Source organism: Bos mutus, chromosome 6 (genome assembly GCF_027580195.1).
Source record: "Bos mutus isolate GX-2022 chromosome 6, NWIPB_WYAK_1.1, whole genome shotgun sequence".
Classification (NCBI taxonomy): Eukaryota; Metazoa; Chordata; class Mammalia; order Artiodactyla; family Bovidae; genus Bos; species Bos mutus.
In genome coordinates this window covers 58,049,736-58,150,858 of record NC_091622.1, presented here as the reverse complement: position 1 = coordinate 58,150,858, position 101,123 = coordinate 58,049,736, and the positions used below count along the sequence as shown (strand labels likewise).

The following is a 101,123-nucleotide window of genomic DNA, read 5'->3' as shown; positions in this document are numbered from 1 at the left end:
ATACTTTGGCCACCTCATGCGAAGAGTTGACTCATTGCAAAAGACCCTGATGCTGGGAGGGATTGAGTGCAGGAGGAGAAGGGGACAACAGAGGATGAGATGGATGGATGGCATCACCGACTCTATGGACATGAGTTTGGGTGAACTCCAGGAGTTGGTGATGGACAGGGAGGCCTGGCGTGCTGCAATTCATGGGGTTCCAAAGAGTCGGACACGACTGAGCGACTGAACTGAACTGAACTGATTCTGAGTTCTTAACTGAGACCCCTGTAGTAAAAGGCAGATTGACAAGAGAAAAACAATCAGAAATTTACTAACATGTAATCTCATGTATCGGAGAAGGCAATGGCACCCGACTCCAGTACTCTTGCCTGGAAAATCCCATGGACAGAGGAGCCTGGTAGGTTGCAGTCCATGGGGTTGCTAAGAGTCGGACAGGACTGAGAGACTTCACTTTCACTTTTCATTTTCATGCATTGGAGAAGGAAATGGCAACCCACTCCAGTGTTCTTGCCTGGAGAATCCCAGGGAGGGGGAGCCTGGTGGGCTGCCATCTATGGGGTCGCACAGAGTTGGACATTACTGAAGCAACTTAGCAGCAGCAGCAATCTCATGTATACAAGGGTGATACCCAGGGAAAAATGAGTAACTCAAAGAGGTAGCTTAGAATTCGGACTTAAATCCTGAATTCTAAATAGGGAAGGGGGCAGGAGATGTCAGCCTCTTAAGTTCAGTTCAGTTCAGTTGCTCAGTCGTGTCTGACTCTTCAAGACCCCATGAATCGTAGCACGCCAGGCCTCCCTGTCCATCACCAACTCCCGGAGTTCACTCAGACTCATGTCCATCGAGTCAGTGATGCCATCCAGCCATCTCATCCTCTGTTGTCCCCTTCTCCTCCTGTCCCCAATCCCTCCCAGCATCAGAGTCTTCTCCAATGAGTCAACTCTTTGCATGAGGTGGCCAAAATACTTAGGGTAGAGCAAATGATTTTTTGGAAAGATGAGTGGACCCTTAGAAGAATAGATGGGAAATATGATGGTTTGTGATAAAAGTCTGTCTGGAAGTGGTGTTGACTGCTAGTCTCCTCTTCTGTATTGAGGCAATTTTCCCTGGTTGTTGAAACTCCCAGTTTAGGAATCTATGACAACTGAGTCCCTTATGGAGTATCTGTCTTCAGGTAGGTAAGGGAAGTTCAAAGCCTCTCCCTGTATTTGCTGTTTTTCAAGAGCCTACAGCTCAACAGTAATCAACATACCAAAGCAGCATATTTGGGGATGGCATGTCCTGAACCCCTACAGTCATATATTGGAGTGGCATATGCTGCCGTCCTTCACTATCTATTATGCCATTCACAGGAATGATGAGAAGAAAGGGAAACAAGACAGAGGCAATGGGATCCAGGAAGATATACAAAGAAATAACCGATAGCTGATTGGGCACTGAGGGCGAGGAAAAAGTAGGAGCCGAGGGTGACAACTAGGCTTCTGGCAGAAGTAACACTATGCATCCAATAGGAGGAGGGGGGAAAGGTGATGAATTCAATTCAGACATGTTCAGATTAAGTTTAGTGGAACACCCAAACACTGATATACAGATGTCTGATAGGAAGCTGACTCTATGGTTGGAATCCAGGAGTGATGTTAGGGCTCCAGGTAGAAATTTGCGTGTTATCAACATATAGGTGGATGCTTCCCTGGTGGCTCAGAAGTAAAGAATCCACTTTCCAATGCAGGAGATGTGTGTGGGATCCCGGGGTCGGGAAGATCCCCTGGAAAAGGGAGTGGCAACCTACTCCAGTATTTTTGCCTGCGAAATCCTATGGACAGAGGAGTCTGGCAGGCCACAGTTCATGGGGTCACAATGAGTCAGACATAATTTAGTGACTAAACAATAACAACAACAAGCAGAAACTATGGATATACCTAGTGGATTAGTATATTTGTCTTTCAAACTGATTTATATGGTTTTGGGTAAGAGACCTGCAAAGTGAATTTCAAGTAGAACCCTATTCGGTAGAATGCACAACAGTTGCCATAATGTTGTGAACTAGTTGGATGAATATATGGATGAATGGATGATTGAATGAATAAAGGGTAGAGGTTCATTAAAATCAGTAGATGTTTTCCTCTTTTACTTTATTTCATGATTTGTTTTAGTTTTAGCTCCGGAAACAAGAAAAAAATATGACTATCTCAAAGAGACAAAAGGCAACAGCGGGTGGATGGTTTGGATGCAACACATGGAGGACTTTATTCTTGCACTTAAAAATCAATGAGCCTTTTGCTTTTAAGCCAAGTGATTTCAGATCATTGATGTATATTATTCCCATTAGGTATCGATGCCCTAGCAGTGACTGACCAACTGCTGCCTTCGCAGCAATCCAGATGGAGATGACCAGTCAAGTGACAGACTTGTTACTTTCAGCAAGCAAGCCTGTTATTTCACATATGACTTCCTTTGAGTAAATGTGAGTTTTCACTCTACATACCTGGCCAGAAATCAAGTGGTTTTGCAAGAGAGATGTGGGATATCAGGCATTGGATTGTGACACCCATATGTTATATAAATGGCCATACTATGGTCCTTGGGGGCTGCAGAATAGTCCAAGACTCCTTAATAATCAATCACACCACCATCAAGGCAATAGACAGGGCAGGTTGGAAGCAAGTTTTCCATTACCACTGATGGATGACTTTCACCTTTTTGTGGAAGAGTAGTTTTGACTCTTCATGAATCATAGAGGACATACTTAAAATGCCCAGCTGTGGCCCTAAACAGTCAAAAATATTTTCATACTTCTCTACAGGCATCAAATAGTTTGGGCAATGCCAAGTAAGTTACAATCCATTTCTGTAGTTTGGGAAGGTCGTTAGGACTCAGATTCATTATCTGCTGAGACTTTTCTTTGTTTTCTATTTATTACTCTCCTTTGAGTGAAATAGAGCTGCAGGAGTGGAACAGAGACCTCAGTTCATTCATCCCTGACACATTATTCGTGTCTACCATTTCTCCATAAATTTGGAGAGGAAGAGATAGAAATTGCAAATGCAGGGATTTAAATCCCCTTGGGCTACATTTGTCAAGATGAGCAGATTGTAAACTGCCTCTTGCAAATATGATAAGCATTTGGGCATCAAGCTAATAACCGGGAACCACAGACTCATTCATTTGTGTGGTGTTTCCCTCCAGAAGTTTCTGAAATTGCTTCTGTAGTCATTACATAGACCTAGAATTGTTCAGGTTTAGCAGGAAGATTAGACACAATACACTATCTGGCTAAGGAAGTTGGCTTTTTCCAGTGAGATTGAAATGACAATTTTTTTCTGTTTATATCATCACAATCTTTACAAACTATGCACTTGGAATACTTGATTTGGGCTTTTCTGAGAAAACAAGGAGAGATCTGTATAATCCTTTAAATTGTCTTAGAGCTTTATAGGCACATTGATGACAAAGAAATCCAAATCATTAAGATGCTCTCACTCACAGTTATGGCCCTTCTGTTGAAAAATAACCTTTGTATTTTACACTTTAAGTCCCTGGCAGGACCCTATCCTCTTATCTTCTTCAACAGAAGCTATTTTCTTTTGCTTCTTGTTTTGACCTTTAAAAATTTTACTACATAAGTCATCCATTAGTACATTTTCATTATAAAAATATTACAAATAACACTGGAGTTCCCTTTGATTATTATGTCAAATTCTGAAGTTCTCCCAATCCTACTACAACCCTATCCATCTTTGGTCACAAGCATCATTAATAGTTTTGTGTGTATCTCTCCAGACTTTCTTCCAGGAATGTGTGTGTGTGTGTGTAGTATATTTTTGTGTATGCACATGTTATTTGAGATAAATATACTATAAGTACCATGCCACAGGTTTCTTTTTTCATGCAGTGATTCTGGAGCTCTGTTAGTACAGACAGCTGTTCCATCTTGCTATGGATTGAATGTTTATATCCTCCCAAAATTATATGTTGAAGCCAATGTGGTTATATTTGGAGGATGGCTTTGGGGAAGTAATTAGGTTACAAGTAAGGGTGGAGACCTCATGAATGAGATTAGTGCCCTTATAGGAAGAGACATAAGAGAGCTTGCTTCCTCTGTCTCTTCATTCTCTGCCATGTAAAGATGCAATGAGAAGACAGCCATTTGCAAAGCCAGAAGTGGGCTCTCACCAGGCACCAGATCTGCCAGTACCTTGATCTTTTCCAGAGAAATAAATGTTTATTTTTTGAGCCATCTAGTCTATGGTATATTTATAACAGCAGCCCAAACAGACTAAGACACATTCTTTCTAGTCTTTTTTAACCATTGCATAATATCTCATAGTATTGGTAGACCATAGTTAACAAATAAGGGTGGTTACTAAATAGGTGGTTCTAATTTCTCACTATAGGCTACCCCTGCCTGATGAAGAGTCTTGAAAAATCCATTATAGAGTGAATTCTTCTTAGTATAAAAGTGTAAAGTCCATTTACTTTAATGAAAAAAAAATGTTTATGTACTTCTAAGCGCCTAAATCATGCTCATTTATGCTCCAACACCATATAACATTAACATGGACACAAGGATTTCTATAGTTAATATTAACTTGGCCAGATATTCTCCATCATTAATTACCCTATCATACACCTGTTTCCATTCTTTCAGTGTTTACAGATTGAACACTTAAGACTTTGATGTATTTGTTCATTGAACAAATCACTACTGAGCCCCTTTTATGAGTCAAACACTGCTTTGCATTAACAGACAAAAAATTCCTGTCTCATGGAAATTAAATCCTAACACAACAGACAAGTAACAGTTAAGTAATGAAATAGAGCAAGACCTTATGGTCCTTCCCCCCCAGCCATGTTCTCAGCCTGCCTTTTGTCTGTGGAAAAACTTTAGCCAAAGAATAAGTTTAACCAGAGAAGTGAGAAAATGCAGAAACGAAGGAAAGCAGTCAGAGGAGACCAAATAATAATAATGATGTCACTAAGCATAATCAAAGACCTTTCGTTCCTCCTCAAGGGCTGCAGATAATATCCTGAGCTATATCCTGTCAGCTGTGCTATAGATGCTGACACCCCCACCAAGTGGAGAAGTTAACCACGTGATGCCCAGACTATAGCCATGACATAGCAGCCACAGTTCTGAGAACTGGCCTCAAGGAAATGGGAACACACTGACCCCAGAACTGAAGATTAGCTGTACTTAAAACAATCACGATGACACTGGTCAAACCACAGATGACCAATCTCAAGATGACTGTCAGAGCTGACTGTGCCCTTTCCGCATGTAGCCCTCTCTCTGTGTCTATGAAAGCTCTTATTCCCTGACTGTTGGGGAGAAGTTGGCGTCCATCCTCCCCCTCCCCATTACTAGCATCCAAAATCAAGCTTTCCTTTCCACCAATCCAGCTTCTTTAATAGGTTTTGAGTGGTGAGTAGTTGGACCTTGGTTCAGTAGCAGTAAGATATAAATGATGGTAGACAGTGATATATCCTAAGGAGAAAAAAACAAAGCAGGGAAAGGGAATATTGGGAGGATTGAAATTTGACCTGGAGATACCTCACCAAGAAGGAGGCTTTTGATTAAAAAGCCCAAAGAAGTGAAGGAGGGATGTGTGAAGCTGTCTAGAAGAAAATTATCCTCTATATATAAGATGCCCTATATCCTCTGACTAAGATGCCCTCTAGGACCAAATAATTCTTTCTGACAGAAATGGCCAGTCTTTTTGTCCTGCAGTTCATCATTGGTTTCTCGTCCTTCATCACATTTCTTAGCAGCAGATTTTTTTTCCCCAAGGATAGCAGACTAAAGTTTTCTTGCAGAAGTGTTAAGAGGCGATCACAGTTTTCAGTGATAAATGGATCGCTCAGCATGAGATTTATAACATGAGGGAGAATGGGACACATAGGCTACCCACTTTCTCTTGGGAGGCATCGGGAGGAAAAATGTGGTTAGGCTTTTGACAGGGAGATTTGTGGCGCAATCTGTCTCTGCCTGAGGCCACTGGCTAGAGAAAGAGCCCAGGTATTAGCTGGAAGAGAAGAACTCAACCCAAGTGAAAATGAGCAACTTTTTTTATGACCAGGTATCTGCTTGTCTGGGGGCTCTGGCTAGCATTTTATATACTCCCTCGATATAAATCCTATCTCTTCTGATTATCATTTGGATTATCTAAGGCAGATTATTTAATCTCTCTGAGGTTTGCTTTTCATCTGGAAAATAAGTATGATACTAGTTGCTATCTCATAAGGATGATATTGGGAATTAAATTGAGACCATGGAGGTAAAGTGTCTGTAACACAGTTAAGTAGTTAGTGAATAAAGACATTGTCACCACCAGCATCATTATCATCACCATAACTACTACCATCATCTTTATCACCACCACCAAAATCATCAGCATCATTACACCCACCATCACCACCACCACCACCATCATCATCTCTATCACCACCACCACCACCACCACCACTTCTTGGGCTTAACAGGGAACAGCACCAAGTTCAAGGACAAGCAGGCATTACCGAGTGCATCTTTAAAATACTTATCAGTATCTCGCAGCCCATGGTACTAAAGATTCAACAGAGAGGCTGCCTAAAATTGGTAATCTTCAAGGCAAGGGAAGCATAAAACCACGCAAGCTCCAAGTAGGTAGTAGAGGGTTAAGGATTTCCAGGAAGGGTGGCGATTTACAAATGGGATTCCTTGGCACCAGTGACAGGGGAGGAGGAGGAAATGGAGCCATTTTAGGACAATCAAAGGCACCTGTGAAACAGGCTGCAGTGCTGATGCTGACCAGGGAGCTGCTTGATGTAAATATCTGTGAAGAGGTGCAGAGGCCTGCTGTGAGAAGCACCCAGGGGCCCAATAACCTTGCACGGCTTCATTCTGTGTCTCTTTGGCCCTGGTGTGTTCTCAGTTGCATGGAAACAACCACAGCAGAAGACCAAATCTTTCAGCTACTAATCTACCTCACAGTATAAAGACAGCTAAACACATAAGTATTCAGCTATAACTAAAAAGAACATGTTAGTTTTCTCTTTTGCTGAGAGGCTCTACAGAAGAGTTTACAATACTAACTGGTTAGGCCAAAATGACATGGGTTTGAATCCTGGCTCTGTTTTACCACTTGTGTAAGGTTAGATGAGTTCTAAAATTCCTTGCATCTAAATGTTCTCATTTGGGCAGCAGAAATTGTAGTATCTACTCATTAGGGTACTTACAGAGAGTAAATGGGACGATATATACAAAACAATCAGCACGGTGCCCAGCACACAGTAAATACACATTAATGATTATTATTGAAGATTTTTGGCTGGATTGTTTTCTGGTGAGGTAAATGGGGAAGGAGAATATAAATGTAGAGAAGGAGAAAGGGAAGAAGAGGAGAGGATGTGAAAAGCTTATCTTAGAAGAGAGGCACTTAATGACTGTCAAGAAAGTCCTGAGAGAGAAAAAGGATAAAGATGGCAGGGACTCAAAGGCAGAGAATTAGTTTTGCTTTTTTGCCAAGGTTTCATCCATCTGCTCTTGGCTTCTATGCTGACTTTTCCCGCCAAATGGCAGCTCTAGAAACCTAGTGGTAAAACCCAGGGCAGGGAGACAGACCATGTGGGAATCACCCTAAACTTTTGTTCTCAGGGGAGTCATATACGAAATGTACATACTATTCTTTTGCAGTATGGAATTTCTTTGAGACTAATAGAAGAGACAGGCCTTCAAGTGAGTCAGCAGTGACCACAGGCAGACATAATCCTATTGCTTTTTGGCTGACAGCTCATGCAGAGAAAAAACACTCTCTGATCCAGACAAAGGTAACAGCTTTAATTCCAACACAAAATTCTTATCCTACAAAATCAGGTTCTATTCCCAGTCTATGATGGCTCTAGACACCAGAAATATCAGAAACACCATCAATTTCTTACTATTGGGCTGTAATAAGCTAATCATTGCTAAAAGTAAAATGCCCAAAGGGTAGACTAACTCAGATTGTTTTCAGGAGCTAAGCGCGTATACACACAAAAGAACTCAGATTTGTTTAACAGCAGACATTGCAGTGGAGCATCTATTATAGGCAAATATACAGAAGTAAAGTCGCTCAGTCATGTCCGACTTTGAGACCCCATGGACTGTAGCCTACCAGGCTCCTCCATCCATGGGATTTTTCAGGTAAGAGTACTGGAGTGGATTGCCATTTCCTTCTCCAGGGAAATCTTCCCAACCCAGGGGTCGAACACAGGTCTCCCGCGTTGTAGGCAGATGCTTTACTGTCTGAGCCACCGGGGAGGTTTTTTAAATATACAGAAAATGAACATAAAGCTGAATAAGTTATGAGATAGCTAGAAAAATACAACAAATGGTTAACTACATGATTTTTTTTCTCAATGTGAAGAATGGCTGGTCTGAATCCACTCTGATGGCTTTTTGAATCTTAATCAACTACAAAATCAAGGCAAAATTGCAGTTCTGAAATGAATTTTCATTATGATTTCTTCTGATGTGATTTTACAAACCAACAGTTTAAGAAACCAAGTTGAAGCCTGGATCTGAATATCAGAATGCAGGGCACGCTTAAGAGGAAGATCAAAGGGCAATTTTGACATTACAAAAAACTAGCTTGACCCTGAAGAATAACTGCTTTTATAAAATTAAATATGAATTAAAGTCATGTGTATGATCCACCCCATCTGTTCAGCATACATACATAAATGTATACATTTTTTTTTTTTAAGAAAGAAGGGAAACATGCTTATTTCACATTTTTGCTGAATTACTTCCTAAGACGTTATGTCGTAGAGCTCTGGGATGGCTGTGACTGGAATCTGCCTGCTTTTGTTTCTAACTTAAGCACAGCCTGGCAGCCTGTGCAGAATTTAACTTTCCAGATATGGGATCACCTTGGGGCAGCTGACTTCTATTAATACAAAACACAGGAGACATTTATTTCTGGGTTCAGATTTCTCTCACGTAATCTGGACGTAATCTGTCCAGGGTGCCTCTTCCCCTTGGAGTTCTGCAGCTGAGGTCCATGGTCCACCCCTTGGTGGGTGCAGCTGAAGCGGCTCATCCCTGGTGTTGCCCATCCAGCCACATGGCTCATTTAACCATGGGCTTGATGTACAGCCCAGTGTGAGACCCGGAGGAAAGGGAGGCTTTTGTCTGAAGTTCAGGATTAAATACTTTCCTCTAAGAGTTGGGATTTTGCCCTTTAGAGCTGCATGTATCAATACCCCAAAGCAATTTTCTTGGACGCATTTTGCTTTGAATTTGAAATATGCTTTTGAAGCTTTTTATTTAATAAGGCACAAGCATAGGCACAAGACTACATTCATTATTTAGACTAGAACTTCTTTTGCACTTGATGTAAGAAAAAAAAAAAAAAAAGAAGGCTGGCATGCATGTTCAGGGTAATTGCATAGATTGAAATGAACCCAATTTCTGTAAAGGATTATTGAAGGAATACAAAACTTTCAGAGTAAGTCTGTTAAATCATTGATTCAGTAACTGATTGACATTTGCTCAGATCTGGTTCATGTGCTTTGCTAGCTTTTAAAGCAAAGCAAAGAAGAAATTATTTAAAAGTGATGGTGAAAAACAGTATTGAAAGAGAGCAATCCTGGAGAGTGGATATATTTTAAATGATGATTCTCTCTTAAATAATATAATTCACAGACCATGGAGCTAGGCCCCAGGAATCATCTCTCAGCCTGTGTTTTCACTTGGCAATCCTCACATCCTATCATTAAAAGATACATACTGCTACTGCTGCTGCTAAGTCGCTTCAGTCGTGTCCGACTCTGTGCGACCCCATAGACGGCAGCCCACCAGGCTCCCCCGTCCCTGGGATTCTCCAGGCAAGAACACTGGAGTGGGTTGCCATTTCCTTCTCCAATGCATGAAAGTGAAAAGTGAAAGTGAAGTCACTCAGTCGTGTCCGACTCTGTGCGACCCCATGGACTGCAGCCTTCCAGGCTCCTCCATCCATGGGATTCTCCAGGCAAGAGTACTGGAGTGGGATGCCATTGCCTTCTCCGAAAAGACATATAAGTGCAATGCAAATAATGTCACCACTTAAAAAATAATTCTCTTATTCTTTTGTAGATTTATATTTCATTTCATGATTAAAAATTTTGCTATGCACTAAATGAGTGAAGGCTTAAAGTCTAATTTCTAGCCCCTTTGCAACTATCTATTTCTTTTATATTTCCTGTTAACGTCTATAAGTTCACCTGATGCTAAAAAAACTCTGATATGAGGAAATTGTAAATCTCAACCCTTTCCTCTGCTCTATACATAAAAAGTCTAAAATTTATGAAGAGGCAAATCCAACATTGTCATCAATTAATTGTTCTCGAGATTTAACAGCAGAAACATTTCAGGCAATCAAAAAGCAAGTAGGGAAAACCACCTTTAATTAATTCTACAGAGAATTTTTTTCCAGACTATAAATAACTTCTTATATTTTCCATTTGGCTGTTTCAGGAGATTCACAAATGAAATGCAGGATATTGCAAAATAAATTGCTAAGAAGTAGGATGATATGAAAAGATCCCTACTTTACCTATATGGAACAAAAGTTGGTCTATTCTACCAGGGGAATAAAAGCAAATATGAATGAGGCTAACGTACAAGCTTTGTTTCACCAGAAGAGAGTCACTGGGTAAGACCCCTGGTGATAGCACCTGGGAGGGATGTCACTGGGGCTCCCAGGCAAGAATGTTGTATGAAACCCCTACCCAGAGTGAGCACTGGGGCTGGAGGGGAGAACGGCCCATTGACCATGCCTCTCCGGGCTGCAGGGTCTTCGGTGCAGCCTCTTGGATTGTAATATCATTTACTTATCCACACATCAATATTTTCTGTCTTTAGAAGCAATGATGGCATTTGCCACCAGGGAGTGTGATCTGTGTATTCATGGAATAGCTTGACTCAACTGTAGTAGATTTTAAAGTGCAGTCCTAGGGGTCTACTGTGTTGTAATCCCTCTAATATTCTATCTAAATACTTGCAAGCTCTGTGATTATGCCATTATGTATTTATGGTCATAAGAAGTCAGTTTTAAACAAAATATTCTTTAGTATCCCTTATCATATGTATTTTCATCCCATATGTAAAGTTTTGGATAAAAAAGTTCAAGGAATGTGAAAAAATCCAATCTGCTGAGGGGTAGAACATTTTAAAAAATACTTATTTACCTTGTTCATCAAATTTTTTAAGGTTTAGAAAAGTTATTAGTATTGTAAAGCATTTTCAGAATGATTGTCTAAGTCGTCTTTCAGAATATCTGTTTCTACTGGGGTGAGATCATGTTCTTCTACTGTGAGCACACAGTAGGAGCTCAACATATGCTTGTTTGAAGAATGAATGACTATAAAGAGACACCTATATTCCCCTTTCACTATAATAGGTAAAAATCTATAAGTAGTGTTATCTCTGCCCATGGCATTTATATAATAAAACTAAGTCCACTATAAGAACTGATTTAAAGTCATACTATAAGAATGGAAAAATTTAAAGTGGAAATTTAAAGTCTAGGGTCCGCTCATGACTTGCCAAAGATAACATGCTTAACCAGGAAAATGGAAATGAATATTTGTGAGTGAACTCTAGATTAAAGGAAATTATCAATACAAAGCTGTTAAAGTTTAAATTAACATAAAAGAAACATAATTATTTGTAAAAACAACCATATACATTAAGAGAAATGAATCTGTCTTTAAACTTGCATTTTCAATACTGTCTGTGCAAAATTGCTTGCAGTGTTTCCAAACGGGCGTCTGTGGCTGGATGCATGGAAAACTTCCATGAAATGCACATCGGAGCAACAGGGCTCACCGTTTCCTTTAACACGATGAAGTCTGGCCAGGTCACGGCTGTGCTTTGGAACAGCTGGTCTGGATATGTGAAACCTGCAGGACAGGCAGCAGCAGCTGGAAGGCATCCTGTATATATGTGGTGCTATTGCAGCCCTGGGAATGGAGAAAACTGTCATTGAGGGGTTACTGTCAGAGTTCCAGCTTGACAATTCTTCCCATTTGATAATGTTCTTCTCCTCAAACCCCACACTATTTTAGAATATTTTTCTTTTAATGCTGTTGCTTAAAGCATATATAAACACATTTTGTTGGATGGCTTGCAACCAGCTCTGAATTATCTACACTAACAGAGAGGAGAATTCACTTATAATGAGGCAAGCCATTTCCATAGACATTTAGGGTATATTAGGGTATGTTTCCTTTAGCTCACATGGTAAAGAATCTGCCTGCAATGCAGTAGACCCAGGTTTGATTCTTGGTGTCAGGAAGATCCCTGGAGAAGGAAATAGAAACCCACTCCAGTATTCTTGCCTGGAGAATCCCATGAACAGAGTCCACGGGGATACAAAGTGTTGGACATGATTGAGTGACTAACACTTACACTTTAGGGTGATTATGTGTGTATAATCAATACCCATTATGTCCAGTCTTACTTATCCTTTTTCCAGATCAATCCCACTGCCCTGAAATAACACAAAAGCACAGCATGAAAGAGGCTGTAGTTTGTCCTAACCTATAGATGAAGAAGGGCTTCCCTCGTGGCTCAGATGGTAAAGGATTTGCCTGCAATGCAGGAGACCTGAATTTGATCTCTGGGTTGGGACGATCCCCTGGAGAAGGAAATGGCAACCCACTCCAGTATTCTTGCTAGGAAAATCCCATGGACAGAGTAGCCTGGTGGGCTACAGTCCACGGGGTGGCAAAGAGTCAGACACGACTGAGTGACTAACACGTATAGATGAATAAACAATAATGGGTTACTGGAGCTATTGTGCAATTACTCATGGCAAATCCTTGAATACTGTCATCTTCCCATTCATGTTGGTACCCTCCACTTGGTTTGGATATTTGACATTGCTATTCATGTTCATGGGTGCTCTAACAGACAGTATTCCACAAGAGACCACTTAAAGTTTCAGGTAATTAAAACAGGAGAAAACTTCCACCAAAGGAATGAATAAACGATGTGACTTCATACTCTTCATGACCGACAGTAATTCATCTGCTAAGGCCTTTTGGGTGGCCAAGGAAAAGGTTTTCAGGTTCCATGTTCTGCCTCTGATTGCCTGGATTTCCTTTAGCTCTGTCCTCCAGGATCTTCCCTGCATGTCAACTCCATCCCTCTGGGAGGCTGAGTCTTAAGCAGTAACACTTAGGGTCACCACCGTTACTCCTGTACCTTGGTAGTCTTCCTTAAAGGTAAGACCCAATTCCTAAGTGCATTGCTATATGTAGCCCTCCCTCACTTTTGTAATTCCCAAATTTTGCATTTGACAGGTACTTCAGAGAGCAAGAAACCACTGTATATGCACTGCTTATATTCAGACTTAACTTGTCAACGCCTTACAGCTTCAGTTGGGTGCCATGGGCTACAGAAGTGCCAGTTCCTTATGGCTGATCCGTAATAGAAGCATTTCCCCCACTAGCCACAGATAAACCACAGCGCCTACGGGTCAAGAATGAGGCGTCCTAGGTCCCTTTTCTTTTCTTTTCTTTTACATCGCTGCTTCTGGCAAAGCCACAGCTGTGTGGGGCAGCTGCATGTCCATGTTACTGGTGGGTGGGCAGGCCATGGAGTGAGTGGTCACAGAGGATCTTGCCTCTGGTTAGTGAATGGGCAGATGCTAAATATTTACCTGTCATTTGTTGCCAGTCTGGAGCTTAGACCCGGCTAAACCCAAGTTTATTGTGAATGGAGGGAAGTTCCCAGTTTTACAAAAAATCACCATTGAGCAAGAATCCCTCGTTGCAGCCAATAATCACAGTGTTAAATCTGGTGTCAAACTTGGCAGCAGAAATGTGCTTCTGCCAGAGGAAACAGCGACAGAAATAATGTGCAAGCTTAGCATTTCTCTTTATAATCAGGAATTCTTGAAAATTAGGTATTGTTGTTTCACTCGAGGGTTTACAGCTGGTTGAACTATACAAATGTACTCAGAAAAGACTGTAGACGATAAAATTTAGAATTGCAGTAATACTTGCTGCCTGGGAGAAAGACAAAACGTGTAGCTCTAACATTTGGTTTAATTCAGAAGCATTTTCTCTCTGGGCGGCCACTTACCTCTAACAATACACTATTGATCATGGGGTTAAGGACCTCGGCCTTCTGGTTGCTCTGTGGAATCAAAAGTATGAAATTGACATATTAGGTGCTTGTACTCCAAGGCTTGTCAAAGTGTTAAGACGCTGGCTTTATGAGGGATCTCTTAGAGAAGAAGGGGAGAAGTGGGATGCCTACTATACATCAGGCTTCATACTTGGTGCTTCCCCTACACGATCTCATTTAATTTCCACAGAAATCTTAGGGGGTAGGCAGGGACCACGATAACTCTGATTCACAGATGAGAAAATATGAATCAGGAAGGTTGAGCAAGTTATTTAAGGTCATGTAGCTAGAAATTTAAACTCAGACCTTTTAAACCATTCAAATCTTGTATCAGGTCTGGGATTAGGGGGAGGTGAGTGAGATTGAGTTGGACAGAGTCAGCTTCAGTCTTTACTTAAAATTTTTATATTTTGTTCATCATGACTTTTGGTGTTCATTTTGATTTTTAAAATATTGCATCTATCTAGATGACTGAGGTTGTCTCTTTGTCTCTTTTTGAGAGATGGTCCCCTTAAATTTGGTAGACAGGTTAAGTACCTTTACTTGCCTCCCTAGTCCCAGCCCTAGTCTGTCTGTTTTTCTTTTAAATGCAAGCACAGGTACTTGGTTTTAGGGTACGTCTTCTAGGTTGGCAGCAAAGTTAAAATACTCTTGAATGTAACTTGCAAACAGGTTGGCAGATTCCAGTTTGCAAAACATAAATATACGTAAAGCGCAGAATACAGAGTTCGGTGTTAAGCAGGTGTTCAAAAAGTGTTAGTGTCCATGTAACCATTATTATTACGTCTGCTATTGGTCCATTAATCAACAGTCTTCTCTATCTAAAATGTTCAATCTACTCTTAGACAATAAATAATTAAAGGGACTAGAAAGAGAGACGGCAATCTTAATAGGCTGTTTTCTCTCACGGTACTCGAAAAATGTTATTATGGTAAACAAAAGGATATAAATGAAGTCTATCTTCCCAGAGCAGCCCACTTTCATTGACATTACTCTACTGAGGGCTAAGTAATGTCTTACTGGGGAAAGCATAATGGAGTCTTGGGAAAAAACTCTTTAAAAACCTAGTCATTTTAGTAAGTAACCAGAAAATCCATTATGGTTTGCTTTCATGTTTATTTGATTATCAATAAACCTCTAAATTATAATCAAAATGAGGGCAATAAAATGACATTGGCTTTCAGAATCAATGAGATGTGCAAGCAATTTAAATAGAGTCTGGAGAGCAATATACACTCATTAACTTCAAGTTATGAATAATGGCTCTTTTAGAGAACAGAAACAATGACTTGATGTGAATGATTTATTACAGCACAAGATGAGAGGTACTGTTGTGGTGAGATGGCATTTCATAAACTATCTTTAGATCTGGTTTTTTCCTTCTTCAAAATGATAATTTGTGTATTCCTGATTTTGTATATACAAACATTCGGACACACGTGTGTGTGTATTTTATGTGTATATGTGTGTATATTCATTCATTTTTGTGTGTATATTCATTCAAGTACATACTTATCTGCTAGAACTTTGCTACTGAAAAAGTAGGATATGGATCAGGAGCACTACTACCACCTGGGAGCTTGTTAGAAATGCAGACTCTCAGTGCTCATCCAAGACCCACTGAATCAAAATCTGCATTTAATAAGATCTCTAGGTTATTTGCTTGCACATTAAGGTTTGAGAAGCATTGTGTTGGAATACACTACCTTAAAGAGAATGGAAAGCAATACCATGAATATTACCAATCAATGTAAATAAATTAATGTTTAACATAGGTATACCCATGGCTGTTTCATGTTGATGTTTGGTAGAAACCAATGCAATACTGTAAAGCAATTGTCCTTCAATTAAAAATAAATAAATTTTAAAAATAAATTCATGTTTAACATGAATCATAAAAAACATAGAGCACATATACACAAAGACATATATATCCTCATCACTAGGAAACCATAGACAGCCAGTTAGCTGTCTGCCTCCTGAGTCTGATGGGCAGCCAACTGGGAGTTGAGAGACTAACTGAGAAGTCTGGGTGAATTAGTTCACCCCTCCGGGACTCAGTGTCTCAGGTAGTAAACTGGAAAAAAGTGGAAAGAGTGAGAAGAAGATACAGTAGAGCCGTGGGAAGCCAAGTCACCAAGGTCATTCCATTCTGATTAAGACTTCACACCTCTCTGTAAATCTAGCAGTAACACCAAGGTCGACAAGCATCAGTTAACCTAGGCAATGCTGAGCACATAAATGCACTTTGTCAAGCCTATTCCATGAATAAGCTTCTACCTGCAGCCCCTCTTCACTCTACCTGCTTACAGTGAAGCTCTGCTGCTGAAGGCTTAAAATCAGACAAATATTAAAAGCTGGTGTTTTGTAAAATAGGAGAGGCAGACCATATTCTCTGACAGCAGAATGAATCATTGGTATGTAGCTCATCCTTTATTAACTAAGCCACTTACAGAAGTGTGGGAGGCACACATCTCCTGACAGTCAGTCCACAGTCATTTCTGATTTTTTTTTTTGAGAACTGCCCTTCTCCTGGGGTGAGGGGAGGTGCGTTGCAGCAGCCAGGTGGGTCTACATGCAATGACTCTGTCCTCGGTCACCACTGGTGACACCAGATGGATATCTGAGGCATGCTATTGAGCCTTTCAAACCTTCTCACCCAGGATCCTGGAATTTGAAGGGAGAGAACTGGGAACTGCTGGAGTTGAGTCACATTAATATTAATAGCAACGCTCCAGAGAGAAGGTACATGAGCTGTGCTGAGGAGTCCCCACAGCTGCTCATACATCTCCACCACCTTTAATAAAGTTCCTTTACTGCCTGTCATGGATTGAATTGTGGTCCCTAAAGAGAGACGTTGAAGCCCTTACCTCCAGTATATCAGAATGTGACCTTATTTGGAGATAGGGCTTTACAGATTTAAATAGTTGAGGTTGTGCTGGTCACCCAGTGTGTGGTACTTGTCAAGGCAGCCCTAGGACACTAATACATTTATTACCCAAACACCCTAGCTAAGACAGGAAGCAAAACTTGCTGTTTCTCATGTAAAGAACCATCTGCCCTTGCATCCAGGGCCTTAAAGAAAAGTGGAAAGCTTGAAAAGGAATAACTTCCACTGTCTCCTCCAGTCCCACTAGGTTGAGTTATATAACATGACTGATTTCTCAAGAAAATAACCAGAAGCCACATCTCCAAGGAATGCCAAACCTCTCAAATTTGTTACTTTGAGAACAGAAACCCTTCTACAGATTGGTTGATAATATTTTTTCTTTTGGTTAAAGTTGAAGTGTAACAATAAAGCTTGTGTGGCTTATAAAATAAGCTTTGAGGACAAGTGAATGTGAATATTAAGAATGAATTATTTTAATAGAGATTTTGGTATTATATATCACAGATACTAAGTAATAGAAGGAATCTTCATTTGATATTTTTTCTTTAACAAATGAAGGAAATGAGACCCAGAGATGTTCTGAAAATCCACCCAATATCTTGTATAACTGATACGGTCGCGTCTAGAACTCAATCGGATGAGAGCCTCGAGCCACCTGTTGCCAAAGAAGATGCTCAAGCCTCATTTTAGTAAATGTCTTGGCTGCACTTCTCTGCTTGTGGAGCTATCAAAGAAGGCATTCCGTCCTCTACTTCATCTCACAGCCCCTAACAGACCTTCCCTTAAAAAAAGGTGGAAAAAAGAGCCCATATTACAGTCTTACCCCAACAGTGGTTAAAGAATTTGTAAACTTCTCTGATAAGGAGGCCACTTCTTTGCACATTGCAGTAGTTAATCTGAAAGAAGGATAAAAAAGAGATTTGGGGATTTTTAGTAAGGGAAAATAATTGGATTGTTAATGCAATTATTGATACTAATACAGAATTTCCTTTAAAAGAAGGGCACACAAGTTTGAAGATGCTCTGTAGAAATTTCCCTTAGTATTCTTCCATGACTCACAGTCACAATTTAATCTAATTCTCACCCTACCTCTTTTTAGAAGCAAAAACATATGCAGAAAATTACCAGGCTTGAGTTCCACATGTGTAGGGGTTTAAGACTATTGCCAAGGGACCAGCATTGTGGTCATTTGAAAATAATAATGAACAGTCACTGAGGTACTATGTTAAGTACGTTTGTATGCATAATCACATTAAATCCTCATAATGGCTTCATTAGGGTCTGTGATTATTCCCATTTTATAAATGAAGAAATTGACATTTAAGAAGGTTAAGTAACTTGCTTAGGACAAGAATATCATAGAGCTGGAATTCAAACTCAGATGTCTCTTTATATCTTGATTATGTTTTTATGAGACACCTCAGATCAAAGATACTATAGAATATGTTTTTTAAGACTTACATCAAAACTCTGTGTTTATTCCAGCCTTTCTATGTGTAGGACTTTACCCCAAGAAAATAACACAAGGTAGATACAAATATTTAACAAAGCAGTATTTGTCATAATATAGAAGATGATGACAAAAACTGAAAACCTAATGATCTAACAATGTGCATATTGCCCAATTTTTTTTAAGCCACTAAAATTTAAGGATTTATTTTTTATAGTAGCTACTGTTTCCCTAATAAACAAAATGCTATACAACAGAATCCCTAAGGGAAAGCCCATGACTGCAATTTTTTTTTACTTTATAATATTGTATTGGTTTTGCCATACATCAACATGAATCCACCACGGGTGTACATGTGTTCCCAATCCTGAACCCCCCTCCCACCTCCCTCCCCGTACCATCCCTCTGGGTCATCCCAATGCACCAGCCCTAAGCATCCTGTATCCTGCATCAAACCTGGACTGGCGATTTGTTTCTTATATGATATTACACATGTTTCAATGCCATTCTCCCAAATCATCCCCCCCACTTTTAACAAGTATATATACTTACATGAACAGTGATTAAAATACTATTAGCAAAACAATAACTCCAAGTTAAGAATCTTACACATTAAAAGATTTAGTGATGTCAGTGGGAGTAAGTTTCATTCTGATAAATAAGGGGTTGTGTCTAAATTATGTATTCAGGTATGTTGCCTTATATCCATCTATCCCCCCTTCCACCCATCCACCTATCCAAGACTTATCTGCAAAAAAGGGTCAGGAGTAAGGCTGGAGATGGCAAAGAGTAGTTCTGCCTATGTTCTTGGGCACATGGATGGTAAGGCACTTATTATACAGACATATATGAGGCCTTACTTCGTTTTTTTTGGAGCAGCTTGGTAAGGTTGGGACAGTCAGGGGCTGGGAATAGGAAAGGAGCTAAGGGTACGGCTCTGCTTTCCATACTCAGAAACCTCTGACTTCAGCCCTCCTCTTTCAAATCACCAACTTAAAGAGTACTCAGATTTTTCCTCAATACTTTAAACTTTTCCTATTTACTGTTTCCTTTTCCCGCTACACTGAGACAAGTGCATATTCTTTGTACACATTTTAAGGGCAGGATTGTGCAGGGCTTATAATATCTTTGATTTCCACATATTTAGATATGAAAATCTAAACTAGATGCCAAATCTGGACAAGTGAGGAAAAATGCCACCGAAGACACTAAGAATGAGTTTGGGGAAGGTCTTTCCACTAAAAATTTTCTCCCCAACCTACATTGCTGAATTTAGTAATAAGAGAAGACTAGTTGAGTGAAAGTGTTCAGACGTGTGTGTGGGTGCACGTGCACCCATATATTTTAGGAGGCTCTTTATTTTGGCCCCTGTGTCTATATATTTATAATAATGAGAGGGCATTTGGATCTGTGTTAGTTCTCTATACCACAGTATATAGTCATATGCCTAAAAGTTAATGGCTTATTCTTCACTTCCATAATCAACTATTTTAATGAACACTTGATACCAGCTATTTTCATGTATACAACATTACATATATACACATTTTTATTTCACTAGATAAACTAATAACAGTAGCTTATTGAAGAACAAACATATTACAGCAAATATGTACACACAAGCAATCCACAGTGACCTGGCTTACAATAGTGACCATCATTGCCAGATTCAGAATATGCAGAGCTGGTGTATGTCCCTAGGAACAGTGGGGGTGGTTTGTATATTTCTATGAAACTAGCCGAGAAGTCCATTAAGGTGTCTTTTCTCTATTTGTGTGGCATGTTGAAAATGTAATTATCTTCAAAAGTTTGTACTTCCAAGATCCTGACCTACTAAAACAAATACTTAGCTCTGAATGATTTAAGGTATATTCCCTTAAATCTCTCCAAAAATAATTCTTGGAATGTCTAGCTAACTATTACTATTCTCCCTAGCATGTTCATTTCTTAAGAGAGTCCTTATTTCTCAAGATGACCACAGAACAATGGAACTAGTTGACATGAAGCTGGAATCTGTAGTAGCCAAAGGTGTACATGGGTCTGTGTGCGTTTGAATGACACAAATACATAAAATTTGAGAAATAAGAATTAAAAGTAACATTTACTTTATCAGAACTTTTGCTTGGTCCTGAGCTGATTTTTCTTCTTCTTGTCCATGAAGAATTAATTCTGCTACTTTATGAAGCTGTTCAATACAGCGAGCTGTTACTTCTGCCAGGCTTTCAATGGACAGCATGTATACTTCCTGAAAGCAAAAAGTATAAGTCAGAAAATTACTCACTGAGCAGATACTTTCTAAAAGATCTTGTGACATTAAAAAAAATTAAATAATTCTTGGGAAGAAAACCTAACAAATATGACCTTAAAAAAATTACCCAAAGTTTAATGGGTAGACTATTCTAAATGGAAATGCTACCATAAAATAGAAGTGTCACCAGGTCCCAGGGACATGACAATCCTTCTTTATAGCTGGGTCCCCAGTTCTCGGGCTTCCCCGGTGGCCCAACTGGTAAAGAATCCGCCTGCCAATGCAGGAGATGCAAAATACATGGGTTCGATCCCTGGGTAGGTAAGATCTTCTGGAGAAGGAAATGGCAACCCATTCCAGTTTTCTTGCCTGGAAAATTCCATGGACAAAGTCTGGCAGGTTAGGCTCATGGAGTCACAAAGACTCAGACACAACTGAGCAACTGAGCACACACATGTACACGCCCCAGTTCTCAGTGTGATGCTGGGCACATAACAGGCAGATACGCAAGAAAGTGTGTAGAAGGATGGCTGAATGAATAGACCTCAGTATACACTTTTCTTTAGAGTGATCTAAATTGTAAGTTTCTTTATCTAAAATTCAATGTAAAAGTTATTGCAAACGCATTTTATCTAAAATTCAATGTAAAAGTTATTGCAAACGCATTTTTTTAACACAGGCAGCTTCTAAATTATGCACATATAAATTTATTAAACTACAGAATAAAAACTATGGAAATGAAATTTTTTCAAAAAAGCTTCAATTACCTCATTAGTTGAAGGGCATAAAGACATTTTACGGTTACAAATTTGCATACAGGATGGAATTTTACCCTAAAGAATAAATCAACTATGTTCTTAAAGATCTTTTTTCCTTTAAATTATAATCGTAAAGCTAGAGGAAGGCTACAATATCTGTGCTAAGTCATGAAATGTCTTGGCATAGAGGGATCTTAGTGTTTATTACATTAATACTCATATTAGTGTGGAATAGGGTACAAATGAAAATGAAATGGCTTTGCCTCACTTACAATTAAGCTGCTAATAAAATGTACGTATTACTACTCTTAGGTGGATGATCTGTAACATGTTTACCTCGACTGTCTTATTTGTCTTTTCTTTCATCTTGTCTTCTTCAGGGTTTTCAGGTTTCTCTTCCTTTTCTTCCTTCTCAGTTTTGTCTTCTGACTCTTCAGCCACATCTACTGATACCACAGTTTGATCCTCTTCCACCCAGTCATGAGCTTTTTTCATGGCCTGCAAAGGACCCCCCCGCAACCAAAGCAATATGTCTATTGTACAAATACAGAGACACAAAAGCCAATCCCATGATATGGATCAAATCCTAATCCATGAAGGGTGGTTTTCGGTACGTTTAAAGAGTGGTGGGGCAATTATTCAACCTCCTTAAAAACACCTTGTTGTTGCTTTCTGGTAAAATACAGTAAGAAAAGGGACATAATAGAAAGAATGTATGCAGATAATACCGCAGGGCCAGAGAAAGTTTTGGAAAGCATTCTAAAATGATATTCAGATAGTCACTGTGGAAAAGCCATAGTATATTTTTCACTTTTCCTGACCAACTATAAAAGCACGATAGAATATATACATACAAATATATATACATAAATGAAATTTAGCCAGGGTCATTGCTAAAGCAAATCTCTTCTTCTGCCATGTTTCATGAAGCCCTCAGTGTTTCATGAACCTAATCATGTATCACACTGGGAAGATGAAGGATGGCTCTGCTCCTCTCCAGCCATGCCAGGTCTTCTGACCTCAGGGTGGTGGTGGGGGAGGAGAGAACTTTGATTAATTTCATTTCACATGAGTGCAATTTGAGCAACATGTGGCCTTTAAAGTTATTGACCAAGCAGAAACCACCTTCCCTATGTATTATTCCCTGGATTTTCAAAGGGCAGACTCACTAGCTTTTGCATTGCAGTTTAAGCTGTTTGCTTAAGTTTTATCTGAGCTTGTGTGAAACTGACTTCTCATTTGAAAGCTTGCACGTCAAACATAACACAGAGTGTTGATGGAAAGTTAACTGGGAGAAGATCTGGGGAGACAAAATCCAACAAAACTGTCCTTGGTGTGTCCTCTTTTAGGGACAAAGGTTTATCTGACTATGTAAGTAAACCAGTGAGACCTTGGAGGCACCACACACACACTGTCTGAGCAGTGGCAGCTGCTGCACGGAGATGAATGAGGCAATTTCCCCACTGTGTTCAAGTCACTGACCTGCCAGAATTGGTGACCTCTATCAGAGATAAAGAATTACTCATCTCTGCACCTCCCTGCCTCAGTCTGCCCTTTCCTCACTCACCTTGATGAGTGAGGACCCGTGTCAATCACTCATTGCTAAAAAGAAGAAAAAGAAAGAGAGAGAGAAGGGGGGAAATGACGCCATTTTAAGTAATTAATGCTCAGTGACCTCATTAAGAAATGCTATAGCAAGACCTGTACGAACTTGCAAAACATCCTGTGTTACTATCAGAGGAAGCCAGACCGTGAAAGCCCGGATGGCCTTAGATCTTAGACAGGACGAGGCACCAGCTTTCCAGTGGGAAGGGTCATGCGGGTGACCTGGCTCTGGCTGGTGTGCTTTCTCTGTCTGATTCTGGCATGTCACTTTCGAGGCAAAAGGAGATGGAACTTGCAAAAGCCCTTTGGCAATTCAGCCTCTTTCCTCCTGTAGGCTGGAGATAACCCTGCTTTGAATAAAATCCTATTTTGTGGAGAAGTGACTTGTTCAAGATCACACCAGTGAAGCTGCAACTAAAATGCAGGTCTCATCACACAGCCTAGCATGTTCTTAACAGTTACATTTCCTGATGTTGCCTCATCAAATCTTAATTGCTGGCCTGGGACTCCTCTCGCACCACGTGCCATTTGGGGCTTGGGGGTTTTTCTATTTCAGGTGAATCTCTGGAATTTTACAACCAAGACCTTTTTAAACAAACAAACAAACATTCAGACTCAGATGGGGCTGACCTTATTGAGTTTGTCAGGTGTGGCTGCAACATGTAATTCAAAGAGAAGCTCTGTAAGCATGCTAGCAAACTCTTCTTTGTTTTCTTCTATGCCTGGAAATAGAAAATGACAGAAGTAAGAAGCATGATTTATTTTTCATCCTGCAGAATGTGGCAGCTCCCCCAAACTTACAGCCTGCGGTCAGAGTACAAGTGGGGGGTGGCAGCAGCCCGCCCTCCAGCTGCCGGGCGAAGATGAGCCGTGCCTGGATATTCAAGCACAGTGGCGAGGTAGCAGGCTGCAGCTGGGTAGGGGGCTGGTAAAGCCTTGATGCTCACAGCTCTAGCTGGGGCGCCCCTGGGCTGGACTGAAGGGCACATGAAGGCAGGGAGGGACCATGTATACCATAACAGGCATAGACGGTCAGCAGCAATTTGTTGAATGACTGCGTAAACAAATTAATGACATTTCTCAGGCCTGAGAGCCCTGGGACAACACAGTATTTAAGGCTTATAGTATTGTTATGCTTAGCATTGCAACCCTTAATGATACCCCAGGGCGCCCTTTTGTGTCCACAGAGCCACAGTGCTGAGCGAGCAGAATTAGTCTCCGTGGATCATCTACTTTTATCTTAATACCTATAACAACATATCTCTGGAGAAACTTCTCATGGTTTCCTAGGACCTGCCTGGTCATACAATATTTCATAATGGTATGTCTTCCCTCCAGATTGGAAGCTACCTGAAAGTACAGATGGTATTTGTTTTGCTCATTCTTGAATCCAGAGAATCTAACACAGTGCCTGGAACATAACAGGTGATTAAAATGAATATTTATTGAAAATAATTTACTAATCAGTTGTACCATATTTACTAATATATTGATTATATAGCATGTCATATACATGAAATAAAATTAATCTCATTGATGGGCAATAAAAAGGAGAGATCTTTAAAAGTTACCATCTTCTATCTCTCATTTGAATCTACAAGTTGAGGCCATTTTTAAAGTTTCTGATTAGTGCTAAAGAATTGATTTCATGCAACTAGAGATTATCGTACTAAGTGAAGTAAGTCAGAAAGAGAAAGACAAACACCATATGATATCACTTATTGTGGAATCTAAAATATGACACAAATGAATCTACCCGTGAAACGGAAACAAAATCAAGGACATAGAGAATAGACTGGTTGCCAAGGCGGAGGTGGGTGGGAGAGGGTAGGAGTGGGAGTTTGGGGTTAGCAGATGCAAACTGGTATGTATATGAATAGAATGGATTAACAACAAGGTCCTATTGCACAGCACAGGGAACGACACTCCATATCCCATGATAAACCATAACACAAAATAATACGAAAAAGAATGCATATATAACTGAGTCACTTTGCTGTATAGCAGCAATTAACACAACACTGTAATTCAACTATACCTTAATAAAAAATAAATCAATAAAAGAATTGATTCCACTGTGGGTTGTATCACTAGTCTGGGGTGAGGAGAGGTTACAGTATGAAAGCATCATTTGTCTGGCCTGACTGCTGCTGCTGCTGCTGCTAAGTCACTTCAGTCGTGTCCGACTCTGTGTGACCCCAGAGACAGCAGCCCACCAGACTTCCCCGCCCCTGGGATTCTCCAGGCAAGAACACTGGAGTGGGTTGCCATTTCCTTCTCCAATGCATGAAAGTGAAAAGTGAAAGTGAAGTCGTTCAGTTGTGCCCGACTCTTAGCGACCCCATGGACTGCAGCCCACCAGGCTCCTCTGTCCATGGATTTTCCAGGCAAGAGTACTGGAGTGGGGTGCCATTGCCTTCTCTGGTCTGGCCTGACTACATGATCTCAAAACCCCATGAGAAAGAAATACCTGGCTTACATTAGTGGGTGAAGATGGCAGCTTCAGAGAGGCCTGAGCTGTGTGAGAAATTCTGTAGCTAACACTTGTCCGCCTGTCTTTGTTTCTGTTTTATAGACAAAATGGTTAATCAGCAGCTTGTCAAGATAGCCAGACCTGTATCAGTTTATCATCCCCTAGAATTTATATACTTATTCTCACCGGGGAGCAGATCAATAAAGATACTAGAGATGGAAAGCATATAAGTCAGGAAAGAAGCTTTATGGAGAAGAAGAAACCAAGGAAGAGGAATAGGGACAGCTGGGGGTTAAGAATCTCCAGCGGAGAGCAGCTGAGACAATGACTTTTGAGTAAGAGCCCAGAGGAGGAGGGGAGTGAGTCACATGGATGGGGGCCAGGGTAGCTGTGGCCGGCAGAGGGAGGCATATGCCCTGGGGTCGAGAGATGGCTGTCTTTGTCCATGGTGAAGTGATACAAGCAAATCATAAAAATCCGTAAGGCGAGTGCTCAGATAGAGCAGGCTGTTGCAAAGCTTGATCGTGGGTATTAAGAAAGCTTCCAGAAGGAGGTGATGCTTGAACCTAGCCTTCCAGGATGAGAAAGGCATTAGTCACAAGCAGAAAAAGGGAGAATTGGAGGCCTACAAAGAGAGAATTAGAGAGAAAGCAAATGGGATTCCATCAAAAATTGAGATTCTCTCTCTGCTGGTCAGAGGTCTTGGTCTCACCCTCTCTAAGTGGGCAAAGTTAGAAGGGCGGTTCCCACAGGTTCTCATTCCCCAGCTGCGTGGTCCTTCTCATCTGTGTGGGCAGAAAGAGTCTGACTTGAGGCTGGAGTTCTTCCCTAGCTCCTGCAGTTAGTGGCTCTGTGACTGGGGCCAGTCACAAGGCTTCTTAGCTTCCACTTCCTCTTCTGTAAATTTAGGATAAGAAAACCCACCCATCTCCTTTTTAGTGTTATTGTAAGGACCAAATAAAACAAATGTGTAAGCATTTTGTAAACACTAAAGTTTTATATAACGATATTGTTATATGCTACAAAGATATAAACATAGGGAGATTAAAAATATTTGAAAGTAATCCATACTAAATTAGGATATATGTACTCTGTGTATCTCCAGTTTTCAAATGTGCATTTGTTTCATAAAACAGAGAAATACACCAATAACTTAGAGCAAACATTTTAGGAAAATCATCACAGAGAAAAATGAAAGTAGATAAAAATACAGATAATAAAGAGTGTTGCAACAAGGAAGACCTATTACTACAATTCTTGGTCTGTACATGTTGCTGAGAAGTTTTTCACCAAGGCAGTGAAAAGAGGAAATAGCTTTTAAAAATCTCCTTACAACAGTGGGAAACCAAATTAGAGACCCATGGCAGTGTAATAAAATTACGTGTTGCTGGAAAGACAAACATGCAAATCATTAGCTAACATTATTAAAAACAGAGGAGCCCAATATTAAATTTATCTAAAAATGACAGTTTATTACATTTTCTGAGACGATCAAATAAATTATTTAGGTGTTAGAGGTATTATAGAAATATAAGTGCTTACAAGAAAAAATATGATGAAAAAGCTCTGGTTTCTCCTAGAATTTGGCTCCTGGATTGTCTACTTGCTCTCACTGACGAGATTGTTCTTGACAGCTTTTAGTTAATCCCTCACCTTTCTGGAGTTTGTAACACTCCATCATACCTGGATTGATTTAATGACAACCCTGCTATTCTTCTCTCCGGTTCTTCTTTAGGCATTTAAATGATATCTATTTATTAAATTAATTAAAATTAGTAGTGTTTTGATAATCTGGAGATTTCCTTTAGGAAAATGAACATATTGTATTATGGGAGGTAACAGGGTTCCGTCACTTAAGGAGAGACGAATCTACCATTTCCTAAGCAAGCTGTTCAAGACTGCAATTTGCTTTTTAGTCATATTCAAAAATCTCCATTTATTGAAGCTCTGTATTAAGACTGGAACACAACACATGAAGTAACATTTTCTATTTAACAGTTTGAATCAAGTGTCCTCTCCAAGAAATAGTACTTGTTGGGGGTGCAATGCTGCCTTAACTTACACAGGCAATAATATTTCTTTGATGTTAGGGATCCTCTTTTTATCTGTGCTGAATGACACCCCCTGTAGGACGGAGGCTAAAGAAAAACAGCCTGCATTTGTTGGTGATTGTTGCTCTGGAAAAGAGGCATCTACATTGGTTCATCTTGGGTCCATAACACAAACCATAGGACCTTTGACAGCCAGTGTCTTAGTTTCTTCATTAAAGCAAAGACAAGGCTGTCATCCTTTGTGACTTTATAGCAACACGAAAATGCTCAGAAACATTGTTCTCCAACTGTCTCTTTGATACTGACCTTTTTCTATGCTGCAGTGTAATTGATTCTTCTATCTTGATGCAATGAGCATAAATCTCATTAAACTGAAGGCACAGAAGGTCAGTATGTGGGAATAAGGGGGGAGATATTTTTTAAATGACAGTTTGCAAATGCTTAGAATGATACTGCCCTGAACATCTAGGCTGAAGGATTTGTGCTCTTGTGTTTGAGCTTTGATTAAAGTTATGTATCGGGCTTCCCTCATAGCTCAGTTGGTAAAGAATCTGCCTGTAATGGAGGAGACTCCGGTACATGATTCCTGGGTCAGGAAGATCCCCTGGAGAAGGGATAGGTTATCCATTTCAGTATTCTTAGGCTTCCCTTGTGGCTCAGCTGGTAAAGAATCCGCCTGCAATGTGGGAGATCTGGGTTTGATCCCTGGGTTGGGTAGATCCCCTGGAGAAGGGAAAGGCTACCCACTCTAGTATTCTGACCTGGAGAATTCTATGGACTGTATAGTCCACGGGGTCACAAAGAGTCGGACAGACTGAGTGACTTTCTTTTTAAAGGTATGTATCACAAAATGCTTCCAGAGACTGGATGATATGAATGTACATTATCATAAGTACAATTGTAAATAAAAGCTATAGCTTATCGCATCTTTGCTATTTTCCTGGCATTGTGTTAGCATGTCTGATAATTAGAACAGCTAACACTGAGCAGTTCCATGTGCCAGGCACTGTAATATACATTTTTACGTATATTATCTAATTTGATCCTTACAATAGCCCTTGGGAATAGGTATCACTGTCTCCATTGTATAGGTAAAATACTGAGTTTCAGAAAGGTTATATACCCTGTTCAAGGCCGAGTAGCAAGTAAGTAGTAAAAATGTTGCATGTAAGACCCTTCAGAGGATCCTAGGAGAAGCCAGCCTTGTGTGTCCCTGGTTGCTTAAATTCTCAGCATAACCTACACAAAATGATGGCAGTTGCAGTGCATGGTGCTGACATTAATCACTCTCCATGTACATAGCAAATGCTTTACTAGATTCTGCTCCCAGATGGACAACCTAATCATTAAGCACATCCAACGTGGAAAACATCTTGCCCCTCTCAAGGAAGCCTCAGCTCTCACAAGATCGCTTCTAGTCTCCTTGGGTCATGTCATCATCTGGCTGGAAGCGTATCGTGGGAGGGTGCATCTGGCTCACTGCAGTGACTGACAACCTGACCCTCCAGGCCCTGGGGTACTGTGTGCTTTTGTCAGAACTGTACTTTCGGGGGGAAGGGTAGGCCACTTACAAATACAGCCTAACTCCTACACACAGAAGTTAAAAGGAAGAAGAAAAATATGAAAAGAAATCTCAAAGACTGCCCACCATCAACGCCAACCACATTCAACGACTTCCACGTGCAGACAAAAAATTCGACACTGCAGCATAAACTCTAGCCATCAGGGCCCCTGTTGAGTGCACTGTGCTCTTTCATCACTCGATCAGATGCATTTGCTGTGTGCCTGTGACATGCTGGACATCAGAGAAGTAAAGGTGCCTGACTCAGGAGCTCCCACCCAGAGGAAGGGAGGGTTGCAGGTCAGTGTGAGCAGCTCCTGTGACAAGAGTAGGGGCACAGAGTTGGGAAGTGAGCAGGAGAGCTCTGTTAGAGGAGTGCTGAATTAGTGCCTCTGCCCTGTTTAAAGGGCTGTGCTTATTAACGGCAGCTTCATAAGGATGACACCAACAGTTTGTCTTGCTGTTTTATCTGGTTATTTTTCTTTACCTTGCACTTCTTGATTCTCTTCATTCTCGAATACTTTGGCTGCAAAGATGTCTTTAATGGAAATTAGGTCATTTTTTAAGACCTCCAGCTTCTCTCCATCAAGTGATGCTAAAAATGACTGAACCTGAAAAAAAGAAATAGGTCAGCATAACTGTCATCTTTTCTTCTCATTAATGATGTTTACACACAGTTGTGCCCACTTCTCCCAGGTGATTTGTGGTGTGGGAGGTAACACTAGGTTGAATGTTAGATTTACTGCCTACTAATTGTGTAACTTTGGATAAGTTACATAAACTCCTTGGGCCTCAGTTTTCTCATTTTTTAATTGAATGTATTTGATGGATAACATTGTCAAATGTCAAAGATAAATTTAAGATGTACAACATGTTAATTTGATAGATGTGTATATTGTAATATGATTGCCATTATATTTTGTGCCTCTATTGCATTACATAGTTATCTTTTGTTTTTCGTCATTGAGACAATTAAAATTTTAGTCTCTTAGCAAGCTTGGTGATTATAGTACCAAACTGCTGTCTGCATTCCTAACATTGCACATTAGTTCTCTATAGCTAAGTTACTACTTATGCAAGTTTGTACCCGTAAACAATATCAGTCGTATCCTCCCGCCTATCCTGGGCTAACCACCATTTTACTGCTTTTTATAAGTTTGACCTTTTTAGATTCCACATACAAGTAATAACATACAACATTTGTCTTCCTCTTTCTGAGTTATATCACGTAGCATAAGGAGCCCAAGGTCCATTCATGTTGTCATTGGAAGGGTGTTCTTCTTTCTCATGGCTGAATAATATCCCATTGTGTATATATATTATACCCTTTTTAATCCATTTATTTGTTTATGGGCATTTAGGATGTTTCCATGTCTTGGCTATAGTGAACAGAGCTGCAATGAACATGGGAGTGCTGATGTCTCTTGGAAGTATTGTTTCTGGCTTCCTCAAAAAATTAAAAATACATCTATAATATGATCCAGCAATTCTACCTCTGGGTATACACCCAAAGGAAGTTTTCTGTTTTAAAGTGAGATCCACACTTCACTGTGATCCTTTGCAGGATAAGGAAATAATGAATGTGAAGAGCATTGCACAAATGCACATAGCAGATGCTAAGTAAATGGTGGTGGTAGCTCCATCAAAGAGGCTAAAAACACACCTCGGTGTCAACCCTGGATTCTAACATCTTACTAATTCTTATTCTTACTAATCATGTGACTTTGGGTAATTTACTTAACCTTTCTATGACTCAGTCCTCTTATCTCTAAGTGAGAACTAATAGCATCTACCACATAAGATTGTTTTGAAGGTTAAATGATATACTCAAGAGTAGTTATTGTGGTGGTCAATAAATTATATATATAATGAAAATAAATACATATGTAAAACAGAAAATAAACTTATGGTTACCAAAGGGGAGAAGGAGAGAGGGAGGAACAAATTAGGAATGTGGCATTAATAGATACAAATGACCACACATAAAATAGATGCACAACAGAGATGTACTATATAGCACAGGGAGTTGTATTCAATATCCTGTTATAACCTATAATGGAATATAATCCGAAAGAATAACTGAATAACTTTGCTGTATTCCTGAAACTAACAGAAGATTGTAAAGCAACTATAATTCAATAAAAATGGGTATGTAAACAACTACATAAACAAATAGACATATGTACATCACAGACATACATACAAATACACTTGCTAGATGTTTTATTGTATAGGAGTTACAATATGTAACAAGACATATTTTTCTTCTCAGAGACCTTGCAGTCTGAAGGAGGGAGGCCCACGTGAAGCGACAACAGCCACATCAAGTGTGAATGCAGTAATGTGGGAGGTGCCCCCTAGGAGGGGCTGCAGTGCCCTTTGGGGAAGTGAGAGGGTGGGCAGGGACACCGCACAGAGGATCTTGCTTGAACTGACACGCTCCCTGCTCACTGTTCTTCAGAACTCCTCTTTTGCAACCGTCTTTCAGAAACTCTTAGAAATCACCTGGATAGATGGTCAGGCAACCTCTGTGAATCCAGAGACTGATGTGAAATTCCAAAATGGTCACAGTGAATGGAGAACCATACAAAAAGTAAAGTCTGACTAGGTTAACACTTGCTCTGGAAGGAGAGCCAGCAGAGAAGCTGCCATAGTCTTTGGGTTGTGGATTTTAAAAATTTACTTTATTTTTGGTTGTGCTGCGTGAGTGCTATGCTGTGCTTAGTCACTCAGTTGTGCCCGACTCTTTGCGACCCCATGGACTGCAGTCCGCCAGGCACCTCTGTCCATGGGGATTCTCCAGGCAAGAATACTGGAGTGGGTTGCCATGCCCTCCTCCAGGGGATCTTCCCAACCCAGGGATCAAACCGGGGTCTCCTGCACTGCAGCACTGCATGCAGATTCTTTACAGTCTGAGCCACTAGGGAAGCTGGTGCTATGTGAGGGCTTTCTCTAGTTGCAGCCAGCGGGGCTACTCTCTAGTTGAGGTACATGGGCTTCTCATTGTGTTGGCTTCTCTTGTTGCAGAGCACAGGCCCTGAAGTACGCAAGCTTCAGCAGCTGCTGCACATGGGCTCAGTAGTTGTGGCTCGAGGGTTCCAGAGCATGGGCTCATTAATTGTGGCACATGAGCTCAGCTGCCCCGCGGCATGTGGGATCTTCCCAACCGGGGATGGAACCAGTGTCTCTTGCATCCTTTTTTTTTTTTTAATTTATTTTTAAAACAGCATATTTTCTAAATAGTATTTTTAAATTCTAAATTTAAATTCTAAATTCTTAATCTAAATTCTAAATAGTATTTTTCTCAGAGTAAAGAAAAATGGGTAACAAAGTACACTGCTGAGTGGAAATGCATATGCACATGCGGGACCTCTTAGTTTCTCCATGTATTCTGAGGGTAGCCATCCCCCGGGAGTGAATGCATTGGGGTTTTAGGCTTTGAGTATCTTCCAGGAAGGGTTCTTTTTAGTGAAGGACTCTTTGGTCAGCATCTTTCTATTACAGCATCTCTCTTGCTTCTTCCTAGTTCATTCCATTATGCCAAGATGATGTGCATTAAATCTTTACTTCAATCCAATAATAAATAATAAATAACTATGCACTCCTCAATAAATATTCATGGAATGCTGACTATATGCTTGGCCCCCATGCCTAAGTGCTGTCGGGGACACAAGGGTAGAAAGTCTGGTGTCGGGGTGTCATTTTGAGGATTCTTGTTGTGTTTTGGTTAACTATTGGGTATATAAAATACTATAAAAATATTAGTTTTCCCTTAAGAGTCATAGTACACCACACTGCATGCCTATTGCCATCCTAGTATCAGTCTTGTAGGTAGTAAAGATTCCTTATCATTCTATACACCTGTCTAAGTTTTAGCCAATGGCATGTTAGCAGAGGAAATGTGTATCATTTCCAGGTTAAAGCTTTTAAAAACTGGGGACTCCCCTCTATATTCTCTCTCCTCATGCTGATGGGATGAAGAAGACAATGAGTTCCTAGAGAAGAAGGAAATCCAACACATTAGACTTGGACACAGGGGAAGCCACAGAGGCAAGAGTACGTGCCTGCCCAGAGCCCGCACTCTCTCGTCTAGATCACTCTCCAGGTGGCTGCAGGTTTCCTTCTGAAGTCTGTAAGGACCTCTTCCCCAGGCTGTGCTCCCTACGGAGGGACCATCTACCAGGCGATATACCCCTAAGCCCAAGGAATGGACAAAGGTGGCTGTCTGCAGGGGCTGTGTATGTGCTTGAACTGGGGCATCCTCACACGTGCTCATGAGGTTCCCTGAAGTGAGAGACAGCTCAGGGACAGTGGAGACAAAAGGAAGCGAGCAGATGGGAGGGTGACGTGGAAACTTAAGGAGTCTAAAGATTCTAAATGGGAACCTGGCCTTCTGGGTCATTATGAAAGTACATTTGTCAAAGAAGGATGACAATTTCTTTTTTTTTTTCTGGCCATGCCATGTGGCACGTGGGATCTTAGTTCCCCAATCAGGGATTGAACCATGCCTCCTGCAGTAGAAGCATGGAGTCTTAACCACTGAATCTCCAAGGAAGTCCCAGAAAATATTTTCTTTAACAATTTGTTTCCAAAAGCTCTTTAACTTTTAAATATGTGGTATGTGCTGGGTTACCTGATGAAGTGTAAGATGTCTAATTGAATTCCAGGTAAACAACGAACGTTTTCTTGGTTTGAGTGTCTATCTTAAATATTACACAGGACATGTTTGTACTAAAAAAGTATTCATTGTTTATCTAAAGTTAAAATTTAATTAGTCATCTTGATTTTTATTTGCTAAATCCGACAACCGCAGGAGGGTCTCCATTTGTATTCTTGCCAGAAGTCTGCGAACATTAGGATAGAACTAGAGGAGCCAGAGATGGACAGAGCCTGGCTTCTGGATCCTTAAATGCTGGAAAGCTGCCTGCTGACCAGACACTCATACCTTGGAGAAACCCTATAGCTTTTAAAAAAATTTTTAATTGGAAGATAATTGCTTTGCAATATAGGTTTAAGAGGGTGGGGATCTCTATATAGTTTTTGACCCACATTTTTTAGAAAGATTAATTATAACATCCAGTAAGTACTATTACGGGCTTCCCTGGTGGCTCAGCCATAAAGAATCCACCTGCAGCGGAGGAGATTCAGGTTTGACCCCTGGGTCGGGAAGATCCCCTGGAGAAGGAAATGGCAACCCACTCCAGTATTCTTGTCTGGGAAATCCCATGGACAGAGGAGCCTGGTGGGCAAGACTTAGCAACTAAACAATAACAACAACAGGTATTATTACTAAACCAAGAAAAGCTCTGCATTTCTCACAATGAAAAACTATGAAAATCTCCAGGCTGGGGAAAGAGAGACAAGTATGTGGGAGCAGTCTGCAAACAGAGGGCAATGCCCTCCTCCAGGGACTAATCCTCCTTCCTAGCAACATTAGTCCTTTGGGGCTGTTTGGACCCCAGGGCTCTTTTATAGCCTGACCTACAGTGGGAGCAGCTTATGTCTTTCTTCTACCATGATAGCTTTGAGGCAATGTGCTTCCCTGTAATGTTTTCAATAATAATAACAAATAAATATGTAAGAATGGATAAAAAATAAAATGTCATTGATATTATATATGTATATTCATATATATGCATAAAATGGCAGCTAACATTCATTGACTGCTTATTATGTACTAGGCAAGTTGCAGCTAGCTTCACATGGATTATCTCACTTAATTTTTTTAATACTTTTATGAAGTAGATTATTATCATTCCCATTTCATAGATAAGGAGATTGAGGTAAGATAGGTCCAAAATCATACTACAGCTACAAGTGGCATTTGATCACATCATGCCTGACCCCAAACCCTGCTTTTGTAGGGAAAAGTTGGTGTTTCAGTGGAAAATGGCATTTTCTAGATCAGTTTAGCAGATTATCAGATTCTGATTCCATGGGAGCAGTTTTATAACTCTGTAAATTGTAGATACCTGATAGCAGTGCAAAATAATTTGTCTATAGACATGGGAACAAATTTTGTCCAGTGGAGGGACAAGCTCCCCTCCTATGGAAAACCAGATTTGTATCCATTTGCATATTCATTTCAAAATTGCTTTATTTTATATGAATTTATACTTATTTGGCTCTTCCTTTGAACCAGTTATAACATCTGACTGGTTCTTTCATTTAATTAATGAGCTAAATAAATTCTTTAATTGGTGTTCATTTGGTAGGTATCTTCATGAGTCATGATTTTGCTTTAAAAAAAAATTATCCGTTAACAGTTTAACCACAAGACTGTCAGTGATGGCTGATGGATAACTAAAAAGGAAATAAACACATTGTAACTTGTAACTGTAAAATCTTGGGTGTGTATGGAGGGTGGGGTGGTGTCCATCCTGTTTGGTTCTTGGTTTCCTGTTACATGGCAGAGGTCATCTTTCCCTGATAAAGTGAGTCTCACGAATGTCTCAACCCCCCAAATTCCACATGTGAGAAGACGAGGCCTAGAGAGAGTCAAATATCACTTTTTCCTTCTTCCTTTCCTTGGAAGGAACTTGAACTTCCTTCGAAGTTCAGTTTCCTGTCTGAGGCCCTGCCTCTCCCCAGGGAATGTTACTGGGCTTCTCACAGAAGGTCCAGAGGATACTGCCCTGTGGCCTCCGTTGGAAAAACACCCCAGAGCACAGTCAACCTGAGGTGCACACAAAAGAGTAATATACACAATTAAATGAGTCAATAGTTTTGAAGTGCTCAGATTAGTCATTATATAAATGCCATGTACATATTAAGTAAAAACACATTTGGACATGGACATGCATACCACATAAATCCTTTTTTAAAAATAAAAAAGAAATCACAAGCTCTGCTGACTTCCACTCTTCATGTTTTGTTTCTCTGGGATCACAGTGCGAGGGTGTGAATGTGCAGGGCTGTGAGGTAATTTCCCAGAGTTCTGTTCAGGAGCATCCCTAAACAGAGCTTTAATGCCCAGTAAGACAGTCCTGCCCTTCACGGCCCAGGCATTCTAACAAATGAGTGAATAAATAACCATACCACCCGTGAAACTAAGTGTATTAAACCCTGCAGTCTGGTAGAAACATCAGCTGCTTTGTTTCCACCGGGTAGAAATGAGGACATGGCCAGTACCTCTGATGTGGGTACCACGGCACCAAAGAGAGGCACAGGCCAGGGGCCGACAGTCAGGTTTCTGCACGCCTTTTGCGCAGAGAGGTGGGGTAGTGATGATTTGTATCAGGATGGCCCTCTTGGGACTGCTGACAGGGAACAGCTTGGCAAGGAACAGAGAGGAAATAATACGGAGCCTGAGCAGCTCATCGGGCCATAAGTGATTGTGACCTCAGCACAGAAACGAGGCTCTAAAAATGAGGTATTTTAATAACAGATTTTCTTTCACGTTTAAGAAAACACAGTCATGAACATGCTACTTCCAACGACAGGACAGACATACCTTGCTTTCGCTTTCATTGGACAGAATTTCCAAGGCTTCCAGGTGTGACAAACCTTGATACTCATCGAACAGCATCCCATAGTGTGCGGTCCTCTCGGCTGTGAGCTGCTGCGCCAGCCTCTGCTTCTCCTTCTCTTTGGCCTCCCGTAACATCTGCACAAACACACATTTGTACACTAGATGTATGCTTAAAAGCCCCATTTACTGCAAGATGTAGGGGGAGATGAACACTGACTTGGTACTAGTGAAGAGTAGGTTTTAGTCACTTTGGAATTTCTGCAAAAACGACTTTTTAAAAAAAAAGGTAGGGGAGTTTTTATTTCCCTATTTTTTGACCACATCACACAGCTTGCAGAATCTTAGTTCCCTGACCAGGGACCAAACTCATTCTCCCTTCAATGGAAGCATGGAGCTCTAACCACTGTACTATCACATTCCCCTATAATGACTTTTTGGATTAATTTTTGAATTCTTCATGTTCATATGTACACAACAAAACAAAGCAAAATTTCTACTCCCAGGAATAAGATTGAAAAGAAGGAAAGCAAAACAGTGGTTTCCACTGAAGTGTTTTCTGTGTGTGTGATTAATTTTATTTTTTTTAATGTCCAGATTTTCTATATGAGCAAATTTAATGTACACTGGAAAGCTCAATCTACTGTGACAGGATTCATTGCAACTTGTACACCTAGGCAGACTTCAAAGGAAAAATAAGTTGATCTGATTTAATTTGAATTATTTAAAAATTTTGTGTGTGTGGTTATTAAACATCTTCAATTAAAAAAATAATAAAACATAAGCTCATAGTATATTCCTCACCAGATACCTAATATAAATGTAAATATTAATATAAATAAATGTTAGCTTATCAATTCTTAGATTGGTTTTGAGAAAAATGACTGTGAACTGACTTCCTCTTCAGGTTGATCATTTTTCTCCAGTTATGTTTCTATTGATTAAATAATAAGACAGTAAACACAAGTTGACCAGTTACTCATAATTTCCTGCACTTCCTTTCCTTGACTCTAAGCACCGTTTATTTGATTCCTCATCAAGGTTACTGTGACATTGTTTATAGGGTTCTTTAATACCTGTGAAGAGCACCATAAATGCACTGGCCACTACAAGGCCACAAGAGGAAGATCATAAAAAACAGATTTGGGTTTTTATTAGGTGTCAATAAACCAATCAGCCTCATTCTCCTTTTCAGTTCCTGAGGTTGTTAGCCCAAAATCCAATAGGCTACAGAAAGAATTCACCCTCCTGTCTGTTTTCAAGACTGAATAAGTACAAGGTTTGAATTTTAAAACTTTCAAAACCACCTCTGGGAATTTTTAACACTTACACAAAAGCCAACTACCCTCACTGATCTCACTGGCTTGGTTGTGGTGAAGTAAAGTAACAAAGTGACACTGAAACTGCTTCCTGGTTGCCCTCTTTCCAGGCTTCCCAGGTGGTGCTAGTGGCCAAGAGTCCACCTGCCAGTGCAGGAGATGCAGGAGACATGGGTTCAATCCCCAGGTCAGGAAGATCCCCTGGAGAAGAAGATGGCAACCCACTCCAGTATTCTTGCCTGGGAAATCCCACGGACAGAGAGAGGAGTCTGGTGGGCTACAGTCCATGGGGTCACAAAGCGTTGGACGTGACTGAGCTGGTATTATTCTTTACCTTCTTTCTGGTCTACTTTTTCTTTCTTTTTTTAACAGCACTCATCATCTTCTAAAATATGAGATGATGTATATTGTTTCTTTGTCCCTCCTCATTAGAACAAAATCTCCAATTTTAACCAGTGATGGTCTCAAATGCTTAGAACAGTGTATAGCACATGGTGGACATTCAAAATGCATTTGTGGAATGATTGAATGAATGAATAATTACTCTTTGGAAGGGGGCTGAAGTGGGTAATGTTGTGGCCATCCAGTGTAAACTGGCCATGTGAATCATAGGTGCAATGCTGAGATGTATCCTAGAGTGTTCCCTGGTGGCTCAGCTGGTAAAGAATCTGCCTGCAATGTGGGAGACCTAGGTTTGATCCCTGGGCTGGGAAGATCCCCTAGAGAAGAGAATGGCTACCTACTCTAGTATTCTGGCCTGGAGAATGCCATGGACTATATAGTCCATGGGTGGTAAAGGGTTGGACATGACTGAGTGACTTTCCCTTTCACTTTTAGATGTGTAATTACAAACAAATGCAGATGGCAAGTGTGTATTCTTGGGTGACACATTTCTATGAGCAGTGCTACTTACTTTTTCAATAAGTAAGTGCGCTGGGGTCGCAAAGAGTCAGACACGACTGAGCGACTGAACTACACTGAAAGCAGAGGTGACAAAAAATTGTGACAGTGCCACAAAAACTATGGTAAATCTGGGAACTTGACCAGGTCCAGTTCTTCACTTTGCGGGAGTGTAAACTTAGGCCAAAAATTCACAAGACTTAGTTTCTGAACTTGGTCACATTTCCCTCCCACACTGTCTCCTTCCCGACTATAATCAAATTTATATATATGTATAAATTTATGTATACATATATAACATGTTTATATGTAAGTACAGATGTGTATATATAATATAATTATATACATTATATATATATATACATTTTATTTATATATATATATTGAATATATAAGGGTATCAATTTATACATATAGGGAAAGTGAAAGTCACTCAATCATGTCTGACTCTTTGCAACCCCATGGACTGTAGTCTACTAGGCTCCTCTGTTCATGGAATTTTCCAGGCAAGAATACTGGAGTATGTAGCCATTTCCTTCTCCAGGGGATCTTCTTGACCCTGGGCTGCCCAGGAATGCTCACACTGTAGGAATGAAAGATAAACCCTTTTCATTCTAAGCCACATTGATACCTGGGTTATTATTACTATTATTGGTTTTGTTTTATTTTGCATTTTTATAGCATCTAATGTTAATGGACTGATTAATACAAAATCTATTTTCTTCTTTAAAGATCAAGAGGTTAATGGTCTAGCTGACTCTGCCAAGTCTCTACCAGGACTATAATATCACAGTGGTTACATGTGGGTTATTATGGAAGTGTGTGTTAGTTGCTCAGTCATGTCTGACTCTTTGTGACCCCATGGTCTGTAGCCCACCAGGCTCCTCTGTTCATGGGATTCTCTAGGCAAAAAAATTGGAGTGGGTAGCCATTCCTTTCTCCAGGAGATCATCCTGATCCAGGGATTGAACCTGGGTCTCCTGCACTGCAGGCAGATTTCCTATCACCTGAGCCACCAGAGAAGCCCCTAGAGTGGAAGAGCCAAGAAGAAATCACCTAGAAATCAAATTTTTTAGGAGCTGCCACAGCTGATATCACCTGTTTTCAGTGATATCTCCTTTGTGGCTTTCTAGCACTGAGTCATGGGAAGACGTGTCTGTCCTGCCAGTGAAATTTATAAAATCCTGCATCTGCTGCTTTTGATTTTGGTAAGACATAGAGAGACCTGGTATGTCAGACTCTTAAGGGGGAAAGTGTATAGTATGAAGGAGCAAGTTCAATATTAGAGTTTTGTATTTGGAAAATAAGATAAATATTACTTTTAATTTAATTGACTACTGTAAGTAAAGCAAAACATAAATTAAATTCTTCATATCATACTTCTCAAGGAGGAAAACTTTACAGCTGGAAGTGTGACAGGAGAAGTCCAACCTTGCATATAGTAAGAGAAATGTAAACTAAGATTCCACTGAGATAGCATGTTTACCTATCATCGTGACACATAAAAAGACAATGATAAGAACTAACATTCTTGGGTGAGAACTATGAGTCAGGTTCTCTTCTAACTCATGTAATCCTCACAACAAAGCTGTTAATAGGCATTGATGGTCCCAGTGTGCAGAAGAGTAATCTGAAGCACAGAAGGGTTAAGTCATCTGCTCAAGGTCAAGTCATCTGCTCAAGGTCATGGAGCTAGAACCTGGTAGAGCCAGAATATGATGGTACTGCAAACTGAATGTTTGTGTTTCCCCAAAATTCTTTTGTTGAAACATAATCCCTGGTGTGATGGTATTAGGAGGTGAGGCCTTCAGGAGGTGATTAGATCACAAGGGTGGACCCCTCACAAACAGGATTCAGGTCCTTATAAAAGAAACCCAGAAAGCTCCTCCACCTTCTTCCACCATGTGAAGAAGCTGGGAGAACATCAGTCTCTGAATCATAAAGCAGGCCCTTAACCAGATATTGAATCTGCTGCTGTTCTGACCTTCAACTTGCCAGACTCCAGAATTTTGAGAAATAAATGTTCGTTGTTTATAACCTCAGCCTATGGTATTCTCCTATAGCAGCTGAATGGACTTAGACAAATGGTATCAATGGAATTATCTTTAAGAAATTATTAAGTATGTATAATTTATATTTAATAAAGCAAGATACAAAAGAGTTGGTTAGTGTGCTATCATTTGGTTGAAAAAATTTGTATGTATACATGTGCATATACATATATATATATATTTAGCTATATTTACCTATACAGCCATATCTATATCTAAACCTGTCTATATGTCTCTGATAGAATCTGTAAGAAGCTGTTAACAATGGTTAACAATGATTGTATCCCATGAAGAGTGGCTGGGGAAAGTAGCATATTAAAATTTCAATTTTCACTCCCTGCTATTTCATGTCTTTGAATTTGACATGTGCTTTAAAATATCTATTAAAGAAGATAAATAAAATCTTATTTACTTTATTGACTGAAAGAACAAATCACAAAAGTACATAATCCCACCTGAGATAAAGAAACAGTTCTCTCCATGAGTGTCTTGGTCCGCTTAAAACCTGGGTCACTTTCTGCAAGGACATTCATGGTTTTCTTGCCGATGAATTCCAAAGCATCAAGACCACCAGTTAAGACGCTTTTACCCTGCCAGTGAGGTAATTGCATGAGATTAGGTTTTTACGTTTTGCTATTTCGAGGCAGTCAGCACCGCCTAGAATGAACTATCTTCAAATATTAAAAGCAATATGAAGTCACAATTTTTTCTCATCAGGAGATTTATCATTGATTTAATCCTATTTTCTTTTCCTTGGAAGAGCATATATCATATAATTTGTAGGACATACAATGTTATTTTTAAAAGGTGCTTAAGAAAACCAAAACATTTTAAGGATTAATTTTATTGGTGTGCATGAATAGGTACGCTTCTAAGACAAAAAATTAATAGATGACCCAGTTCCCGATTTTGTTTGAAACAATTTTAACACAAGTAACAGAATTATTTGGAGCAGTCTATAAAAATGTCAAATAGTCATGCCAATTTAGGGAATTCTTTAATCTAGGGCCCTAGAGTGTAGGACCCTCAGGCTGCTTCGATGGCTCTTGCATACTTTCAGAAACTAGCAATAACTGCCTATAATTAGTATATTCATGGAATAAGACAGGTTAATTTCTACATGCTTCTGGCTCTAGAAATTATTCTATTATATAGTTATCCTCTGCAAATCGCTTTGCCAGCCGGTTTCCCTTTTTAAAAAAAGAGTAAAACAACCAAGATTAACTTAGATAAACTGTACATAACAAATAGAACTGCATACATTTCTTTGCAACACCTTGTCTATACCCCAACTACACAACTACAATTACAATCTGCATATATCTGTGTTTTCTCACCTTACATGAGTTTGCATAAGTTATATTTTAATATTACTATTTTATTATTTATATACATTATCCATTTTTCAAAATTATCACTTCAATAGCAATATTCTATTTCACTGATTAATATACTTTATTAGTCATCTCTGTTTTGGACACTTAGACTTTGTTTTCAGATTTGGGAACCAATCAATAATCACACTAGAAAACAATTTTTTAAATGCACATATTTTGGGAAGACTAGGAGATAATAGCAATTACACTTTGGCATAATTTAAAATTTATTTTCTCCTGACATCCTGAGGCTTACTTCAGTGGAGAATAAAACTGGAGGATGGAGGGACTTTGGCAGATTTGGTGGGGGGTGGGGTGCTGGAACTTGGAAAAAGGGAGAACTGGAAAGTTGGAGAGCACACGGAAAGGAATGTGAGGAAGCCGAGGACAGACTCAGAGGGCCTGGGTCGTAGCTCAGGGAGACCATGAATTCACTCCTTGTACCAGAGATAATGAAACCGTTCCACTCAACTCCCAGCTCTACAACCCTCTCTGCACGTCTGCCGTGGACATACTGAACTTGTACTCCCAAAATATATTAGCTGACTCCTAAAACATATTAGCTATCCGCTTCTCCCTGCTTAGTCTAGAGTACTTCAAGTAGCAAGGAGAGGAACAGCCATTTCCTATTTCTGGCAAGCCCTGACATGAAGTCTGAGTAAGACGCCTCCATATGTGTCCACAGTCCCCTCATCTCATATGCCTTTGCATCTGATAACTGTTGAGTTGCCTTCATCTTCCAGGATGTTATTATGCCCTCCTGTCTGTCAGCTTATGCCCAACATCTAGCATAGCTCTTGGTATATAATGAGAGCTAACTACCTTTTTTTAAAAAGTGAATGAATGAATAAATTGGAAATGAGCCATAGTTTATGAAAAATTAGCTGTTTGATTTTACAAAGCAGAAAGTAAATCTCTTCATCTGATCCTGAAGACTAGTTAGCTGCTTCGTTTCAGCTGGGGTGTGTCCTTTTTTTCATTATTGATCAGTGTCTTGTCAGTAAAAAGCTTTTTAAGCTTCTGTTAGAGGAAGGGGCCAGGGAAGGAGCCTGCTATTCAAGGAAAGAGAGGAGTGGGAACTGGGAGGTAGGGATGGAGGAAGAATGTTGGTCTTATTATCTGGAAACACGTTAGAAACATCTTGGGGATGCTTCTGGTTCTTTACTGGTATGTGTATATACATACTTAGAATCACTTCATAATTTTTCAGATTGAAGGTTAAGAGACACAGAACATTTCGGAAAAACAACTGTCCCAGCTCTAAGAAAGAGCCCTCCCTCCCTGGTAAACAGAGACTGTCCTTGCAGCTGTTGGAAAGGGCAGTGTTACATCAGACTGAAAAATATTCTTTCTAAGCAGCTCTTTTCTTTTAAACATAAAGTATATTTCTTTTTGTTCTTATCATCTTGGTTCCAAGGTTATGCCTACTCTGTCAGAGAAAGCATAACAAAACCATAATCAAAAGTTTTGAGCAAGGCCATCTTTTCTCTGATGTATCTAGGTCACTGGTAAATAGAAATATCAAAAGAAGGCACAGGCAGACCTCAGGGAAAACAGAGGAAGCAGCTAATGACTCACTGTGTTCTGAACGGCATTGGTAATGGCTGACAACATGCCCCGAGACCCCGAGGAAGGAGAAGTGGGTGGGCTTTCTGCGGGGCTCTGATCTGCGGCTGCATCGGCTACTAAAGAGAAAAACACCCTTTTAGAGTTTGTTTTGCTGATCTGAACTTGGAAATCTATATTTGTGCACATGGTGTAATATAGCCCAAGTCCAGAAACACCCAAAAAAACGCACCACTCACTTTGAGAGACTTCATTTTCATCATGAGGTTGGGCCCCTTCGGAGGAGCCAGAGTTCACACTATGAATCCGGAGGGTGGCCCCTGCCTTTTCCTTCACTGCTGTCAATCCATGACCTGTCAGGAAAGAAAATACGACTCATAGATACAATAGAAGCCCACGGTCTGCAGGTTCCATAACTCATGTCCCAGAGCTCCTGTAAGCTGGAGGAGAATATCCCAGTTGTGGGAGAATGTGGTGGTTAACAGCATAGACTTTGCGAGCCCCCAGGCGTGGGCTCCAGTCTGAGCTCAGCTTCATGTCTGCCTAGCTGGGGGACTTTCGAGAAGTTCTCAACCTCTCTGTGACTCAGTTTCTCCACTACGCTGTTGTGAGGAGCAAATATGATAAACACATGTAAAGCGTTTATTTTTTCCTCTTATTTCTCACACTATCCAATGAGCAACCTGGGGTTCCCAGCCCAAGATGTTATCTGTGAACGATATTCCTGTCTTACCCTCTTTCTTCTTTTCTAAGTCTCTCAGGGTGAGTATGCATCATTTATGTTTTGATTTTTTGCATGCCTATCCCATTGTAGGTGCTCAATTACCATTGAACTGAAATCAGTTGCGCCTTAACAAGCTCTTTCAAAGTGCTAGTCATCTGTTTAGTACAGCCTCTGTGTGTGACAGCCCGGTCTGGAGATATGTCCAGATCCAAAGGCAAGCCGGTGGGAAAACCAGGAAGGGCACACTACAGTTGCCCTGACATTTGTCTTTAGCAGTAAAACAATCCAAACACAAGAATAGTCAGGATGAGGGGCACTGATCTTACTCCATCTTTGTGGGGACAATGCCTGTATTTCCTGGAGCTCAGCACAGCGGGTAATCAATAATGATTTAGTGAATACAGAGCTGACCTTCCCATCTACCCTCCCACTAATACACACACACACACACACACACACACACACACACTGCTTGGCTTGATAGAAAAATAGTTTTGTCTACATTTTATTTTGGCACAATATTTTTTTCTCTTTAGAGGATCCCATGATTCTCAAACCAAACAAACAAACAAAAAAACCCGGATAGTCTAGTGATGTCTTAAGTGGCTATTTTGAGTTCTTGAAGGAGAAGCAGCCTGGGCTTCTATCGTCACAGCACTCACCTCCCCCTCAGGGCCTGGGGAGAAAATGGAAAATTTCACTCGGGACTTGGGCAACCTCAGGTTGTTGAAACCCAAGACAGCAGCAATAATAATACATGGGGTGGGGGTGGAAATCCCAAGTCACAACACGATTTGAGAGCCAAAGAGAACTGTCTAGTCATAGAGGACACTGTTGAAATGACTGACTGTCATCTCCTGAGTGAGAGAAAGATACGGATGAACCTCAAACCCAAAGAATCATTTTTTATCAATTTTAACCTTATTTATAGAGGAATCTTAATCACAGCACTAAAAATTACCAAACTGATATAGGATTAATTATATCCACCTGGTATTATACACTACCTAGAAACCACTGAAACTTAGGAAACACTATTTACAATGCTTACAACATTAATTACGTACAGAAATATGTAACTATACTCGTGTAGATCATTAGACACAGTTTGAATTCATTATTGTTACTTTTTAAAAAGATGCACTATAACTGCCAAAACTAAGACTTGAATTGATTTCAATTAAAGCATTTCAGTGGAAACTTATTGGAGTTTCAGTAACACATTTAAGTTATGGGATATAATTTTGTTGTTGTTTTTAGTCATTAAGTCGTGTCTGACTCTTTGGAACCCTATGGAGTGTAGCCTGCTAGGTTCCTCTGTCCATGGGATTCTCCAGGCAAGAATACTGGAGTGATTTGCCATGCCCTCCTCCAGGAGATATTCCCGACCCAGGGATCAAACCCACATTTCCTGCATTGGTGGGTGGATTTTTTAACCACTGAGCCACTTGGAAAGCCCACAGGATATAATTATCTAACATTTATATACTGAGACCATATTCCTTGACATCCTTTAAAAACATATATACATATATGTATGTATATAACACACATATATTCCAAAGGAAATAACATACATTCAAATCTCAATCCATGATTCTCATTTAGATTTCTGGGAGCTAAAACCAAGGAATAAATAAATTTCAGAAGGCTAGGAGGCAATTGCTACATCTTCTTTGTGGAAATCATTCAAGAGAGATGACTTCACATCCTTCCCCGAGATCATTTACAGTTTATGAACCTCACTGTGATTACCTTCTCTTTCACCTTCTCCACCTCTTGCAGGTTAGGACCATGTCTGAATCTTTTCCTGGGGAAGAACTACTTCTCACCATCTCAGAACACAAACAATCATGGATATATATACACCACCTGCCTCTTTGTTTCAGCAAGGAAATACCATTCTATGTGCATCATAAGAATGTGTTTGTTGAACAGACATGACAATATGCTGCTACTTCAACCACACACGCACACACGCACACACACACACACACACACACAGAGCTCTATTTAGATGTAATCGATATATAGATTTGCACATACTTAAAAGTTCCTCCAATTATATTTTCTAACTAACAATTCTTTTTTTCTGAATTCTTTTGTTAGTAAAAGTACGTCTTTACAACATTCTACTAGAAATATAAATCTATGGTTTTTTATAGCTAAGGTTTAGGCTCTATGCCACACCCTACTTTGAAGAATAACTTCTAAAACTTTACTTAGTGTGACATCTAGTGCCCAGAACAAGGAATAAGATGGAGTCATTGTTGCCTTCTAACAGAGTAATTATTCTCAAAGATACTGATTTGGGTCTATCAATAACAGAGAAAAACAACCAGCATGAGTAATAGTCTAGGGTATAGCTCATGAATTCTTCACATGACATCATGAACCCCCTAGAAGTGAACCCGTCCAAATTCCATGATTCAAAAGATGAATATCCTCTACCCTTTGACTTACTGCAGTAAAAAGAAGGTGCATAAAGCAAAAATGGTAAGATAATAATGCTGTGATACTGCATCATTAGAAACAAATGCTAAATGATTGTCTGGTATTTAACTTATAATCTATACTCTAGTGGAAAAAGCCCTAAACGTAGGAGTCAGGAGTCTTGTGGAGGAATTTTGGTTCCATCAGTTATCAGCCATGTGGACTTGGTGACTTTGCTGAGTCTCTGCTGCTGCATCTTTTCTGAAAGGAGGATGATATCATCTACCTCCCAGGGTTTTGTTAGGTTACTGAGGAGAAATATGTGAAACCCTGGGTACTGGGTCAACATTATTGAGCACAACGTCCCAGGCACCGGAACCTATTTTCAATATAGTAAATTGTCTCATACAATCTTTTCATGATAAAGTAAGAAATATTATTCTACTCGTTTCATGATTGAGGAAACTGATACCTGGTGACGTGGAAACACTTGCCTAAGATCCCAAAGCCAAGAGGTGGCAGAGGCAGGATCTGAGCCCAATCTTTCTGACTTTAACTCTCACATGCTCCATCACAATGTTATATTAATAAAGTCTTACATGCTATTTGTAGTTGATTAAATGTCATTTTAGTCCAATTTCTGTAAGTCCTTGCAAATCAGACACTTACTCAGGAGCTTCCTCATTCTTAAAACTTTGCATGTGTTAGTCGCTCAGTCGTGTCCAACTCTTTGTGACCCTATGGACTGTAGCCTGCCAGGCTCCTCTGTCCATGGGATTTTCCAGGCAAGAATACTGGAGTGAAAGGCCATTCCCTTCTCCAGGGGGGTCTTCCTGACCCAGGGATCAAACCCAGGTCTCCTGCATTGTGGGCAGATTCTTTACCATCTGAGCCACCAGGGAAGCCCACTAGAACATTGGTTTACACTAAAATTAGCTTGAGTTATTTTACTTTGACCAAAGAGCAAGGTGAAGGTCACCCAGCAGTGACACCTTCCTCTAACCCTGCCCTGTCCAGCCACGCCTTGGGGTGATACAGCTTGATGCTTTTAGGATCATCTCTGTGCTGTTCAGGCATGGATCCCAAGACACTGTGTGGTGTTGTCTTCCACCTTCAGTTTAATTTTATTCTCAAAAAATTTTACCAGTCTCGCTTCTTATGATTTCCACCAAGATCAAAACCCCTTTGAAGAGAAGTCTCCCCTTTTTCTGGAGAATGAAAATAATTTGTTGTTGGTGGGAGGGTCTCTCTGACCAAGTGGTAAGTTAGGGGAGCAACAGCAGTTTCATGCCAGCACCCTGGATGACTGGGTGGCCCTGAGAGTACTTCTACTGGTCCCACATGATAAAGGGTCCCCAGCGAGGGCAGCAGCTAACTTGTTCAGAAGGCTCTCGTCTTTTAGATTGCTTTAATTTTAACATAACATTTCCTTCTTTTTCATTTCATGTTTTTCTTTTTCTTTTAAAAGATGAATGCATAAAAAAACTATTTAAAAAATGCCATAATCTCATTTCTTTAAGATTTCTGGTTGATTTTTAAAAAATAGATACTTCTAATGTTAGCAAAATCAGATTATAAAAACACAGACAATAGAAGGTGGGCTAGCCTCTTTTTCCCTAGACAACATCCACTGACCTAACAGGTAATAGAGTCTATGAACTTACAAATGCCTATGAAATGATTTTGGAGGAGGGCATGGCAACCCACTCCAGTATTCTTGCCTGAAGAATCCCACAGACAGAGGAGCCTGGTGGGCTTTAGACCATAGCGTTGCAAAGAGTCAGACGTGACTGAAGCAACTTAACACACATGAAACAATTTAAGACCTGAAAAAGTATTGGTTCTAAAAGACAATGAAGAAAGTTTATAAGTTAAAAATTAAATAATGTTTACTTACATGTATTAAAAAATAGAATATTAGTCAACTGGTCAACTACAGTTCAAGTAAATTTAACTCTTCCATAGTTATATATACATTATATATTTAATGAAGGGTGTGGATGTGTTTTATTATACTTATTGTGATATGTGAGGGACTTCCAAGGAGGAGTGCCAGGGGCTCTTAAAAGACTTAAAGTAAGTGGCCCTGTCTTCCTTAACCTTACCCAAGACCCTGTTCCCTTTTAAAGATAACAAGTCCAATTTGTTTTTTGTTGATTCCTTTCAGCAACAAGGTTTTAAAAGCACATTCTTATATATAAGTGCTCCAGACCTGGCTTCACCATAGACACTGGGGTCTCAGCTCAGCAGATGGTGGTGGAGGCTGTGTGTGCTGCTGGGATTCTGGTGTTTGTTCTCCCGTGCTGATGGCCCTTGGCTCAACACCTTGCTTTGCAATGCCCTTCGCCAAAGGGAACTGGCTCCCTCAAGACTACACTATAGGGACTGGTCAGTGAGGGAGCTGGTGATATAAAATCCTGGCCCTGTGACATCTCTGAAGAGTCACCCCAACCCCTAAGCTTCCTATGGGATGGGCTGCAACTGCATTATTGTTCATCTTCTCCCGAAGCCCTGTTCTTCTTCATTTTTTTTAAAAAAAGAACCGTTTTCTTTTATTTTTAGTTGTGCTGGGTCTTCGTTGCTGCAAGGGCTTTTCTCTAGTTGCGGCAAGTGGGACCTGCTCTCTAGTTGCAGTGCTCAGGCTTCTCATTGTGGTGGCTCCTCTCGTGGCAGAGCATGGGCTCTGGGGCACACAGGCTCAGTAGCTGTGGCTTGCGGGCTCTGGGGCACAAGCTCAACAGTTGCGGCGCACAGGTTTGGTTGCTCCATGGCATGTAGGATCTTCCCAGATCAGGGATCGAACTCTTGTCTCCTGCATTGGCAGGAGCCACCAGGGAAGCCCCCAAAGCCCAGTTCTGCTTTCCCAGTCCTTCACTGTCTTTGCAAGGCTTGCTCCTGAGAGCCCTTCCCAGTAAAACTCCAGTAAACTCATTCTTGCCTCAGTCTCTCCCCTGAGCATCCAACCGGGGACACTGACCTATCTCATTCTTTTTAATGGTTATGTAGAACATTTCACAGAATTACTCTGTCATGTGTCACATTCTGTATGGATGGATACACGAGTAGCTTCTGGTTTTTCTTATATTCTTGATGAACTCCCTTACTTCTTTCAGGTCTTCGCTCAAATATCACCTCATTAAGATCTACCCCTCACCACTCTTTAACCTGTACTCCTGACTTTATATTTTTCAAAGACTTCCCACTCTATAACCCTCTATATAATTTTCCTACTCAGCATGTGCATTGCTTATTGTCCACATCCTTCCACTAGTCTGTAAGCTCTACTACAGGGTCTTCTCTTACTTGCTCACTATTTCATCTCAAGTGTCTAGAATAGTGCCTTGCATGGTAACTATTTGATGCGTATATTCCATATTGAACATCTTTACACATTTATCTTAGTAAACTTTTGTAAAGAGTCAACACTGGGGCTGCTGGATAGAAGGCTCATGAATTTAGGATTTCATCGGTAGTACTAACTGCTCTTCTGAGGGTTACACCAATTTCTACTCTTCTTCAGGTGAATTTTGGAAATAGAACAATTTAAAAGTATTGACTGCCTTTCAGACTCTACTATCAATGAATTCAAGACATTATAAAAAGTTGTGAGAAGTAGCTGTTTAGAAAAACACACAGATGGTGTTGCTGCACTCAACATGAAGCAAACTTCATGACAGTAAACTTCATGGCAGAAAAAGTGGAGCCCGTCAACCTTCCTTTCGGGAAAGTCTTCTCTCTCCATTATGCTGGTTGATGTCCAGTCTGTAATCATGTACTCACTTCTCTTTGGGATCAAAATCTACAAAAAGAGTTTCTGAACTCACAGTGTTTGCTTTGCCACCACACAGGAATTCATTAATCCCTGGGCCCTATTCATAGTTTGAAAGGATTGTGAACAAACTCCAAGCATTAATCCTATGATCTTTTGTACTGATATTTGAGAATTGTCACATCATCAGCAATATCACCTTTAAAACAAATCCATGTGATACCGAGAGTGAAATACCTGGCAAAGGGTTCTTACTGTAGCGTCATTCTGACAAGTTTGCCGTTCTCTGTGATAAACACTGTCATTACTTCTGACAGTGCTGGTAGAAGGTGTTCATTAAAACGTGCAGAAGGAAAACGCCACGTAACTCACGAGTGGATAGGGAAGGAGAACAATGATAACTTTGAAAAGGTAAACATACAGATCAGCTCTCCCTTGCCCTTCTCAGGTACCCTAGCATAAAGGTATTGAGATTCATAAAACTGTCAAAACTAGAATTTTAAATAAACAGGTCGGCCTTTTGTAGTATCTGGAAATAAGTTGCTCTATTCTACTACAGAATTTTTACCTTGGCATATTTGTATATGTCTCAGCATTGTCGACTTTCATTTGGTTACTAGTCTATCACTTAGCAATATATTCTACACATAAATCAAGTCTCTACAGTGCTTGTAGAAAATCACATCTGTTTCTCACAATAGTACTTTGAAATTATCATAAAATCTTTTTCTTCTTTTTTTTTTTTTCTTACATTTTCCTTCTGCCTCTGTTTTCTGCCTGAATCTTAAATAATAACCATTTTCATTGCATTTTATGAACTCATCCAAAGGCATGGGTGGCAGCTGACCAAGTCTTCTTAGAATGTGATTAACAGTGTGGCTGTAAATGAAACCAACACAGGAGTTATGGCCTCTCCAAAAACAATTGTTGGCTGAGAGATGTCTGATTTTATATAAGCATTGGGAAGGTTGCTTTTTCATTTCCTCATAATCTTGGGGGTCAAAGTAGTGAGTCAGAAGATAAAATATAAAAATACAGTGTAGAAAAAGTCAATTTTCTGTATTTTTCTACTCAGCACAGTGGTTACAAATATCTTTCTCTTGTTACATAGAACCATAGTCTATGGAATCATTATATTTCACAAGTTGGAGGGAATCTTCGAATTTCTCAAGTCATTCCACACATACTTTTCCAAGTAAGGAAGCTGAGCCTATAGAGGCTCAATGCATAGTGAAGCTAGTTAGTGACACTTCTTTGTGATCACAGGTTAGTGGCAGTCGGGATCAGGGCTCTCAGGTTTTATGAGTCCTGATACAATGAATTTTCCAAGAGAGAACCACCTCTAAATCTTTCCATTCTTTAATTACTCTCTTGCCAACTCTTAAACAGCTCCAACAATTGTGCCTGCAGTTTTTCAACAACTGTAACAGTACTGGTTTCTATTTGTAATGCTCAATCGACAGCTCTGAATTTCATTAGGGACTTTGTGTCTTGTACAGTTTTAGCTGCTACTGGAATTACCCTGAGGGTAACATGAGGTTTCTGAGTAGCAATCAATTGCAATAGAAGGTGTGGTTATTTTCTTCCTTTATTTTCCACAGGCAATTTATAAACCTTCAAGAGCTTGTCGGCTATTTCGAGTGCTCTGTTTTCCAGTAAGTTTCTTTGCCCTGTGATAATAAACTTAATGCTGCAAAGCCCGTTATTGCGTGTGCATAACGGAAGGCCTGCCTCACTTGCCTGTCTTAATCCAAAGGTTGCAGCTCAAGATAGACCATGATTTAGGACGGTGTCGATAAATTCCTCAAGCTTCTGTAAGAAGGTGGTTGAATCCTATTCTCACCAACCCTCTGTTCCAGGCTGTGAGCCTGACTGACACTTCTCCACTTGTGGGACACATGACCCCTGTTACCTTTGGGAGTCAAATCACCAATCACCTCCACTGCTTATTTCCAGCCTTGGAACCTATGACTTCAGCCTTCCCTCATGCTACAAGTTTTAGTTCTCCACCAGGTCCACAGAAATACTTATCTTAAAGTATGCATTGCTATCATTTTAGCCACTATTACTTTGTAAAGTTACAGTCCATCTTAATCAGAAATCCCCCAAACACACCTTGTGAATGAGTTAGGGATGGTATTCAACTATCTTGCTACTGCATTCATTCAGGTTGTGATGACCAGTGATGATGAACACAGTCTCTACTTCTCTAAAGATGGCTCCAGTTTGTCCAATGGGACTCTTAGAGTGAGTATTGATATTTCAAAATTTATTTGCTCTCCCTCATATGCCCTTTGGTTGTTGTGGGTACAACCAAGAGGGAAATGCCAAGATTAAAATGCTTTTCAAAATTCTAGCATGTAGCTAGAGCCATTAAAAAATATTAAGATTCTGGAATTGGTGGTGTAACTGTTAAGAATTTCAACCAGAAAAGGGAGGTGTGGTAGGTAGAACTGAGAGATCACTCCCAAGATTCTCACCCCTGGCATATACACCCATGTCTCCCCACCTCCACCAATTTGAGGGTGGTTGTTGTTGTTCAGTCACTAAGTCATATCTGATTCTTTGCAACCCCATGAACTCTAGGCTCCTTGTCCTCCACTATCTCCCAGAGTTTTCTCAAATTCATGTCCACTGAGTCAGTGATACCATCCAACCATCTCATCCTCTGCCACCCCCTTCTCCTTTTGCCTTCAATCTCTCCCAGCATCAGGGTCTTTTCCAATGAATCGGCTCTTTGCATCAGGAAGCCAAAATATTAGAGCTTCAGCTTCAGCACTGGTCCTTTAAATTAATATTCAGGGTTGATTTCCTTTATGATTGACTGGTTTGATTTTGCTGTCCAAGGGACTCTCAAGAGTCTTCTCCAGCACAATTTGAAAGCATTAGTTCTTCAGCGCTCAGTCTTCTTTATGATCCAACTCTCCCATTCGAAAAGGAAATTGCAACCCACTCCAGTATTCTTGCCTGGAGAATCCCATGGACAGAGGAGCCTGGTGGGCTACAGTCCATACGGTCACAAAGAATTGGACACAACTGAAGCAACTTAGCATTAGCACTCGAAAAATTATAGCTTTGAGTATACTGACCTTCATTGGCAAAGTGATATCTCTACTTTTTAATATGCTGTCTAGGTTTCTCGTAGTTTTCCTTCTAGGGAACAAGAGTCTTTTAATTTGAGAGTGAACAGGATTGTGAATATGATGGGATTCACTCCCATAATTCAGTTCAATTCAGTTGCTCAGTCGTGTCTGACTCTTTGTGACCCCCATGGGCTGCCAATGCAGTAGCTGCAGGAGATGTCAGTTCAATCCCTGGGTCAGGAAGTTCTGGACACCATTATAACTGGAAGCACCCAAAACATTATACTGTTTTATGACATAAAGCATGAAGAGAGTGGTATAACTTGGTGATCAAGTAATATACTGTTCCATGACATCACAATTTCAAAAACTTTTAGACTTCACATTTTTAGTTTTGGTTCAAAAGCATGCCAGTCCTGAGTACTGTCAGTGGCAAGATCCATTTGGGAGTCACTGAAAGCTCAAACATTTTCCCTAGAAAGCAAGATGCTTGCAGTGCCCGTCCTCACTCTAATAAGAGACTCTGCCCTGTTCAGAAAACAAAACAGGCTCCTCTACTTTAATCTGACTAATTTTTTCCATCTGCATATGTATCGGGTTGGTCAAAAAGTTCATTTGTGTCTTTGGCCAACCCAAAGTATCCACGGTATACCTGGCCCTTCAATTAGCAAAAGAAAAAAAAAAATCTGCTTTTCAGGCTCTCAGAAGAGAGCAATGTTTATTTGATCACCATCTACTCCTTGCCACAGCTCTCCTGATACTTGACAGGCATGGAATTAGGAGAATGCAATGAATCCATTCTTCCAGGCATCTAAATTCTATCAAATTAGATACCTGCCCCTTCAACTGTCTATGACCACGGTTCATTGGAGTAGGGCCAGAGACTACTGATTTAGGAGTAACAGTGAATTGGACCAATTCATGGCCTATCACAAGATCCTCATGCCACAGACTATATGAGGACACCTGAGTCAGATGATCTGCAAGCGGTGTTACCTGTGGCTTCCTATGTTCTGCCTGTCAGTCTCCACCCTCAAGATGAAATGTCAAGGCTAGGTCATCTTAGACATGTTTATGCCATGTCTTCAGTGTTCATGAAGAGTATACATGAGAAATGGTCACATGAAGAATAACTGTGACAAATCTTCACTGATGAGGATACAGTCATTATGTTTTCTCTTAGTATAAGAGCCAATGCAGGACATTTCTTCAAAAATTTCATACAAAGAAAATAAAGTTATGTAAATATACTGTCTTGTTTTATCATTCAATGAGAAAGACACTCTACTGGCAGCCAAAATAAAGTTATCTAAATAAGCTGTGCCGTGCTGTGCTGAGTCGCTCGTCATATCCAACTCTTTGCAACCCCATGGACTGTAGCCCGCGAGGCTCCTCTGTCCATGGGGATTCTCCAGGCAAGAATACTAGAGTGTGTTGCCATGCCCTCCTCCAGGGGAATCTTCCCAACACAGGGTTTGAACCCAGGTTTCCTGCATTGCAGGTGGACTCGTTACCATCTGAGCCACCAGGGAAGCACAAGAATACTGGAGTGGGTAGCCTGTCTTTTCTACTGGGGGAATTCCCTGACCTAGGAGTTGAACTGGGGTCTCCTGCATTGCAGCAGATTCTTTACCAGCTGAGTTACTTGGGAAGCCCCTAAATAAGGTAAGTCTTGTTTTATTATTCAGTGAGAAAGATAATCTACTGGCAGGCAAGAATCTCAGAGTTAAGGTCAATGTTCAATTATAGTAACTCTATTAGCCTTGATAAGTATCTTCTTCCTACCTGAATCCTTTCTATTTGTATTTCAATATGCTGTGATGAATGCCTTTTTAGAGAGTAGCCTATTTGTATATTTTAAAACGTTCAAGTGGATGATAAACAAAGCTTTAAGAATATATTATAAAAGCCCAAATCTTATATTCTAAGATGCAATATAATAAAATGGTTAAAAGCCATACTGCAAGGTTCAAAGCCCAATTCAGCTACTCTTGATTTTGGATAAAGTTTAACCTCTCTGTGATTCAGCTTCCTTATCTCTAAAATGGAGGAAATAAGAGTACCTCCTAATAGGGTTATTTTGAAGAATAAATGTATCAATATACAGGAAGCACTTGGTAAACACTAAAAACAATTTTCTCTTATTATCTCGTGTGTGTGTGTGTGTGTGTGTGTGTGCGCGCTTAGTCCCTCAGTTATGTCCATCTCTCTGCAGCCTGCCAAGCTCCTCTGTCCATAGAATTTTCCAGGCAAGAATACAGGAGTGGGTTGCCATTTCCTCCTCCAGGGCATCTTCCCAACACAGGGATTGAACCCACGTCTCCTGTGTCTCCTGAATTGGCAGGCGGATTCTTTATCACTGCACCACTTGGGAATCCCAAATATCTCATGAGGTAATGTTAAACTCTATCAGTACATGGTATGATCAAAACGTCATATCCTATTTGGCCCCTGAACTTTATCCATTCAAATGCAATGTATAATGCTTACCCACTGTGGCAGATGCTGACGAGAGCAGAGATTTGCCCCAGGAGCCCCAGCCTGCCCATCCCCCTCCACGTGGAGAGGAATCCAAAGCCTGTAAAAAACCAGATTAGCCACAAGGTCAGCAATTCGTTTATCCCTGGATGGGAAAATATCCATTCGTTTGAAACACAGAGAAGGTTAAACAAATCACCAACAGCCATATCTCACTGGATTATAGTTTATAAGGACCATAAAAGAATATACCAATCCATGCTGCAATGTGTACTTTGGAATCAAACTGATGTCTAGTGGTGTTGGCATCTGAGGGCTTAAAGTGAGAAGGGAATTTGATGTCAACCAAGACCCAAATCTCCCATTATCTGGAAGACAGTGACAGGGCTGTGGAGGGGAGGGGAAGATTTAATACCTTTGAGCACAGAATGACTTGAAAAACTCCAAAACAACTTTGACTCATGCAATTTTTTCCCCAGAACTAGAAAAAAAATGTACTCTTCAAGGTAGATAGAGTTAACTTTCAAATCTCTAGGGTGGTAGGAGGAGCTTTGGCATGGATGGTAGCAGGCAAGCTATCTACAAAAGCATCAGTAAACTTGAAGATGGGGAGCAGCAACAGGAAGCCTTTTGAGGTAGACAAATTTCAAGGGGTCCACCCCACCCACAGTGACCCCTGGAACTGTATCTCTCACTGTCGGTGGGCACAGTTGATTCAAATTCTTTTTCCTACGTATTTGGATTGGGACACAGATTCTTGTTCAGCTTGAATAGAAGATCCACCATGCAGACCAAGAATTAAGAGAAAGCAGAGTGAGCAAAATGAAGGAGATAAGCTCAGGGAAGCTGTCTGGATTCCAGGTAGTTTCTCAACCCCTGGTTCCTGTCTCTCTTCAAAGCTCTTCGGCCTTCCTACCTTTGGGTTCTATGTGATTCCAGCGCAGTATTTCTCTCTTTCTCTCAATATTTTTGTTCACTGATATATCCACAGAGCATAGAAGAGTTCATGGTGTATAATGAGTGCTTATTTATTTATTCAACAGCTAAATTTAGCTGTTGAATAAATGACTGAAATTCATCGATTTTCTCAGGTGTGCAATAGTTTCTGTAACTTGTGACCAATGCATCCTGACTCAAAAAAAAAAAAAAAGAACCACCCCTCTCCCTTAATATCCAGGAATACATTTTACAAAATGAGGCAAAAATACATTAGGTGGTAGAGAATTACAGCGATTTCATTCCAAGAAAAGAAAGGAAGAAGTTAAGGAGGAAGTGAAAAATTCCTACAGAGTTTGTAGATTCTATAACTTTTGACCCAAGGCTGGTCCATCATCCTCCCCAACTACCTTCCCCCTGCAGTCTTCTACCCTTTCAGATAAGAGCAGCCATGTGAAACAGCTTTGACCAATGAGATATAAATGAGAAAGGGTTCACTGTCATGATAAATTATACAGTTACAGCTGGTGGCAACTCTCCCCTCTCCTTTTATCCTGCCCTGAATGTGAACCCGGTGCTCGAAACTGAAGCAGCCATTTTTGCTGCCTTAAGGGACAGGCCAGGGAATCACACTAGCTCTGGCCCTGGTGGGCTACTAAACAAATATGAGTTATTGCCTATCTCCATTCTGTTAAATGAGAAATAAAAAAAGAAATCACTATTTTGTAAGCCATTATATGTTAAATTTTAGTTGAGCTTTCCTGATGGCTCAGATGGTAAAGAATCTGCCTGCAATGCAGATTCAATCCCAAATGCTATTCCTAACTGATTCACTTAATTAATATCAAACACCATCCATCAGTGTAGACTACTGGTTAAATGTAAACATTATGGAATTAAATTGCTTGGGTTTGACTCTAGGCTCTACCATTTTGGACAAGTTAATTACTCAAGTCTTTTAAAGTCATTATCAACATTACAAAATGCAGCCATGAGTATAAGAACCAATAACCTCACAGGTTTATTGTGAAAATTAAAATAATTCACATAAAGCTGTGAGCATAGTGCTAACACATAATAAATACTCTAGAAATGTTAACTGTTAATAATAAGAATAATTAACTACAGTTTTAACACTAAGAAGCAAAAAGCTATGAAAGTTGGCTGACATTTTTTTTTCTGTTTGGAAACAATGAGAAGCTTGTTAACGTGAATGGAAATACTCAAGATTCATGACAGTCTGCTTTCATTTTTGGAGTCTACATTGATTTACTTCACTTGAGCAATGAAGCCAGTGGCAATTTTATACCATGATGAAGACAGATGTAAGTTGGTGATTAATATAATTCTTTCATGGGATAAATCACTACCTATGTGATTAGGGAAAGTTAATACACTTAGGGGTGACAGCTTCTGACTCAAATTTACAATACTTAATATGCTCTGACAGCTGGTAATTGACTAGCAAATGGAAATAAATGTTAAATGAGTCTAGAACTTTTTGCAGTATAAGTGACTACTTCAATTGCTTTATTAATAAAGCTTCTTTGACATTGAGCTGTGACTTCTTGATCAGCTACAAAGAATGGCAAATACTCAAATAACAAAATGTGTACATTTAACATAAAAACCATATAAACTGTTTGACATGGACTGGAAATATATCCAGTGGAGTACTGTAAATATATCCAGTGGAGTACTGTCTCCACTTTAAGTGGCTTTAATGTCACATGCTTATGAGACTATAAAGTAGGCAGCATGGATCTACTCAGGTATCCCATTTTCATATATGAAAAATTTAAAACTTTCTCCTCATCCTCACCCATGTAACTCCCACCTCCTTTAACAGACGACTTTACATCCTAATCCATAGAGAAACTAGAAGCCATCTGATAAGAACTCTGTCAACTTCCTGCCCCCTCCCCCTAAACTCTCAGAAGAATACGAGTCATATTGTAACAGCAAATCAGACTTGGCTTGATCAGGAGGGATCTCCAAAACCCAAATGGAGATTATTGATACATCTATAAGTGTTGTATGCACCTAAGAAGATGAAAGAGTGCAAGATTCTATCAAGTTCCAAGTTCTTTAAATAGAAAAGACATTTACATATCGGATATTCCATTTAAAGGTCTTTATCATTAAATAGAAAATTTATTTATTTTTAAGTTATCAAGTAGAAAAATATGTATACATCTTAGAATTCCATTAAATTCAAAGGTTTTCAGTACTTAAGATAGAAAATATATGTACCTCTTTTAAAAGATAAAGACCAACCTGATAGTCCTATTTCCTTTACTAGATTAAGATTTAGAGACTATGTATATAGCTTTGGTCTTGGGATATGGACAGAAGAAGTTGTGAGACCAAACCCTCTTTAAGTTTTGTAACTCATGACACAGCTGTTCTAAGGAGGGGCTCAGTGTGACATTTGGGAGGATGTAAATTGCTCTGATGCCAGCATCTCTGTTAAAATATTTGCTAAAAAAGGGCCTCAGTTGTTCCCAAGGAACTTTCTTTCTTGGTTAGTATGCATCATTCAACTCCAGGGAGATTTCAAATTAAGTATAGAAAGGTTTTAAAGCATGGAAGTCATACAATTAATCATTTTGTGCATATTTCTTCTTTTCTGTACTACTGACGCTTAAAGGAATTCGAGTGATTAGAGTGACAATGTTTTGAAAATCAATTAAAAATGAATAATTGAATTATCAGACTTCTGATTTTTAAGTTGAAATGTACCTAAATTTATGCATAATGTTTGAAGTCAAGTGGGCCTTAGGAAGCATCACTATGAACAAAGCTAGTGGAGGTGATAGAATTCCAGTTGAGCTATTTCAAATCCTAAACGATGATGCTGTGAAAGTGCTGCACTCAATATGCCAGCAAATTTGGAAAACTCGGCAGTGGTCACAGGACTGGAAAAGGTCAGTTTTTATTCCAATCCCAAAGAAAGTCAATGCCAAAGAATGTTCAAACTACCGCACAACTACACTCATCTCACATGCTAGCGAAGTAATGCTCAAAATTCTCCAAGCCAGGTTTCAATAGTATGTGAACTGTGAACTTCCAGATGTTCAAGCTGGTTTTAGAAAAGGCAGAGGAACCAGAGATCAAATTGCCAACATCCGCTGATCATTGAAAAAGCAAGAGAGTTCAGAAAAACATCTACTTCTGCTTTATTCACTATGCTAAAGCCTTTGCCTGTGTGGATCACAGCAAACTGTGGAAAATTCTTAAAGAGATGGGAATACCAGACCACCTTACTTGCCTCCTGAGAAATCTGTATGCAGGTCAAGAAGCAACAGTTAAAATTGGACATGGAACAACAGACTGGTTCCAAACCAGGAAAGGAGTATGTCAAGGCTGCGATTGTCACCCTGCTTATTTAACTTATATGCAGAGTACATTATGAGAAGTGTGGGGCTGGATGAATCACAAGATTGCCAGGAGAAATATCAATAACCTCAGATATGCAGATGACACCACCCTTATGGCAGAAAGTGAAGAAGAACTAAGGAGCCTCTTGATCAAAGTGAAAGAGGAGAGTGAAAAAGTTGTCTTAAAACTCAGCATTCAGAAAACTAAGATCATGGCATGCGGTCCCATCATTTCATGGGAAATAGATGGGGAAATAATGGAAACAGTGATAGGCTTTATTTTTGGGGGCTCCAAAATCACTGCAGATGGTGATTGCAAGCCATGAAATTAAAAGATGCTTGCTCTTTGGAAGAAAAACTATGACCAACCTAGACAGCATATTAAAAAGCAGAGACATTAATTTGCCAACAAAGGTCTGTCTAGTCAAAGCTATGGTTTTTCCAGTAGTCATGTATGGACGTGAGAGTTGGATCATAAAGAAAGCTGAGAGCCAAAGAATTGATGCTTTTGAACTGTGGTGTTGGAGAAGACTTTTGAGAGTCCCTTGGACTGCAAGGAGATCCAACCAGTCCATCCTAAAAGAAATCAGTCCTGAATATTCACTAGAAGGACTGATGCTGAAGCTGAAACTCCAATATTTTGGCCACCTGATGCGAAGAACTGACTCATTGGAAAAGACCCTGATGCTGGGAAAGATTGAAGGCAGGAGAAGGGGACGACAGATGAAGAGATGGTTGGATGGTATCACTGACTCGACGGACATGAGTTTGTGTTAAGCTCTAGGAGTTGGTGATGGACAGGGAAGCCTGGCGTGCTGCAGTCCATGAGGCTGCAAAGAGTTGGACAAGACAGTGACTGAACTGAACTGATGGAACCTAAGGGGTCATTCAGTCCACTCCATAAATTTAAGATTTACAACAATTCTTAAGTACTCAGCAAGATCTTGTTTAAGTAGGTAAATGAGGTACTTAAAAAGTAGATAGAGTATATTAAATTTATACACGTAGATAAAAAATATTTGACCATGTTTAAGTTGCCATAAAGGACCAAGCATTAATCAAAAGCCCCTTGAACATGAGTGTTCAATTATGCTAGACTTCTAAATAGAGTAAGATTTGTGAGATGAATACTACAGAGAATTGACATTTTGATTCTATAACCTTAATAAATTGAATACTAATTGTTCAAACCAAGTTGAAAGTCTGAGTAGTGTTTTTTTATGGACAAAACACTGGCCTATATCAAAACCCCATTTCAACACAAGTCTAATTTTACTGTATCCCCCACTCACAATTACTTCTTTCCCTTCTATCATAATGGAAGTGGTATCTTCCTCTTGGTTGTAATTATCACCACCATCTGATCTCCTCTGGGCCTGGGAAGGTTGGTTCTCCCTTTTCTTCTGGCTTTTCAACCTTTCTCTACTGGCTGCTTCCCACATTTAATTATGTGCACCATCCTCCATCTTAAAACAAGCAAATGAAAATCACGATGACAAAATGTTTTGTTTTTTTTTTCCCCCAACTTGTCTGGTTTCTGTTCCATGTCTTTCTTTCTTCTTTACCTCTTAAAAAAGGTGCCTACCTTCTGAATCCACCCCCTCCACCCACCACAGTGACTCTTCCATGGTCACTGTTTCATGAAACCATCCTTATCAAGATCACAAGGGCTCCCTCATGGTCAGAGCTATGGACTCATTATAGTCACTTTATTTCTTGACCTCTCAGTAGCACCAGAAGCTTAACCACTTTTCAATCCTTAAAAGATTCTGTTCTCATGACCTGGCTTCCATGCCCTATCTTCTTACTCTTGCATTTTTTGTCTTTCCCTTATCATGATGATTTCAGTTTACTTTAGAAAGTTTCCACACATATTGTGGGAGCTCCTTAAGTTGCAACCCAACTGCTTCAAGCATTCCAATAAAGTACACATAGTCCAGGTGGTCAGCTGGCATCCTAATCAGAAAAGGCATACTCCAGAGGCAGCTATAATGAACACTTCTATTATTCACATCTCTATTAACATCTGAGGCTTTGCAAATTAGCATACTGAATTACAGAAATGGGCTTTAACTGGTAAACATGGTAGACTGGTAACTAGCATTTTGAATACCTGAAAGGGGTTCTAGATTGTGAAATTAAAGGTATTCAACACTAGTTGGTGATTAAATATATTTTAGAGCCTTTTCCTACCTTTACATGAACAGGGTAAAAGAAAGGATTTTACCCTGTTCTAAGTGGTCTTCTATTCATCTCTGAACTCTGGAGAATTCTGGTTTCTCAATGCCAAGTATAAAGGACGAAATCTCTGCTCCTAGATTTCTAGGCATTTGCCTTGAATGAACCTTTCACTCGAAGTAGTGGTCAAGGCATGTAAAAGGTCAGATCAATGGAACATTCTCAAGTCTACATGAGTTTTCATGAACTATTTTAAACATTTTTGTTAATTAATGTTTAATTAAAAAATGTCAGTGTGGTATAACATGATTTGAAATTTAATTTATAGAATGAACTTTACTGGCAACCACAACCTATCAAACAGACTCTAAGAGCTGTTCATGACCAAATTGACTTAGAAACATAGACTTCAGGGCCAGGTCCCTGGCCTTTGATTTTATTTATTTATATATAACACCTGGGCAATCTGACCCACTCCCATACTCCCATTAACACCCAATGGCTAATGGCCTCCAAATCTCTCCCCACCACCTCCCCTGGGCTCCAGACCACTATAATCAACTATCTACAAAATATCTTCACATGGATGTCTCATGGTATGTCCAATACTGAGCTCACCATGTTCTCAATCTCACCTGAATCCTCAACTAGTTCTTCTGTGTACCAATATTAGTGATTCCCAAACACTGGTCCACAGTCTGACACTAAGAGTATTACCTGGGGGAACTTACTAAAAATACAGTGTCTTAGCTTCCACTGTGATCTTTTAAAGAATAAGAACCTTTCAGGGTAGATCCCAGGAATCCAAACTTCTAACAAACTTCCCCGGTGATTATAACACACCACCAGATTTATGAAGCACTGTCCAATGCAACTGAGCTTCCGAGGTGGCCCAGTGGTAAAGAATCTGTCTGCCAGTGCAGGAACCACAGGTTTGATCCCTGGGTCAGGAAGATCCCCTGAAGGAGGAAATGGCACCCCATTCCAGTATTCTTGCCTGGGAAATCCCATGGACAGAGAAGCCTGATACAGTCCATGGGGTTGCAGAGTCGGACATGACTGAGAGACTAAGCATGAATGCTGCTGCTGCTGCTAAGTCACTTCAGTCATGTCCAACTCTGTGCGACCCCACAGAGGGCAGCCCACCAGGATCCCCTGTCCCTGGGATTCTCCAGGCAAGAACGCTGGGGTGGGTTGCCATTTCCTTCTCCAATGCATGAAAGTGAAAAATGAAAGTGAAGTCGTTCAGTCGTGTCCGACTCTTTGTGACCCCATGGACTGCAGCCTACAAGGCTCCTCTGTCCATGGGATTTTCCAGGCAAGAGTACTGGAGTGGGTGCCATTGCCTTCTCCGAAGCATGCATATGCATGTCCAATACAACCAAAAGGTAACAGCTACCATCTGGTTGCTCAAGTGAAAAATCAGATGTCTTCATGTGGCAAGTCATAAAAAAGAGAAACACTCCAATAGAACTGGAGCAAACTCTACTCACTCATTTAAGAGGCAAAAATCTGTCATCAGCAGATCTTGGCCTATGTTCTCTCACTTTTGTCTCTGCTGACAGAAATTTTATTGTTCTTAAGCACCCTGCTTTTCCTTTTCTAGGGAGAGAACTAGTGAGTGGTAGTCTGTGTTTTCCTTTGAGTACTTTGAGTGGTAACATTGCATTCTTTACTTTCTTCATGATTGGCTTTTTAATGTATTGGTATAGGACAGTAGGGATGAAATTTTTTCAGTCTGGGTAATATTTCTTAATGCTAAGAATTTAGGGAAATTTGAACTAGATTAGATCTTTTAGGGGCTGATAGACTAGCACATGGGCGTCCCTCATAGCTCGGAGGGTAAAGAATCTGTCTGCAATGCGGGAGACCTGGTTTTGATTTCTGTGTCAGGAAGATTCCCTGGAGAAGGGAATGGCTACCTACTCCAGTGTTCTTGCCAGGAAACTCCATGGACAGAGGAGCTTGGCAGGCTATAATCCATGGGGTTGCAAAGAGTCAGACATGACTGAGTGACTTTGAGAGAGAGGGAGAGACTAGTACATAATAAGGTCCCACAAGATTTCTGGGAATAAATGTCATTCCAACCTAGCACCCACGACAAACATCTCTGAACTGAGGATGAAGACTACACCAACTCCTTAAGATTGATTTGGGTGCTCCATCTCAGGCTTCCTTGTGCCTGGCCTATCTAGTATATATCTAGTACACTAAGACACACTATGAAGTGAAGTGTTAGTTGCTCAGTTGTGTCCAAATCTTTGTGACCCCACGAACTGTAGCCCTCCAGGCTTCTCTGTCCATGTGATTCTCCAGGCAAGAATACTGGAGTGGATTGCCATTCTCTTCTCCAGAGGATCTTTTCAACCCAGGGATAGAATCTCCTGCATTGCAGGCAGATTCTTTACTGTTTGAGCTACAGGAAAGTCCAAGACATACTATAATTGCTTTCATATAACACTTCCTTTCCCAACTAGATGGGAGGCATCCTGAAGATAGTTACACTACCCAGCTTCTGGAGCATAATACATCGTGTCATGGGGCTGGTAAAGATTTAGACTCTAGTCCAACCTCCAAAGTTCAAGGGGGCCTGGGGACCATCTCTTATGGATGTTGTGGTGTGGATTCCTGAAAGAAGCCTTAACTCAATGGTTTCTGAGTCTGTACATCAGAATGGATGACAAAGAGAAGGGGCCCTAAAGACAGAGACAGCTTCTCTGAGTGCATCAACTGTGATGGTGTGACCCTTCAAAGAAGACGTGCCAGCTGAGTAGCTGGCAGAACCATTGGCCCCAGAGTGCCTCCTGGTCACACCGTCCTGCCTGCCAAGTGATGGCTGCCATGCTGATTCAGGCAAAGGGGAAGCTAATAAGGTGAATTTTAAGGGGACCAAGACCCAAAGTAACTAGATACCACTTATAGAAAAAACATATACATTTAAACCCATTATCACAAAATCTAGTGTGTCATAGAAGAAACGACTTCCTCAATGACTATTCTGCCAGGTTTTTTAAAAAACAGGCATTTCCCCTTAGAAACTTTTTTTAAGAGGTGATGAGATTCTCTTAAACTCGAATACATCTAGGACCAGACAGGCTTTTGAACTTTTCCTGAAGGACTTGTCATTCCTCAGCAGACCTGTGTTCAAGATCCAACCAACCAATGTACAAATGAACTTTTGATTCAAGATTTTTTGCAGAATTCATTCTCTTCTGGATCAACAGAAAAATGGTTGTTTTCATCACCGCAAAAGAACTTCCTGTAAGTGTGCAATGAAGAACCAATAAAATAGAGCAAACGAACAATGCTTGAAGATGAAGCACCCAACTGAATTCTTCTAATATCAACTTAAGACAAAAGGATAAGTTGCAGAGAGAGAGAGAGTAGAATCCCCTTTTCAAGTAATTATTAAGAAGAGACTATATCTGTACCTAGTTAGAAGGTTTAAATGTAACCTGGGTGAAAGAGATATGTTTTCCTCTCAAGGCCCTTCCAGCCACCTGTATTAACTTTCTGTTTTCTTAGAACCAACATGCTCACAGGAATTCCTCCCACATCCTGCTTCTATCTGAGCTCCTGATGCAACGCCCCCCGTCTCCTGCCACCCACCACCCTCGCCACCCCCTCAACACACACAGGCAGAGCCACAGCTCTAACTCTGTGGCCAGTCTCTGAACTTCCATTCAGATACTTTGTGAAGCTTCATGATAAGGAAATGCTCCCCTTTTCAAAGCTATCGGTAGGGGAGGGGAGGTGCCGGGAGGGGAATACCTGTCTGCCAGTTGGCTCTTTCTCTCTCTCTGTAGCATTAAGGAGGTTTACAAAGTGCTCTCAAAAGCAGAATTCATTCGATTTGCTCAAAATGTAAGAAGATGGATGTGTAGGAGCATCCTGACTTTTTATTTTGCTATCTTTATTAGCAAACTTGTTATAACTTTTAGAAGTCTGAAACTGGCATGTATAATCTAGCCTTCATGAGCACACATATCACGACTCAATGAAGCTCTTATAGCTTCTTTGAATCATCTTCGGTCAGAATGTCATGGTTAAGATATATATTTTTTAATGTACAAAAGCATGTATTAATAGTAGCAGTTACAATAACAACTGGGAACCAATGCGCCCCAGTAGAAAGACAGCATGGAAGGAACACAGGTTCCAAAGTCAGGCACACAAGTTAGTACAGGTAGAGGGCATATCCTATTGGTTACGTTTCTCTGGAGAATTCAGACTACTATCCACCCTGTCATCATTCTTTCTTCCCCACTCCCAATTATTTCTCAAAGCTCTCTCAGTGGTTGAAATGTTCAGCTAGAGTTGAGACCCTTTGATCTAGAAATTCTTAATCCCTCAGGGGGTCCATGGATGGCTTTAAAGTGTCTGTGATATCATGGAACTCATAAACAAAATTTTGCATGTATATTTACATAACTGATCCAAACTCCCAGCTGGTCCTCAGATCCCTTCCATGACATTCAGCAGAATGATCATTTGTTTTTGTTTAAACATCTCCAGTGATGGGAAAACCCTTCCTTTCATCTCATCTTAGAATAATTCTGAGAGTCAATTTGAGGAAACTGAGGCCCAAGAAGTCTGCTTTTGAGTAAAAGAATCACAAAACATTAGTCAGAAGGATACCTCGTGGTCTTCATGGGCAAATTCTTCATTTTACAGAGGAAAAACTGAAGCACAGAGAAATTTGGTGTCCTGCCCAAACTAAGAGAGTTAATGATAGATGGGGGATGGAAGCCCAGCTGCCCAACTCCCCGCTTAGCCTGCCTCCCTCACTGCATGCAGCAGACTCACCTCAAGGAGGGGACGTGTGGGGCACACTTCGGGAGAGCAGGGCCGATCCCCCTACACTGTAGCATCCTTCTAGAAGGCAGGTTCGGAGGAGAGTGGCCCATCTCCTCAAGTCCTGCAGAGTGCCTCCCCACTCCTTCCGGTCCCCACGTGGATGGAGGGAAAGGTGTCAGGAAAACCCAGCTTGGTCATACTGATGTGGAATGAGGTAGTGACATGGAGATACTGGCCTGCCATCCCCCAGAGAGTCAGGTGCAGGCGCTAAAGTGAAGCACAAGGGTGTTCTGCTGTTGTCTCCGGAAGGTGGTATGTGATGATAAAAGGGGAATCTGCAGGTTTCAGATCTTCAGAGTGGGTTTGTAAATATGCAGCAAAATTTAAGTGATGTTAAAGAAGCATTAACTTGTTTAGGGTGGAATTAGGTTCGTTAATAATCTGGACTCGTTATATTCAATATTACAATATCATTCACTTACTGAGTAGCTCCCTTACTGAGCTCACTTACTAAGTAGCTTAATATCTTACTGAGTTGCTTAAGATCTCTGAGCCTGATTGCCTCATCTATAACTTGGGGTTAATAATATCTAGCTTAGAACCTCAAGGAACTGTTGTATGGAGTGAATTACTTAACATATAGAGTAGTTAGGAGAGAGCCTGTTGTGTCCAATAATTTGGTGGTGGTTATTGTTAATAAAAATACAATCAACAAAATGAAAATATTAAAATGACCAATTATTCTCATATATACCTTTTCTCACCAAACAATACATCTCTGATGATAGAGGTAATGTCATAGTGTATACTGAATTCCCAATTCCTAACCTCATAGCTTGGCACAAATCTATGCCCATGGTAGGTATCAGTAAGAACTCGGTCAAATGAACCACTCCTACCGGATCACTCTGTTCTTTCAGGGGTATTTCGGATCCAGGTTCTGCCTCGAGGCTCACAGCATCAACACACTCAGTGAGGGCATCCTCAGCCACTTCTCCGTTGAGGGGCGGCTCCGTGGCGCCAAGGTCTTTGGGCTCCTCAGCGAGTCCAGTGTCAGCAGTCTCTGCACCCTGAACAGCCTCATTTTCATGCACATCTCTTCTGGGATTCACTGGCGTTAGCTCATTTGAAATTGTAGCTGAATCACAGTGCACTTCTGCATCTTTGGGTAAAGTATCACTGTTGGGCTTGTTGGTAATTTCTTCTTTGTCTCCAGAGGCTAACGTGTCATCGCCATTGTCAGACATTTTAATATCTGTTAACAGGATTACAAACAAACAACTTACTCTTTATCTGAATTATTCAATTTTAATTCAAAGCCCTGAATAATTAAATCTGGTGGAGATAAGCTTTTTGCTACCAAGAAGAAACTTTATGCAACCTCTGTGTTGGCCGAATAATGGCCCCGCAAAATATCCATGTCATAATCCTTGGAATGTGACTTGGCTTCCTATGCAGTGAGGTCCTTATATCTTTATTTTAGACTAATGAAATTATCAGGCTTCCCAGGTGGCTCAGTGGTCAAGAATCTGCCTGCAATGCAGGAGATGCAGGAGACACAGGTTCCATCCACGTTCACCTTGTGAATGTTACTTTGTATGGCCAAAAGGACTTTGAAGATATGATTCAATTAAGAATCTTGGATTACCTGCATGGGTCTTAATTGAAATCACAAGTGTCCTTATCAGAGCAAGGCAGAGGGAGATCTGACTGCAAAGAGGAAAAGCTAATGTGATGACAGAAGCAGATTGGAGTGATGCACTCAGAAGATGAAGGGACAGACCACAGACCACAAGGAACACAGGTGGCCACTAGATGTTGAAAAGTCAAGGAAAACATTCTCCCTTCAGACTCTAGAACTCTAAGAGAATACATTTGTATTGCTATAAATCACTATGTTGGTTGTACTTTGTTGCAGTAGCAGTAGGAACTAATACAGACCTACAGTGCTATCTTTAAACTTTCATGGATCTTTCACCTGGCATGAGGAAATATACATATAGGAACTAAGAGTATTATCTGTATCTGTGAAAGTATTTACTTCATATGACTTAATTATATTTGTAGCCATAAGAATAAGCATGGAAAATACCTGAGAGCTTATTTAAAAATGCTTGACATTTAGTATTGCAATTTGGTCAGAAATTCAAATTGAAAAAAACATACATACACAGAAGTGTGCCTTGTTGGGTACCAGCCCATGAAGGTCTGAGCTTTCTTTGGTGAATAGTTTAGATGGGGAAACACAAGGATGAAATGGAATAAAGAAGTGACATATTAAGCCAAATGAGGAATGGAGCCATTACAAAATAACACACGAAACAGAAACCTCTTTATGAAGCTTGTGAGTTATTGCTACCATGTACAACAGTGAAGGTCAATAGAACTTTCAGTGATGATGAAATGTTCTGTATTCATGATGGCAAATATGGTAGCTAAGAGTCACATATAGCTATCAGATACTTGAAATGTGGCTGGTGCAATGGAGGAACTAATTTTTTAATTTAATTTTAAATAATTTTAACTTAAATTTATATAGACATGTGTGGCTAGTGGCTACCTTATTGGATAACATATATTCAGAAGATAGTTCAAGATGATAATTTCCTTGTGTGTGTTTGCGTGCATGTGTGTATGTTCAATCAAATCAGTCATGTCAACTCTTTGCAACCCTATGGACTACAGCCTACCATGCTCCTCTGTCCATGGGATTCTACAGGCAAGAATATTGGAGTGGGTTGTCATGCCTTCCTCCTGGGGATCTTCCTAACCAGGAGTTGAACTCATGTCTCCTGCATTGCAGGCAGATTCTTTATCATTGAACCACCTGGGAAGCCGGATAATTTCAGTAGTCTAAAAAAGAGATAATGACCTCACTATATAGGAAACCAAGTTGCAGGCTAATCAGTGGGTATTTTTGTTGACCTCGGTGTTTACCAACTGGTCAAATCTCTGGTCACTGTTAAAACCACAGTATGTGGGAAGCCATCTCACATACTGGCCATGTGATGACAGTGGCCAACTTACAATTCACGTGCACCTGCCAACCTTCTTGACCCTTCAAACAGTTGTTCCTTAAATTGTCCAGCTATTTTCTTTTATCTCTCCCTTGGTGAATCTTGTCCCTTTCTCACAGTTTTACACACTTCTATGTGTGACTCTCCAATACCTACCTCCATTCCACAAAGGCAGAAAGTAAATTAGTGGCTTCTAGTGGCTGTCTGCAATGCGGGAGACCTGAGTTCGATCCCTGGGTTGGGAAGATCCCCTGGAGAAGGAAATGGCAACTTACTCCAGGATTCTTGCCTGGAGAATCTCACGGACAGAGGAGCCTGGTGGGCTACAGTCCACGGAGTCACAAAGAGTCGGACACGACTGAGCGACTTCACTTTTACTTTCAGTGGCTGAAAGGAGAGGGGATGAGTAATGACTGCTAATGGATGTGGATTTCTTTTGTGGGTGACCAAAATGTCCTAAAACTGAACAGTGGTAATGGCTATACAATTCTGTGAATATATTACATTCACAAAAGACTGTCAGGTGGCTGTTGGTTCAGTATGTTGTTTTAACAAATTTAAGGCCCATTTAGAGTAACTGTCTCCTCTATATTTTGTTCCTCCTAACTGGATATAATTTTTCTTCCTCTGAACTCTCAGAGTGCTTTGCATCTATCTCAGTTCGGATGGTTACAATCATCTTTGATTAGAGTCGTTTGAGTGTTATCCTAATATGTTGTAAATACTATATGAAGACAAGAGTCTTCCTTATTTTGTCTTCGTATTTTATACAGCACTTAACATGGTTTCTTGAACACTGTAGGAAACTCAACAAACATGTGTATTGAGTTATATTAATATTTTGGGGAAGATTTAAAATTAAAGTGTAATTTGAAATGAAAGTAAGCAGCAAATGCCTTTACCTCATTCGCTACTCAGGAGCTATCTTACAGCAAGTGGTTTCAAATGACCCATATTGTCTTTCCTCTGTTCCTTCACCTACAAGATAACTGGGTTAGAATGTCTCTTTTTAAACAAAAATACTTGAATTCTCTGATAACACAACTATAAACAAGTCTGCAGATGGGAAAGGCAAAGAATGCATCCTCCCCTTTGGCTGATACGTTAAGTTTCGGGTATTCAAGGTTGGAGATGGTCTGTCAGTAAGTATGGTCAATGCCTAGTTAAAGGAGTAAAGAGTGATTCTGGCTACCCTGCAGAAAAGGGATTGTTACTGTGGTTTATGGGAGAGGGATGAGATTGAGGGAGGGTAATTGAAAAGCTATTGTCATGTGGAAGCTTATAAAATTTTTGTGAAAACCAGTCAGGACTGGCCTGGACAGAGGTTGGCAAACTACAGCCAGGTGCCTAAATTTGCCTTCCCTCTGTTTTGGTAAACAAAGTTTTATTGGAACACAGACATGCTCACTTGTTTATATAACGTCTGTGGGTTCTCGAGTACAACAGCAGAGGTGAAGAGTGGCGAGAGAGACCACATGGCCCCCAAATTGCAAAGCCTAAAATAGTTACTATCTGGCCCTGTATAAAAAATGTTTGCTGACCCATGGTCTAGGACATTCCTTCACTGCCATGGCCTAGAGTTCTCCTAATTTACCCTTATCCTCACCTGGGGCCTAGGAGTACGAACATAAGGAGATTGAGCACATACTTGGACATCACTTAGATTCCCCTTTTTGTGTTCATCAACATTTAGTCAAAGGCACTGATATTTTAATTTCTTTGTAAGATAATTTGAAAAACCTTATTATTAATCTGGATTATTAAGAAGTTCCAAACTATTTCACTTCTCTATCAGCAGGAACATGAGAATAAACCTGGTTATAATAAACATTTATGGGTGAATAAAAAGCATTAGAAACATTTTATATCTGCTTCACCTTAAATTGTTGTGATACTGTTCCTAGTGCTAAAATATTTCAGCACATACCATGGAACATCTACATGGATTAGTTTTATTTTATGCTCTGGGGGTGGCTGGTTAACATTTTAAATGTCCTATTAAGGAATATACTTTTCAAGGTCTTTAGTTACCATTTCAGATTCTGTAATGGACTGTTCACCTCGTGAGAGGGTTCAACCATCCCTCTCTCTGAACACTATTTATCAGGGGGTACTATTAAAAGCTTCCCCAGTGGCTCAGATGGCAAAGAATCTGCCTGCAATGCAGGAGACCCAGGTTCGAACCCTGGGTTGGGAAGATTCCCTGGAGAAGGGAATGTCTACCCACTCCAGGTTTCTTGCCTGGAGGATCCATGGACAGAGGACCATGGGGGGGCTACAATCCATGGGGTCACAAAGAGGTGGACATGACTGAGCAACTAACACAATACACTATTAAAAGTATTTTTCACTGATAAAATGGAAATGGTGCTTAAAGTGGATTGGCAAGAAATTCTGTACAGGTACTTTCTGCTCTTCCATTTCCAGGGCAAAGATTATACTGAATCCAGGAGCTACTGAGCTTCGCCGTAGAGTTCTTCTAGTTCTTCTACTCATTGCAAGAATACATCAAAGCCTGATTACAGGGTTAGCTGAGTCCTGCCTCCAGGGCCATCCTCACCCAAGGACTAAAAAGACAGAGAGCTAGATCTTCAAATATACAGCTTGTTCTTGTCAGGCTCTATTTGAGCCTGGTTGCTAACGTAAATAGGAGTGTGTGGCGGAACTTCTGAGAGTGGATTGTGGTTCTACAGTTGCACAGAGGAGCCTACCACTTTCACCCATCTCTGATGGCCAAACTGCCTTAGGTCAGGTCCCCTCAACTGTGGAAAAATGACTGCAACAAAACCTGTCTTCCCTGTGGCTACTCTGTATCCAATTATCAACATGAAGCCATTCCTTCAGAAATACACGTGACATTCAGCTGTAAGGAGTTGAACCAATACTGTTAGGAGACATTTATGGACAATTTATTTCAGGAAGACTATATTTTTACATCTTTTCAAATAATCAAAATGGTCAGCCCTACTTTAGCTTCTAATTGTATGTGAACTTTTCTGTTACAAGTCCATATTTTCCCTGAATCTAAACCAAAAAAAGAAAGCTTCGTCCAGATCTTTTTTATTCTGGTAGACCTTGGTCTACTCTGGATGTTATGACAGGAGAGAGGTAGTCATTTTTAAAACAGTGCCCTTCCACCTGAAGTCATTACAAACTGTGTGTTCTAAGACACAGCTGTTCCTATGTAGGGACTGTGGGTGGCCAGGATGCACGCTGTGTGTCCTGGGTTGGCCCCCATCTCTGCCTGGGTGCCCCAGAAGCAGTCGGATTTAAACTCACCCTGATTTATGGTTTGGAATGTTGACCATTACAGCCGTGTCCTGTGGCTTTGATGCTAGGGAGCCTCAACCCACAGAAACAAGGAAGTTTCTTCAGTAAACTCCAAGAAGAGGAAGAGTGGCATATAAAGAAGCCTTTGTGGGCTGGGAATATAAGTTAGTTTTTCGTGAGTCAATTCATTCATCACCTAAAATGCTCCCAGAACTATGCTAGGTATTGGAGCAACAATTTCATGGCTCCAAAAATAAGTTTAAAACGGAAGACATCCTTCAGAAAACGAATAATCTGTTTCCATCTGATTCCTGGTCAGTGAAGGTCCAGGAAACTACTGCCTCTAACACGAAATGGTTAAATGATGATGTAAACAGCACATCACAGCAGGTAAAGAAGTACCTGAACTAGACTGATCTCATACAAGGGAGACCTGGAAAGAGGCTTTGACAGTTATTAAGGCCTGATGGGAAAAAAGCATGTGCTAGGAATGAATCTAGACACGCAGAACGGATGCTATGTGGCTGGGCCAACAGCCACATGGAGGAATATCAAGGGATGGGAGGGATGGATGCTGAGGTGCAAAGAGTTGTGCTCTGATCTCTCTATCTCTCTGCAGGTGTACAGCCCACTCATTCTCGTTGGGCTTCCTCACTTCCTCCTCTGGAGAGTAAGGGTGGACATAACGATCTGCATACTTTGTTCCCCAATAACAGACTGTAGGACTGGGACCGGCCTGTGATGACAGAAAAATGAGGACAAGATAGAGAGTGTTTCATCAGTCTAAATTTATTCAACGTAAAGGACTGCCTTCATCTTCAAGTTTAACCTTCATGCTTTTCTTGGTATTAAAACATCTTTCATTTTATGAAATAGTATTGGAGTGCAGGGATTTGTTAAATGGTCTCACTTGGCAAAATAAGAAGTTGGTAATACAATAAATGCCCTGTGTGAGATCACTGCCTCCAAATTTAAAAAGTGTCCGTCAGTGAAAGACCAGGAACAAAAACTGTGGATGACAGGATCTTAACCAGGTTGCAAGAGTTCCAATGGTACTTGACAAATATGTGTTCCCAGAGCCCAGACTCTTTTTCCTCCAGTTGGCTTCCACACGTCTGCCAGGTAATTTTATGAAACACGAATAAGGACCTATTTGCTCCCCTGTTTAAAAAACATGAGGTTTAAACACCTTTGCATGGCATCTGGGGCCCCTCATAGTCCAGCTCCACTTTCTCTGTAAGCCTCCTGGAACTCTCAACTCACCAGACAGCACATTTTCCATCACTGCCCAGGCAGCTCATAAACATCTCCACCTTTGCTCATGCTGGGTTTTCTGACCAGGATGCCCTGCCTCCAACTGCCTGGCAAAGTCCTGTTTTTGTTTTTTTTTCTCAATGTCTAGAATCACTTTCATCAACTCAATGGACATGAGTTTGAGCAAACTCCAGGAGATAGTAAAGGACAGGGAAGCCTGGTGCACTGTAGTTCATGGGATGGCAGAGTCTGACATGACTCAGCGGCTGAACAACAATGTTACTTTCTACTTTGAAATCTTCCCAAATTTGCCCCACTCCTTCCAATGTTTTAGAAGATACATTGCATAGACTTCTATGGCATTTTTAAGGAGTATTTATTTCTGTATCATTTTTTAAAAATAGACATTTATTTGTCTCTCCTCCAGAACTGTGACCAACAAGCACCTAGCTTGTTTTCCGACACTCTAGTATTTACTGAACTGAAATATATTGTTTGATATTGATTAAAGAGAAACAATGTGTGATGTAAGCCTGGTCTAATAATGTCTGAATCTGTGAGAATCAGCAAGGCTCCTTCCCACCCTCAAATTCCTTCTGCACTGGCTCCAAGGAGCCTCAGATCCCACCCTCAAAGTTCCCTTCTTTTGCTTAGAACTTATGCCCTAAGGAGTTTATCAGATTTTTTCCTGAGCTTAGCAAAGGAAGGAAAGGCAGGGAATGGACACAGGTGAGGTGGGGAAGGGGCAAGGGAGGAAACGAGGGCAGAGAAGGCTCTGAGGAGAAATCCTGCCTACTTAGTTTTCTCAGGGTGGACGAGGTCTTCTGGAGTTCGAGACATTGATTTTAAAAGCCACCCGCTTGACCCTCTCAAGACGTTTAGGATGAGAACTGATGGCATCGAAGGACAGAGAGATCACCCTGACAGTTCATGCAGAGAGTTCTTCCTACTCCAGGAAAGGGCAGTGAAGTTCAGGCGCCTGATCTGAGATGGTTAGAAAAGCCTGGCTCCAGGGAAGAAGACGAGCGACTGGGCCGGCGGGTGGGGGCGTTGAGGTGGGGAGTGGGGCTCAACCTGGGGGCTGTGAATAGAGGTGCTGCTGGCTCAGGGTGCTAGCTGGGGTGGAAGCGCCGGCAGTGCCGGCGTCTGCAGCGGGAGAGATGATGGATGATGAGCTTGGGTGGGAGGGCAAGGCCGGAGCTCGGCTTTTCCAGGCCAAGGGCTGGCGAACCCCGGGATGGGGCTTGCTTCGCCTGTGCCCGCCGCTGCGGAGACCCCGCAGCCTGCCTCTCACTGGGACCTGGGACTTGGGGGAAACTTTTTCAGACTTGCTTTGTGCTGGGACCGAATACTTCAGGAGCACAAGACAGGCTCCGCAGAGGTTCACGCCGGCCGAGGGGGCAGAGCAGGAGTGCGGGCGTGTGGGTGTGTGCATGAGCGTGGACCTGGAGCGACACACACTCACACACACACACTCACACGCCCGCACCCACGCGGGGCCCTCGGCCGCGCCGCCCGCGCCTGCCCGGACCTTCACCTCCAGGGCCGTTCCCTCCGATCCTGTGCCCGGTGCCCAGCCCCTGCCGACTCGGGGAACCGAACGGGATAAACAGAGACGGCAGGGTCTCCCCATCACCCCGCGGCAGCTGTCCCAGCATCCCCCCGCCCCCGCGCCCGCCCGGGGAAGGGGGTGAAGGCGAGAGGTGCCCGGGGCTCTTACCGCTCAGGCGGCCGAGTGCGCGCGGGAGCGCCTCCGGGTCCCGCCCCGCCACGTCGGCAGGGCTGGCGGGGACGCGGCCGGAGGGCGGGCTGGGAGGGGGACAGGGCGGGCTGGCCGAGCTGCCCCGCCCCGCGGCCCCACCAGGGCCCCGCCCCCGTGGCCCCATCCCGGCCCGGAGCGCGGCGGAGGTCCGGGCACCCCCTCACCCAGGCTGCTGGGTTCGAGGAGGGGGTCCCGGCCGCACTTCCGACCAACCACGGAAACTTGGTTTTTCCGAACTTCGTGCCGCCTGGTGAGCTGGAGGGGCGCCCACCCCCGCCCGGGGCGGATCTTGGGGCTCTCCTGTTGCCTTTGCTTCCTTTAAAAGCGCCCAGGAAACTGCGCAGTTAAACCAGGAAGGGGTTGCTCAAGTTCAAGTAAGAGTTTTCGATCCCACTCCTCCGCCACCGCCCCCCACCCCCTACCATGGTGCTTTAAATAGCTTTCCCTTACCCTGTTTTTAAGAGTGTCATCTGATTTAAAACCAGTCAACCGAATAAAAACACTTTCTAGAAGGCCAGTTTGGAAACGTGGATCAAAATTCAAATGTGTTAGCATTGGCCCAGGAATTCCACGTTTGCCAATGTGTACTAAATAAACAGTCAAATGTGCACACATGTATGTCCAAGGATGTTGACTGTGATTGTTTATGCCAGAGAAAACAACCCGGAAATAAACTGTCCTCCCAACAAAAGATTGGTAAAGTAATTTTTAGTAACTTGAAACGACCAGGTATGCTGTGGTCGTTAGAAATTACAACTCTAAGTCCAGTTTGTTGATATGGAAGGAAGGCGGACCATAGCCGAATATTAAGAGAGGGCAGGGGAAACTTAGAACAGCGCATGTACAGTATAAACCTATTCTTGTGAATATATAGTATATTTTTATATAAAAAGGAGATTTTAATTTTGAAAGCAGTAATTTTTTTCTGAGTTCTTCAGTGGTGTTAGCAGACTGTATTCCAGGTGTGTTTTGGTGTACCACAGACACCGTGACTGTGACTTATGTGTGCCTTGGGTCAAAGAACCCACCTGCTGATGCAGGAGACATTAGAGATACCGGTTGGATCCTTGGGTCCGGAAAATGCCCTGGAGGAGGGCATGGCAACCGGACCCACTCCAGTATTCTTGCCTGGAAAGTTCCATGGACAGAGGAGCCTGGCAGGCTGTAGTCCACAGGGTCGCAAAGAGTCGGACGTAACTGAAGCGACTTAGCACAGGGCACAGCAAGTTCCTTTGCCAAACCTGCCCCTCTCTACCCTGCTGAAAGGCAACAGCCCAATCACGCATTCCACTCCCCACCCGTTTTTTTAATTTAAATTTTTATTTTTATTTTATACTGGAGTATAGTCAGTTAACAATCTCATGTTAGTTTCAGGTGTATAGCAAAGGGATTCAATTATACACATTCATGTATCTATTCTTTTTCAAATTCTTTCCCATTCAGGTTATTACAGAATACTGAGCACAGTTCCCTGTGCTATACAATAATTCCTGGTTGGTTATCTATTTTATATAGATCAATCCCAAACTCCTAATCTATCCCCCTCCTCCCCGCCGCCCACAACAATAAGTTTGTTCTCAAAGTCTGTGAATCTTTCTGTTTTGTAAAAAAAAGTTCATTTGTACAATTTTTAAAAGATGTTACATATAAGCACCACTGTATTTGTCTTTCTTTGTCTGACTTCACTTAGTATGATGATGTCTAGGTCCATCTACGTTGCTGCAAATAGCATTATTTCATTCTTTTTAATGGCTGAGTAATATTCCATTGTATATGTACCACATTTTCTTTATCCAGTAATCTGTAGACATTTAGGTTGCTTCCATGTCTTGACTATTGTAAACAAGGTTGCAATGAACATTGGGGTGCATGTAGCCTTTCAAACCAGATAGCCTTTTTTCTCCAGATACATGTCCAGGAATAGGATTGTTGGATCTATGATAGTTCTAGTTTTAGTTTTTAAGTTTTACTTTTAGTTTTTTAAGGAACGTCCCTATAGTTCTCCATAGTGACTGTACCAATTTACATTCCTACCAACAGTGTAGGAGGGTTCCCTTTTCTCCACACCTCCTCCAGCATTTATTCTTTGTAGATTTTTTGATGATGGCTATTGGGAGAAGGCAATGGCAACCAACTCTAGTACTCTTGCCTGGAAAATCCCATGGACGGAGGGGCCTGGTAGGCGGCAGTCCATGGGGTCGCTAGGAGTAGGATAGGACTGAGCGACTTCACTTTCACTTTTCACTTTCATGCATTGGAGAAGGAAATGGCAACCCACTCCAGTGTTCTTGCCTGGAGAATCCCAGGGACGGTGAGCCTGGTGGGCTGCCGTCTATGGGGTTGCACAGAGTCGGACACGACTGAAGTGACTTAGCGGCAGCAGCATACTGACTGATGTGAGATGACATCTAGTTATAGTATTGATTTGCATTTCTCTAATAATTAGCAATGTTGAATGTCTTTTCATGTATCTCTTGGTCAGCTATATGTCTTCTTTGGGAAAATGTCTGTTTAGGTCTTCTTATTTATTTATTTTAATTGAGCCTCATTCAGTTCAGTTCAGTTCAGTCGCTCAGTCTTGTCTGACTCTTTGCAACCCCATGAATCGCAGCACGCCAGGCCTCCCTGTCCATCGCCAACTCCCGGAGTTCATTCAAACTCACGTCCATCGAGTCAGTGATGCCATCCAGCCATCTCATCCTCTGTCGTCCCCTTCTCCTCCTGCCCCCAATCCCTCCCAGCATCAGTCTTTTCCAATGAGTCAACTCTTCACAGCATGTGGCCAAAGTACTGGAGCTTCAGCTTCAGCATCAGTCCTTCCAATGAACACCCAGGACTGATCTCTTTTAGGATGGACTGGTTGGATCTCCTTGCAGTCCAAGGGACTCTCAAGAGTCTTCTCCAACACCACAGTTCAAAAGCATCAATTCTTCGTCGCTCAGGTTTTTTCACAGTGAGCCTCATTAATTGTTTGTAAATTTTAGAGACTAATCCCTTGTTGGTTGCAAATATTTTCTCCCATTCTGTATGTTGTCATTTCATTTTGTTTATGGTTTCCTTTGCTGTGTAAACACTTTTGAGTTTAATTAGGTCCCATTTGTTAATTTTTGTTTTTATTTCCATCACTCTAGGAGACAGCTTGAAAAAGATACTGCCTCTATTTATGTAAAGAGTGTTCTGCTTATGTTTTCTTCTAAGAATTTTATAGTATCTGGTCTTACATATAGGTTTTTAATCCATTTTGAGTTTATTTTTGTGTATGGTGTTAAAGAATGTTCTAATTTCCTATTCCTTACATATAGCTGTTCAGTTTTTCCAGCACCGTTTATTGAAGAGATTGGTTTTTTCCATTGTATAGTTTTGCCTCCTTTGTCATAGATTCATTGACCATAGGTGTGTCCGTTTATTTATGGGCTTTCTATTCTGTCCCATTGACTTCTATTTCTGTTTTTGTGCCAGTATCATACCATTTTGATTACTGTGGCTTTGTGTATAGTCTGAAGTCAGGATGCCTGATTCCTCCAGCAATCAAGTAAGAAAACTTTTCATATCCCTCTAACTGTGTTAAATGCTGCTGGTAGTTACGATGAAAGTTGAGACTTGACCTTTGGGATTGGCAGTGTGGTCATTGGTGACCTTCACAAGGGTTGTTTCTCTGGAGCTGAAGGGAAGGCTACTTGCATTGAGTGGGTTTGAGAGAATGGGAGGAGAATAATTAGAGACAGTGAGTGAAACAACTCTTTCAAGGATTTCTGGTGTAAAGAAGAGCAGAGTCTGGCATTTAGATCTCAGGGTCTCCGATCCTCACTGGGTTGGAGTAGAATCACCTGAAGAATTTTCAAAATAGTACTGATGGCCAACTACATCCCAGACTGTTTAAGTCAGGATCTCTGGACATATGTGAGAGCTCCTGTTTCCTCACATTCTGACCAACATTGGGGGTATTATGTTTGTTGTTGTTCAGTCGCTCAGTTGTGTCCGACTCTTTGTGACCTCATGGACTGCAGCACACCGGGGTTCCCTGTCCTTTATTTTCTCTTGGAGTTTGCTCAAACTCATGTCCATTGAGTCGGGGATGCCATCCAACCATCTCGTCTTCTGTCATCCCCTTCTCCTCCTGCCCTCAGTCTTTCTCAGCATCAGGGTCTCTTCCAATGAGTCCGCTCTTTGCATCAGGTGGCCAAAATATTGAAACTTCAGCTTCAGCATCAGTCCTTCCAATGAAAACTCAGAATTGATTTCCTTTAGGATTGACTGGTTTGATCTCCTTGCTGTCCAAAGGGACTCTCAAGACTCTTCTCCAGCACCACACAGTTCGAAGGGGATATCATAGATACTTTAATTTTTTCCCTCAAAGGGGTGTAAATGGTGTCTCTCAGTTGTCTGAAGGTTATCCATTTGTTTATATCCTTTGCAATTCCACCACCCCTGATTGGGTTTGTTAGTCATTTTAATATGGATTTATGGGAACTTTTTATGTATTTCTAAAAGTAACCTTTTGTGTTGCATGTTTCTCTTGGAATGTGGCTTTAAAAAAAATTCAGCAGATTTTGGTTTTAATATTAATATTTGAATTATCAGTTTTATTTCTAGTGGTTTGTATATTTTATGATATTGATCATTTTCATATAATTTATTTCCAAGCTGTTGGTAGGTGATATTTATATATTGATTTTAGAGAAAGTTTTTTTTAAAGAGCAAAAATCACTAAAGTAGTGCTTTGCTTCTGTATGTGGACAGTATATTTGCTGGCTTTAGACTATTTTACTTATCCTGCTATAATGCTATTTTGTTTTTTAAAAATAAAAGTAATGTATGTACATAGCAAAGACACTAAAACAGGACGGAAGAGTATAAAAGAATGAGTAAAAATATCTCCCTCCCTTGGTTCTTCTGCTCAAAGGTAACAGCTTTTTAAATATCCCCTCAGAAAAAAAGCAAATGGCAACCCACTTTGGTACTCTTGCCTGGACAATCCCATGGACGGAGGAGCCTGGTGGGCTACAGTCCATGGAGTCTCGAGGAGTCGGACCCGTCTGAGCGACTTCACTTTCACTTTTCACTTTCATGCATTGGAGAAGGAAATGGCAACCCACTCCAGTGTTCTTGCCTGGAGAATCCCAGGGACGAGGGAGCCTGGTGGGCTGCCGTCTATGGGGTTGCGCAGAGTCGGACACGACTGAAGCGACTTAGCAGCAGCAGCAATAAAAAAAGATTTTTATGCAGATGTTAGCATAACTATGTTGACCCTTGTGTTAGATGCCTGTGGCTGCCATAAAATATTCCCACAAATTGGTGCTTTAAAACAAGAGAAATTGATTCTTTCACACTTTGGGATGCTTGAAATCCAAAATCAAGGTGCTGACAGGGCTGCTAGCTTCTGGTGGTTCCGGACATTCCTTGGCTATGGCTGCAGACTTCTAATCTCTGCCTCTGTTTTCACCTGGTCTGTTCCTTTTCTGTGTGTGTGTGTGTGTGTGTGTGTGTGTGTGTATGTGTGTGTGTGTGTGTCTCCTTTGTGTATGTCTTGCTCCTGGCAAAAAGATAACCTATGCAGGTGTCTGAGGGACCAGATTTTATGTAAATGCTGTCACACTCTCCTATCCTTTTCTTTGCTTTTCTTCATTTAACAGTATATCCTGAAGTCTTTCCACCTCAGCATAAAAAATGTAAGACTTGCATAGAATTCCAAAACTCTTTACTATAATGACTTGTCTTCTTGGACAATCACTATTTCAGCCACTTTTTATTATTGTCTTGCCTAAAACTCATAAGTGTTAGTCGCTCAGTCGTGTTCAACTCTTCATGACCCCATGGACCATGGCCACCAGGCTTCTCAGTCCGTGGGGTTCTTAGGCAAGAATACTGGAGTGGGTTGCCATTCCCTCTTCCAGGGGATCTTCCCAACCCAGGCATCGAACTCAGTTCTCCCGCATTGCAGGCTGATTCTTTAATGGCTGAGCCACCAGGAAAGTCTGAAAAACTCATAAGCACTCCCATCTTATGAATGAACAAATGGAGTCTTTGGGGTTAAGTCATTTGCCCAGGGCCACACAGCTAGGGCACAGCCTTGGGAGGACTTCTGCCCAGCATTGTCTGTTTGTTCCACTTCCATCTTCCATATCACCTGAATTTTGTGGGTTTTGTCATCTCCTTAAAGACATTTCTCAGAATCATAATAGCCTCACAAGGATAGTCTCCTTGTTCCCGGAAACCGGTGTTATTATGCAATGCCCTAAGGATCATTTGTGACCAAACCTTACAAACATTTTGTCACCATGTGATGCGGCCACATCAGCAGTGATGTGTGTGTGCGTATTTCTTAAAGGCCCATGTTCTTTGAAATTCCCTCAAACCCATCGCTGGTTCCTTTCTCCTCTGTTTCACAAAGCTGGTTTCCAAGGGTCAGAGACCCACTCCTCTCTAGCCATCTCTTCTGCTCATTTAGCAGAGATCCAGCCACTCCTTGCTGATCCTCCCCCGGCCTGCAAAGCCTTCCCGTTATGTTTGATGAGTAAGAATGAATCTCGAGAAGCTGGCCTTTCCTTTCCCGCTGAAAACAGAAGTGATTCTTACCCTGATGTCCAACTTTGTTGTGGATCAGACAGTAGGGTCTTAACTTATTTTTTTAATGATGGGAAATAATGCCAAAGACTGGGATTAATTATAGAATAACTATTTAACTCATGTGTTCAGTTCCTTACAGAACCTCATTTAAGGGAGCGTCTTGGAAATAAGGTATCCTGGATGCCTGAACTAGACATCCTCTTTTTGTATCATCAACCTTTTTTTATATTGCTCTAAATTATTCTAAATGGCCTTTAGAAAATTAATTTTTAATTAGTCTTGCAGGATCTCACTATTACTTATTTTTCTGGAATTAAAAATGAAAACATCTAGCCATACCAAATGTTGGTCAGAACATAGAGAAACAGAATGCAATTTCCCCCAGATGTGCTAACTGTTAAACTTTCTTAAAAGCTGATTTTTAAAAAAACAGTTCTGGAAACTAAGCTTATTTTATTTTAGTCTCCCAGGTCGCTAAAATAATGTTCCAAAATTGCTTAATCATGGTAGTTGCAATTATTTTGAAAATATTAAATATGATGATAAAACAGGCTAAGTTGAATAGCTTTCTACTGTGGTGACAATTTAACACTCAGGTTGCAAACTCTTACAGATAAATATTCTCTTAGAAAAACATTTTTCTTCACATTGACATTGTTATCAGATGGGTGATGATATAAATTTAAAATTTTGATTACTCTTTAAGTCTGTAGCTCAGAAAAACCTACTGATCCATGTGCTTTGCTCAGGACCTTGGAAGGGAAATTCGTGTGCAGGAGTAATTACAGTAAAGTCCGACAGATGGCGCAAAACAGTTTCTACGATACTGCTTTATTTAGACTAAGGACTTGCGTTTTGTCAAGCTCTTTTTCCGTACCTTTAGAAGTTATTTTCTCTCCTTCTGAGAAAGAAATCTTGGTAAGTAAGAAGGCTTTTGTGGCTTTTACAAATTATGGCATAATTACTTCAAATAAACAAGAAAATGCTAGCGGTTGCATAGGAAATAGGTCAAGTTTTTGCAAAATGCTTTTAAGGTGATTTTTTTTTTTTTTTATGTTGCAAACGTTCTTTCTGTTATACAAGAAAGACGAAGATATGGCTATCTTGAAAGATACAGAAATAACTAGCACTTGTCATATTTAAGGGAAAAAAAGCTAACTGATGTTATTGCTTTCTTCCGTTTTTGTCTACTACATTCTGTCTTTTCACGTTTTCCTAGTTCCATGACACCTATCCTATCGCATGTGATATGTTTTTATACTAGACATGAGTGTTTGATTCTCGCTGTAACACGGTCTGGAATCATTTATTTGTGTCTGTCACTTATTTATACGCATTTGAAAGCAGGGATCGAACTTGTGCTATTCGTATTTGTACGCCCCAGCATTGACGGTCTGGGGCAGGGCTGGCGCGTACTTCACTCAGAATAAACAGTTATTAAATGAAGGAAGTGGCAGTGACCGGCCCAGAACTTGCCTTATTCAACTTTCTCACCCAAACTTTGACAAATAAAACAATATTTCTCTTGCATATTTGTTGATTTGATTATGGAATCTCAAGTTTTTCTGGTCTTTCATTTTTCATAGTTTTGATTTTCATAGATCTTATCTACTTTTTTTTCTTGATACAGAGCGTCTTGCATCTGTCTCCCCCCATCTTTCATTTGATGCATTAAAGAAAAAAAAATTTTTTTTAACCTTTTGTCTCTTTCACTTCCTTAAAAAAAAAAAGCTGTGAGCTCTCTAATCTGTTCTTTCGTCTCACTTTTTTCCCCCTTCTTTTTTAGAGAAACTCTTGGCTTAAATGTAAACACTAGGAACCACATGAGGGTATAAATGATCTGGGAGGAATCTTTGTGTTTTGGAGGCAGGGTAATATAAGGGAAGCCGATCAACTTTCCCACATATTGGCTGTGTTTCAGTTCCCTGAACACAGACACCATCCAGAGACCTTTGAGTGGGTTCTCATTCAGAGATGTCAATTATCTATCACGAGGAAGAAATTCTCCCTCCCTCTCTCTCTTTTCCCACACAAATAATACAAGTGTGTTTCTTTAATATTAGCTATATTTTCAGACAAGTTTTTCAAGTTATAAAAGATGTTCAAAATTAGAAATTTTGGAAATATACAAAAGTTACAAGAAAAAATTAAATTCATCTATGATTTAAGAGATCTAGAGATAATCACTATTAGCATTTTATTTCTTTCCGTTCTTTTTCCCCCCAGGCGTTGTGTATATGTTAGATTTTAATCATATTTAACAAAACTAGAGTCCTACTATGCACAGAATTTTGTATTCTTTTATTCATTTAACATTATTTTGTAGACTTTCCCCCACAAAGTGCAGTATTTATGGCTGCATATATTGTTCCATAGTATGGGTGTACATAACTGATTAAACAATTTTCTATACTTTTAGTCATTATGATTTTTTTTTCAGTTTTTCATCCTGATGAGCATCCTCATAGTAGTACTTTTATGTGTATTTCTTTAGAAGAAATTTTGAGAAGTAGAATTGCTAAAATAAAGGTAAGCATATTTTTAAGGAATTTATCTATGTGACCAAGTTGCTTCTCAGAAAAGTTGTACTAATTTTTCATTCCTGCCAGAATTAAATGAGAGTTCTCATTTTAGTCCCACCTGCCAACCTTGGGTATTATATTTTTGAATTTCCCCAATTTGGTAGGTGAAAATAATCATGCCTTTTAAAAAAATATTTAAGAAAAAAATCCCATTTGATTCACTGTATCTTTTCATACTTAAATATCATAAATTATAGGCATGCAAATGTTTCATCTCTAAATGCTTCATTCTGTCTCTCTAAAAGAAGTACATTTTCCTAATGTATCCATATAACATTATAAAAGTTAGCATTTATGTCTTAACAGACTCTAATGCCTGGTGCCTCTTAAAATCCTGTCTCCACTTGTTACTCAGGTAACTTTTACAGCAGATCTGTCTAAAATAAGATTCAGTCTAATATCACAAGTTTCATTTAGATGTTATATATTTTTTTATTTAATATGATTTTTAATTTTTGTGAAATTGGACATTGGTCATATTATTCACTGTTGATTTTGAAGAGGTAAATTTTCTGAGCGAATAATGTGCTGTCCTTAATTTTAAACGTCCAAAATTTGAAAGATACAGGGAACGACTAAAAGGAAAATAAACCCCTCTTAAAATTTTACCATGCAGAAATCACCACTGTTAATATCTTGAGATGTATCTTATATTTTTCCATATATATGTGTACATATTAACTGCTATACATTTTATAAGTAAACTACTTTTGTCATATATATATAGTGAGCAGTTTTCCATGGAGCTGGATTTTCATTATTTTTAAAGGCCACACAGTAGTATTTAATTGTATGGAGATACCATAATTTATTTGACAATCTGCTTGCTACTTTTGGACAGATTTTTAAAAAATAATTTATTTTGTACTGGCCCCTGTATTGTTCTCTTTTACTGGTTCCAACAGGTTTTACTTGTCTTGGATTTTCCACAGTGACAATCATATAATTAAAAATAATGATAATTTTATTTCCTCCATTCCAATATTCCTGCTTGATTACAATGGCTAGAACTTATAGAACAGTGTTAAACAATAGTGGGGATCCTTGAGGGACTTCTCTGGTGGCCCAGTGACTGAGATTTCAGCCTCTTCCTTCAGCGACTGAAGAGTTCACGTGCCACAACTAAAGATCCTGCATGCAGCAACCAAGACCCGGTGCAGACAGAGAAGTGAATAAACAGTTTTAAGAAGTAGTGGGCATCCTTGACATTGAGCTTCATGGAAATGCTTTGGGAGTAGGATATTGGTTTAAGTCAGATACATCGACCTTCATGGAAATGCTTTGGGAGTAGGATATTGGTTTAAGTCAGGTACTTGATATAGTCTTTATCAAGTTTAAGAAGTATCTTTTGCATGTATACTTTAATTAACATGTTTTTAGTCAAAGATGAATGCTGAATTTTATCAAGTGAATTTTTAATGTCTATGGAGATGCTCATCTTTTTTTCCTTTAATCCATTGCTGTGTTATTGTCATGGATTTGCTAACAATAAGTCATGTTACAAACCCAAAACATCTGAATTAATCATTGTGTGTTATTTCTTCAGCACAGAGCAAGATTAAATAGGGTTTCTCATATCTGATCTTTTCCCTGCTACCAAATAGTTGGAGTGTATCTTTTTTATTTGTATTTTATAATAATTACTCTTAATTTTATAATATACATACTTAAACTTATATATTTTTCTAACAGAATATTGAGTTACTTGGTATATATAGCTGCTTCTTAGTCAGGCAAGGATTGTAACATGCTTTTGGTCCACTTTCTCCCTCTCCCTCCGCCATCCACTAACCCCTTGTTAACACTGGCAATTTAAATTTCAGATTGTTAGTGAAATGTCCTTCAATCTGTATTAGGACTTAGCAATACACTTTGTACTTTCTTTTCAAAGTGCTCCTTTTTGATTCCCAATTTATTCGAGTCAGTTTCTTTTTTCAGAGCATGGAGTCTATCCTTTAGTAATATGGTGGGTCTGTTTTCCACAATTTTTTAGCATTTCTTTCGTATATTTAATCTCTTTGGCTTCTTGGACTGTATTTTGGGAAAATGCCTCTCCTTGGTCTTCTCTCTCACTCCTTCTTACATTAGCAGTGCTACTCTGCAGTTCAACTCATCCGGTAAGTCTTCCATTTCAGTTATTAAGTTTTTAATGTTCATGATTCCTACTCCATTCTTTTTTAGAGTTTTCTCTCTCTGAGGATACCTGTCTGTTACAGATGCCTGTTTTTCTCTTTTATCTCTGTCTCCTTGGGTGTTAATGTCTCTCATAGTTTGTGTTTGGTTCCTTTCTGTCACAGTGTTTACTTGTGGAAGTGTCATGCTTCTTGTTTGTGCAACCCAAATTGTGAGTGATAGTTAGATAATAGTCCCTCAGTCCGACTCTTTGTGACCCCACTCTTTGTGACCCCATGGACTGTAGCCTTCCAGGCTCCTCTGACCATGGGATTCTCCAGGCAAGGAAAGGTAGCCATTCTTTTCTCCAGGGGATCTTCCTGACTCAGGGGTTGAACCTGGGTCTCCTGCATCGCAGGCGGATTCTTTACCATCTGAGCCACCAGGGATGCTTATGTGTAACTGCTTGTTGATCTGTTTTCACAGCCTGCTTGTTGGAGGGGTGGACCAAGCTAGTCTGTATTAATTTTATTTTGCTGCTGTAAGAAATTACCACAAGTTTAGTAGCTTAAAAAGCACACTTTATCATTTTACAGTTCTGTAGGCTAGCAGTCCAACGTTGGTCTTGTTGGGTTTAAGTTAAGGTGTTGGCAAGTCTGCATTGCTTCTGGAGGCTCTGGGGGAGAATCCACTTACTTGCCTTTTGAGCTTCTAGAGGCTGCCTGCATACTTTGGCTCGTGGCCCCCTTCCTCAAGGAAGGTCATGTCCTTCTCATATCACACCACTCTGACCTCTTCTGCCTCCGTCTTCCACTTCTAAAGATACTTGTGATTGCATTGGGCCCACTCGTGTAAATTTTAAGATCTACTGATTAGCAACCTTAATGCTACCTGCAGCTTTAAATCCCCCTTTCCATGTAACAGCATATTTACAAATCCTGGTATTAGGAAGTAGACATCTCTGGAAGGCTGGTATTGTCTGTCATAGTTCGATCTGCTTGTGGATTTCAGAGACTTCTCTTGGTTTCAGTTCCCCTAAACACTTCCCTTTCTGATTTTATATCTGTGTGTATTTCATCGTTTTGGGGATTTAGGGCAAGAGATGGTGGCTAGAGCAAGTGCCCATCACCCTGTTGACTCTCACCATTTTTAACGTTTATAGTTGAAAATGTGGTTTTCTTGATCCAGAGAATATTTAGAACATTTTAAAAAGTGACTTAAAAGTTTATTTTGTAGACAGAACTATGACTGTACTGATGGGCAGTTGGGAAATGCTGTGTTGAAGGAGCAGGGAGGGACTTTTCACTGCTGTGTGCCAGTTTGTAATGAAATTTCCCCAACCAAGAAGAGTTTTTACTCTTCCAAAGTATGACTTATTGAAACTACTCATCTCTTAACTATTTTGCAATGTCCAGTATACCCTCCAGTAATGAACAGTAGGTCTTTCTGTTAATAAAACTGAACGACAAGTGGTCAAAATCTGTTCTCAGTTATACTAGCTACACAGGATCCTACTTAAGAAATGTGGTTGCCTGCTCTGGTCCCCTGGGGCCTCCTAGATGCTTTTTGTGTGGAGATCAGACCCTAAATGGGATTGAGGAAGCTTTGCAGTTCTAGCCCTTTGTCCTGGTAGCAAATATTGAGTCCATGGGGTCATACATCTGCCTCTTCTCAACCAGGTCATCTTTTCTCATTCACTCTGCATCGTTGTCATGAGAGGCAGTGTCTGTCATCCACTGTAGTAGGGTGAGACTTTCTGGGCTCTGGGAAGACTGTTCTCTTTTATATGCACCCACTTTATTCTGACTTGCCTTCTGATTCCTTCAATATACTTTTTAATATTTCTCTATCATCTCCTGTTTTATCAGCATGTCAACTGTAGGAATTTGATGATCCCAGATTATCAAGTGCCAAATCCTGCCTCTCTGAATTTGGTGCTTCTGGTCTAATGTGAGTTGGAAAAACCCATACCTATTTGTATGGGAATTATATCTGAAAATAAGATCCTATAACTAAAAACATGTTCCTGTGAATGGAAACAGCAGAGTGTGTGTGTTATATCAGCTGCCCCTTGTGGGTCTGTGAAGGCACTGCTAACCTCTGCCTGTAGGTGGTTCCAGGCAGCTGTGGTGTGGGCATTCTAGTGTAGCTGTAGGACTGCTCTGTGGCCATCACAACTGCCACCACTGCTCTCAGGATGCTGCTGTGGGAGATAGGTGGCTGTGGGGCCTGGTCTGTCCTGGCCAACTCTTGTTCCCTGTGGGTGCCCAGAGGTGTTTTTCTATGCAGATCAGAGCTGGAGTGGCACAGACTCATGAGTGTGTCTGAATTGCTAGGATTGGCTTCTTGCTTGACCTTTGGCCTAACTTTAGTTACCCCTCTGTCTCAGTCACAGTCAGGGGGTCTGTGGGCTGGTGTGTCTGCCTCCGCCCCTCAGCTAGTCATCAATGCCAGGTTGGCCTGTATTAACTGTATCTTCTCAAATGGCTCCACACAGCATAGCATTATCTCTGCCAGGCCAGCTACAGCTGGTTTTGGTGAAGTCCAGTTCATGGAGTTAGTGTAAGTAGTTCTTTCTTGTAACATAAATGTGGCCTCATTCTTATCTTCATCTGTTGTTGTTCAGTCACTAAGTCATGTCTGACTCTTGGGGATGTCATAGACTTCAGTATACCAGGCTCTTCTGTCCTCCACTATCTCTTGGAATTTGTTCAAATTCACATCCCTTGAGTTGGTGATGCTATCTAACCATCTCATCCTTTGTCACCCCCTTCTCTTCTTGCCTTCAATCTTTCCCAGCATGAGGGTCTTTTCCAGTGAGTCAGCTCTTTGCATCAGGTGGTCAAAGTATTGGAGCTTCAGCTTCAGCATAAATTGTTCCAATGACTATTCAGGGTTGATTTCCTTTATGATTGACTGGTTTGATCTCCTTAAAGTCCAAGGGACTTTCAAGAGTCTTCTCCACCACCACAATTAGAAAGCATCAATTCTTCAGCGCTCAGTCTTCTTTATGGTCCAACTCTGATTTCTCACATTTTCATCTACCCTTATAAAAGGATTCACCCCCAGTCATATGCCATAGACATTTAGGGGTCAAGCTGCTGGTGGATGGGCCTTCCAATCAGGCCTCAGGGACTTGTCAACCACCTTCCTCCCCATCCTTTTCATTTCATATTGCTTTAGCCAAATTGAGTTGAGCATCTGAAGATCTAGCCCACTGTTGGCATGGATCTGTAACACTCACCTGGAGGACCTCTCAGGCTCATCTCAAAATTCAGATGCACAGACTCCAATAGGCCACACTTGCGTGCGTGCTGCATCGATTCAGTCATGTCCAACTCGTTGTGACCTTATGGACTGTAACCCTTCAGGCTTCTCTGTCCATGGGATTTTCTAGGCAAGAATACTGGAATGGGTTGCCATTTCCTTCTCCAGGGCATCTACCACACCCAGGGATGCAACCTGTATCTCTTACATCTCCTGCATTGGCAGGTGGGTTCTTAACCAGTAGTGCCTCCTGGGAAGCCCAGGCCACACTTGGTCCCACTTTACTAAGAAAGATACAGGAGAGGAAACAGAGCTCAGGTTTCCTACGTGGTATTTATAGTTCATACACAGTTTTTTCAGCCTGGATGCTATTTATTGTTCAGTGGTCATATTTTTTAAATTACTTGCATTGGCCTTGCTGGGTCTTTGTTGTGCCACATCAGTTGTGCTTTGTGGGATGTTAGTTCCATGACCAGGGATTGAACCTGTGCCCCCTGCATTGGGAGTATAGGGTTTTATACACTGGACCACCAGGGGAGTCCCTTAAATAGTCATCTTTACCAGAAGTGCTTTTTTCTGAGAACCCAGCTGACATTCCCCATGTTTCAGGTTTTCAGAAAAAAGACCAGATTAGTCCATGAATAAGGAGAGAAATGGATTTGTTAACCCTTCACCCATGGGGGGTGGTATCTCTGGTTACAGCAGATGGCTGAAGCGGTACCAAATTGAATACTGATGTAGACTCAAGAATATCTGTAGTTTCTGAAAAAAAAAAAAAAAAGAATGTCTGTAGTTTCTGGCAGTAGCTCCTTGTTTACCCTTTTGAATAATTTTAGATGGTTAAACTGACCAGTAAAACATTTTGAGGGGATAAGAGGACTGTCCTTTGAAAGAGAAATAAAGTATTCTGAGTCCAGTGAAAAGAGACCATGGTCATGTAGTTAACTTTTAAGACAATTGATTTAAAGTCTTTGTCAAGCAAATCAGTGCGTATGCTTCTTCGGGGACAGTTTCTATTGACTTCTCTTCTTCTCTCTCTTTTTTTTTTAAATTACTGGACTTTATTTTTTAGAGCAGTTTTTGATTTATAGAAAATCTGAGTAAATAGGTTAGAGAATTCCCAAATATCCCTTTTTTCACTCGACACAATTTTCCCTATTATAACATTTTTCATTAGTGGTCTATTTATTATAATTGATGAACTGATATTGATATATTATTAACATCTATAACCTAGATAGCATATTAAAAAGCAGAGACATTACTTTGTCAACAAAGGTCCGTCTAGTCAAGGCTATGGTTTTTCTGGTGGTCATGTTTGGATGTGAGAGTTGGACTGTGAAGAAAGCTGAGCGCCGAAGAATCGATGCTTTTGAACTGTGGTGTTGGAGAAGACTCTTGAGAGTCCCTTGGACTGCAAGGAGATCCAACCAGTCCATCCCAAAGGAGATCAGTCCTGGTTGTTCATTGGAAGGACTGATGCTAAAGCTGAAACTCCAATACTCTGGCCACCTCATGTGAAGAGTTGACTCATTGGAAAAGACTCTGATGCTGGGAGGGATTGGGGGCAGGAGGAGAAGGGGACGACAGAGGATGAGATGGCTGGATGGCATGACTGACTTGATGGACGTGAGTCTGAGTGAACTCCGGGAGTTGGTGCTGGACAGGGAGGCCTGGCGTGCTGCGATTCATGGGGACGCAAAGAGTCGGACATGATTGAGCGACTGAACTGAACTGATACTTTACATTTGAGCATTACTTTACTAACGTGAGATGAGTGCAATTGTGCGGTAGTTTGAGCATTCTTTGGCATTGCCTTTCTTTGGGATTGGAATGAAAACTGACCTTTTCCAGTCCTGTGGCCACTGCTGAGTTTTCCAAATTTGCTGGCATATTGAGTGCAGCATTTTCATAGCATCATCTTTCAGGATTTGAAAGAGCTCAACTGGAATTCCATCACCTCCACTTTGTCCGTAGTGATGCTTTTTAAGGCCCATTTGACTTCACATTCCAGGATGTCTGGCTCTAGGTGAATGATCACACCATCGTGATTATCTTGGTCATGAAGATCTTTTTGTACAGTTCTTCTGTGTATTCTTGTCACCTCTTCTTAATATCTTCTGCTTCTGTTAGGTCCATACCATTTCTGTCCTTTATTGAGCCCATCTTTGTGTGAAATGTTCCCTTGGTATCTCTAATTTTCCTGAAGAGATCTCTAGTCCTTCCCATTATGTTGTTTTCCTCTATTTCTTTGCATTGATCCCTGAGGAAGGCTTTCTTATCTCTCTCCTTGCTATCCTTTGGAACTCTGCATTCAAACTGGAATATTTTTCTTCTTCTCCTTTGCTTTTCGCTTCTCTTCTTTTCACAGCTATTTGTAAGGCCTCCTCAGACAGCCATTTTGCTTTTTTGCATTTCTTTTCCATGGGGATTGTCTTGATCCCTGTCTCCTGTACAATGTCACAAACCTCCATCCATAGTTCATCAGGCACTCTGTCTATCAGATCTAGTCCCGTAAATCTATTTCTCACTTCCACTGTATAATCATAAGGGATTTGATTTAGGTCATACCTGAATGGTCTAGTGGTTTTCCCAACGCTGGGCTGGAAGAAGCACAAGCTGGAATCAAGATTTCCAGGAGAAATATCAATAACCTCAAATATGCAGATGACACCACCCTTATGGCAGAAAGTGAAGAGGAACTAAAAAGCCTCTTGATGAACGTGAAAGAGGAGAGTGAAAAAGTTGGCTTAAAGCTGAACATTCAGAAAACTAAGATCATGGCATCCGGTCCCATCACTTCATGAGAAGTAGATGGGGAAACAGTGGAAACAGTGTCAGACTATTTTTTGGGCTCCAAAATCACTGCAGATGGTGACTGCAGCCATGAAATTAAAAGACGCTTACTCCTTGGAAGGAAAGTTATGACCAACCTAGATAGCATATTAAAAAGCAGAGACATTACTTTGCCAACAAAGGTCTGTCTAGTCAAGGCTATGGTTTTTCTGGTGGTCATGTATGGGTGTGAGAGTTGGACTGTGAAGAAAGCTGAGCACTTAAGAATTGATGCTTTTGAACTGTGGTGTTGGAGAAGACTCTTGAGAGTCCCTTGGACTGCAAGGAGATCCAACCAGTCCATCCCAAAGGAGATCAGTTCTGGGTGTTCACTGGAAGGACTGATGCTGAAGCTGAAACTCCAGTACTTTGGCCACCTCATGCGAAGAGTTGACTCATTGGAAAAGAACCTGATGCTGGGGGGGATTGGGGACAGGAGAAGAAGGGGACGACAGTGGATGAGATGGCCGGATGGCATCACCAACTCGACGCATGTGAGTTTGGGTAAACTCCGGGAGTTGGTGATGGACAGGGAGGCCTGGTGTGCTGTGATTCATGGGGTCACAAAGAGTCGGACACAACTGAGTGACTGAACTGAACTGAACTGATACTTTAGGATTCATTCTTTGTGTTGCATTGTCCTATGGGTTTTGACAAATGCATAAGATCATATATCCACCATTATAATATCACATGGACGTAGTTTCAGTGCCCTAAAAATCCTATGTGCTCTGCCTATTCATCGCTCCCTCTAACTCTTGTCAACCACTGATCCTTAATGCCTCTTTTGTTTTGCCTTTTCCAGAACATCAGAGAGTTGGAATGATACAGTTGGTAGCCTTTTCTGATTGACTTCTTCACTTAGCAATCTGAATTTTGGTTCCTCCATGGCTCAACAGGTTATTTCTCTTTGCTGCTGAATAACAATCCATTGGATGGATGTACCACAGCTTGTTTACTGTTTTTACTTGTTGAAGGACATCTTGTTGCTTTCAGTTTGGGGGCAGTTATGAATAAAGCTGTCAACATCCATCTGCAGGATTTTGTGTGGACATAGATTTTTCAGTTCATTTGGGTTAATACCAAGGAGTGTGATTGCTGGATCATATGGTGAGGCCCTGTTTAGCTTTAAGTAAAAAAACTGTCAGACTGTCTCCCAAAGTATCTGTGCCTTTTAAAATTTCAACAGTTAATGAAAGTCCCTGTTGCTCCATATCCGCACCAACATTTAGTGCTGTTTCAGGATTGTTTGGCCATTCTAATAGGTATGTAGTAGTTCCTCATTGGAGAAGGCAATGGCACCCACTCCAGTACTCTTGCCTGGAAAATCCCATGGGCGGAGGAGCCTGGTAGGCTGCAGTCCATGGGGTCTCTAAGAGTCGGACATGACTGAGTGACTTCCTTTCACTTTTCACTTTCGTGCATTGGAGAAGGAAATGGCAACCCACTCCAGTGTTCTTGCCTGGAGAATCCCAGGGATGGGGGAGCCTGGTGGGCTGCGGTCTATGGGGTTGCACAGAGTCGGACACTACTGAAGCGACTTAGCAGCAGCAGCAGCGGCAGTTCCTCATTGCTGTTTTAATTTTCAGTTCCCTGATGATATATGGTGTTGAGTATCTTTTCATGTCCTTATTTGCCATATGTATATCTTCTCAGGTGAAATGTCTTTTGCCCATTTTTAAATTGCATTGTTTATATTTTGTTGAGTTTTTCTTCATTTATTTTGGATACAAGTTCTTTATCAGATGTGTGTTTTACAAATATTTTCTCCCGGTCTATGGCTTGTCTTTTCACGTTCTTAATAGTGTCCTTTGCAAAGCAGAAAAATTTAATTTTAATGAAGTCCAATTTAACATTTTTTTCTTTCATGGATTGTGCTTTTGATGTTGTGTCTAAAAGTCATTGCCAAATTCATGGTCACCTAGATTTTACCCTATATTATCTGATAGAAATTTTATAGTTTTGTATTTTACACTTAGCTCTATCATCTATCTTGAGCTAGAGCATCATTTTTTTTTCTTTTTTGCATGTAGAATGTCTAGTGGTTCCATTACTGTTTGCTAAAGAGACTTTTATCAGTACCACACTGTCTTGATATCTATAGCTTTATGTAAGACTTGAAGTTGGGTAGTGTCAGTTCTCTAAGTTTGTTCTTTTAATTTTTTTCCCTGTGAATGGACAGTGCTTTCTTTTTTGTCCACATGCCTCAAGCTTGTTTTCTTCAACCAGACAGTTTGAATATTATAATGTGGTAACTCTGGAAATACTAGAATGTGGTAAGTCAGATTTTCCTCTTTCCCAGGGTTTGTTGTTGCTGCTTGCTGCGGGGTGTATTTGTTTGTTTAATAATTTTTTTCCTTGGAGTATAGTTGCTTTACAGTGTTGTATTGGTTTCTGCTGTACAGCAAAGTGAATCAGCTGTATGTATTTATATGCCCCCTCTTTTTTGGAGTTTTTTTTTTACATTTTTATTTATTTATTTTTGGCTCTGCTGGATCTTATTGCTGCACATGGGCTCTCTAGTTGTGGCATCTTATTGTGGAAGTTTCTCTTGTTGAGGAGCACAGGCTCTAGGGTGCACTGGCTTAGTGGCACTTGGGCTCAGTAGTTGTGGCACACCGGCTTAGTTGCCTCGAGGCATGTGGGACCTTCCCAGACCAAGGATCCAACTCCTGTCCCCTGCATTAGCAGGTGGATTCTTAACCACTGGATCACCAGGGAAGAACCATGTTTAGTGATGTTTCTAAATTATTTTTGTAAAGACTGTTTTCCTTCTTGTGTGTGGCCATTGATTTCTCTGTTGCATTGGCTTAGTGGTCAGCTAGTGATTTGGCAGGGAGAAGGCAATGGCACCCCACTCCAGTACTCTTGCCTGGAAAATCCCACGGACGGAGGAGCCTGGTGGGCTGCAGTCCATGGGGTTGTGAAGAGTTGGACACGACTGAGCGACTTCCCTTTCACTTTTCACTTTCGTGCATTGGAGAAGGAAATGGCAACCCACTCCAGTGTTCTTGCCTGGAGAATCCCAGGGACGGGGGTGGGCCTGGTGGGCTTCTGTCTCTGGGGTCGCACAGAGTCGGACACGACTGAAGCGACTTAGCAGCAGCAGCAGCAGTGATTTGGCAGAGGTTTTCTTAAACATCTGGGGAAACAGAACAAAACAAAAACACCTAATCTTTGCATATTGGCTCTGTGTTGAAACACTTCTTCAGGGCTTGTCAGGCTGTTTATGACTCTGACTTAGCCTTTACTTCTTTCCCCTTGCACAGAGCCTAAAAGTCAACCAGAGGTGGAAGTTTAGGATTTTTTCAGGTCTTCTCTGAGTGTGCGTCCAGACCTGGGCATGAATGTGGCCTTCTCGATTGCTTGGTACATGGAGCTGTCCAAAGCCTTTTTTACTCCCCTGTATCTTCTTTCCTAGCTTCTTTCTTTCTGGTTTTGGTATATGTGCTGCCTGCCCCATCCCTTATCCCTGGCTCTAGGTGGCTGTGGGTAGTGTACATGCCTTTAAGGGTTTCCAAACACTGTCCAGGAGGCTGCTTCAGCCCTGAGAAAGTTCTGAGTTGGAGTAAACAAAGACAGGCTCCTGAGTGGAACATACAACCACAGTTCTTTGATAACAAGGTCTTCATTGCCTTTCCTGGCACCAGCAACTTGCATAACTGGAAAAAAATGGCACATTAAATTATGGGATCAGAAATGATCCTGATAGTAAGTGAAGAACTCATTGAGATTTCATGTTTAGTAAGCTGAGGATTGAGAGTAATCAGCCAATGTTTATGTATCTTAACATATATTATATTTCTAGAATTGGATGCACATCAGGATGTTCTGAAGAATAGCAGCAACCCTCCGGGAGATAGTCACTTCAATGCCATGATCAAAGACAAAGAATCTCCCATCAGAAGCTGTCATTTTGTTTACATTGTGGCCTTAGTATTTGGAACCATAATCCAGTTCTCTGATGAAAGTGAATTTGTGGTAGACATGTCAAAAACAAGCCTTATTCATGTTCCCAAAGACCTGCCACCAAAAACCAAAGTCTTAGACTTGTCTCAGAACAACATATCTGAGCTTCACCTGTCTGATATCAGCTTTCTCTCAGGGCTGAGAGTTCTGAGACTTTCCCATAATAGAATCCAGGGCCTTGATATTAGTATTTTCAAGTTCAACCATGATTTGGAATATTTGGATTTATCTCATAATCAGTTGCAGAAGATATCCTGCCATCCAATCACCACAACTCTCAAGCATTTAGACCTCTCATTCAATGACTTCGATGCCCTGCCCATCTGTAAGGAATTTGGCAACTTGACCCAACTGAATTTCTTAGGATTAAGTGCTACAAAGTTACAACAATTAGATTTACTACCCATTGCTCACTTGCACCTAAGTTGTATCCTTCTGGATTTGGAAGACTATATGAAAGAAGATAAGAAAGAAAGTCTTCAAATTCTGAATACAAAGAAACTTCACCTTGTTTTTCACCCAAATAGCTTTTTCTCTGTCCAAGTGAACATATCAGCGAATAGTTTAGGGTGCTTACAACTGACTAATATTAAATTGAATGATTACAATTGTCAAGTTTTACTTAAATTTTTATCAGGACTCACTGGAGGACCAACCTTACTAAATTTTACCCTCAACCACATGGAAACAACTTGGAAATGTTTGGTTAAAGTTTTTCAGTTCCTTTGGCCCAAACCTGTAGAATATCTCAATATTTACAATTTAACAATAGTTGAAAGCATTGATGAAGAAGTTTTTACTTATTATAAAACGACATTGAAGGCACTGAAAATAGAACATATTACAAACAAAGTTTTTTTTTTCACAGACAGCATTATACACAGTGTTTTCTGAGATGAACATTCTGATGTTAACCATATCAGACACACGCTTTATACACATGCTTTGTCCTCAGGAACCAAGCACATTTAAGTTTTTGAACTTTACCCAGAATAGTTTCACAGATAGTGTCTTTCAAAATTGTGACACTTTAGCTAGATTGGAGACACTTATCTTACAAAAGAATGAATTAAAAGACCTTTTCAAAACAAGTCTCATGACTAAGGATATGCTTTCTTTGGAAACACTGGATGTTAGCTGGAATTCTTTGGAATATGACAGAAGTAATGGAAATTGCTCTTGGGTTGGGAGTATAGTGGTGTTAAATTTGTCTTCAAATGCACTCACTGACTCTGTTTTCAGATGTTTACCTCCTCGGATCAAGGTTCTTGATCTTCACAATAACAGAATAAGGAGCATCCCTAAAGATGTCACTGGTCTAGAAACTTTGCAAGAACTCAACCTTGCTTCCAATTCTTTAGCCCACCTTCCTGGATGTGGTATCTTTAGCAGCCTTTCCATACTGATCATTGACTATAATTCAGTTTCCAATCCATCAGCTGATTTCTTCCAGAGCTGCCAGAAGATTAGGTCCCTCAAAGCGGGGAACAATCCATTCCAATGTTCCTGTGAGCTAAGAGACTTTATCCAAAGTGTAGGCCAAGTATCCAGTGACGTGGTAGAGGGCTGGCCTGAGTCTTATAAGTGTGACTATCCGGAAAGCTACAAGGGAACCCCTCTAAAGGACTTCCAGGTATCTGAGCTATCCTGCAACACAGCTCTGCTGATCGTCACCATTGTGGTCCCTGGGCTGGTGCTGGCTGTTGCTGTGACTGTCCTTTGTATCTACCTGGATCTGCCCTGGTACCTCAGGATGGTGTGTCAGTGGACCCAGACCCGGCGCAGGGCCAGGAATGTACCCTTGGAAGAACTCCAAAGAACTCTCCAGTTCCATGCTTTTATTTCATACAGTGAACATGACTCTGCCTGGGTGAAGAATGAATTAATACCAAACCTAGAAAAAGAAGATATAAGAATTTGTCTCCATGAGAGAAACTTTGTTGCCGGCAAGAGCATTGTGGAAAATATCATCAACTGCATTGAGAAAAGTTACAAATCCATCTTCGTTTTGTCTCCCAACTTTGTCCAGAGCGAGTGGTGCCATTATGAACTCTACTTTGCCCACCACAATCTCTTCCATGAAGGATCTAATAACTTAATCCTGATCTTGCTGGAACCCATTCCACAGAACACCATTCCTGATAGATATCACAAGCTAAGAGCTCTCATGGCACAGAGAACTTATTTGGAATGGCCCAAGGAGAAGAGCAAGCATGGACTCTTTTGGGCTAATATTAGAGCTGCTTTTAATATTAAATTAAGACTAGTCACTGAAAATGATGATGTGAAAGGTTAAAAAAAATAAAACATCTGAAATCCAATTTAAGAAACCATCATTCACTTGGATTCTGATGGATACTGGTTTCAAGTTATTTCTGGATGCTGCCTCTATTATTTCCATGAATGCAGGGAAGACTACTGAAAACCATGTTTCAGCTGAACTGGAAACCAGGCTGGGGACCAAGCTAGTGCTCAGACTTGCTGATTACAGGTAACTCAGTCTCTCTGGTTTAACCATTCTGTTTCAAATTGAAACAGTCTCTGTCGAATGAATGCTCAGTCATTCAAGGACCTTTCCTCTCTCTCTCCTTTCCCGAGTGGATGTTGTGTGAGCAGGAGGCTATGAAACTTGCTGGCCACAAGGAAAAAGTCAGCCTCAGAACTGTATGCAGTGGTGCTTGGAGAGTACTGTGGATCTTCATCAGCCTTGGGGTCGGCTCTGTCATCCTGCTCTACTTTGGGAGAAAATAGACCAGATACAGAAATTAAAGACCCTTTTTTCTTCACATCTGAGTAATATTTTACAAAATGTTTGACCTTGCTATACAAATACAGAATTAATCAATGGCAACCTATG

At 40.7% G+C, this 101,123-nt stretch overlaps 2 protein-coding genes across 6 annotated transcripts; one reads left to right on the top strand and one right to left on the bottom strand.

The window, feature by feature from the left end:
- Nucleotides 1-9,255: 9,255 nt before the first annotated feature.
- FAM114A1 (family with sequence similarity 114 member A1) lies at nucleotides 9,256-77,049 on the bottom strand. Of its 5 annotated transcripts, XM_070372267.1 has the most exons (15): nucleotides 76,893-76,950; nucleotides 71,551-71,626; nucleotides 68,531-68,886; nucleotides 56,353-56,440; nucleotides 44,093-44,206; nucleotides 43,866-43,972; nucleotides 41,367-41,501; nucleotides 36,627-36,779; nucleotides 29,661-29,784; nucleotides 23,719-23,810; nucleotides 21,820-21,981; nucleotides 20,583-20,722; nucleotides 17,851-17,923; nucleotides 14,093-14,146; nucleotides 9,256-11,964 (listed from the first exon to the last, which is right to left on the bottom strand). In XM_070372267.1, exons 3-15 carry the CDS (start codon nucleotides 68,876-68,878, stop codon nucleotides 11,863-11,865), a joined length of 1,692 nt encoding a protein of 563 aa, XP_070228368.1. In that variant the 5' UTR covers nucleotides 68,879-68,886; nucleotides 71,551-71,626; nucleotides 76,893-76,950; the 3' UTR covers nucleotides 9,256-11,862. The 5 variants fall into 5 exon arrangements, with proteins under 5 accessions (XP_070228368.1, XP_070228366.1, XP_070228367.1 ...); XM_070372265.1 differs by lacking the exon at nucleotides 71,551-71,626 and having other exon boundaries at nucleotides 76,893-77,049; XM_070372266.1 differs by lacking the exon at nucleotides 71,551-71,626 and having other exon boundaries at nucleotides 43,866-43,969; nucleotides 76,893-77,049.
- Nucleotides 77,050-77,051: 2 nt separating this feature from the next.
- Nucleotides 77,052-100,573, top strand: TLR6 (toll like receptor 6). Its single transcript, XM_070372263.1, is given in 3 exon segments — nucleotides 77,052-77,184; nucleotides 98,106-99,123; nucleotides 99,125-100,573. Coding segments are annotated over 2 exon segments (2,388 nt in total). The 5' UTR covers nucleotides 77,052-77,184; nucleotides 98,106-98,173; the 3' UTR covers nucleotides 100,563-100,573.
- Nucleotides 100,574-101,123: the final 550 nt, after the last annotated feature.

Bases quoted from the DNA above. Each gene is read 5' to 3' on its own strand.
- FAM114A1 (XM_070372265.1), bottom strand. From the start codon at position 68,878: ATGTCTGACAATGGCGATGACACGTTAGCCTCTGGAGACAAAGAAGAA. The intron at 29,785-36,626 runs GTATGTCTGTCC...TCTTTTTTTCAG, and splicing joins CCAATGAAAGCGAAAGCAAG to GTTCAGTCATTTTTAGCATC. The intron at 23,811-29,660 runs GTAAAGAAAAAT...TTCTATTTCCAG, and splicing joins AGAGAATCAAGAAGTGCAAG to GCATAGAAGAAAACAAAGAA.